At 49.0% G+C, this 121,896-nt stretch overlaps 1 pseudogene; it reads left to right on the top strand.

The window, feature by feature from the left end:
* The first annotated feature begins 1,158 nt into the window (after nucleotides 1-1,158).
* Nucleotides 1,159-117,125, top strand: LOC131093352 (zinc finger protein 850-like; annotated as a pseudogene).
* The last annotated feature ends 4,771 nt before the right edge of the window (nucleotides 117,126-121,896 follow it).

The raw sequence follows: 121,896 nt of genomic DNA, 5'->3' as shown, positions 1-121,896 counted from the left end.
CCCAGCCCTGCACAGGCATTTCCTGAGGCCAGAGGGATGGAGACCCCCCGAGCATCCGCCAGGGTGAGGAGACAGAGACCCCTGAGCATCCCCTGGGCTGAGAGGGACAGAGACTGCCCCCGAGCAGCCCCTGGCACAGGGGTGAGAGGGAGGGAGACCCCCCCAGGCATTCCCTGGGGTGAGAATGATGGAGATCCCCTGGGGAATGGCCTGGAGTGACAGGGACAGGGACAACCCCTGGGGAATGGCCTGGAGTGACAGACACAGGGACAACTCCCTCCAGCTCCTCCCAAGCATCTCCCAGTGTGAGAGGCTCAGAGACCCCTTGAGCATCATCTGGGCACTGGAGAAAGTAAAGTTGTTTCTGGTAAGAAATCAAACTTACCCTCCAAAAAATGACTTGAATTTGCTTTTCCCACAAGACACTTTTGATGGAAATGCAAAAAACCTCCAAACTTTAATAAACTGACAAAAGAAGCAAATTCGTGGCAATTCCAAGTTCCATTAGTCCTGCACAGCTCCAGCTCAGCTGCTGGCCAGTTCTGATAACAGGAAAGTGGAAATTTGTCCGAATTCAGATTTTGAAAAGGAAGGTTAAGCTCTGTGTAGGTGTTAACAAGGTTGATAGGGACAAAAGACAAAATACTCTTAGATTTGGCAAAGCCCCCCAGTCTGTGAAAGAGAAAAGGGGGGCGGGCAAGAGAGAGACAGAGACAGAGACAGAGACAGGGCAAGTGTGACATTGTTCCCTGTGTGTGTGGCCTTCCCAGGGTGGGGGTTTTACACCTGACCCAGTTTGGGTAAGGGGGGTGGTGTTCACCCCCTGAGCAGGGATCACCCCACTGTTTCAGGTTGCAATGCAAGATGTAACCAAATGCATGTTTTCAATCCCCATCTTCATCAACTGCTATAAACAGGTGGGGCAGTGTTCTTTATCTCTTCCATGACTCACCCCTGATAATGCCCTCCAGGGGAGATATCTTGCGCTAATTTCCATTGAGTGTCACTGCAGGAATGATAAAATTCTATCATCCCATTGTGGGATGCTCTGCCCAGGGGGATGATCCAAGCATTCCTACCTGGATATAAGCTGAGGCTTCCAACACCAGGAGCAGCTTGCCTACTGGATTCCCAGAGGACAAAAGCTCCAGAACCACCATGCGACCTCCAGAGGAAGACCAGACCCTTCTGCAGGATCACTGCTTCGATAGAATCACCTTCGTCACTCCAACAGGACTGAAGCCACCATTTAATGGGACAGCTGCAACCACCCTGACCAACAGGGTATCAGGTTATATCCTGACTCTGTCAGTTAAAGGCAGTGTTTCTGTCTCATTGCCTTGATCTTCATTTTCTTATTAAATTGTAATTCTGGCTTAGACCCTCTCCCAGGTTTGCCTTCAAACCAGAACAAAGCTAAATGTGCTCATCCCTTGTTATTCTCCCAAAACAGGATTTCCCATCCCGAAACCTTTGTCAGATGGAGAAGGAGGCTGCGAGGAAGAGGAAGATGCCCCGGGATACCCAGGCAGGTGAGGAGGAAGTCAGTGCCTCTTTCCCCCTCTCTCCTGCTCCATCTCCCAGCCCAGCACGGCCCCTGGCTGCAGGACACCCCTGCTGCCAACGCTGTCCTGCCGGGGATGCACTGGGGGGATCTCCTTCCCCTTCCCTCTGGCACGGAGGCAAATCCCATCCTTTCCTTGTCCTTCTGCCCCCAGACAAAGAGATGAGGATTGAGACCAGGGAGGACAAATCCCCACAGCAGAACCTCGTGGAAGAGGCTGTTATGAGTGACTCCAGGGCACAGGAATCCAACAGGGAGGAAAATCTCCAGAGATTCCACAGGAAGAGGGGCTCCAAACCCAGCCCAGGGTGCTCTGAGTAGGAAAGACCCAGCCTGAGCCAGGAAGGTGGGCAGAGCTTCAGCCAGAGCTCGGAGCTGGTGGTCCATGTGCAGCTTCATAGGGAGAAGCCCTACAAGGGCTTGGAGTGTGGGAAGAGCTTCAGGCAGAGCAGCACCCTGATCTGTCATCACATGATCCACACTGGGGAATGGGCCCATGAGTGTGAGGAGTGTGGGAAGGGCTGCAGCTACAGATCCGCCCTCATCAGGCACCAACACATCCACACTGGGGAGAGGCCCTACGAGTGTCCTGAGTGTCAGAAGAGGTTTCACACCAGCTTCAATCTCCTCCAGCACCAGCGGATTCACACAGAGGAGAAGCCCTTCTGCTGCCCTGAGTGTGGGAAGGGCTTCAAGCACAACTCCAACCTCATCAGGCACTGGCGCATCCACACTGGGGAGAGGCCCTACGAGTGCCCCACCTGTGGGAAGAGGTTTCAGACCAGCTCAAATCTCCTCCTGCATGAGCAGATTCACACAGATGAGAGGCCCTTCTGCTGCCCCAACTGTGGGAAGGGCTTAAAGCAAAACTCCCACCTTGTCACCCACCTACACATCCACACAGAGGAGAGGCCCTACCAGTGCGCCACATGTGGGAAGAGGTTCACCAGCAGCTCTGACTTGAGCAGACACCAATGCAGGCACCAGTAAGGGAAGCTGGGAATGCCCCAGCTGCAGGAGGAGCTTCATCCCCCATAAGAAAACCATGTTGGGAAGAGATTGGGTGATCCATGTTCCCTGTGATCCATGCTGGCAAGACACCTGTCCCTATTCCTTCCCCTGTCTATGACATGGTGTGGAACTGATGAACATGAGGGTCTGGCCATTGGCATGTCATTACATTCACTCCCATCTCAGGTCACTGCCAGGGGCAGGAAAGGGACTATCTCCCTGAGGAGAAGGGTGTCCTTTCCAGGTGGGAGATATATGTTGCTGGGAAGAGCCAGGCAGCTGTGTTGTTGTTTTCCCTGTAAACAGTTTCATTTATCCCTTCTGTTAGCAATATTGTTTCTCTTCTGTTTCTTCCTTATCTTGTTGCTGTTCCCAATGAATTGTTCTTATCCCAGCCTGGGATCTTTGCCTTTTGTGCTTTCCATGGGAGGCGGGAGGGCAGTGAGGGCAGTGCGGTTTTAGCGAAAGCAGGAAATTGGGGAATCCCATTCCTGAATCCTGGGATTTGTCAAAGGTGTAAAGGATTGGAGAGGTGGAATTCAACTTTAACCCAATTTGTCCCTCAGAATTAATGATGGGATATCCAATAGATTTATATAAATATTCCTCTAATTGATTCTAGTCATGATTAGAAGAAAGAACTTAACTACATTCATTTACTCCACAGTTCAGGAGCTATAACAATTATTAGAATATAATGCTCTAGGAAGCAGTTTTGAAGTCAACAGGGCCTTGCTGGAGTTGTTGGAGCCCGTTGCAGGCAGAGCCTCCTGCTCCATCAGGAACTGCCTTTCCTGTGCCATGAGCAGGGCAGGTCCCGCTGCAGGAAAAGCCCCAGGCCAGCCCCAGCACGGGGAAGGGCTCGGGCACAAGGGCAGAGTGCTGTGCTGGGAGCTGTGCCAGGGAGAGCCTGAGGCACCAAAGGCACCTTGGCAGCAGCTGCTGCTTGCAGGCCATGGCCAGAAGCCTCCCTTGGCAGCCCGGCCTGGTGGCCACCACTGCAGAGCTGCTGCCTCAGGGCTCATTCCTGGCTGGGCTCTGAAAAGCCACTTCTGCTCCAGGAGCCTGACTGGGAAGCCATTGGCCCCAGCACCTAGGGGACAAGATATTAATGACAAAACTCTTCATGCCAGCAGAGCCAAGGCAGGGGCAGAGGAAAGGGCAGAGACAGGCCCAGGGGACAGGGCTGCCATGGTGATGGCTGTGAGGCCACTGCCCCAGCAGCAGCCTGACTGCCCTCAGCAGACATTCTGGCCAGAAGCGCTGTGAGGGCACCCAGCACATCAAGAGAACCCACACTACAGGAATTCTGTCCCTGGGGATGAGAGGGTTTCACTGGCTCAGGCTCCACAAAGTTCCTGATCTTGGACAATTCCTGTGATGGGGAATCCAATTCTCTGGAAAATCAGCTGCAGTTTCGAGCCACCCTCATACTTGTAAATTATTTCCTCCTTCTGAGATATATAAATCCACCCTCATTCAGTTTAAAGATATTGGCCCCTGTTCTGTCATTGCAAGATTCTGGAGAAAATAACTTTGATCACTATTTTTCCATTTTCTCACACCTTGGAGAAGACACAAAAATCTCCCAGGATGGGGTTTGGAGGCCTCATCACAAAACCAGCTGGTAGAGGCTGATGGCTCTGGGCTCAGTGGTGTGGAGACTGAGGGTAGAATAGGAGTAGCCTGGGAGGGATGGAAGGGTGGTTTCAGAGAGGCTGGAGCTTTTTTTTCATAGTGGGAATGAGTCTGAAGAAGACATAATAGCACCAAGGGCAGCTGGGGAGGCCCAGGCTGGACACCAAGAGAAAGGAATTTCCTTGCCAGGGCAGGGCTGTGGTGCAGCACATCCCCAGCAGGAGCCTGGAGCAGCCCAAGGCTCTGTGTGGGCAGGCAGAGGCAGGCAGGAGGCAGAGCTGACAGCAAAGGAAGGGCCCAGCCAGGTGGGGCAGCCGGGGGATGCCAACAGCCTACAGGGACAGAGGCACAGTTTTGCTCATCATCAGAGTCACCTTTCCCTTGCTTGTCCCCAGCTGCCATCACTGCTACCAGTGCTCTCCTCTACCTGGAACCTGGGGAGACTTTCTCAGTCCTGTCCCTCAGATGAAACTATTTATATTATGAGAAATTTCAGTGTTTCAATCACTTTTTGAATTCTTCAGAAATTTTTGAGCACACTCGGAGGGACTGGGTCTGATGCAAACAGCACCAAAGCCCCAGAGGGTCATTAAAGTCCCTGTGCTGTGTCTGTGCTGCTGAGCTGGGCCGGGCTCCTGGCCCAGAGGCAGCTCCTGGCAAGGGCAGCGCTGCAGAGAGACAGCTCTGGCCAGGAGCAGCTCCTGTGCACAGCCCAGCAGGGCTGGGGCACTGCCAGGGCCCCTCAGGGACACCAGCAGGGCACAGACAGAGCTCACAGGGGCTCAGCACTGGCAGGGGTTGTGGCATGTCCCCGAGGGGGCTGTGTAACAGCAGCACCTCTGTGGCTGTGTCATAGAGGCACAGAGCAGCCGGGATGTCAGCAAGGGGCTGTGTGACAACTCTGAGGGGGCTGTGATATCACAGAGCTAGCTGTGACATCATGGAAGGTGGCTCTGTGACATCACAATATGGGTTGTGATATAGAGTATTAAATCACAGAGCAGCTATGTAATTTTATAGAGAAGGCTGTGACATCACAGGGTCACTGTGACATCACAAAGCTCCTCTGTGACATCACACAGCAGCTGAATGACTTCATATAGATGCTGTGTGACATAACGGAGTGGTTGGGGACATCACAGGAGGTTGTATGAAATCACAAGTAGCCTGTGACATCAGAGGAGCAGTGTGATATCATGGGTAGCAGTGTGACATCACAGAGATGTTGTGACATCACAGGGGCTGTGTGATATCACAGGAGGCTGTGTGAAATTACAGGTGGCTGTGTGACATCACAGGGACAGCGTGACATCACAGCGGCAGTATGACATCACAAGGGCAGTGTGACATCTCAGGGGCTGTGTAACATCTCAGGAGCTGTGTGACATCATGGGGGCTGTGTGAGGTCACTGGGGAGGTCACTCTGCCCCGGCCCCCCTCACAGCTCCCCCCAGAGCAGTCCAACCCTGCTCGTGCACAGCAGGGTCCCCTGTCCCCCCGGGTCCCCCTGCCCCCAGCCCCGCAGCCTCCCCCAGAGGATGTTCCATGAGATCGACCCCAGAGCCTGACACGGGGACAGGGGGCCGGGGCCCTGGGAATGGCACAGGGGGACAGGGACCCCCCGGCAGCGTCCCCGTGTCCCCCAGGGCCAGAGCCTGGGCCAGGGCTCCTTCACCCTGCTACCAACGAGGGCTTCAGAGTGCTGAAAAAATCCCCAGCAATGGATCAGCAAAAAACAGATCTAATATCAAGGGACAGCAGCACAAAGTTCCTTGGCAAGAATCACTCTACTCCTGACTGGACACTTCAGGCACACCGAGGAAACAAAGCAACAACAAAACCAAACATAATCCAGGCAATCAAATCAGAAATTAACCGAGAACTGTCCCTGTGTGTGTGTGTGACACAAGGACAGTGAGGGTAAGGATAAAAGTAATACGGCCTAAAAGCTTAACAGAGCTCAAATTTAATAGGACTTACCTTATAACTTAACCCTAACTGATATCTTAAAAGAACAGCACTTAACAGTATTTGATCTACCTTATAACCCATGGCTTACTAATTTGAAGGAGGAATAACACCTAACAGTATTTATCTTACCTAATACCTTTTATTAAAAGTAACAACTTCACTAAAGAACAACCCTTAGAAATATTTAACTTTGCTTAGACCTTGTGACTTAACCTTCCTTACATGGCCCAACTGACTCAGCTATCCAAGGCACTCAAACCCCTCAGAGAGCAGCATTTCTGCCACATTTCCCCAGCCCAGGCACTCCTGTGTGCACACAGACACCAAGAGTCAGTGCAAGGCACCTGTGAGCAATTTCCCTGCGGACTGGGAATGCTCCCTGTGGATCCTTTGGCATCTCCTCAGCAAAAGGCAAAGGGTTGAGCCTGGAGGAGTGGGGGGATCGGCCCAGGCTCTGTGGTTGTTCGGGATCCCCGAGTGCAGCAAACGGGAGAGTTCCCGGCTGGGAGAGGCCCCACTCAGAGGGAGTCGCTAGCCCAGGAGAGCTCCAAGGGCTCCTTTTGGAGCGCTGTTTGCAGGGCCCCAAGAGAGGGGCTTCAGTCCCAGCAATGGTTCATCCTGGCCACACTTGGCACCAACAGCTTTCTTTGGCAGTGTGAGAACGGGGATGTTGTGCCACTGAGGTAACAAAAACAGTTCCCAGGGCTGCTGCTACAGAAACCAGGAGCTGGTTGGGCAGCAGCAGTGCCTGGGGCAGACAGTGTTTGTAATGAGCTGCAGAGGAGCTGAGCCCAGGGGCTGTTGGCCAAGGCCGAGGCCTAAGGAGCATTTCTCAGCTGGCAGGGCGGCCTGAGAAGGGAAGGGGGGAATGCAGCAGCACAGGTTCATGGAAGCAAGGGACCATTGTGACACTGTGGGGCCCTGTTACACCAAGGACCATGGTGACACTTTGGGGCCCTGTGAGACCAAGGGACCATTGTGACTCTGTGGGACCCTGTGACACCAAGGGACCATTGTGACACTGTGGAGCCTCATGGAATCGTGGAGAGCACTGTGACATTGCTGGGCCTAATGTAACTAAGGGGACTGTGCTGACACTGTGTGGCTCCATGGAATGTAGGGATCACTGTGACACTGAGAGGCCCCATCAAACCAAGGTTCCATTGTGACACCGCCAGGCCTCATGGAACTGTGGAGACCATTGTGACACTTTGGGGTGTCATGGTGATAGTGAAGCCCTGGAAAAAGTTAAAGATAGAATCTAAAATGTTTGACTTTGTGCTTTCCCAGATCAACTGTACCTGTGTAAGCAGTATGATAAATTGTATAATTGTTAGATGTGATGATTGTTTAGTAATTAAATATAATTATTATATAACCATAAGAAGAATAATGAGAAACTATGTTGGAAATTCAGAGGGGGGCTAAATCTATGTATACAATAGAACAATATAAGTTTTATAATGATAAAGTATAAAACATGATCATTTCGGATGTATGGTTAGAGTCAGATTTGGGTTGAGTATACCCCTGACACCCAGAGCTCTTAATAAAAAACACCGCATATAATCCCCGTGATAATGTGTTTTTGAGCACTAACAATTTGGCGACCCCCAGATGGCACCGTGGTGAGTGCTGCTGAGCAAGTTCACGACTCGATCACTCTCCAGCCGGCACCGAGGGATTCTCGGGGAGTGCATCGGCCACGACCGCTCCCACCACTCACAACATCCCCAGGAGAAAGGTAAGGTACTTTTTACTTTGGTTTGGTTTTGGGTGCCTACCAATAAGACACAGCGAAAGCTACGCTTGGTTGGGCTAACGGAATTCCTGTTGGTGTAAGCCTAGGCGCCGTTCCGTAAGACAACCGTGAAAGCGTTGCAGGTTCGGCATTTGTGGTATTTTTTAAATGGAGAAACTTAAAGGGATTTTGGGCAGTAACACCCCTATCCCGCAAAATTCTCCTTTGGGGTGCTTATTAGCACATTGGAAACAAGGTAACTTTGGGGAAGAATTACATAAAACTAAGTTGATTGATTATTGTAATTCATGGTGGCCAGAATATGCCTCGGAGAATGGTGAAAAATGGCCAAAATACGGTACTCTGCAATATAAAACTATTTCGCAGTTAATGTCGTTTTGTAAACAAGAAGGAAAATGGGATGAAGTCCCATATGTCAATCTCTTTTTCTACTTACAGGGAATGCCAGAATGGCAGGATGAATGTGGATTATTAGTGGTTAAAACATCTGCAAAGGGTGGGGTTTTTGAGGGACGTTGTTTAGAACACTTGGTGTTAAGAGAAAGCTTGAGTAGGGAAAATTATACAGATATTGATTTACAAGTAGCTCCAATAGGAACAAGACAACCTAACCTTATCCCACTTGTTTCATCTGTCCCTATCCCACTACCTGCTCCTCACCCACCTAGTCCTGAACCTCTCTCGTCTAGTACACCTTTCCCTCTTTATCCTCCTCTCCCATCATCACCTGATCCCTGTTCCTCGTAAGATGAGCAAAACCTAACATTGATAGGAAGGAGAAAGAGGTATGCGAGTGAAAAAGATAGCAATGGTAATGAATCAGTGATCCCAATAGCCCATAGAACCGGGAGTCAGTCAAAGCTTACCCCAGTTGTGCATAGAAAAGGCATAAGCAAACAAAACCAGACTGTGATTGCCCCCTTGCGACAAGGTGTCGGAGTGGAAGGGCCAGTATTTGTAAAAGTGCCTTTTTCCCTGGCAGACTTAGTAATTTGGAAACAGTCAGCCGGAACTTATAGAGAAAATCCTGCTAAAGTGGCACACATAGTAAAAATGGTCATAAAAACTCAAAATTCTGACTGGGATGACATACAAGTAATATTAGATACTCTGATGGATTCTACTGAAAAAGAAATGGTACTTAAGGCAGCCAAAGAGAGGGCAAGAGAAGATATTAGAAATGGGCTGGTAACAGGGAATTTAGATGTGAATTTCCCAATTGAGGATCCAAATTGGGACCCTAATTTATTGTGCGATATGAGAAAATTACGGAAATATCAAGAGTGGATCCAAATAGGAGTTCAGAACACTGTGCCCAAAACTATAAATTGTTCCAAACTATATGAGGTTCGACAAGAAAAGAAGGAATCTCCCACTGCGTTTTTGGAGAGGCTTAAGGAGGTAGCAAGGAAATATACAGACGTCCAAATGGATACAGAGCAAGCAAAGATTCAGCTCGCTCTCATATTCTTGGGCCAATCACAGGACAACATTAGCAGAAAATTGCAAATATTAGAAAGAGAGAAATTAAGGAATTTGGATAAGCTACTTGAGGTTACCTGGAAGGTATATAACAACCACAAAAGAGAAGTTAGTAAAAAGGAGCAGCAGAATCTTTTGGCAGTAATACAAGGGAAAGGGAACCCAAATTTCAGGGGACATAACAGGAGTGGTCGGGGTAGGAGACCAGTTACCCAGGGGTTAAGCCTGAATCAATGTGCATATTGCAAGGGGATGGGACATTGGAAGAGAGATTGTCCAGAATTGTTTCACCAGGACAATCAGTTCCAGCAGGGAAATGCTGCCAAAGCCATGGTGTTAGGAGAATATAACTAGCTGAACCTGTGGAACAGGTTCAAGAACTCACCACAAATATACAATAGAATTTAATCCACCAATATTTCCAGTAAAGAAACCAAATAGGTAAATATAGGTTAGTGCAAGATTTGAGAGCAATAAATAAAAAGGACATTTATCCAGTGGTAACAAATTCTCACACATTGCTAACATCTGTAAAGGGGATATGTAAGTGGTTTACTGTAATTGATTTAAAAGATGCATTTCTCTGCATACCCTTTAACAAAGAAAGTAGGAAACTGTCTTTGAGTGGAAAAACTCAGGGAACGGAAGAAAGACCCAGCTCACCTGGAAATGAAAAGAACTTGCCAACCCTATTTGGAAACTAACTGGCAAAGGATCTGGAGATTTGGACTGAAAATGGGCAAGTACCAAGAGACCAATTATTGTTGCAGTATGCTGATGATATACTAATAGCTACAGAAGAAAAAGCAACCTGTATAAAGGTAACCATTGAGATTTAAATTTCACAAGGGCAACAAAAACTAGGTACTAACCATGTCCAAGCTATTTGTGCTATTCTAGAGCCCCAGAATTTACATGAGCTGCAAGTCTTCCTTGGGATGGCAGGATGCTGTCGCTTGTGGATCATGGACTATGGATTGATTGCGAAACCCCTGTATGAAACTCAGAAGATGCAGCCATTCACCGGGGGCAAACCACAGAAAAAAGCCTTCCTAAAATTAAAGGAAGCACTGGCAACTGCTCCAGCATTAGGGTTACCTGATCTGTCTAAAGATTTTCAGCTGTTTGTACATAAAAGGTTGCACCTAGCACTAGGAGTCCTGACCCAATGTCTGGGAAGCTGGAAAAGGCCGGTGGGCTGCTTTTCCAAACAACTCGACAACATAAGTGCCGGGTGGCCCCCATGTCTGCGGGCAGTCACAGCTACTGTGATCCTGATACAAGAAGCCAGGAAACTTACTATGGGAAGGCACATAGATGTCTATGTACCACACATGGTAACCACTGTCTTAGAACAAAAGGGGCTGGTATGTGACTGCACAAGGACAAAGAGTGGTACCCCCCCTTGATAATGAGAGAAGTTCTACAAATTAAACATAACAAATGTCATGAGGAGCAGAGGCATTGATAAAATTGCTGAAGCGGAGTTTAATTTCAGTACGGATGTTAACAATGGCAAAATCAGTCATGTCAAAATGTGATATCTGCTTGAAAAACAATCCAGTGGCCAGGCGACAGGCACGGCTAGAAGAATTCGGATAGGAATAGAGCCAGGAGACTATTGGCAGGTAGATTTTGTAGAACTACCAAGAACCCGAGGATACAAATACCTGTTAGTGGGGGTTGACACATTCTCTGGGTGGCCAGAAGCCCTTCCCTGTCACACGAACCAAGCAAAGGAAACAGTTAAGTGGTTACTATGGGAGATTATTCCCAGATTCGGGGTACCCCTAGGTGTATCGTCAGATAGGGGACCCCATTTCATAGCTACAGTAGTAAGAGAGGTAAGTAGATTGCTGGGGATAACTTGGGACCTCCACACACCGTGGAGACCCCAGTCAAGTGGACAGGTAGAGAGGATGAATCAGACACTAAAAAGGCAAATCAATAAAATATGCCAAGAAACCAATTTGCAGTGGCCCCAGGCTTTGCCAATAGCACTGTTGAGGATTCGGATAAAGCCTAGGAGTGGGATGTCAGTCAGTCCTTATGAGATATTGTATGGGAAACCATGTGAATCTCCTGAGTCTAACCCTAATGTACACGTCACAGGAAAACAGGAGGTGTATAATTATGTTCTGTCTCTCCGGAAAACTTTAGCTCGGCTCCGGAGTATCCTCATGTGGAATAGACCACTGACTCTCGAGAACCCAGTTCATAACATACATCCAGGAGACGAGGTGTACATCAAGAACTGGAACGAGGAACCGCTGAAAGAAAAGTGGAGTGGACCCCATCAGGTACTACAAAGTGGAGTGGACCCCATCAGGTACTACAGACCATGTTTACAGCAGTCAAAGTAGCCAGCGTGGACCCCTGGATTCACTGTACCCGAGTGAAGAAAGTCCATCCTGGAACATGGACTGTGTAAACTCTGGAATGAAAAAAGGCTGCAGATAAGATGTGTTTAAGTGCTTTCAGAATGCTATCAGTAATTGTGCTAACGTTATGGTCATTAATATCTTTGGGATGTGGAATGCAAAGTGATCAACTAACCTCTCTTCATTCTAGAATGAAGAGAGAGGTACAAACAGAAACACAGGTGATAAAGGTTTCTAATGCAGTTCAGGCTGAGAATGTAATGATTAGATTAGTCAAAGATTTTGCCAAAATGCAAAACACCAGCCGAATAACTGCCTGTCTGCCAATACCAAAGGCAGCAGGAGACCCAGTAAATTGGGGCATCATAACATCCAAACTACCTGAAATACAAAAGAACAAAACAATTACATGTAAACAGGTACTCGAATCAAGGCAAGTTACAGAAACCACTCTGGTATGGGAATGTGAGGCCAAGGATAAGAAAGATCAGATAGAACCTTGGGACAGTGTGTGGTCTGAGAGTATTCTTCAAAGATTCCAATATATGGCAAACACCCCTTGGTGTATTAAGTGGGAAGGCCCCGAGAATGAAACAGATCCAGCAATAACAAACACTGACACTAGTAGCAGAACGAGGGCAGACAAAGTAAATTGGTGGGCATGTAATAAAACTTATGACTGCACTTTAGATGATGAAGAGATAAAACAGTTGCCACCCCTGGAAATAGCCCTACAAATTGGTTTTTCTTGCAGAGGGATCAAACATAAACAAGGCAAAGTGAATTACAGAGTAATTATAGGGTGTACCAAGGTTACAGTCCGAGTTCCAGGACAATTTGTGATGGTACCTGGACAACACATCTGCCTGTAGACAGGAAAGTAAAGGAGGATTACTTTAGGCCTCCCAACCTTATGTCCAATTTGGAAAAAGTCCCCATTTAATGGAAAACATGAACTTCTGCAGGTAAGAGCAAGACGAGAAGTTCTAGACAATGAAAATCCAGATGACACTTGGCAAGAACCCTCTAGTGGAGTGAAATTTGGATGGGCCCCAGAGTCATTGCTTGGTCCTATAGCAAACTATCAGAGTAGAGACATGCTGTACAAACTTACAGGTCAGGTAGATAGACTGGCAAAAGTCATCCGTGAAGGATTTAAAGAATTAAATATACAATTACAAGCCACCACAAAAATGACGTTACATAATCGATTAGCCCTAGATATGTTATTCCTGAAAGAGCATGGAGTATGTGGATTTTTAAAGGGACAAGTTGATCATTGCTGCATTCATATCCCAAATGTAACTGCAGATGTAGGATATGACATCAATCAGTTGAAACAAATAGAGCATGAAGCACAAGAAGAGCAAAAGGATTTGGCTACAAGCTGGCTAGGAAAAATCTTTAAAGGATTAGGGTGGAATGTGAGTTCATGGATTAAATCTATCATTGAGAGTGTGATAATCTTACTAATTGTATTCTTAGCAATTTGGTTAGTTTGCAGCATCTTAAAGGGAGAGATACAGAAGAAAACATCCTGGAACCAGAGGATAATAAAGGCACTAACACAAGATCCATGCGCACCATCTTCTGGTTCTCCAGTTCGTAACAATGGAACCAAGAGACCATTGTGACACAGTGAGACCCCATGGATCCAAAAGTCCACTGTGATGTTGCAAGGCCTCATGGAACCATGGAGACAGCATTTAGAGACTTCATGGCCTCATGGAACCAAGGGGCCATTGTGATAATGAGAGTACTCATGGAATCATGGATACCATTGTGACACTATGAGGCCTCATGGAATAAGCAAAGCACTGCAACACTGTGAGGCCTCATGGAACCAGTGAGACCATTGTGACCCTGGGGGTCCCCACAGAACCAAGAGGACCATTGTGATACTGTGGGGCCTCGTGAAACCAGGAGGCCTTTGTGACACTGCAGGGCTGCCTGGAACCAAAGGTCCATTGTGACATTGCAGGGCCTCGTGTCATCAGTGGTCCATTGTGACATTAAGAAACCAAGGGGGACCATTGTGACACTGCAGGGATGCATGGAACCAGGGGGCCATGGTGACATTGTGAAATCCCATTGAACCAAGGGTTCATTGTGACGCTGCAGGGCTGCATGGAACCAAAGCTCCAGGGTGACACCTCCTGTCATCAATGGTCCATTGTGACACTGGGAAGCCAAAGGACACCACTGTGATACCGCAAACCCCCAAGGTCCAAAGGTCCATTGTGACATTGCAGGATCATGGAACAGAAGAGTCACGCGACATTGTGGGGCCTGTGGAACCACAGAGACCATTGTGATGCTGCAAGGTCTCATGGAATCATTGGGACCACTGTGACACTTGGGGCCTTCTGGAACCTGGGGGCCACTTTGACATTGTGCAACTCCACTGAACCAAGGGTCCATTATGACACTGCTGGACCCCATGGAATCAAGGCACCATTGTGAAATTAAGGGGCCTCCTAAAACCAAGGGGACACAGAGCATGTCTGACTGGTTTGGCCTCCCATGGACTGCCTGACTGGTCCAACTGACCTTGGCATGTTGAGGGTCGCCTCTCATCTGCTAATGAAACACTGGGGCTCTGTGCTTTCCTTCCCAATGGGAAAGAACTGTCCTTCTCGTCCAGGCCCCCATGGCCAGAATTGTGATTTCACCTCCAAATTTCCTTATATCCAGGGATTGTTCCCATAGCAATATTGCCAGGACAAGTGTGGCTGGCAGTGGTTTCACAAGGGTCATGTCTCTTCTATCCACAAAACCCTGGGGAAGGCTCCGTGCTCTCCTTCCTTTGGGAAAGAACTGTCCTGCTTCTCCAGGAACCCATGGCTGAGACTGGGCTTCCACCTCCAAAATTCCCTGTATTCAAACACTGTTCCCAGACAAAATCTGCCATTACTGACAAGTCTGGCTGGCCTTGGCCCAGTGAGGCTCTCACCTGCCTTCCAAACACTGGGGTTCTGTGCTTTCCTTCCTATGGAAAAGAACTGTCCTTCTAGTCCAGGTGCACATGGCCAGAATTGGGGTTCCACCTCCAACATTCCTGATTGTGACAGACTGGAGGAGACTGTTGGCTGCAAATATTTCACGTGTGGGGGAGGAAGAAGGGGCAGGTCCAGCCTTGTCCTGCCCTGGAACCATGGCACTGCCCTGCCCTGTATCCCAATCCCCCAGAGCCTCTATCCCAGCCCAGCAGTGTCTGCCAGTCCCTGGCACAGCACAGGCAATGCTCCACAGCCACATCTGCAGCTCCCAGCCCAGCTCCTGAGGGACCAAATGACCCCAAGTCCCAGCTGGGGGAAGGGCCCAGGGATACCAAGGGGTATTGAAGGCTGACCACAAGGAAAGCACACATCTTGGCCCTACCTCCTCTTGGAATGTCCATCTGAACAACCCTGGAATCCAGGAGCTGGTGGCTCTATGTGTGCTCCTCTGTACCTTTTATGTCTTTCTCTCTTTCTAATTCCCTCCTCTTGCAAATTTTGATTAACATTACATTGAACAGGCTTAGAGTTTGTGAAGTTGAATGGGCCAAGGTAATGCTTTGAGAAGCGTTTTCTGTTGATTGAATGTCATATTAAACCTTTTGCCAAAGTTTCTCTGTTTTTTTAAAGTTCGCAATAAAGACTGTTTAGTTGTTTTGAGCTCCTAAGAATCTCTTGTTGGTATTTCTCCAGTACATCCAACTCAGAGTACACAAATAATTGTAATTCCTTTTAAATGTCTCATTGAGGGAGTTTTTTGGGGAATGGCAGTCAGGGCTTGTCTCTCCTGCTTGGCACAGCCCAGGCAGGGCTTTCCCAGCCACATTCCACACTCCATTGCCCAGCTGGAGCCGCTGGCGTCTCTGAGTTGTGCTGCCCCAGCCCCAGGGACGCTCTCCTTGTCTGCCCATTCCCCCACGGTCTCTGGGCAGGGATAGCCTACAGGGGGCTGCTGACATCCTCAGCAACTTGGAGGCTGCTGCTGAATTTGACTGCTCCAGAGGCTTGTTCAGCCTTCAGCTCTTCAGTGCAGGAATTCAGTGTCCCAGGGCTCATTAACATTCAGAACACCTTAACAAGCCAAGCCTCTGGGAATAATTTGATTTAAGTGTTCAAATCTGATTAGTCAGATTTCAGAAGCCTATTCAATGTGAATACCCTGGATTAAATAGACAGCAAGAAAATATTTTTTTAGGTCCTGTAATTTTTTTTTCACTACTAATTCATTGACATGTGCAATCTCCAATTGACACTGAATCCAAGTTCCTCCTCATGCCCTTTGAATGGATATGGAAATCAAGACCCTTCATGGCTGACAATCAATCAGACTCTGTCCCTGCCCCCATCCCACCATTTCCCCCATCCAAGCCCTGGCACTCAGAGCAGCCTTGTGCAAATCTGAACTCCCTCCAGCCCACACTGGACCTAACCAACAGACCACAGTTGAACAGGATACAATTTAATAACAATCACATAATTAAAATAACTATCACACAATTACAAACTCTTCCCTGAGCCATGTGCAACATCCCGGCAGTGTCTGATGAGTCCATCATTCACAAGTGATTTCCATACTAAAATTTATTTCACACAAACATGGTTCTGTGATAGATATTAACACAATTAAGTTCTTGTATCAGGATTCTCATCCTGGAGTGAGGACAGAACAGCTCGAACAATTCCTGATTTGCAAAGCTGTCTGTGGTGAATGGAGAAGGGAGGTCAGGCTGCTCTTGGTGTTGAGGAAATGCTGAAACAAGCCTGACTCATTTAATCTCCTCATGCCCTGGCTGATCTCCCCTCTTTCCCCTTCTACCCATCGGCTTTTGTATCCCACCAGCCCCCAGTGAACAGCCTGGCTTTGTGTTCTCCATCCCCTCCTTGCTGGCACTGCCAGGCTGGGATGAGGAGCCCCTCAGCCTTCCCTGCTCTGGGCTGGACCAGCCCAGCTCCCTCAGCCTCTGCTCACAGCCCAAGGGCTCCAGCCCCACCTTGGAGGCCCTTCCCAGATCTTGCTCCAGCTGCCAGACATCTTTCCTGCCCTGGGCAACCCAAACCAGGCCACAGTGACCTGGACAATCCCCGTCCTTGATGTCCGGGTCACACAGTCCTGGCCCCTTGTCCCCATGTCAGGCTCTGGGGTGGATCCTGTGGAACATCCTTTGGTGGAGGCTGTTGCTCCAGGTGGGCTGGGGGGATCCCGGGGGACAGGGACCCCGCTGGGCATGAAAAGCATTGGACTTGTTGGGAGAAACAGTGAGGGGGAGCTGGGGTGGAGTGACCAACCCAGTGACCTGACACAGCCCTGCTGGGATGTCACACAGACCCTCTGGGATGTCACAGCCTGCTCTAGGATGTCACACCCTGCTCTGTGATGTCACAGCCCATTATCTAATGTCACACAGCTGGTCTCTGATATCATACCAGAGTCTGTGATGTCACAGCTGGCTCCGTGATGTCACAGAGACAGTCAATTATGTCATAGCTGCTCAATGACTTCACATAACCCACTCTGTGATGTCACAGCCAACTCTGTGACTTCATGCTACCAGATCATAAATTGTCTCCACCAGCTGCGCTGACACCTGGAGCTTGTTCTCCAAAGCCCGGGCCTATGGAAACCACACAATGCCCATTGTGTGAGAAGGGAACTGGATGTTCAGCAGCCTCAGTGTCCTGCCAGCTCAGCCAGGCTCACTGGAATATTGGGGTCCACGACCACCAGGGACCACCAGAGAGACCTCCAGGACAGAAGAGCACATGGATTAAAGGGAGGGGGAATATGCTAAAGATTTTGGGGAAATGATTATCACATGTGTGAAGAAGAATAGAAAATCACCAAATTTGCAGATGACACCAAGCTCGGTGTGAGTGTAGATCAGCTGGAGGGTAGGAGGGCTCTGCACAGGGCCCTGGAAAGGCTGGATCCAGGGCCCAAATCCAACAAGGTGAGGTTTAAAAAGTCCAAGTGCCGGGTCCTGCACTTTGGCCACAACAACCCCTGCAGTCCTACAGGCTGGGGACAGAGTGGCTGGACAGCAGCCAGGCAGAAAGGGACCTGCAGGGACTGATGGACAGCAGGCTGGATATGAGGCAGCAGTGTGCCCAGTTGGGCAAGAAGGCCAATGGCTCCTGGCCTGGATCAGGAATGATGTGGCCAGCAGGAGCAGGGCAGGGATTGTTCCCCTGTGCTCAGCACTGCTTGGGCAGCACCTCGAGTGCTGTGTCCAGTTCTGGGCCCCAAATTTAGGAAGGACATGGAGGGGCCGGAGTGTGTCCAGAGAAGGGCAACAAGGCTAGGAAGGGGTCTGGAGCAAAAGAGCTTTGAGGAGCAGCTGAGGGAGCTGGGGTTGTTTATCCTGAAGGAGGCCCAGGGGAGACAAGGCGGTGTAAGGGCACAGGGTAGACTTGATGATCTCCATGGCCTGTTCCACCCTTGCTGATTCTGGGACTCTCTGAAACCACCCTTGGAGCAGTCGCAGGATGAGCCCTGAGCCTCCTCTGCAGAAGCTCCAGCAGCCCAGGTCCCTCATCTTCTTCTGCCAGCCCCAAAGCCTATCCTGTCAGTCCTGCAGAGCCTCTGCAGCTTCTCCTCATTGCCCAGAACAGGGAGCCCCAGAGCCAGACACAGCAGCCCAGATGTGCCCCCATGGCCTGGGGTGTCTCTGGCAAGGGAGCAGCACCAGGCACTGCAGGAGCCTGCAGACAATTCCTGCAGCACTTGTAGGATGATCCTGCTCCCTAAAGGATGTTCCCATGGTGCCAAGTCAGGAACTGCAGGGGGGAGTGGGGCCGGAGAGGAAAGGGCAAACAGAAATGGGCTGTTTGCAGGGCAGGGAACAGGGCTGGGCAGTAGGAAGAAATTTGTATCAGGAAGAGGAAAGAAAGCAAAGGTGAAGCCAAGGAAATGCTCAGGGCAGTTTGGGGGTGGCTGCCAGGCAGCCCTGGCTCTGAGCAACAGTGTCGGCAGTGGGACAGGAAACTCCCAGCTGATGGAAACAAACTTTCTGGCTGAGTGCAGAGGCCAGGACAAAGATGAGCGGTTTCCCTGGTGTCCCCCAGCCCTTGCTGGCCCCAGGGGCTGATGGCATTTGTGCTCCCTCAGGTTCATGTCCCCACACCAACAGCATGGGGGATGCTCCCCCTGCTGTGTGCAATGCAAACAGGGGCTGCTGAGCCAGTGCTGCCGTGTCTGTGCCTGCAAGGATGGGGCACCTGTATGAGCTGGGGGAGAGGCCAGGGCTGCAGAGGGGGGATGTTGTTGGCAGCTCCATGAGAATGCTCTGGGACGCTGCCCTGGGCTGTGCAGCGCACTGGGGATGGATCAGCCTCTGCTCTGCTGCTCCTTCCCGTCTGCCCCAGGGCCCTTGCAGAGACCCAAGCATGCTCTTTGCCCCCAGCCTGCCCACGACCAGCCTGGGGCTGCTCACGGGGGTTTTCTGTGCTGAGCATTGGCCTGGGTGTGTTCTTGAGAGAGCCTGGGCAAGGAGCCTGGAGCCCCCAGGCCCTGGCCTGAGGGTTCAGCGCTGCCCCAGCAGTGCCCATGGCCTGTCCCTGCTGCAGCCCTGGCACTGCCACCCCCAGGGCTGTGCCCGGCCCTGAGAGCACTCAGGCCCTACAGCAACACCAGGGCCACCAGGGCAGCGGGGCAGGGCCACGGCAGCAGCACTGGCAACACCAAGTGCTGCTGCTGCTGGGCACAGATGCTGGGCCAGCACTGATCTGCCCCCAGCTCTGCTGCAGCAGCAGAGAAGGCAACAAAAGGGCATCTCTGCAGAAAACTCTGCTGGGACATCTCTTAGTTAATTTTAAGCCACTGAGAGCGCAGTCCCTCATTGACACAGTCTGTGCCCACAGGGCAGGTGGAGATAAACTAAATTAATGATAGCAGAAAGAATGACATTTCTTAATGGACAAGATTAATAAAAGTATTGCAAAAGAAAAGAACCTCAAAAATGAAACCAACAAGAAGTATCAAAGATGACTTTTATTACAAGTTTGCAGAAATTAGCCAGCAGTTTAATGTTCCTGACAGCATCCAGTCGTCAGTGTCCACACTGCAGCCTTGAGCCCCTGGTTCCTCAGGCCGTAGATGAGGGGGTTCAGGGCTGGAGGCAGCACCGAGTACAGAACTGACAGGGCCACATCCAGGGATGGGGAGAACATGGAGGGGGGCTTCAGGTGAGCAAAGATAACAGTGCTGAGGAACAGAGAGACCACAGCCAAGTGAGGGAGGCAGGTGGAAAAGGCTTTGTGCCGTCCCTGCTCAGAGGGTATCCTCAGCACAGCCCTGAAGATCTGCACATAGGAGAAAACAATGAACATGAAACAACCAAATGCTAAACAGGAACTAATAGCAATGAGCCCCAGTTCCCTGAGGTAGAATTTGGAGCAGGAGAGCTTGAGGATCTGGGGGATTTCACAGAAGAACTGGCCCAGGGCATCGCCATAACAGAGTGGAAGGGAAAATGTATTGGCTGTGTGCATGAGAGCAGTGAGTAAGGCACTGGCCCAGGCAGCTGCTGCCATGTGGGCACAAGCTCTGTTGCCCAGGAGGGTCCCGTAGTGCAGGGGTTTGCAGATGGACACGTAGCGGTCGTAGCACATGATGGTCAGGAGATAAAACTGTGATCCAAGGGAGAAGTAAATCAGAAAGAGTTGTGTGGCACATCCTGTGTAGGAGATGTTCCTGGTGTCCCAGAGGGAATTGTGCATGGCTTTGGGGACAGTGGTGCAGATGGAGCCCAGGTCGCTGAGGGCCAGGTTGAGCAGGAAGAAGAACATGGGCGTGTGCAGGTGGTGGCCGCAGGCTACGGCGCTGATGATGAGGCCGTTGCCCAGGAGGGCAGCCAGGGAGATGCCCAGCAAGAGGCAGAAGTGCAGGAGCTGCAGCTGCCGCGTGTCTGCCAGTGCCAGCAGGAGGAAGTGCCTGATGGAGCTGCTGTTGGACATTTGTGCTGTCTTGGCAAGGGGACCTGTAAAAAAAGTAATCATGAAATATTTATGTTTGGAGACAACTTTAAATATCCCAGCACAGCCTGGGGACACTTTCCCCCCACTGCCTGCCCCTGGCTCTGCTGCTTGGAGCAGTCCCGGCCAGCAGCTGCTTCCCCGTGCCCAGGGTTGGGCCCTGCCAGTGCTGCCAGACCCCCATCCCAGCTCTGGGGGCTCATCTCTGCCCTGCAGACACCTCCCAGCTCAGGCACTGCCCAGGGGCAGCTCTGGGTCTGCAGGCTCTGATGGCAAAGTCGGAGCAACCCTGAGGAGGCTGGAAAAGCAACACTGATACTGCCTGTGAGGGGCCTGGTGCTGATTTCTATCACTGCCGAGTTTAATCAGAACTGAGACAAAAGGTATTTATTTTTCTCAGCCTGAACTGAGAGATGAATATCTATGTGCAATTTCCCATCCAGGCAACCCAGAGCAGTAGATTCAAAAAGCAGGATTTTCACTTTTATACAGCCCCTGACTATCTGTGCTCCCAGTATAATGTAATTGGAAATGTTCTGCAGTTAAATGTCATGCTGGAAGCAGTCCTGAAAAATGCAGCATCCGCACCACACAAGAACATTTCCAAGCCTTACCAGCAGTATCCATCCACCCAGATATTGTCCCCCAGCACTGGGAGCAGCTGCCAGGGCTGGCTGAGGAGAGCTGTCCCTGGCAGGCAGCAGAGTCCCTGCCCCAGCACAGCACCCTGGGCTGCAGGACCCTGCTCTGCAGGAGAGCCCTGGGCACCCCTGGCTGCTCTGCACAAGAGACAATCAGAGAATGTACTCACAGGGTCTGTAGGCATTGGGATGTTCCAGCTTTAGGAGATCACTCCAGGAGCTGCAGCTGCATTGTCCTGCAACCAGAGGTTCCTGTGCCAAGGGCTGGCAGTGATTCTGCTCCAGGCACTTCTCAGCACCTTCCCAGCCCTGACTGATTGAAGCTCTCTGTGCCTCTGTGCTGTGCCTGGGGTGGCTGCAGCCAGTGTCCCAGCCCTGCTGGGCTGGCAGAAGAGCTGCTCATCAAGAGAAATGTGCTTTTGAAGCTTTTTTTGGTTACCAGGAGCTGTCTCTGTGCTGGGAGCCCAGCCCAGCTCATCAGCACAGACACAGCACAAGGACTTTAATGAGCCTCTGGGGCTTTGTGCTCAGGCCCTGAACATCAGTCCCTGAGAGGGAGCTGAAGAAACCTCTCCAGAACTCCAAGGCAGAATCCAACTCCAAAGTTTTTTGTACTTTTAATGGGTCCCAGTGAGGGACACAACTGAGAAAGTGTCTCCAGGCCCCAGGCAGAGGAGAGAACTGCAGGCAGTGATGACAGGTGGGGACAAAGAGAATCCAAGTCTTGGTGCCTTGGGGCACAGCAGGGTCTGTGCCACCAAGGGCTGTGAGGAGATACCTTGTCCTGAGGCACTGGGGCCTCCTGGCACAGCCCCATCCAGGCTGGGCACTGTTAGCCCCTTGTCCTGCCCTCAGCATCGCCCCCTAGCCCACATCCCAGTGGCATCAAGGATCTGCTGGAAGGAGTCCATGGGGAGCCTTTTTCAGGAATGGTCCTGGGTGGGCTCCTTAATGCTCCCAGGGACTGCAGTTTTTTCAAAGGACTTTGGGTTTGGCTTTTGCCTTGGAGTCTCTGAGAGGTTTCTACAATCATGGCCTCCAACTCTCTGCTGTAATTAGTCCCTGGAGAGGCTTTGTCTGTACCAACACTCGGTGGGACTCATTATTGCTTCAAGGTACTTCGTTTTTTTAGGGTACTTAGTGTTTCCCTTTTGATACATACTCTGTGAAAAAGATTGTGCATTCACAGCCTCCAATTACCTGCTTTAATTAGTCCCTTGAGAGCCTTTATCAGTAATGACACTTAGTGGGCTCATTAATGCTTCAAGGTACTTCAGTTATTTTAACATATTTAGTGTCGCCCTTTTGATACAGACTCTGGGAGAGTTTTGTGCAACCATGGCCCCAATTTTCTGATTTAATGAGTCCCTTGAGAGCTTTGTACTGACACTCAGTGGGGCTCATTAATACTTTGAGATACTCAAGTTTGTTAAGGTACTTTGGATTTTCCTTTCCACTCTGAATCTCTGAGAAGTTTTTGTGCCATCCTGGCCTCCAATTGTCTCCTCCAAGGAGCCTGTGTTGGGGATGGGCCTCAGAGGAACACATTCATGCTTTGAGACACTTTGGGTTTTCTTCAGACTTTGCCTCCTGGAAAGGTTTCTGCAATCTCCTCCTGAGCCCGAACTTCTAGGGCTGAGCTCCAAATGCACCACGGGGATCATTAGGATCAAGCAAGTCCTGACAAACCATGGCTCTGCCTTAATTTCCCTCTGGTCTGGAGCAGTTCATTAGGAATATTTCTTTTTACAGCTATGGAGAAATATTTCATAGAGCTTCTAAGAAATATGTAATCCTATCTTAAAGGGTGATTTTATTGCTGTTCTTATTATACAAGAGGTGATTGTAGCATTCTGTGATTGATATTGATACAGGGTCTCTCCTAAGGAGGTCTGGCCAGGTCAGAGAAATTATACCTTGATAGCCGACCCAGTGTGGAAAATCTTGCCTCACATTCCCCAACCCCATGTTAGAAATGATTTTCACTTACAAAAATTTAAATGCTTTATTAAGACCTTATCAAAATACAACAGAAGACTGAATAAAGAAATTAATACAGCACCAGGAGCAAATGATTCAGTCACCATGTACTTATCTCCAAAATGGATGGTCTGTCTTTTATACCTCCAACCCCTCACAAAGTCTTGTCAATCGACTCCTTCTTCACTGTCCAGTGGTGGAGATCACTGTCTTACACCTTGATTGGAGGTCAGGTGCTGCCATTGTAACAAGCTGGCCCTCCCAAATGCCCTGAATACTGAGGCCATCCTGTGATAACAATGCAAGGGGGAGGGAAAGGATAACTAAACATCTAGTTCTCTTAACATATATTTAATATTCGCCCCTCAATTGTGAGAATCAACCACAGAATCACTCATCTGTAACACCCCCCCTTTTCTTTTTCTATAAGTCATTTTGCTTGAACAATTAAGTAAAAATTTTTCTCTCTCTCTTGAATGAGTCATACCAGCATCTGTTGATGTGGGCAAGGACCGTGGGAACAGGAGAAAAAAAATCTCAGGTTTTCCCTAGACACACTTATTTGGAATGGACAAAAGGGAATCCCAGAGGTCTGATATGGTTTTGACTCCCATCTACCGTGGCTATGTGGCTTCTACCCATAGTCAGTGTATCTTAGGGGTGAGTACAGAGGCCAACTTGGTGCTGCCCTCCAGTCCTTGTGTATTAAAAGACAACTGAGGAATTATAGAGGTCTGGTATGGCCTTTTGTCCTTACCATACCATGCCTATGGTGTTGCTACCTGCAGCAGGGCTATGGAGCCTTCTTGGTAGCAAACAAAGGGGCCAACTCGGTCTTGCCCTCCTTCTTTTGTCTTATTTACTTAAAGAAGTTGTCCCATTACCTTTTTCAGTCTTTTTTGTACTTCCCCTCAACAGATGCTGGTAATTCTCACCCATTAAATCAGGTGGACAGTTCTCAAGCTGGTTGGTGGAAGCTTGACTCTACTTTTTGGGCATCTTGGTTTTTTTCTGCTTGTCTTTCAGTCTCTGCTTGAGAGTCAATCTTGTTTCATCTGGCCTGGGTGTTACAGTCCACTCTTTGGGTTCTTCTAGTGGCCTTTGACTCTGTTGGCATGAGTCCATCCCTGCTCTTCAGTTCACACGGCCGATTTGGTGGTGAGCAGTACCTGAAAGGGACCTTCCCACTGGGGAGTTAGAGGCTGATCTCTCCATGACTTAATCATCACCCAATTCCTGGGATTAATATTATGGATTCTGAAATCCATGGTGGTAGTTTGAGGAATTGCCCCTTTATGTCGTAGCCCTTCTAAGGTTTGTGCTATAGACATAACTTATTTCTTGGCATTGGTTTCCCCTTCCTCATAGGTGGCAACCTTCTGGGGTAAGGTCAGGAAGGTTAACCCAAACATCATTTCATAGGGTGACACCCCAAGATCTGACTAGGGTTGGGTTCTAATTCTTAATAAGGCCAAAGGGAGACATTTTATCCATGATATTTGGGTTTCAATCGTTAGCTTAACTAGAGCTCTTTTAAGAATTTGATTCATTCTATCTACCAACCAGAACTCTGTGGATCCCATGGAGTGTGTAATTCCCATTTTATACCCAGGGCCTGAACAACATTCTGCAATATCTTCGATGTGAAATGAGTTCCCCGATCTGAATCAATCTTTTTTGCCATCTCATACTGGGGAATGATTCATTCTAGAAGAGTTTTACTCACAACACTGGCACTGGCTTTCACAGTGGTAACCACCTCTACACAATGAGTCAAGTGATCTACTATCACTGGCAAAAACTTCCACTGTTGTACCTGGGGAAGTTCAATAAAGTCTATTTGGATGTTTTGAAAGGGCCTTAAGGCTAGTTCTCACTCTCCCCTGGGTGTTTTCCTCATGATTTTCTTATTCACTTTTTGACATATCACACACCGTTCAGTTACTTGCTTAGCTATTCTGAAAATTCCAATGCAGCCCCAATCCCTCAGAAACTGATCACTTAGCACTTGTGTACCCCAATGTGTCGTTCCACGTATGCCTTGTAACATTTTCCTGGCAAGGTGTTTATTCAATATTTGCCTCCCATCTGCTAATTTCCACTTCCCTTTGTTATCCTTCTTGGTTCCTATTTTAAGGGGTTCTTCCTCTTCTGTCCCACTGAATATGGGGACTTTTGCATTTCTCTCAGGGGTGTTAATACCATTATTAGTTTTTCTGTCTCTGATTCAGTTGCATTTTTAGCTTCAAAATCAGCTAAGTTGTTCCCTCGTGCCTCCTGAGTTGCCTCTTTTTGATGCCCTTTCACATACAACACTGCTACTTCTTCTGGCAATCGTAAGGTTTCTAAGACAAAAGTTTTGTGAATCAGTCCCTTTCTTTTTGAATTTAATAGCCCCCTCTCTTCCTAAATTTTTCCAAAGTTATGCACTATTCCAAAAATGTATTTTGAGTCCTGTATATATTGTTACCCTTTTCTGTGCTAATGTTTCCAGACCTCGTTTTAGGGCACACAACTCACACACTTGGGTTGACCAGTTGGAAGGTAACTTTCTCTTTTCTATGGCCTCTAACTCTTCATGCACTATAGCGTACCCCAATACTCTGTGCCCCTTTATTACTCGTGAAGATCCATTGAGGTACAATCATTTCCCACCTTGGAGTGCTTTATCTGTTAGGTCTTCTCTTACTCTAGTTTGATAGTTTATAACCTCTAGGTAATTATGTATTAGTTCCTCATCTGGTTCTCCATATAAAAACTGGGCAGGGTTGAGTTGGTTACCCACTGTTAGCTCTAAACCCTTATCTGTTAAGATGGCTTCATACTTTAGCACTCAAGAATCAGTGAGCCATTTGTCAGCCTTTTGGCTCAGGGTACTACTTACTGAGTTAAGGATATATATCTTCAATTTTCCCCCAAAAGGTTAATTTTTTGCTTTCTGCTGTGAGTAGGGCAGTCACTGCCACAGCCTGAATGCAGATCAGCCACCCCCAGCTCACTGGGTCTAGCAGTTTTGATAAATAGGCCACTGGTTTCCTGGATCCTCCCCAGTCCTTGGCTAGTTCTCCATGTGCTACCCCTCTTTCTATATCTACAAACAGATAAAAAGGTTTATGGTGGGAAGACGCAGTGCCAGTGCACTGACTAATTTTTGCTTTAAAGCTTCAAACTTTTGTTCGTCATCTTTTCCCCACCTAATCTCTTCTTCTACTAGCTTTTTATACAAGAACTGGATGGCCTGTGTGTATCCTTCAATACATAGCCTACAATATCCCAATAGGCCTAAAAACCTTCTGACTTCCCTCTTAGTTTTTGGTCATGGGACTGAGACTATCCCTGTAATTCTCTCAGGTTTCAGCCACCAGCTCCCTTGACAAATCACATGTCCTAGGAATTTTTCTTCCCACTCTACAAATTGGAGTTTCCCTTTTGATACCTGAAGTCTTTGGTCCCCCAGAAAATTTAACAACACTGTGTTGGATTCCCAAACTTCTTTTTCTTCCTGTCTTGAGAGAAGCAAATAATTTACATATTGGATGAGCTTTATCTTAGGTTTGATGCAGAAGAGTTGTGTTCTCCTAGGGTTTGACCAAACAGGTTTGGGGATTCAGAAAACCCTTGGGGTAACCTAGTCCACCGAAGCTGCTGCTTCCTCCCAGAATCGGGGTCCTCCCATTCAAAGGTAAATATATCCCACTCTCTCCTGCCAGTGGACACACCCAAAAAGCATCTTTTAGTTCTATCACACTGAACCACTGGTGTGATGGGGGGATAATACTCAGTAGTGTATAGGGGTTAGGCACTACTGGGTACTGGTTCACTGTTCTTTTGTTCACTTCTCTTAATCTTGGACATGCCTGTAAGTCCCATCTGACTTCTTTACTGGCAATAGGGTGTATTATGGGGGGACATACATGGTCCTAAGGTCCTGTCCTCAAGTAGGTCCTGGATCAGTGGCTGCAGTCCTTGTTTCCCTTCCAGGGAGAGTGGATATTGCTGTACCCAAACTGGATGGTTCTCATTAGCTATTTTCCTTACTAAAGGTTTCATGTTTAATTTACCTCACATTTTTGGATTTGCCAACACCATCTCAAGGATTTTCTCCTCATTTTCTTCCCTTAATTGGAGAATTTTAATTACTATTTTACCTTTCTCTGGGAGCACTCCAATGTCAAACTGCACCTATAAATCCTGTCCTAATAAATTTCACTCTGGTTCTGGAACTAATGGAGCATCCCCAGTTCCTATTTTATTTGTTCTTTCAAACTTTATTTGCATTATAACTGAGGCTTTCAAACCTTCCCCTTGTCTTGGTTTGAAAAGACAGGTGTCTGCTAATGAAAGCAGGAGCTGCCCCTGAAATGGAAAATGTAAAACCCCTCCCTCCGAATTGTTATAATTTTGAAATTAAGGGAGCTCAGATATGGGAGCAGGAATAACAGTTCTTTATTAGGGAAGAAAAAAAAATAAACAATGCAGTAATAAAAAAGAACTCTGACAGAGTCTGAAAATGACCTGACACTGTGTGGGTCAGGGTGTTGCTAGCAGTGCAATGAAAATAGTGGCTGCAGTCCTTCTTCAGTCTTCCTGCAGACAGGTGTGGTTCTGTTGAAGCAGTGATCCTGTAGAAGTGTCTAGTTTTCCTCTGAATATCCAGGGGTGGTGTAGATAGGCCTGGTCTGCCTCTGGGAATCCAGTGGAAAAGGCTGCTGCTCCTCTGGGAATTCTGTGGAAAGGCTGTTCTGGCATCCCAAAATCTCAGATTATATCCAGTTAGGAATGCTTGGTTCCTCCCTCTGGGGCGGAGCATCTCACAGTGGGATGATGCAATTGTTATCAGTCTTGCAGTGATATTTAATAGCCCATTAACAGCAGATGTCTTCCCAGATGGAGGACTGGTTTGTGGAAGAGATAAACTGCCCAATTAACAGAAGATAACTGCCACACTTTTAACAGAAGGGAATAGAACACATACCTTACCTTGCAACCCAGGACATTATCCACACCTAATTCTATTTCCATCTGCATCACAATGAAACCTTTCACACAGTTCTCACTTAAGACTAAGTTTCCCTGTGGTACACGATGGCTTTCTCCATCTTTCTGCATTACCCACCAAGTGTAACCAGGTCCTTAAACAAAAACAATCCCACAGATGGATTTGTCTTTGCCTGAGGTGATATTAATCCAAACAGTCTTTCCCAAAATACCTTTAATGTGTACACCAGGGAGTTTATCTCCATCCACTGTGTGCAAGGGTCCAGACTGGGCAGGACCAGCTCGACTGATGGACCCTCAGGTGTTGGCCATCCAGGTGGCTTTTGCTAAGTTCACTTCCGACTTTCTGAAAGTTTCCTCCCCTAAGTGCCTTCAGGGTTGTCTTAAGTAGTCCATTGCACTGTTCAACTTTCCCAGCAGCTGGTGCATGGAAGGCGATATGATACCATGTTCCCTGGCCCAGGTGTTAATAAGGGTGTTCTTGAAATGGGTCCCATTGTCCAACTCAATTCTCTCAGGGGTGCCATGTCTCCACAGGACTTGCTTTTCCAGGCCCAGGAGGATGTTCTGGCCAGTGGTGTGAGACACAGGGTGGGTCTCCAACATCAGTGGTGGCTTAATGGGGCTGGAAAGTCTCTGACTGGCAAAAATCCAAGCGGACACACCTATGGGCCTGTACAAGCTCTTGATCCAGTTCTGTTTTTTCCTGTCTCATTCTCTTTTTCATTGCAAAGGATTTATCTTCCTTTCTAAATAGACTAAATCAAAACCTGAAAGAGAGAAATGGTCTTAAAGTGACCCCTCCTCTATTCCCTGAAGGTGAGATTTAGTAAAACCAAAAAAAGTTATGAAACAAATCAAGCCACTACTTAAAATCTGTACAATTGCATAAATAAATATTGTTTATATTGATTTGTCCAGAGCCAAAAGTGCTTCTAAATTGTCAAAAGCCACTTCGTAAATTCTCAGTGGTGGCTTCCACCATGGTCAGCACGAAGTGCTTGCTTTGGCATGTCTGGGGCAATGCATGGAGTCAATCTGCCAGGCCTCCCCATACTTGTACTTGGACCACCGCCCACCGTATCACAGGGGGTTCACTCCCTTGGCCTGCTTGACGGCAGCACGTCTCACAGTCATGGATAACCTGAGAAATACTGTCCATGGTTAGAACCGGCCCTTGGTCTTGTGCACACTTATAGGTGGCATCTCTGCCCTGATGGCCTGAGGCATCATGGGCCATCGAGCTACAACTCTCCCTTGTGTTCCCAATCTAGGTCTATCTTGGACACCCATATCTTTGCAGCCTGGTCTACCTGTTCATTGATTTGGTGTTCCTCATTAGCCCGACTCTTGGGGACATGGGCATCTACATGGCGAACTTTCACAGGTAGCTTCTCCAACTGAATGGCAATGTCTTCCATTCATCAGCAGCCCAGACTGGCTTTCCTCTACACTGCCAGTTGGTCTTTTTCCACATTTCCAGCCATCCCCACAGAGCATTGGCTACCATCCACGAATCAGTATAAAAATAGAGCTTTGGCCACTACTCTCTCTCAGCAATGTCCAGGATCAGCTGTACAGCTTTGAGTTCAGCAAATTGACTTGATCTACCTTCTCCTTCGGTAGCTTATGCAGCCTGTTGTGTGGGGCTCCATACAGTTGCTTTCCACTTCCAGTTCATCCCTACAATACGACAGGAACCATCAGTGAAAAAAGCGTAGCGTGTTTCTTCTGCTGGTAGATAGTTGTATGGTGGTGCTTCTTCAGCCCATGCTCTTGTTCCTCTTCATCAGTGAGACCAAAGTTTTCCCCTTCTGGCCAGCTTGTAATTCTCTCTAAAATCCCAAAGTGATTCAGGTTTCCAATACAGGCGTGCTTTGTGATCAGAGCAATCCACTTGCTCCATGGAACATCGGTGGTGTGGTGGGTAGCGGGAACCTTTCCTTTAAAAATCCACCCCAGCACTGGTAAGTCAGGGTGCCAGGAGGAGTTGTGCTTCTGTGCCAATCACCTCCAAGGCGGCTTGAACTCCTTCATAGGCAGCCAAGATTTCCTTCTCTGCTGGAGTATAGTTGGCTTTGGACCCTCTGTAGCTTTGACTCCAAAATCCTAGTGGTCGGCCTTGAGTCTCCCCAGGCAGCTTCTGCCAAAGGCTCCAGGACCAGCCATTGTTCCCAGCTGCAGAATAGAGCATGTTCTTTACCTCTGGTCCAGTCCTGACAGGGCCAAGGGCTACTGCATGAGCGATCTCCTGCTTAATCTGGGTGAAGGCTTGTTGCTGCTTAGGGCCTCAGTGGAAAGTGTTCTTTTTGTGTGTGACCAGGTAAAGACGGCTCACAATCTGGCTGTACTTGGAGATGCGCATTTTCCAAAAGTCTATGGCACTTTGTGATCAGAGCAATCCACTTGCTCCATGTAGCATCGGTGGTGTGGTGGGTAGCGGGAACCTTTCCGCTTGTGTCTCCTTCTTGCTGGATGGTGGAGACATAGCTGTGATTTTGTTGATGACATCAGGGGGAATCTGATGCTGTCCGTCTTGCCACTTTACTCCCAGGAACTGGATCTCTCGGGCAGGTCCCTTGACTTTTCCCTTCTTGAAGGCACAACTGGCTTCTAGCAGAATCTGAATAATCCTCTCTCCTTTCTCAAATACTTCTGTTGCTGTGTTCGCCCACACAATGATGTCATCAATATATTGCAGATGTTCTGGAGCCTCACTTTTTCCAGTGCAGCCTGGATCAGTCCATGGCGGTTGGTGGGGCTGTGCTTCCACCCCTGGGGCAGTCAGTTCCAGGTGTACTGCACGCCACTCCAGGTGAAAGCAAACTGAGGCCTGCATTCTGCTGCCAGAGGAATGGAGAAAAACACATTAGCAATGTCTATAGTGGCATACCACTTCGCTGCCTTGGACTCCAGCTCATACTGGAGCTCCAGCACGTCCGGCACAGCAGCGCTCAGCGGTGGAGTCACTTCATTCAATGCACGATAGCCCACAGTCAATCTCCATTCTCTGTCGGACTTGCGCACAGGCCAGATGGGGCTGTTAAAGGGTGAGTGGGTTTTGCTGACCACCCCTTGGCTCTCCAGCTCATGGATCATTTTGTAGATGGGGATCACAGTATCTCGATTCATCCGATACTGCCAGCAGTGCCCTGTTGAGGTGGCAACTGGCACTCGTTGCTCTTCCACCTTCAGGAGACCTATTGCAGATGGGTTTTCTGACAGTCCAGGTAAGGTATTCAACTGCTTGATGTTTTCTGCCTCTACAGCAGCTATGCCTAAAGCCCATCTGAGTCCCTTTGGGTCTTTGTAATAGCCATTCCGGAGGAAATCTATGCCCAGAATACACGGGGCCTCTGGGCCAGTCACAATAGGATGTTTCTGCCACTCTTTTCCAGCCAGCCTCACCTCGGCTTCCAACAGGGTCAATTGCTGTGATCCTCCGTCACCCCCTCAATGGAAACAGGTTCCGCCCCCACATGTCCCAATGGATTTAGGGTACAATGCACACCAGTATTAACTAAAGCATAATATTTTTGTAGTTCTGTTGTGCCAGGCCATCTGATCAACACCGTCCAGAAGATCCAGTTTTCCCGTGCCTCTCCCTGGCTAGAGGCAGGGCCTCTCTAACCCTGGGCATACATGGTAGGGGTACCTTCCAGGGTATCTGACAGATCTCAGAAGCTCAGTCATGGGAGGCTGAGGCTACCTTCACTTTACTGGAGTTCCCTTGGTTATTGTTTCCCTCCTTGAGTTGATGCACCCATGCTGCCAGGACAGAAGTGGGTTTTCCATCCCACCTTCCCATGTCTTCCCCATGGTCATGTAGAAAAAACCACAGATCAGCCCATGGGGTGTACCCTCTCTCTGTAGCTGGGGAACGTTGGACTCTGACTCTGGGGCCTGTGACTTGCACTGGTGCAATGAGGGTACTGTTCCTCCTCCCCTCCTCCCTCATCTCCCTCATCTCCTCTCTGAGTTCTTGGACCATGGCACAAAGACATGAGCTTGCATTGGGTCATTGATCATACTTTCATAATTCCTAAGCTTGTTGGCCACAGAACCCACTGTCTCTTGGTTGGTATCGGCATTAATCGTTGCAATAAAGGTGGTGTATTGAGATGGCCCCAGATTTGCCAGGCTCCACAATATTTGCCCTGTGCACCTGACTTTGTTGGGGTCATTATCATGCTGTCCATACCTCCCAAAGAGTACCTCCTATACTGCCACTTCTCTCAGCTGTTGGATCCCTTCCTCAAGAGTCTTCCAGCGCATTCTATGGTGCTGGTCCTCCATTCTTTCCCTGTGAACAAACCTCTCTCTGACACTTATTAAAAGCCACTCCCAGAGGGAAAGGGACCCTGGCTCCCTTACAAAAACCTGATTGATCCCTGAGTCCTGGGTCAAGGGTCCCAAATTCCTTGCCTCACCACCATTCAGCTGCACACCTCTACCCATAAAATCCCAGACCCAAAGTAGCCAGGTTGTACAAGCCTCACGTCTCTGTCGTACAATGTCTTTGTGCAGATTATGGAGACTTTTGTACATCAGGGACTTGACAATGATTGCAACCTCTGGGTCCCCTGTGAGTTGTGAGGGCCCTCCCCTATCTGGGTGCTCTGCTTTCATCTTAGATCTCCATGTTTCTACAGGGGCAACTGCTGCTGGCTGTGTTTGCCTTTGCAATTCAGCTGGAACCTGGACAGTTGTAACATCTGTGAGTTCCGCTGCTGCGCTATTAGACTCTCTCTCTTCAAGGCAGGGGGAGGGCTTCTCACCAGCTGGGAAAGTGTATTCCTTCAGCATCTGGCCCATCTCCTTCACCAGACCCTCCACCCAATCTGGGTGATTTGTATCTGAGGTGGGCTGTGGGGCAGGGTCAGGCTCTGGGGCAGCAGCATCCCTAGACTCTGGTGGCGTGTTAGGTTTTGGGGTAGGTGTCAGGGTGGTTATCCAGATTAGTCTCTTTTTTCCATTAAATGCTAAATAGAGCAGGCCTATCAGCAACATCAGCCACTGTATTATACTATTAATATTTAGAGTGGATCTGAACCTTTCAAAAACTGTTGGGGCAGACTCAAAGAGATGGTTAAAGAGTTGAGAGAAGATTTTTGCCCGGTGTCATTTCTTTAGAGCAAGTGCCATTATTAAAGTAACTCCAAAAACCTACAGTTAGTGTGTGATAGCTGCGAATCCATGTGCCTGCTTTCCAGAGGAAGTTAAAAATCCATGAATTCCTCACCTTATTCACCCATAAAACAAATCGGGTAACAGCCACAGTATCCTTGGTTATAGGACCCATGTTTAGATAAGGGCCCACAAATGGGAGAAATACAGCCACAATCACGTGCCACCCAAACCAGGGCAAGCTGGACCACATGGTGTCACTTAATAAGGCTTCTATAGCCACACACACAAAAAAATTAGATTACTCAAGAACTGTTATTCCCTTTTTGTTTCTGTGCCCTCGAGCTGCACGTTGGGCACCAAAATCTGTCTTGGTTTGGAAAGACAGGAGTCTGCTTAGGAAGGCAGGAGCCTCTCCTGAAATGGAGAATGTAAACCCTCCCCACCCCTCCAAATTGCTATAAATTTTAAATTAAGGGGCCCTCAGGCAAAATTATGGGAGCATGAATTAACAGTTCTTTAATAGGGAAAAGAAAAAAAAAGAATAAAATCAGCAATGCAGTACACTAGAACAATACTTACAGAGTCAGAACCCAACCTGACACCCTGTGGGTCAGGGTGTTGGTGGCAATCCAATTGGAAATGTGGCTGCAGCCCTCCTGAAGCATCAGGTGTGGCTCTGTTGGAGCAAGGGGGATCTGTAGAGAAGGATGTATTCGTCCTCTGAAGATTCAGTGGAAGAGACAGCTGCTGTTCCTCTGGGGAATCCCGTGGACAAAGCCATGCTGGTGTCTCAAAAACTTATGGATTATATCTGGGTAGCAATGCTTGGCTTCTCCCTCTGTGTGGAGCATCTCACAATGGGATGCTATAGTTCTTATCAGTCATGCAGTGACATTCAATAATCTGTTATCAGCAGATGTCCCCTCACAAGGAAGGTGTGAATGTGGTCACTCAAAGAGAGAGATAAAACAAACTGCCCACTTGACAAAAGATAATCTGCCATACAGATGGTAATTGAAAACATCTCGCATTGCAATCTTCAACAGAGCTAATTCCCTCCCTCTGGCTGTTACTTTTCTCATAACCTTCTGGTTCACTTTTTGACAAATTAAACACCTTTTTGTAATTGCTTTTGCTAGGTCATTTACATCTATGCACAGGTTATTTCTCAGGAAATGATCACATAGTCTTTGGACTCCCCAGTGGGTCAATTTATGTAGTTCTGTTAGCACTGTCTGAATAAGTGCTTTGTTTAAAAACACCCATCCATCCGAGGTTAACCACTTCCCTCATTGCCTTTGGTGTAACTTTAAATCTTTTATAACTTCCAATTCCTTTTCACAAAATTTGGGTTCCTCTCTTCTTTTACCCCTGTCAGTTGTGCTCTCTGCTTTAAAAACTTTCACTGGATCCCCTGGTTCTAAAGCTGCTTCTTTTGCTATCTGATCAGCCCGTTGGTTTCCTCTAACTTCAAAATTGTCTCCTTTTTGCTGCCTTTTTATATGGACCACTGCTATTTCTGTTGGTTTCTGTAATAATTCTAATACGGACTTGACCAGGTTCTCATGGGCTAAGCTTTTTCTTTTCAGCTTAGATATCCAGGCTCCTCCCGTATTTTCCCAAATCTATGAACTATCCCAAATGCTTATTGGGAATCTGTATAAATGGTTCTGTGGTCTCCCTCCAGTAAGTCTAATCCTCTTCTCAGGGCATATATTTCACAACTTTGGGCTGACCTGTTTGGGGGTAATTTCCCTTTTTCATCAATTTGTAAAATTTCTCCATCTATGATGGCATAACCTGAAGCTCTTTTTCCATCTACTACCCTCGAAGAGCAATCTGTGAACACAATTCTTCCAGTTGCTAGAGGCTGATCTTCTAAATCCTCTCTTAGTTTTGTTTGGAGGTTAATCAATTCAAGACAATCATGTTCTAAATTTTCTATAGACTCTCCCATAAGGAATTGTACTGGATTGAGGGCATTTGATGTGATGAATTCTAAATCATCTGTGTTCATTGGTATTATGTCATATTTTAATATTCTTGCATTGGTTAGCCACTGCTGAGCTCTCTGTTTCAGCACTTTTTTAAGATCATGAAGAATATGTACTTTAATTTTTCCTTGTAAGGTCAATTTTTGGGTCTCATCTGTCGGGATAGCAGTCACTGCTACTGCTTGTATACAAACTGGCTAGCCTCTAGCCACTGAATGTAACAACTTGGAGATGTAAGTCACAGGTTTCCTGCAGCTTCCCTACTCTTGAGTTAGTACACCATAGGCTATACTCTCATCAGCACTCACAAACAGATCAAAGCCCTTCCTGAGGTCTGGTAAGCTTAGGACTGGGGCAGAAGACGACTTGTCTTTTAAGCTCTCCAGTTGTTGATCCTCTTCTGCTGTCCAAATTATGAGGTCTGGACCTACTAACTTACTGTATAAAAATTTTGCACTTCATGTGTATTGATCTAACCATAACTTGCAGTATCCAAACACACCTAGGAGTTTTCTCACATCTCTTTGTTTTGGAGCTGGGAGAACACTTGTGTCCCAATTAGGAGGAGGTAAAGGGACAGCAGTAGGAGGGGGAGAAGAGCCTGAATGCATGTTAAGTGGAGCTGGAGAAGGGGTGGAGAGTGAAACAGGTGGAGTAGGCACTTGTGGTGGTGCAGAAGCAACTGGAGGAGCCATAGGGGGTGGTGAGGGAGTGGCCACCAGGGGAGATACAGGGTCTACCACAGAGGAAGCCAAAGAGGTAGAAGAAGGAATTAGAGCAGACAGTAATGGGATGGCAGCGGGGGGAAATGCCAGATCTGCCATTTGAGGTGCCTGAAGAAGAGGATGATAAGGTGGAGGGGGAATCAGGAGGCCAGTAGTCTAGGAGGTCCCACCTTTTACTACTCTCTCTAACTCCAGCATCCCCTCTTTCATTCCCCTCTTTCTTCCTCTGCACCTTACAAATTCACACACCTTCATCCCCAAAAGCACTCTTTAGCCAACAAGCCACTTATAATAATTGCTCAGGATCATTATCTCCTCGAGCTGTCAGATAGTGACTCAATTGTTGACACATCCACTGGTCTTTTGTCCTACACCCCGGCCATCCTCCTTGCACATCTAACTCTGGCCAGACTTTTACATAGTAATGAATCATCTTAACCTTATCTAATCCCTCCACGGCCTCTATAGATTCTCATCTCTCTAGCAGTTGACCTAAGGGACTATGAAGGGGGTATATTCCTCAGTCTTTTGCCTCTCTTCTTACTACTACATCCTCCCATTTTTTCGGCCTCAACAGAAAAAAATCACAAAGGTTCCTCTACTCGAAAAGAATGTACTAAAAGGTGGCTCAAGAAAAAACTTATTTGAGGAGTCTCTGCTTCCTCCACTGAACTTCAGATTTGCCTGACCCCTTTCTTCAGGACTTTAAAAGAAAAGTACTGCCTGATTTCTAGCTTGCCTAATTTCCCTAATGCTAGGACTTAAGTATCAGGACTTCAAAAACTTGAGATCCTGGCTTCCCCCGCCGAGACTTGTGCCTGATCTCCTTTGTAAGGACTTAATTTGCCTGCAGGACTTGTGGGCTTGCCTGAATCCTTCTCGGGACTTGTGATTTGCCTGACTTCCCCCTGTCAGGACTTTTGGGGTGTGTGCCACTCATACTACTATTTCCTCCACATGCCCGGCAGGGGGCCCTCTTTACTGCTTAGGAGGTGACTCACTCACGCTGATTCTACTCGCTTCCCCCCTTTCCCGGCTGGCCCCCTCGCAGGGGTTCGGAACCCCAGAACTAAGGGGTCCATACTCAGGCCGAGGGTCCAAGCTGCCGGCCCCCGTCTCACTCACACACACTTGCTTGCCCCCTACTCCTGCCACTGGACACTCTCACCAGTCAGGCGCTCCTCTGCATCACTGGTCCTAAGCCGATCTTCTCTGGTCCTGATAGCCAGCTGTCCTGGAGGTCCATTGTGGGCGGCCATCCCAGTCCTGGTGTCCTCTTCAGGCATGGCTATCCCAGACGAGTGCCAAGCTGAAATAAATAGGGCAGGAGATCTTTCTCCTTTTAATGCCTTTATTAAAAATCAGCTTGCATGGGAAGAACTGACTGGTCTCATGCCGCCGCTGCTTCCAGGAGTGACATGGAGGAGGAAGAAAAAGTGCAGCTTTTTCTGCTGGTCTGCAGGCAGAGCTGGGGCTTCCGTCCTCTCAAGAGCATCAGGAGATTCCCAGTTTTTAGGTTTGACATTTGAGGTCCTCTATTGGAATAAGAATCCCAATATTACCAGTTAGATAGTGCCTGGGCCAGTCTGACCCTCGCTGCTAGGCCAAAGGCAGCAACTGTGGTGTGTCACCCCAGAGATACCTTGGCTTGCTGGAGATTGCAGCTGGGCACTGAACAAGTCCAGGCTTGTTAGGAACTCCGTTTACCTCAGGAGGAAGACTTCAGACGATGGTGAAGAGAAAAAGAGATGGATTCTGCTGGAGGGTTTAATGTCCAGAGGTTTATTCCATGGTTTATTCCACAGAGGTCTGAATGTAGGCAACTGCTCCAACAGAATCCTGACCGCATGGCTCGATTCACCTTTTAAGCTCAGGGAAAGGGAAGGGGAGGGGACAGGTGAGCACCAACCAGGTGGAAGGGGCAGGGTCTCAAGGGACAAGGGACACCTAGACAGGCCAATGACCCCCAGGCCTGAGGGGCATCCTTTGAACTTGACCAACCACACGACGCCTTGCTGGAGAGTTAAGCCTGATGGACAGGACTCACTCAGCATGGGGGCAAGGGGGAAGGGAGAGAGGTATAGGCACATCTGGGGAAGGAAGTTTACGACACACTGTTGCCCGATTGGTAAATGACACAAAACTCGGATAAGTTTTGTGGGTGCTTTATTAAGGGCCCGGGGAGCTTGGGGGACTCACGTCCCAAAAACCCGAGCCCCCAAATTCACGTATGGGTGCTTCCCTCTTATACATGCGATTCACAACAAAGTCTCCAAGAAACAGTTCCCCGTTCCCCTTGCCTAGTCTCCAAGAAACAGTTCCCCGTTCCCCTTGCCTAGTCACAGACCCCTTGTGATACATTCCTTGGTTCACAAATAAGATCATTAATCCTCTGCTTATCTTATTCTAAGAGCATTGTATGCTGCCTCCAGACAGGTTAGCATTCTTACTTTCCTGCACTAGTTTAAATATTTATTAAATCCCTAAGACTACCTGCTAGGTTACACACCAAACCCAACACACTTTCAACGGCTACAAAACTACTTTTTAACAAACCAGTTCACACACAACTCACTATAATTAAACATTTTGCTAAATTTCATTTCTTTTCCAAGAACACCGCAACATCCCTCTGTTCAGCTGACATCTTTTTAGGTCAGGGTGAGGGGTATAAAGGGTCTTAGCCGATGGTGGATTCTGTTCCTCACGCCTAGACAGCACTTCAATATCTCAATTCCGTCTTGGCTCATTGTTTTTAGGGGTTTTTGTTACGTTCGGTGAGGGGTTTCTTCATTTCCATGGTAGCCCCAATATCATTTGAATGCCAACCCCGACGTCCCCTCCTTTTCACCATCCAGGTGCCATCCTCCAGGAAGCAGCAGGGTGCCATTCGACAAAAGGGGGAATTCTTAACCATTAAGAACAGGTAGTTAACAAAAATGACAGGTGACTACAATAATAAACGGTTAGAACTCCACCCTGGCAGCAACTAGCCCAACTTGTGAAGTCTGAAGCCTTTTAAAAAATATGGTCAACTTCTCTATTCATGATATCTTATGTAATAAAAAAAGTAATAAAAAACACTGCTCAAAAAAAGAATACCTATTTCCGAGAAGCTCTTTGAAATATTTCTCCATACCTGCAGAAGGAAACCTTCCTAATCAACTGCACTACAACAGAGGGAAATCAAGGCAGAGACATGGTTTGTCAGGAATTTCTTGATCCTAATGAGCCCCATAGAGCATTTGAAGCTGAGCCCTTGAACCTCAGGGCCTGAGAGGAGATTGCACAAAACTTTCCAAAAGTCAAAGTCAGAAGAAAACCCCAAAGTGTCTCGAGGCATGAATGGGTCCCACTGAGGTCGATTCCCAGCACAGGTTCCTCATGGACTCCTTGGAGGAGAGAATTGGAGGCCAGGATGGCACAAAAAACTCTCAGAGACTCAGTGAGGAAGGGAAAACCCAAAGTACTTAAAAAACCTTGAGTATCTCAAAGTATTATTGAGCCCCACTGAGTGTCAGTACAAAGCTTCAAGGGACCCATTAAAGCAGATAATTGGGGCCATGATTGCACAAATCTCTCACAGAGTCTGTATCAAAAGGGAAACACCAAGTACCTTCAAATAACTGAAGTACCTTGAAGTATTAATGAGCCCACTTAGTGTTGTTACTGACAAAGCCTCTCCAGGGACTAATTACAGCAGAAAATTGGAGGCCATGATTGCACACACTTCTCACACAGACTCTAAGGCAAAAGCCAAACCCAAAGACTTTGGAAAACCTCCAGTCCCTGGGAGCATTAAGGAGCCCCCCCGCTGCCACAAGGGCCATTCCTGAGCAAGACTCCCCATGGACTCCTTCCAGCAGATCCTTGAGGCCACTGGGACGTGGGCTAGGGGGCGATGCTGAGGGCAGGACAAGGGGCTGACAGTGCCCACCCTGGCTGGGACTGTGCCAGGAGGCCCCAGGGCCACAGGACAAGGTGTCTCCTCCCAGCCCTTGGTAGCACAGATTCTGCTGCTGGGGCCCAGGGCACCAACACTTGGCTTCTCTTTGTCCTCACCTGTCATCACTGCCTCCAGTCCTCTGCTCTGCCTGGGGCCTGGAGACACTTTCTCAGTTGTGTCCCTCACTGGGACCCATTAAAAGTACAAGAAAGTTTGGAGTTGGATTCTGCCTTGGAGTTCTGGAGAAATTTCTTCAGCTCCCTCTCGGGGACTGATGTTCAGGGCCACAAAGCCCCAGAGGCTCATTAAAGTCCTGGTGCTGTGTCTGTGCTGATGAGCTGGGCTGGGCTCCTGGCACAGAGGCAGCTCCTGGTAACCAAGAAGGGCTTCAAAAGCACATTTCTCTTGATGAGCAGCTCTTCTGCCAGCCCAGCAGGGCTGGGACACTGGCTGCAGCCACCCCGGGCACAGCACAGAAGCACAGAGAGCTTCAATCAGTCAGGGCTGGGAAGGTGCTGAGAAGTTCCTGGAGCAGAATCACTGCCAGCCCTTGGCACAGGAACCTCTGGCTGCAGGACAATGCAGCTGCAGCTCCTGGAGCCATCTCCTAAAGCTGGAACATCCCAATGCCTACAGACCCTGTGAGTACATTCTCTGATTGTCTCTTGTGCAGAGCAGCCAGGGGTGCCCAGGGCTCTCCTGCAGAGCAGGGTCCTGCAGCCCAGGGTGCTGTGCTGGGGCAGGGACTCTGCTGCCTGCCAGGGACAGCTCTCCTCAGCCAGCCCTGGCAGCTGCTCCCAGCACTGAGGAACAAGATCTGGGTGTGAGGAGACAGCTAGTAAGGATTGGAAGTGTTATCATGGTGTGGTTGGTGTGGCGAGGATGCTGCATTCTTCAGGACTGCTCCCAGCACGGCATTTAACTGCAGGACATTTCTAAGTAGGTTATACAGGGAGCACAGCAAGGCAGGGGCTGCATAAAATGGAAAATCCTGCTTTTTGAATCTACTGCTCTGGGTTGCCTGGATGGGAAAGTGCACATAGATCTCCATCCCTCAGTTCAGGCTGAGAATTAAAAAAAAATAATCTCACAAATCTGAATGAACCAGGCAGTGACAGAAATGAGCCCTTAGAGGCAGCATCAGTATTGCTTTTCCAGCCTCCTCAGGGTTTCTCTGACATTCCCATCAGAGCCTGCAGAGCCAGAGCTGCCCCTGGGCAGTGCCTGAGCTGGGAGGGGTCTGCAGGGCAGAGCTGAGCCCCCAGGGCTGGGCTGGGCTCTGGCAGCACTGGCAGGGCCCAGCCCTGGGCACAGGGAAGCAGCTGCTGCCAGGGACAGCTCCAGGCAGCAGAGTCCTGGGCAGGCAGTGGGGGGAAAGTGTCCCCAGGCTGTGCTGGGATATTTAAAGTCCTCTCCAAACCCAACTATTCCATGATTACATTTTTTTACAGATCCTCATGCGAAGGGACAGCAAATGTCCAACAACAGCTCCATCAGCCAATTCCTACTGCTGGCATTGGCAGACACGTGGCAGCTGCAGCTCCTGCACTTCTGCCTCTTGCTGGGCATCTCCCTGGCTGCCCTCCTGGGCAATGGCCTCATCATCAGCCATAGCCTGTGGCCACCACCTGCACACGCCTATGTTCTTCTTCCTGCTTAACCTGGCCCTCACTGACCTGGGCTCCATCTGTACCACTGTACCCAAAGCCATGCACAATTCCCTCTGGGACACCACAACCATCTCCTACACAGAATGTGCTGCTCAGCTCTTTTTCCTCCTTTTCTTCATCTCAGCAGAGTTTTCTCTCCTGACCATCATGTGCTACGACCGCTACGTGTCCATCTGCAAACCTCTGCACTATGGGACCCTCCTGGGCAGCAGAGCTTGTGTCCACATGGCAGCAGCTGTGCCCACATGGCAGCAGCTGCCTGGGCCAGTGCCAGTCTCACTGCTCTGCTGCACACAGCCAATACATTTCCCCTGTTCCTTTGCCGTGGCAATGCCGTGGGCCAGTTCTTCTGTGAAATCCCACAGATCCTCAAGCTATCCTGCTCAAAATCCTATTTCAGGGAATTTGGGCTCGTTGTTGCTAGTGCCTGTTTATCATTTAGTTTGTTTTCTGTTCATTGTTTTCTCCTATGTGCAGATCTTCAGGGCTGTGCTGAGTATCCCCTCTGCGCGTGGACGGCACAAAGCCTTTTCCACCTGCCTCCCTCACTTGGCTGTGGTCTCTCTGTTCCTCAGCACTGTTATCTTTGCCCACCTGAAGCCCCCCTCCATGTTCTCCCCATCCCTGGATGTTGCCCTGTCAGTTCTGTACTCGGTGCTGCCTCCAGCTCTGAACCCCCTTATCTACAGTCTGAGGAACCAGGAACTCAAGGCTGAAGTGAGGAGACTGATGAGTGGATGCTTTCTGAAACATTAAAATGCTGGTCAATTTCTGCAAACTTGAAATAAAAATCATCTTTAATACTTCTTTTTGGTTTGGTTGGGGTGGTATTTTTTCCTTTGTTTTAGGTATTAATATTTTCCACAAAATTTTCACTGATTTTACCAATTCTCATTTTGTTTCTCTCCACCTGCCCTGTTACCACAGACTGTGTCAACAAGGGGCTGCACTCTCAGTGGCTTTAAAGGAACTAAAGGAACTCCCAGCAGAGTTTTCTGCAGAAATGCCCTTTTTGTTGCCTTCTCTGCTGCTGCAGCTGCAATGTCTGTTTGCAAATCTGGGGCAGATCAGGGCTGGCACAGCAGTTGTGCCCAGCAGCAGCAGCACTTGGTGTTGCCAGTGCTGCTGCTGTGGCCCTGCCCCGCTGCCCTGGTGGCCTTGGTGTTGCTGTAGGGCCTGAGTGCTCTCGGGGCTGGGCACAGCCCTGGGGGTGGCAGTGCTGGGGCTGCAGCAGGGACAGGCCATGGGCACTGCTGGGGCAGCGCTGACACCTCAGGCCAGGGCCTGGGGGCTCCAGGTTCCTTGTAAGGCTCTCTCAACAACATGCCTGGCCAATGCTCAGCACAGAAAACCCCCGTGAGCAGCCCCAGGCTGGCCGTGGGCAGGCTGGGGGCATACAGCATGGCTGGGGCTCTGTAAGAGCCCTGGGGGAGATGGGAAGGAGCAGCAGAACAGGGGCTGATCCATCCCCAATGCGCTGGACAACCCAGGGCAGCGTCCCAGAGCGTCCTGATGGAGCTGCCAACAACATCCCCCCTCTGCAGCCCTGGCCTCTCCCCCAGCTCACACAGGTGCCCCATCCTTGCAGGCACAGACACGGCAGAACTGGCTCAGCAGCCCCTGTTTGCATTGCACACAGCAGAGGGAGCACCCCCATGCTGTTGCTGTGGGGACATGAACCTGAGGGAGCACAAATGCCATCAGCCCCTGGGGCCAGCAAGGGCTTTGAGACACCAGGGAAACCGCTCATCTTTGTCCTGGCCTCTGCACTCAGCCAGAAAGTTTGTTCCCATCAGCTGGGAGTTTCCTGTGCCACAGTTGCTCAGAGCCAGGGCTGCCTGGCAGCCACCCCCAAACTGCCCTGAGCATTTCCTTGGCTTCACCTTTGCTTTCTTTCTTCTTCCCTTGTCTAAATTTCTTCCTGTTGCCCATCCCTGTTCCCTTCTCTGCAAACAGGCCATCTCTGTTTGCCCTTTCCTCTCCGGCCCCACTCCCCATTGCATTTCCTGACTTGGCACCATGGGAACGCCCCTTGGGGAACAGGATCATCCTACAAGTGCTGCAGGAATTGTCTGCAGGCTCCTGCAGTGCCTGGTGCTGCTCCCTTGCCAGAGGCACTCCAGGCCAGGGGGACACATTTGGGCTGCTGTGTCTGGCTCTGGTGCTCCCTGTTCTGGAAAATGAGGAGGAGCTGCAGAGGCTCTGCAGGACTGACAGGATGGGCTTTGGGGCTGGCAGGAGAAGCTGAGGGACCTGGGCTGCTGGAGCTTCTGCAGAGGAGGCCCAGGGCTCATCCTGCAACTGCTCCAAGGGTCGTTCCAGAGAATCCCAGAATCAGCAAGGGTGAAACAGGCCATGGAGATCATCAAGTCCATCCTGTGCCCTGACATTGCCTTGTCTCCCCTGAGCCTTCTTTTCTCCAGGATAAACAACCCCCGCTCCCTCAGCCACTCCTCACAGGACTTGTGTTTCAGACCCCTCTCCAGACTTGTTTCCCTTCTCTGGACACACTCCAGCCCCTCCATGTCCTTCCTAAATTTGGGGGCCCAGAACTGCAAACAGCACTTGAGGTGCTGCTCAACCCATGCTGAGCGCAGGGGAAGAATCCCTGCCCTGCTCCTGCTGGCCACACCATTCCTGATCCAGGCCAGTAGCCATTGGCCTTCTTGGCCCCCTGGGCACATTGCTGGCTCATGTCCAGCCTGCTGTCCATCACTCCCTGCAGGTCCCTTTCTGCCTGGCTGCTGTCCAGCCCCTCTGTCCCCAGCCTGTAGTGCTGCAGGGGTTGTTTTGGCCAAAGTGCAGGACCTGGCACTTGGACTTGTTAAACCTCACCTTGTTTGATTTAGGCCCTGTGCAGAGCCTACCTACCATCCAGCAGATCAACACTCCTAGCCAGCTTGGTTTCACTCTAGTTCTATGAGGCCCCAGAGTGTTCCAATGGTCTCTATGATTCCATGAGGCTTCCCAGTGCCACTATGTCACTTTGGTTCCGTGGGAGCACCTTGGTGTCCCCAGGTCTCTTGGATCCTTGGGCCCTGCAGTGTCACAATGTTACCATGGTCCTCCAAGATCCTGCAGTGTCACAGTTGTTCCTTGATTCCATGAGGTCTGGCAGTGCAACAGTGCTCTCCTTGGTTCCATAGTCTCACAATGGCCCCTAGGTTCCAAAAGGCCCAGCAGGGTCACAGTAGCCTCCATGGTTCCAGGAGGACCCAGACTGACACAATGGACTTCTTGCTTCCATTTAGCCCCACAGTGTCACAGTGGCCCCTTGTCTCTGTGCTACCATGTCGTACACAGTGTCACCATGGCCCTCTTAGTGCCACCAGGCCCCGCAGTGTCACAATGGCCCCTTGCTTCCCCAGGGCCCTGCACTGTCACAATCATCAGAGAATCAACCAGACTGGAAAAGACCTTGGAGACCATCAAGTCAATCCTGGCACCCAACACCACCTTGTCATCCAGACCATGGCACTGGATGCCACATCCAGTCTTTCCTTAAACACTTCCAGGGATGGTGAGTCACTCACCTCTCTTGGCAGTCCATTGCAATGCCCAATCACCCTTTGTATGAAGAATATTTCCTAATGTCCAGTCTAAATGTCCCCTGGAGCAGCTGAAGGCTGTGTCTTGTTGTCCGGTCACTGTTCCCTGGGAAAAGAGCCTGATCCCTACCTGGCTGCATCCCCCTGTCAGGGAGTTGTAGAGAGTGATGAGGTCTCCCCTGGGCCTCCTCTTCTCCAGGATAAACAACCCCAGCTCCCTCAGCTGCTCCTCACAGGACTTGTGTTCCAGACCCCTCCCCAGCTTTGTTGCCTTCTCTGGACAAACTCCAGCCCCTCCATGTCCTTCCTATTGTGCGGGGCCCAGACCTGGACAGAGCACTCGAGGTGCTGCCCAACCAGTTTCAAGCACAGGGGAAGATTCACTGCCCTGGTCCTGTGTGGTGGTGTTCGCAGCGGTCCCAGGACGAGGGAAGAGATGAGAATCTTGACTCCATATTTCAGAAGGCTGATTTATTATTTTATGATATATATTATAATAAAATAAAATGATATATTAAAACTAAACTAAAATCAGCGGTCCCAGGATGAGGGAAGAGATGAGAATCTTGACTCCATATTTCAGAAGGCTGATTTATTATTTTATGGTATATATTACAATAAAATAAAATGATATATTAAAACTAAAGTAAAAGAATGGAAAAAGGATTTCATCGGAAGTCTAGAAAGTAAAGGAATAGAACGTTATGAAAATCTTGTGACTGACCAGAGTCCAAACAAAACTGGACCAGTGATTGGTCATCAAGTAAGAACAATTTCACCTGCTGCGTAAACAATTATTCAAATCACATTCCAAAGCAGCAAAATGTGGAGAAGGTGAACCTTCTAAACTCCTCAGGAGAAAAGATCCTGGTGTGATGCTGGCCAAACAGTTCCTGATTAATAGGAGTGCCAGGGGCTGGATGAGGGAAATGGTGGGGAGGGGGTGGGGACAAAATCTTGATTGGCAGCCATGAAAAGTTTGATCTTCTTATCTATTCAGACTACATTAGGAGTTGCTGGGGGTCAATATCAATTGAACATTGCTGATACAAAAATATATAAAGGAAAAGAAAATAGGAGAAAACAGTCCTCTCTGTTTTGTTTTTTTTAAATATATCATATTCAACTTGAATACATTACTGCAATGTGTCTAATTTGCCATAGAAGAATTGAAAACTTCAGTAACACCCATGGGCTTTTCTTCTTCTGCTGTTGTGAAGAAATGTTTCTGAGCCTTTTTCAGTGAATTCATGAAGTGAAGAGCTCAAGAAAGAACAGGCTTCTGGAATAGTAAAACTCATCATCAACCTCCAAGTGGCTGAGGATCCATCCCCATCAGAGCAGCAATGAACAGAAATGGGCACAGCTTTTTGGCTGCCCCAGCTCTGGGACGGGCCCTGGGCCTGGAGCAGGAGCAGCTCTTGAGGGCCCCAAGGCCGGGGCTCTTGTGTTGCCCTGGGCAGATGGGATGGCAGCAGGGGCTGCAGAGCTGTCAGCACCTCAGCCAGAGGGGAGCAGGGCAGCCAGGGAGCCTCCTTTGGCCTTGGCCCAGCATCTTCCCCCATGGCTGGGGCTGAGTCCTGTGGCAGCTGCAGCTGCTGCTGTGCCCTTGCCAGGGGCTGAGGCTGTGGGGCAGTGCCCAGAGCAGCCTGGCCTAAGCAGAGCTGTGGGGCCAGAGCCAGCTGGGTTGGGCTTGGCTGGGGAGAGGCCCTTGGTGCTGCCCAGAGCTCAGGGCAGCTGGCAGAGCTTGCAGAGAGCTGGGCTGGGCTCAGAGAGCCTGGCCCAGAAACCATCAGTGTCCATCTCAGCCTGGCTGAGCATGCAGGGGCAGGACTCAGGCCAGGCCTTGTGGGGCAGGGCCAGTGCCTTTGCAAGGCATTACAAACAGGCAAGTGGCCCAGAGAGGAGGCTGCTCTGTGTCCTTGGTGGCATGGACAGAGCAGGGACGGGGCCCAGGACATTTGTCAGCACCAGCTTCTGTGCCCATGTGTTGGCAGCCCTGGCAGCTGAGCCCAGCTTTGGCCTGGGCTGGGTTTGGCTGTGGCCCAGCTCCATCCTCCTGTGGGGCTCAGGGCCTGTTCCCGGCCATGGCCGGCCCTGGCTGCCTGTCTGCTGGCCCAGAGGCTGGCAGAGCCCGGGGCAGGGCTGTCTGTGCAGCCCCACAGGTGCCAGGGGCTCTGCAGGAGCTGGCAGAGGCTGCCCAGCAGGGAGGCCATGGGGCACAGAGCCCCAAGGCTGTCGTGGGCACCACGGCACAGGGGCTGTTCCCAGCCGCAATGCTCCTGGCCTGGGCTGGGCCTGCACAGGGGCTGGGCCACCATGGTTGGGCCAGCACAGGGCCACAAAGGGGCCACGCAGCCGCTGCCGGGGCTGACAGCAAGGCCAGGCACACACAAGCAATTGCTGAGCATGGCCTGTGCTGGCCAGGCCTGACTGTGCAAAGGCAGAGCTCAGCTGCCCTTGGGTGCTGCAGCAACAGTCCAGAGCCCAAAGAGCCTCCATGGCTGTGCTGGAGACCAAGGCTGCAGGAGGGAAATGCAGGGCTGGTGTGGGATGAGAGAGCATTAAATTCCAGCACACACCTTGGCTCCCATGGGTTTGTTGGCTGACAATAAATGAATATCCCATTGTGTCTCAGGCAGCTCCTTCTCCAAGGAAATTAGGTGGGAGTTGGAGCAAAGGAGCTGAAGTCTGCAGGTGCAGCCTGAACTGGAGAGAGCTGATTTGCATAAGGCTGCTCTGAGGGCCAGGGCTTGGATGGGGGAAATGGTGGGGTGGGGTTAGGGACAGAGTCTGATTGTTTGTCAGCCATGAAGGGTCTTGATTTTCATATCTATTCAAACTGGATGAGGAGGTACTTGGATTCAATGTCAGCTGGAGACTGCACATATCAATAAATTGACAGGGAAAAACCCCTAAACTTGAGCTAAGAAAACTTTTCTCACTGCCTATTTAAATAGAATCTATTTAGTTTGAATGCACTACTGGAATTCATCTAATTAACCACAAAAGATTTGAAAATTAGAATCAAATTATTCCCAGGGACGTGGCTTTTTAAGGTGTTCTAAATGTTAATGATCCCCGGGACACTGAATTCCTGCACTGAAGAGCTGAAGACTGAACAAGCCTCTGGAGCAGGAAAATTCAGCAGCAGCCTCCAAGTTGCTGAGGATGTCAGCAGCTCCCACTGAGGCTATCCCTGCCCAGAGACCGTGGGGGAATGGGCAGACAGGGAGAGCGTCCCTGAAGCTGGGGCAGGACAACTCAGAGACGCCAGCGGCTCCAGCTGGGCAATGGAGTGTGGAATGTGGCTGGGAAAGCCCTGCCTGGGCTGTGCCAAGCAGGAGAGACAAGCCCTGACTGCCATCCACTAAAAAACTCTCTCAGGAGACATTTTAAAGGATTTACAATTGCTTGTGTACTGTGAGGTGGACTCCCTGGAGAAATATCGACTGGAGGTTCTCAGGAGCTCAAAACAACCAAACAGCCTTAACTGGCAACTTTAGAAAATCAGAAAATCTTTGTCGAACGCTTGTGACATTGTAATGTGTTTAATTTTTTAGTTTAAGATTTTTCTATTCTTGAGATTTCTTAGTTAATGGATTGATGAATGTGGTGGGTTTTACTGTCAATTAATTATTTATGTATTATTTTGTTGTGAGATAGGATTACAAGAAAGGTAAAGTAGGCTTAAAATTTTAAAAGGGTATAAGGAAAATTTTATTAAAAATAAATTAAAAAAGAAGAAAGTAGTAAGAATTAAACTCTTTAATTCACATTTTTTTCTTTACAACTTTTTCTGACAATGTGAAGAAACTATATTTAAAATTTATAGTTAGTTCACTATTTCCAGAATAGTCTTTTTTTCAGATTACTTTGGGAGAGAAGTTTTTCTTGTTAAACTTCTGGAGTTTTTTTACAAGAGGAAAAAATAGGTTTTTTTGTGGTTCTTAATTTTGTCATGAATACCGTTGTCTGGGAAACTTAGATATTGTGAAGTTGTTTTTATTGCTACAAGCCTTTTTACAGCTTGTTGATGGGTCATGCTGACTTATAAGGTATTGTTTTAAAGATGAATTGTTTAAAGGTAAAAGTTTTTATTATTTACTTTTAAATTATTTTTATCTTCTGGAATAGAGGTTTTATCTTGGAGGTATTGGATGATGGTTTTTTTCTTTTCCTTTTTAAACTTTTTATGAAATTATAGAAAGTTTAACATTTGTTTATTTTAGTATGCAGGTATTTGTTTGATATTAATTTGATTATTTTTTTAAACTTTTATGTGCTATAAAAAAGAGGGGTTTTTTATAGTTTATAGGAGGATTTAAGATTTAAGGATAAGGTATTATTTCTTCTTTTTAATTTGGGATTGCATTTATTTTTTACTGACTTTGATGGGTTTTTTTTAAATATGTTTGCATTTTGTTTTTTTCTTTTACTCAATGGAGGATTGATGTATTAAAAGGATTAACACCTGACCTGCCAGTAACTTGTAGTGGGAGTTGGTTTTGGGCTGTCTTAGAATTGGTTTTATGGTTGGGTTTTGGGTTTTTGTTTTGTTTAATTTTAGTTGTAGGGTTTTTTTTTTTTTGGTTATAGGTTGTAGGCGGTTTTGGTTTGAGTTGTGTTCGGAGGGGGAGGACAACGACTTGATGATAAGATTTTAATAGCTGTGGCTGGCTTTGTTCTGGTTGGGGGGTTTTGTACCTTTTATTGTTTTCCTGTTTGGTAGTTGGGGTTTGGTTTGGTTAGAACGGGGCCGATGGAGGGGGGCAGCCTGGAGAGAGGGGAAGGGGCTTGGCCCATGGCAGGGTTGCTTGGTTTGGTTTGGTTTGGTTTGGTTTGGTTTGGTTTGGTTTGGTTTGGTTTGGTTTGGATGAAATGGGGGCTGGAGCTGGGGCCCGCTACTTATTTGTTGACTGAAAAAGAAAGAGGAGGTTCCCGGGTTTTTTCATCTTTAACGTTTGTGTTTCACAGAGGCATGTTCCGTATCTTAGTGGTTTAACAGATTATCAGCTACACAGAAAGTTTTATATTACTTTTTAAAATTCTTCTCATGTCAAAATACGACAGACATTCAATCAACAAAAAACTCTTCTCAAAGCATTGACTTGGCCCATTCAACTTCACAAACTCTCAGCATGGCCTGATGGAATCATGGACACCATTGTGATACTGCAGGGTGTCATGGAAGCAAGGGGCCATTGTGACACTCTGGGGCCTCTTGGGATCCAAGGGCAGTTGTGATACCATGGAAATTATGGCAACTGTGGCACCATGAAACCAAGGAGACCATTGTGACCCTACAGGACCCCATGGAACTAAGAATTCATGGAACAGTGCAGGACACATGGAACTGAGGGGCCATTGTGAAGCTGTAGAACCAAGAGAGCCCATTGTGACACTGTGGGCCCCCATGGATCCAAAGGTCCATTTTGACATTGCAGGGCCTCATGGACTCCTGGAGACCACTCTGAAACTTCGGGGCCTTGTTGAATTAAGTCACCCTGCAGGGCCTGATGGAACCAATGAGACCCCCTAGAGCCAAGGGTCCAGTGTGACCCTGTGGTACCAAGGTGTTGTGGGTTGACCCAGGCCAAATGCCAGAAATCCATGTGGGCTGCTCACTCACTCCCCTCTGCAGCTGGACAAAGAGAATTTAATAAAGGGTTCATGGGTTGAGATAAGGACTGGGCGAGATCACTCATCAAATACTGTCCTGGAAAAACAGGCTTAGCTTAGATATGTGAAATTCATTTATTACTAACAAGGTCAGAGCAGGAAATGGGGAAATAAAATAAGCTCCTCACCACTCTCCGGCTCTACCTCCCATCCCAGCAGTGCAGACAGAGAGGGAATGGGGTTTATGGTCAGTTCATCGCCCATGGCTTCTGTCCCTGCTCAGGGAGAGGAGTGGCTCCCCTGCTGCACCGTGGGTCCCTCCCAAGGGAGACAGTTCTGCAGGAGCTTCTCCCCTGTGAGTCCATTTCAGGGGAACAGCCCTCTGCAAACTGCTGCAGTGTGAGTCCTTGCCAGGGACAACTGTCCTTCCCAAACTGCTGCAGCATGGGTCACTCTTCCAGGGGGTGCATTCCTCCAGGGACAGGTTGCTCCAGCCTGGGAGCAGGGCCCCTCTCTCCATGGCTCTCCTGCAGGGTGCCTGGCTCTCCAGGGCCTGGAGCACCTCCTGCCCCTCCTTCTGCACTGACCTGGATGTCTGTAGAGTTGTTCTTCTCACATGTTCTCCCTCTGATCTCTGACTGGAGTTAAAACTGTGCCACAACCTGTATTTTGATTTCTTTTTCAATCTGTTATCATGGATGCATTGCCACCATTTGTAACTGGCCCATCCTTTGCCAGCAGCAGGTCCATCTTTGAAGCCACCAGGAATTGGCTATGCCAGACACGGTGGAAGCTTCCAGCAGCTTCTCACAGGAGCCATCCCTGTGCCCCCTTGTGAAATACAAAGCTATGTTTCATGTCAGGTGCATACAGGCAACGTGGGTATTTGTGATTGTAGTATTGTGGAAACTGACCATGGGGACAGGTATAAAGATGAATTCTAATAATTATTGAGGAAAGTAAAGCATGGAAGAAGGCCTTTGAACCGTTCTTTTGTTCATAATTAACCTTTGTAAGTCTTAAGTTGATTTAGGAGCATTTGAATTAAAGCTTTAAGTACTTTGCTTTTTGACAGGAACTTTCTGCTTGTAGCTAAGCCTTAAGGAGTTTTGCAATAATAACCTGTTGAAGTATAATTTTAGAATATTGCTTGTAGTAAGGATCTTTGAAACTATAGCTTTAGAATATATAAAAAGAAACATGCTTATCTCACACCTTAACAAAACAATGAAGAGCAGCTTGAGAAAGGAAGATGAACATCAACTCCAGGATTTATAGTTTCAACCAAGGGAAGCTGGACATCACTGTTATGAGATTTATAGTCCTTGCACACACAAGGTGGACCCGTGTCTGGAATCTGGACTACACCATCTGGGAGATTTCTTCCTTCTTTCGGAAACTGAACCACCACCATCTGGGGATACTCCTTTCTGGGATACATCCTGAGAAAAACTAAATCACAATAGTGTATAGAATTGTGATGTAAAAATTGGGAAATAGAAACTGTTGATGAGTAAAAATTTGAATAGAAATTGCTGAGAAAGCTGATGAGTACCCCTATAAATACCTGTAAGCCTCGACTATCAGTGTGCAATTGGAGGGAAAACTTCCCCCACTGTACCCAGCGCTGTATTGCTCATACTTTACCATCTTAATGAATGAATTGATTGCTGCTTGAATATTGGCCCAATCAAGCTTCTTATTTATAATACAGTGCCCAGTGGATGCTTGAGGGGTCTCTGTACCTCATGCCCTGGGAATGCTTGGGAAGGGCTGGAGGGGGTTTTTCCCGTCCCTGTCAGCCCAGGCCATTCCCCAGGGGGTGTCCCTGTCACCCCAGGCCATTCCCCAGGGGGTCTCCATCATTCTCACCCCAGGGATTGCCTGGGGGGGGTCTCCCTCCCTCTCACTCCTGTGCCAGGGGGTGCTCGGGGCAGTCTCTGTCCCTCTCAGCCCAGGGGATGCTCAGAGCTCTCTGTCCCCTCACCCTGGGGATGCTCGGGGGGTCTCCATCCCTCTGGCCTCAGGCAATGCCTGCGCAGGGCTGGGGACCAGGGGCTCTGTCTCTCTCCACTGCCGAGGGTGCTCGGGGCTGGGGGGGCTCTCTGCCCTTCTCACCCCTGGGGAGGCCGGGGGGGTCTCTGTCCCTCTCAGCCCTGGTGTGACCCCACACAAACATCATCGGGGTCAGAGGGACAGAGACACCCCCAAATCCCCAGAAGGGCTGAACCTGGGATTTGGTTTGGGGCTGAGGGTTTAGGACAGGGCTGGAATTGGGGCTGGCTTTGGAGTTGGGGCTGTGATTTGGATTAGAGCTGGGTTAAGGCTAGACATGGGATTGGCTTTAGGGCTGGGGTTGGGATTGGATCTGGGGTTTGATGAGTCTGGGACTGGGATGAGAATAAATACAGAACTGTGAGTGTGTCTAAACATGGAGTGAGACTGAGACCAGGATCAGGGCCAGGTTTGGGTCTGAGCTCACCCAGAGCGGGACAGGGGGGATGTCACTGCAGGATGGTTTGGGGAAAATCCTGCTTTGTGGAATGTGGAGAGCATTATTAATAATTGGTTAGCTGAGAAAGGCCACACTGATATAATGCCACTGGTTAAGCTGAAGGAGAAAAGTCAGCAGTCAGCAAGCTGAAAGGAAGAGTCAGCAGCGACCTTGCTGCAACATGAGGATAGGGAGTTGAGATTAGTCCTGAATATATCCTAAGAATATGTAGAAAGTATCAAAAGTAGAACCATAGGAATGTAGAAGTAGGTGTAGGTGCTGATATGTAAGCTGACCAATCCTGAGCTCAACTTTTGCAATATGTATGAAGCTCATTATTAACTGTATTTAACCCGCCGTACTGATCAATAAAATCGAGCCTGTGATGATCAAATTGATGTCCTGGTTCCCTTCCGCCGACAAATGGTGGAGAATGCGGGCATAACCGAATCTCTGCCCTTTTTCTCGGATTAAAAGAAAAAGGGATTACGCCACGGTCGAGGAAGTTGGGTTTGGGTCCTTGCAGCTGGGATGGTGCCGGAATTTGAAGCACCCTTAAGGTTCACAACTGTGACTTAAGCCAATACGTGTCCGCCGGAGCCTGGAGAGCTGCAACAGTGCATGCTGATTAATAGGTATGGATAGGCAAGCGGCATATGATTTATTTACCGCCTATTTAGAGCGGCGTGGGATAAAAGGGATAGATTTAAAAAAGGAGTTACCAGGGTTATTAGCTTATGGCCATGCTAAGGGTATCTTTTCTAATCCTCATACAGTTCATGAGTTATCAGAGTGGAGAAAGTTTGGGGAAATATTGTGGGATACAGTACTAGATGATGATAAGTCAGCAAAGAAATTCGGGAAGTTATGGCGGGTGGTGTATAACACGTTACTTCAGCAGGTCTCTGAGAGAAAGGCAGCAGAAAGGGCAACAGAAGCTCATAAGAGGAATATAGGGTATGGTCGTGAAGATGATCCCCTGGCACCTTCTGTAACTAAGGTACTTATGCCTAAGAGTCCCCAGCAAAGTGGTGTGGAGGATTTTCCTATAGATGCAGTGGAACCGTCTGCACCTTTCCTGTCAGAGGGGGAGGGCGAGTCGGATGGTGGGGGTAAGAGCAAACCAGCTTTGCCTCCGCCACCAGCTTCAGGCGGGTTGGATGGTGGGGGTGGGAGCAAGCCAGCTTTGCCTCCGCCGCCAGCCTTGCCTCCGCCGCTTCCCCTCAGTGAGCCGGCTCCGGTTACAGCTTTGGCGGGGGAAGGGCCCATTTCTCCACCCGAGCCGGCTCCAGTGGGGGGGCAGATTGCCCCCCGCAGGCTGGCTCTGCTTGAGTCGGCTCCGGTTTCACTGTCAGCTCCAGCGGAGGAGGGGGGGCCCCTGCTTCCCCCGCTCAAGCCAGCCTCTACTCCACCGCCTTCCCCGTGCAAAAACTCGGTGTCTGCACCGAAGCGCCAGCAGCATAGCACCCTTAAAGAGCCAGATCCCATCCCAGGGGCGCACCGTGATCCATGGGGGGAGATGGCTAAACAGAGGAGGGAAGCTTGGGCTGCTTTGGCGAAAGAAGTAATGCAAATGGGGGATGGTGAGGCGGTGGAAATAGCTTCTAGTCTTGCATGTCCAGTTACATACACACCACAGTATGATGCACAGGGGAACCTTACGCATAATATAGCAGAATATACTCCCTTAGATTGGAAGCTGTTAACTCAGCTATGTTCTACGGTTAGTCAGTTTGGAGTAAAAAGTGAACCTGTTAAGCAAATGTTAGATTATCTTTTTAATACTCAGGTTTTATGTCCTAATGATTTAAGAGGAATAGTTCGGTTGATATTCACTCAGCATCAGCAGTTATTGTTTAATGCACATGACCCATTACATGGAGTGATAGTAGAGGAGCTGATGGGCTTAGGGGCATATTTGCGTACAGAGGCACAGATGATATCGGGAGCTGATAAACTTAGAGAGTCTATGAGGTTGGTGCATGCTGCAATAGATATGGTTAAAGAGCCAGGAGGGTTACCGGCTTATATGGGTATTAAGCAAGGAAGGGAAGAATCATTTGGAAATTTTATTGATAGAGCAGCTACTGCTATAGATCGGGCTGGTGTGGCAGATTACATGAAGGGGGCGCTATTGAAGCAGTGTGCCTTGCAAAATAGCAATCCAGCAACCCAGAGAGTGTTAGCTACTTTAGGGGCAAATTGGACTATTGAGGAAGCATTAGAGCAAATGGCATTAATGCCAACAGCTTCACAGGCATTTATAGCAGAAGCCTTAAAGGAATTAGGGTTGGGGTTGCAAAAGCAAGCAGAGTCCACTCAAAATCAGGTGCTAGCTGCTCTTGCTCCTCTCCGAAACGGCTCACTGGCATTCACTCAAGGAGGTTCGAAGCCATTCCTCAAGTGTTACCGATGCGGCAACGAAGGACATGCACGCCGAACGTGCCGAGCAACTGGCGTATGGTGTCAACACTGCCGATCCAGCTCCCACAACACTACGGCTTGTAGGCGCCGGTCGGGAAACCATCCGCAGAGCGCACATCTTGGGGGCCGCGCCCAGACACAAGTTGCCTCCGTGACATCGGAGACACCAGCAGCTGCCGTGACATCGCTGCCACCTCCTGTCTGCAACCCGCAACAACCGGGAGCCTCGGCTTGGACTTATCAGCAGCAGTAGACGTCACACTAATGACGAACCGGCCTGAGAGGATACCCACTGGAGTAAAGGGTCCTCTTATATTAAATGGACGAACATGTGGAACATTATTGCTGGGACGTTCCTCATAACTATGTTGGGATTATTTGTTTTGCCTGGTGTTATCGATGCGGACTTTACAGGGGAAATACAAATTATGGCTTACACCCTTTATCCTCCGATTAAAATTACAAAAGGACAACGCATTGTACAATTGGTACCACTGTAACAAATGACATCAGGAATACAATCATTTACTGGGCAAGCACGGGATGAAAAAGGTTTTGGCTCTACTGGTGTTACACTTTTAACTGTGGATTTACAAAATAGACCAAAGCAAAAGGTTGAAATTACCTATGGGCATCAAAGCATAACCCTTTATGGATTATTGGATACAGGAGCAGATACCAGCATCATTTCTCCAGAAGCATGGCCACAACATTGGCCTCTATTTCCCTCATCAAACATGCTCACAGGAGTGGGAGGATTTACATTGGCAAGCAGGTCGCCGTCTTTGTTTGTGTGCATTGAGAATCAACAAATATCTGCTGTGTTTTCAATTGTTCAACTGCCTCCTACAGTTTCCTGTTTAATTGGAAGGGACATTTTAACACAATTGGGAGTGGTGTTAACTAATCAGCACCCTTTGGGGTAATTGCCATTGCTTGGACTTTCCCCATTCCACTCACCTGGAAAACGGATACACCGGTGATGGTTAAGCAATGGCCATTAAAAGGGGAGAGTCTTATGCATGCCCATGAATTGGTACAGGAACAATATACAAAGGGACACCTGCGACTGTCCACAAGCTCTTGGAATACACCTATTTTTGTAATCAAAAAGAAATCAGGGAAATATCATTTGATACATGATTTGAGGGCTGTAAATGACCAAATGGAACCAATGGGGGCCTTACAGCCTGGTCTTCCAAATCCAGCTATGATTCCAGAACACTGGCCACTTTTAATTATTGACCTAAAGGATTGTTTTTTCACTATTGGCCTGCATCCTGATGACATGAAGAGATTTGCTTTTACTTTACCAGCAATAAATCGTGGGGAACCAGATAAAAGATTTGAATGGACATCTCTTCCGCAGGGCACGCGCAACTCCCCCACTTTATGTCAGCTTTATGTTGATGCTGCATTACAGCCACTACGTCGCAAATGGCCAGCAACTATAATATATCATTACATGGACGATATTTTGTTTGCACAGCAACAGCCATTCTCCTCTTTACAGATTAACACCATTATAAATACTCTTGCTGCATATTCACTTGTTATTGCTGCAGAGAAAATTCAGACTACAAAGCCCTGGAAATATTTGGGATGGACTTTGATGGATCAAATAGTGATACCACAAAAATTGGAATTACAATTGAACATTAAAACTCTACATGATGCACAGAAGTTGCTGGGAGACTTACAGTGGCTGAAGCCTATTGTGGGAATACCAAATCACTTATTAGAAGCCCTACGGCCTTTGTTAAAAGGTGTGGACCCTACTACTCCTGTACACCTGACAAAGGAGCATCATCTTGCCTTGCAGCAAATTAGTAACTGTGTACAGCAAGGGTATGTGTCTCGTCGACAACTCGACCACCCCATTGACCTTACTATTTGGAATAGCCCTTGCCACTTGCTTGGTGCTCTCTCTCAGTTGCAAAAGAAAACGGGGGAGATACGGGTGTTGGAATGGTTATCACCACCACTACAGCATAAGAAAACAATATCTTCAAAAATTGAACAATTGGCTGCATTAATCAAAAAGGGGCGTCTCAGAATTCTTGAAGTGGATGGTAGAGAACCTGCTACTATTAGATTGCCTATGGAAAAAGAAATCTTGGACTGGTACTTGATAAATTCAAAGAATTTACAAGAAGCATTATTGATGTCACCTGCTAAAGTAGAGACTAGTAAATTAGTGCCTAGAGTTTTGCAATGGATGACAGAATGGAACTGGATTACTCGACCTTTGAGAGAAGAAAACGCCATAGAAGGAGCTATTACAGTTTTTACAGATGCAAGAAAGAAATCAAGGCGTGCTGCTGTTACCTGGCAAGAAAAGGGACAATGGAAGCATCAACTCCTCACAGCAGACCCTGCAGATAACTTACAAACTTTGGAATTGTTAGCAGTAGTATGGGCGGTGTCTAACTTACAGGAGCCTTTAAATGTGGTCACAGACTCTATGTATGTTGCAGGAGTAGTCAAACAAATAGAGGAAGCAGCAATTAAGGAAGTGAATAATAAACGATTGTATGAGTTACTGATACAGTTAAGGAAGGCTTTATGAGAAAGAAATGCAGCATATTCTGTGATTCATATTAGGAGCCATAAGTGGTCTGAAGGTTTAGGAGAAGGGAATGAACGTGCAGATAAATTGGTTACCCTACCCATTGATAATTCTTGTCCTATTGACAAGCACACATTGGCCAGAGAAGCACATAGTAGATATCATCAAAATGCAAGAGGTTTAGCAAAACACTTTGAGCTGAGTTTGTCACAAGCCAAGGCCATTGTCAGAGCATGTCCAACATGTAGTTATCATAATGGTGGGATAGGTCTAGGCATCGGGGTTAATCCTCGAGGTTTAGAAATAAATGAGATATGGCAAATGGATGTTACACACATAGCTAGATTCGGTAAGGTCAAGCATGTGCATGTCACCATAGATATATATAGTCATTACATATGGGTTACAGCTCAGGCAGGACAGAAAGCTATACAGGTTATCAGACATCTGTTAAGTTGTTTCGCTGTTATGGGAGTTCCAAAGAGTATCAAAACGGATAATGGTCGAGGTTATGTAAGTGCTAGGGTCCGGAAATTTTTGAATCAGTGGTCTGTTAAGCATGTGACAGGTATTCCACACTCTTCTACTGGACAGGCAATAGTGGAAAGAGCAAACGGTACCCTTAAGCAGTATATTGAAAAACATCAAGATTTGACAGATCCACAAGCATGTTTGGCTAAGGTTTTATATGTGATTAATCATTTATGCATTTTTGGGGAAGATGATACCCCCCCTGCAATGAAACATCATCCGAGGTCAGGTCAGGAAAATACTAAGGAAACAGAGGTCTGGGTTAAGTATAAGAACCCAAGTACAGGATTATGGGAAAAACCTGCAAAAGTATTATATTGGGGCCGGGGGTATCTTTGTGTTTCCTCACCTACAGGGCCTTTGTGGGTGCCTGTTAAGTGGACTAAACCTGTTTTTGATGCAGCCTCTGGTGGATCGCCTTACGGAGGAGGACAAGGAGCGACTGGGGAAGAAAATGCTTCTAGTCCTACAACCACTACTGTTTCAATTGAAGGGGTACTCGGAAGCGGTGGACAGAGCACTGACACGTCACTACCGGACAGCCCAGGAGTTGATTCGTTTCATTGACTCATTATCAACTTTTCGCTTAACAAATCCAGCGAAACTACATTGCCTTGACTGTCACAATCCACATTGTGCTGCCTGGATAGCTCTACGTTGTGGGGGTTGTAAAAGAACTTTTTGGATAGAACAATCATTATTACGGGATTTATGGTGTCATACTTGTGAACACGAGCATACGTGGGGAAAAAGCTGGCAAGATGAATTGTGGAGACAAACAGGGCAAAACGCATATATAGCTTTAAATCTTTATGAGTCTCCTGAACAGAAGGTTCTTGCTTATTATCGATGGTGTCCTGGTTTAGGACAAATTAGGGGAAATCTCCAAAAGGGAGCTCCCCAAACAAAACAAACCTCCAACCACTCCTCCCCCAACACCGGGTTCGGGAAGGAATTTCTCGGAGGAGCAAAGTGGAAAACAAAACCTATTTATTTACAAGTAACAAAAGAACACTCCCCAACACAAGAAAAGGAAAGAAACAGACTGTGTGTGGTGAGGGCGTCAAGCTTCTCTTGCAGGCTCCAGGTGTCCTGGACGTCTCAGGTCAGGTCCGGAGCCGGTCCAGTATCTTCAGGGGAGGGTAAGAAAGAGGGAACAAAAGAAAAGAAAAAAAAACCAGCGCAAAAAGCAGAAAGCAAGCAAGCAAAGCGGCTAGCCAAGCCAAGCAGCAAAAAGCCAAAAGCCAAAAAGGCCTGGTCAAACACTCCCCCCCTCTCTTCCCTGCCCTGCCGCAGCAAGACGGCCGGGGGGGGGGGAAGAGAGAAAAGGCACAGCTGCCAGACACAACACACGATATTGGGATAAAGGCTGTCAACCCACGACACTCCACCCCTTATCCCATATCGTGAATATACAATAAAAACTTTCATTTCACTTACTCACACCTTTGACACTTACGCATTCCTCTCATCTTACTTGCTCAGACCTTTGACACTTACAGTTTCCTTCTGTCTCACATTCAACAAACAATGACATTCATATATGAGTCTCATCCCACAATCAGGTCTCCCTGAGGTACACACCGTGTTGTTCCATCTTTCTGCATTATCCACCATGTATAACCTGGTCCTTGAGCAAAGACAATCCCACGGATGGGTTTGTCTGTACTTGAGGCAGGGTTGATCCATACTGTCTTTCCCAACAAACCTCTGACATGGGCCACTGGGGCTTTATCCCCATCTACTATATTAAGGAGCTCAGACTGAGCAGGACCCGCTCGGTTGGTGGAACCTCGAGTGTTAACTAACCAGGTAGCCTTTGCCAAATGCTGCTCCCAGTTTTTTAAAGACCCCCCACCAAATGCTTTTAAGGTGGTTTTTAACAATCCATTGTACCTTTCCACTTTCCCTGCAGCTGGTGCATGATAGGGGATATGGTATATCCACTCGATGCCATGTTCCCTAGCCCAAGTATTAATAAGATTGTTTTTAAAATGAGTCCCATTATCCGACTCAATTCTCTCGGGAGTACCGTGCCTCCAAAGGACCTGCTTTTCAAGGCCCAAGATAGTGTTACGGGCTGTAGCATGAGACACAGGATAGGTTTCCAACCATCCCGTGGTGGCTTCTACCATGGTTAGTACATAGCGCTTGCCCTGGCGGGTCTGAGGCAGTGTGATGTAATCAATCTGCCAGGCCTCCCCGTATTTGTACTTAGACCACCGCCCCTCATACCAGAGGGGCTTCACCCGCTTGGCCTGCTTAATGGCAGCGCACGTCTCACAGTCACGAATAACCTGAGAGATACTGTCCATGGTTAGATCCACCCCTCGGTCTCGTGCTCACTTATAGGTGGCATCTCTACCCTGGTGGCCTGAGGCATCATGGGCCCATCGTGCTAAGAATAACTCTCCCTTATGCTCCCAGTTGAGATCTATCTTCAACTCCCCTATCTTTGCAACCTGATGTACTTGCTGGTTGTTTTGCTGCTCTTCATTAGCTCTACTTCTGGGGACATGGGCATCTACATGGCGAACCTTCACAGGTAACTTCTCTAACCGAGTAGCGATATCTTTCCACTCTTCCGCAGCCCAAATTGGTTTTCCTCTTCGCTGCCAGTTCGCCTCTTTCCATCTCTTCAGCCATCCCCATAGAGCATTGGCTACCATCCAAGAATCGGTGTACAAATAGAGCCTTGGCCACTTCTCTCTCCCTGCAATACCTAGGGCCAGTTGAATAGCTTTGATTTCAGCAAATTGACTGGATTTGCCTTCTCCTTCAGTAGCCTCTGCAACTCGTCGAGTGGGACTCCATACAGCTGCTTTCCACCTCCGTTTCATCCCTATGACGCGACAAGAACCATCGGTGAATAGAGCGTAACGTGTTTCTTCTGCTGGTAACTGATTGTATGGCGGAGCTTCCTCAACCCGGGTCACTGGCTCTTGTTCCTCATCCGCGACACTAAAGCTTTCACCTTCGGGCCAATTTGTAATTATTTCCAGGATCCCAGGGCGATTTAACTTCCCAATTCGAGCGCGCTGCGTAATGAGGGCAATCCACTTACTCCAAGTAGCACTGGTGGCAAGGTGGGTAGAGGGAACCTTTCCTCTGAACATCCATCCCAGCACCGGTAGTCGGGGTGCCAGAAGGAGTTGTGCCTCTGTACCAATCACCTCTGAGGCGGCTTGGACTCCTTCATAGGCGGCCAAGATTTCTTTTTCTGTTGGGGTATAGTTATCTTCAGACCCCCTGTAGCTCCGACTCCAAAATCCCAATGGCCGGCCTCGGGTCTCGCCAGGCACCTTCTGCCAAAGGCTCCAAGACAGACCATGGCTTCTGGCTGCAGAGTAGAGCACGTTCTTCACATCTGGTCCCGTCCTGACTGGACCAAGGGCTACAGCATGAGCGATCTCCTGCTTGATCTGGATGAAAGCTTGCTGCTGCTCAGGGCCCCAATGGAAATTGTTCTTCTTGCGGGTAACCAGATAAAGGGGTCTCACAATCTGACTATACTCAGGGATGTGCATCCTCCAGAAACCTATAGCACCTAAGAAAGCTTGTGTTTCCTTCTTATCAGTTGGTGGGGACATAGCAGTGATTTTGTTAATAACATCTGCAGGAATCTGACGCCGTCCATCTTGCCACTTCACCCCCAAAAACTGAATTTCTCGGGCAGGTCCCTTGACTTTGCTCTTCTTAATGGCAAATCCGGCTTCCAAGAGAATATGAATTATCTTCTCTCCTTTCTCGAACACTTCTATTGCCGTGTTCCCCCAAACAATGATATCATCAATATATTGTAAATGTTCTGGAGCCTCACCCTCTTCTAGTGCAGCCTGGATCAGTCCATGACAGATGGTAGGACTGTGTTTCCACCCCTGGGGCAGTCGGTTCCAGGTATACTGCAGTCCCCTCCATGTAAAAGCAAACTGGGGCCTGCATTCTGCTGCCAGAGGGATGGAGAAAAACGCGTTAGCAATATCGATGGTCGCGTACCACTTTGCTGCCTTGGACTCCAGCTCGTACTGCAGTTCCAGTATGTCCAGAACAGCCGCACTCAGTGGTGGAGTCACTTCATTCAAGGCACGATAGTCCACAGTCAGTCTCCATTCTCCGTCAGATTTTCGCACAGGCCAGATAGGGCTGTTGAAGGGTGAGTGGGTTTTACTGACCACCCCTTGGCTCTCCAGCTCTCGGATCATTTTGTGGATGGGGATCACGGCATCTCGATTTGTCCGGTACTGCCTGCGGTGCACTGTTGAGGTGGCAATTGGCACTCGTTGTTCCTCTACCTTCAAGAGTCCTACTGCAGATGGGTTCTCTGATAGTCCAGACAAGGTATTCAATTGTTTAATACCCTCTATCTCCACTGCAGCTATTCCAAAAGCCCACCTGAATCCCTTAGGATCTTTGTAATAGCCATTCCGGAGGAAGTCTATGCCCAAAATACACGGAGCCTCTGGACCAGTCACAATCAGATGTTCCTGCCACTCCTTCCCAGTCAAGCTCACCTCAGCTTCCAACAAAGTCAACTGTTGTGATCCCTCCGTCACTCCAGCAATGGAAACAGGTTCTGTCCCCACGTGTTCCGATGGCATTAAGGTACACTGTGATCCAGTGTCAACCAATGCTTCATAGTCTTGTGGCTCTGATGTGCCAGGCCATCTGATCCACACCTTCCAGAAAACCCGGTTCTCCCGTGCCTCTTCCTGGCTGGAGGCAGGGCCCCTCTACGCCAGATTGTCCTTCTTTCCTTGGGCATATGCCTTAGAAGTTCCTTCAAGGGGATCGGACATGTCATCGGCATCAGCATACTTAACATTTCGGCTACGAGCGACCGGAGCTGCTATCCTTTTGGTGATACTTTCTGTTTTCTTCAAATCACGTACCCGTTGTGCCAAAGCAGTGGTGGGTTTTCCATCCCATCTCCTCATGTCTTCTCCAGACTCACGAAGAAAAGCCCATAACTCAGCCCGTAGGATGTACCTTCTCTCCCCATCAAAGGAGCGCCAGCGTTGGACACCAGGGCCTCTAATTTGTACAGCTGAGATTTGAATAAGGTCCTCCTTAATCTCTTCCCAGAGTTTCTTATGATTCTCCTCTATTTTGTCCTCTAGTTTCTGCAGTCGGGTTTCCACTGCTGCAATTCTGGCATGAGTTGGGCCATGCACAGCATCTGCATACATTCGAAGCTTCTTTGCCATATCGAGCACAGTCTCATATGTATCATCCCGCTTCATTATTGCTAGGACAGAAGCGTATTCAGGTGGCCCAAGTCGCACAAGTTTCCTCCACATTACAGGTGTGCATGGTACCAGGTCCGGATTCCTAGTTGTTGTATCATCTGAGAAAATGAGCTCTGCCACCGCCATCTCTCTCAGGCGTTGGATCCCCTGTTCTATGGTCTTCCACCGTGTCTGCTGCATATAGAGATCATCTGTACACAGGTATCGTTCTGCTACGCTTCTTAGGACCCGTTCCCAGAGGCTGTGAGGGTTAGCCCCCCTCATCATACCTTGATCAATGACAGGATCATGTGACAGGGATCCCAAATGCCTCGCTTCAGTACCATACAAAATCGTAACCTCCCCTGCAGCATCCCAAAGGCGGACTAACCAACTAATTATAGATTCGTCAGGTTGTCGTCTGTAATCCTTTCTTAGGCCTCTGAGGTCCTTCAGAGAAAAGGAGTCAATATTAGCTCCAGATTCTGTGCCCCTTGATGTGGCCTCTGATTTTGGTGAGGGTCCTTCTCCTGCATCATCATCATCATCCTCCACCTTTCAATCAGTCTTGCCCTTACACTTTCCACCTCTTGTATTAGCTGCAACAGCCATGGTTTGGGGCCTATTGTCTGATTCAGCTGCTAGCCTGGAGCCTGGGATGTTAGCTGCAGCCTGGGTCACTGGGATAGTAACTAACTTATCTCCCTGTTCCCTTTCTGCTATCTGCTGCTCCACAGTATCTAGCAGAGTACAGTAAACAAACGCCAAGGCCCAGCTCACTGCAGTAACCCTTTCCTCCTTAGTATTACCATGGCACTTCTCCCTCAAATACTTTGCCACCTCGACTGGATCCTGAATTTGATCAGATGGAAAGTCCCAGTCTATAGGATCAGAAAATTCCTTTAAAGTCTGGCCCATGTCCTCCCATTTCCCACTCCAGTCAAGATCTTTCCTGCTTTGTTTTACTCCTAAGTCAGGAGTGTCTCTAACCCCTCTAGAAATCTCAGTCTTCATTTTATACACACTCCAGACAGTATAGAAAAGGCTTAAGAAATTAAATGCCAGAAAGATGGTTTCTTTCAAACTCAGGGGAAATTCAGTATTTTCTAATAGAGATGTCAACAATTTGGAGGACAAGAAGGAAGACAAAGGCTGAAAAGCCCCTTCTCCTTCTTCTCCCCAGACAAACTGAGTAAACAACCATAACAGCAATCCATACATTCCTGAAATAAAGTCCAGCATTTTTATCCGACACATCATCACACATAAGACCAGCACAATGACTATTCTGGTTAGTGCCCCCCGCTTACAAAAGCTACTTATTAGGGACAACATCAGAGCTATTTTTGGGTAAGGAAATAACCCCAGGGACCACAAAAGTATTAAAACTTCAAAAACCCCTAGGGACCAGAAATATCGGCAAGCTTCCACTCCAAATGACATTATGAATCACCAATATGCCCACCAAAATAGCCAAAACCAAAATATTATTGTTATAGGTTTTTTTCCACTGTTTTTTTTTTTTTTTGGCCTCCATTTCCCGGCCAACGCACCAAAAAGTATATTGTCCTGGTTTAGGACAAATTAGGGGAAATCTCCAAAAGGGAGCTCCCCAAACAAAACAAATCTCCAACCACCCCTCCCCCAACACCGGGTTCGGGAAGGAATTTCTCGGAGGAGCAAAGTGGAAAACAAAACCTATTTATTTACAAGTAACAAAAGAACACTCCCCAACACAAGAAAAGGAAAGAAACAGACTGTGTGTGGTGAGGGCGTCAAGCTTCTCTTGCAGGCTCCAGGTGTCCTGGACGTCTCAGGTCAGGTCCGGAGCCGGTCCAGTATCTTCAGGGGAGGGTAAGAAAGAGGGAACAAAAGAAAAGAAAAAAAAACAGCGCAAAAAGCAGAAAGCAAGCAAGCAAAGCGGCTAGCCAAGCCAAGCAGCAAAAAGCCAAAAGCCAAAAAGGCCTGGTCAAACACTCCCCCCCTCTCTTCCCCGCCCCGCCGCAGCAAGACGGCCGGGGGGGAGGGGAAGAGAGAAAAGGCCCAGCTGCCAGACACAACACACGATATTGGGATAAAGGCTGTCAACCCACGACAGATGGGAAATACAATGTATTGTAAATAGAATTAGGGTTCAAAGTAAATCACGTATAGTTTCTATAAGGTGTAGGAAATTATTGCCTTTAACACAGCATTCAGTTGTAGGACCCTTCCAAGGGGATCCTGATAGAGCATTAGATTGCTGCATTGATAAGTTGCAAAAATTAAGTTTGAAAGTGGCAGGACCAGTGAAATTAGGAGCAGCAAGATTGAAGACTGATAAGAAAAAGAAGGCAAAAAAGGGAACGGTCTCATTTGAATAGGGGTATCAGTGATTGCTAATTAATTTTCTATGATTAGAACAATTCTACTGTTGTGGGACCCTCGGGAGGATATAGTTGTTGAGGAGGATAACGAACAAGAACTATGATTACGAAATAAGATACACCTTGTGTTAAAGAAAGACCTTGAGCTGTTAGCCTCATATAGTAAAAAGGCTGAAGAGGCTTTGCGATCACCACCATTGAATTGGTTGCATTGGGTTGAAGAAACAGAATTTTATACTGGTCCTTACTTACATTCGCTTCCTTGTTATGTTTGCAAAAAGGAAAAAGATAAATGCTATGCATGGGTAGCTTTGCATTGTGCAGATTGTAATCAGGTTTATTGGTATTCACAGAAGTCATTGGGATATTTATGGTGTACATCTTGTTTTGGAAAGTGGATTCGAAATCGTATCTGGGTTAGAGCTCTTGAACAAAGTACTGGCCTGCCAGGACGGACAGGATTACAGCTCTTTGAGAGTGCAGAACACGTGGTTATAGCATATCTTAGGTGGAAGTTACAGGAAAACCTTAGAATATTTGAAATTACTAAAGCCTCACGCATCATAGCAGCTCGCTGCAAAGCTGATTTGCCTTCAAACTTACCTCATGCTATACCTGTGAGCAAGGATGCTGATTTAGAGTTAGATCAGTATATTCAAAAATTGACTCAGCCTTACAATAGACAATCTAGCAAACCAGGGAAAAGACAGCGAAGAAAGGAAAAACAACGTAAGCAGAAGGAAGAAAAGGAGAAGCAAAGCAAGCAGAAAGAAAAATGAGGTTTGTTTTTGTAATACTGCTCAATGCTGTAGCAAGTGAAGCAGTAGGAGTAACACACTTTAGTCAACCAAGGGAAAATTTATGGGTAACACTTGCTAATCAAACTAACCAATCATCACTTTGTCTTAGTCTTGGAGGAGTCACTAACCCATTTCGAACATGCCTGGTGGGACTTCCGGTGTGGTCTCCTGGAGAATTTTGCAGTTTGATAAACAATCAAACCTTATGTATGTCTAACATGTCAAACATCACATTGCCGGTGCAACAAGGGTATACTGCAGGTCAGAGTGATGGCTATCGTCAATGCTTACTAATCCAATCACTTAACACCTCTTTGCATTCTCCTCCTGAAGAATTGGATCTTTTTGGAAGTACAAATGCCAGCATATCTAACACTACATCTGGTGGATGGTTTAGCTTCAAACTTTTGGGTGCTCAGAATTTAAACCAACCTAAAGAAACATGGGCCACCCTAGATTCATCCCTGAATGTGAGTGAATTCTCTCCACAGCATTACAGTCAATGTAACGGCACAAATATCACAGCACCAATGAAATTACCCACAGGAATATTCTTGATTTGTGGAGACAGGGCATGGAATGGTATACCAGCTAAACCACAGGGTGGACCCTGTTTTTTGGGAAAATTGTCACTGTTTCATCCTAATGTGTCCTTGCTAATGCAGCTGAGTCAAAATTCAAACAGGAGAAAACGTAGCATACATGACTTAGACTGCAGCAAGATAGGAGATCCACGGTTTTGGGGCACATTCAAACAGGTGGTGGTTTCAACTATCTTACCAGGAGGATCTGCCAATAAAGCCATGAATTTAGCAAAACAATTAGGATGCTGGGCAAGGGATGAGCTGAACAAGACATCACAAATTCTAGACATGTTAACTGCAGATGTGCAAAGTGTTAACCATGCTGTTTTGCAAAATAGAGCTGCTGTAGATTTTTTGCTCTTAGCACAAGGACATGGATGTGAAGAGTTCGAGGGAATGTGTTGCAGGAATCTGTCTGATCATTCGGTGTCCATTCACACTAAGATAAAAGAATTACAACAGGGACTTCACAAACTTAAGGAAGAAGACGGTTTAGGAATTGACGAATGGCTTAAAGGCTTAGGACTTGGACCGTGGCTGAGGAACCTTGTGATCTATGCTATAGGACTGCTGGGTATAATTTTACTGTTTTTGCTTATTTTGCCTTGTATCTTCAACTGTATCCAAAACATGGTCAGCTGTACAATAGCAAAAACATGGCAAACTAATCTCCTTGCACAAGAAGAAAACGGGGGAAATGTGGAGAGCATTATTAATAATTGGTTAGCTGAGAAAGGCCACACTGATATAATGCCACTGGTTAAGCTGAAGGAGAAAAGTCAGCAGTCAGCAAGCTGAAAGGAAGAGTCAGCAGCGACCTTGCTGCAACATGAGGATAGGGAGTTGAGATTAGTCCTGAAGATATCCTAAGAATATGTAGAAAGTATCAAAAGTAGAACCATAGGAATGTAGAAGTAGGCGTAGGTGCTGATATGTAAGCTGACCAATCCTGAGCTCAACTTTTGCAATATGTATGAAGCTCATTATTAACTGTATTTAACCCGCCGTACTGATCAATAAAATCGAGCCTGTGATGATCAAATTGATGTCCTGGTTCCCTTCCGCCGACAGTGGAAAAACAAGGTGTCAATGTCTTGTGTTGGGGATTCCTCCCACCCAAGTCTATCTCTAGAAGTCACCTGATGTGCATAAAAATCTCCAAAACTCAAGAGTGAATGAAATAAAGCAACAAAGAGTGTCCCATGTCCAGTCTCATCCCTTTGGGGTTCTGGTTGTCCCCCATCTCAGGACTGCTGGTGATGCCACGGGTCCTGGGGATCCCCCCTCTCCAGGGTCCTGCTTAGGGATTCTGGGGGGTTCTGGAGTCCCAGGTCCCCCCTCCAGCCTCCCCTCAATCCAGCAACTTGTGGTTCCCCCTTCTTTCCACCACGTTGTCCTGGTTTAGGGCAAATTTGGTTGAAAACCTCCAAAATGAGTTTTGTCACAGACATCTTTTCATAAAAATGCCTTCTTTAGGATTTTTCCTTCTGGGAAGCTGAGGTGCCAGAGAAAGAATGTAAACAGTGGTTATCTGCTGCTGTGAGATGCAACAGGTGCATCTGTGATTGGCCCATGTTGCATGTTCACAATTAAGGGCCAATCAGAGACTAAGATCTCTCTGGGAGAATCAGAGAGAGCTCCTTTGTTGATTCATTCTTTTTCTATTCTTAGCTTAGCAGCTTCTGAACTTTTCTCTCTATTCCTTTTAGTATAGTCTTAATGTAACATATATATCATAAAATAATAAATCCAGCCTTCTGATCATGGAGTCAAGATTCTCATCTATCTCTTCACCCTTGAGGAACCCTTGCAAGCCCGGCAACAGTTTCCTCTAGAATACAGATTCAGCAGCCCCACCCTCAGCCAGTTTGGGAAAATATTTCCTTGAAGAGAAGTGGAAAAATTTTTATTTAATAGGCAAAGCATTCTCCAGCACAAATATCGAACAATATTAAGCAATAAAACCTCCTGCTGCTCCAAAAGAGATGACAAACTCTGAAACTCCCTCCTTGGGCTGTAGCTCAGCACACTCAGTCTCTTATCAGTCTTTTATCAGTCTCTTATCAGTGCCTCCAGAGCTGGAAATGCCGCAGCCCAGGCTCACCCAGGTGGGCCACAGGTGTAAGCTGCAGGTGGTGTTCTGGCTGTTCAGTCCAGAGCAGGTTTAAACAGCACCAAAGAAAAAGAAAAACCACAGCTGGGGGAACTTCTCTGCCTCAGAGAGCTAAAAACTAACTAAAAGCAAAGGGGAGCTCTGTCCTTCTGTCTGTCCGTCCTGTCCGTCTAGGAGCCGTAATGTAGAAGAGTGAGTGCAGTGTCTGAAAACAAACTGCAACTTCTTCCTTCTCCCCTTCACTCTCAGAACCAGCCTTAAAGGCACAGAACTCATTTCTGGGCTAAACAGACTGATAGGGGTACGGGCATCATGAAGTCACCCCAGGACATACCCCTGTCAGGGTCAGGGGGTCCCGTCCCCGCCTCATCTCTGGGCTGCCGGGGGTCCCCCAGCTCTGGTATTGCCCCTTCCCCTCTCCCCGCCCCGGGGGTACCCCGTTCCAAAGCCCTGGCTCTCACGAGGATCCCCCCCAAAACCAATGTCCCGCCCCATCGGTACTGGGTCATCCCCACATGGACCCCCCGGGACCTTCTCGAGGGGAGATTGCGGCTCCTCTGCCCCGAAAAAGCTCCTCTTAGGGAGCCCGGAGATATCCAGGGCTGGAGTCCGGGATCTGCCGGCTCCGAACTCTCCCCAAAAAAATCCTGCCAGGGACCCCTGGCTGGAGATATTTGGGAATTTAGCTACTTGAGCTGGGCTTCTTCTGGGACTTTCAGCAGCCTTGTGTTCCTCACCTTGGAGTAAATGAACTTTATCAGTCACGCTGATATTATTTGCTCCCTCTCCTCCAGTGATTTTAAATAACTTTTCAAGGAAGGACAACAAAATATTTTCTTTTTCACTGGCCTCCCACAACAGCCATTTTCTTCATCATTTCTCCCAAAAGTTTCCCAGGAGGAAGGAGGGACTGTGTCCAAGTTTCCAAGATTTCTTCCAGAAAAAAACACAACCTCCTGAGTGGAGAGAACCATGCTGTTGTCAAAGGTACTTGGGGTCAGACCACAGCGCTCTGAACTCACTGTGCCAAAATAATTTGCAATCTGGTTAAGAAAATTACTAGAGAGATTCCTCTGTGCCAATTAAGGTCCTAATGAGACCAAATCCAAAGTGGATTTTATTGAACAGTAAATGTGAATTAGAGAGAGAGATGGAAAGAAAGAGAAAAGGGGGAGAGGAAAGGAGTGACAGGGACAGAGACCTCCCATGGGGCAGGGCAAGTGTGACATTGTCCCCTGTGTTTGTGTGGCCTTCCCAGGGTGGGGGTTTTACACCTGAGCCGGTTTGGGTAAGGGGGTGGTGTTCACCCCCTGAGCAGGGATTACCCCACTCTTTCAGGTTGCAATGTAAAATGTAACCAAATGCATGTTTTCAATCCTCATCTTCATAAACTGCAATATAAAGGTGGTGCAGTGGTTTTTATCTCTTCCATGATTCAGCCCTAATAATGCCCTCCAGAGAAGATATCTTCTGTAAATGAGCCATTGAGTGTCACTGCAGAACTGATCAAATTCCATCATCCCATTGTGGGAGGCTCCACCCAAGGGGACGATCCAAGCATTCCTACCTGGATATAATCTGAGGTATGAAACTCCAGGAGCACTTTGCCTAGTGAATTCCGAGAGGACAAGATCTCCATAACCCCCACTGGACCTTCAAAAGAAGACCAGACCCTTCTGCAGGATCACTGCTCTGACAGAATCGCGTTCATCACTCCAACAGGACTGCAGCCACCATATAATGGGACTGCAGCCACCACCCTGACCAACAGGGTGTCAGGTTATATCCTGACTCTGTCAGTTTAAGGCAGTGTTTCTGTATCATTGCCTTGATCTTCATTTCTTACTAAATTGTAATTCTGGCTTAGACTCTCCCCCAGGTTTGCCTTCAAACCAGTACAAAAGACAATATACTCACGGCTTGTCTTCTTCCCAGACCAGAATTTCCTATTCCCAAACCTTGATTGGATGGTGGAGGAGGCTGCGAGGAACACAAAGGAGCCCTGGGATACCCAGGCAGGTGAAGAGGAAGTCAGTGCCCCTTTCCCTCTCTCTCCTGCTCCATCTCCCAGCCCAATATGGCCCCTGGCTGCAGGACAACACTGCTACCAACCCTGTCCTGCTGGGGATGCATTGGGGGATCTCCTTCCCCTTCCCTCTGGGACAGAGGCAAATCCCATCCTCTCCTTCTCCTTCCTCCCCAGAGAAGGAGCTGAGAATAGAGACCATGGAGGAAAAATCTCCACAGAAGAACCTCATGGAAAATTCCATTTTGAATGACTCCACAGTGCAGAATTCCGATGGGGAGGAAAATCCCCAGAGATCCTGCAGGAGGAGGGGCTGCAAACCCAGCCCAGGGTGCTCTGAGAAGGAAAGAGCCACCTTGAGCCAGGAAGGTGGACAGAGCTTCAGCCAGAGCTCAGAGCTGGTGTTGCATGGGCAGCTTCATGGTGGGGAGAAGCCTCACAAGTGCTTGGAGTGTGGGAAGAGCTTCAGGCAGAGCAGCACCCTGATCCAGAACCAGATGATCCACACTGGGGAATGGCCCTACGAGTGTGGGGAATGTGGGAAGGGCTTCAGCAACAGCTCCGCCCTCATCACCCACCGACACATCTACACTGGGGAGAGGCCCTATGAGTGTCCCAAGTGTCAGAAGAGGTTTTGGAGAAGCTCCAATCTCATCCAGCACCAGCAGATGCACACCGAGGAGAGGCCCTTCCTCTCCCCTTACTGTGGGAAGGGCTTCAAGCACAACTCCACCCTCATCACCCACCAACGCATCCACACTGGGGAGAGGCCCTTTGAGTGTCCCCAGTGTGGTAAGAGCTTCACCCAGAGCTCTGCTTTGACCAGTCACCAATAGAGGCACTGGTAAGGGAAGGCCTGCCAGTGCCCCAAGTGCAGGAGGATTTTTATGCACTGCCCCAACTTCATCCATCATTGGAGGATCCATGTTGGGAAGAGCCCGGGGGATCCATTTTTCCTTTTGATCTATGTGGGGAAGACACCGGTCCCTTGTCCTGCCCCTCCCAGTGACATGATGTGGCATTGAAAAACATGAGGGTCAGGCCATGGTCCTGTCATTACATTCACTCCCACCTCAGGTCATTGCCAGGGGCAGGAAAGGCACTCCCTCTCCCTTAGAAGAAGGGTGTCCTTTACAGGAAGGGGAAATTGTGGCCAGGCAGACCCAGTGAGTTGTGTTTTAGTTTTCCCTGTAAACAGTTTTATTTCTCCCTTCTGTTGTCAATATTGTTTCTGTTCCATTTGTTCCTTATCTCATTGCTGTTCCCAATAAATTGTTCTTATCCCAACCAGGGATCTTTGCCTTTTGTACTTTCCATGGGAGGCAGGAGGGCAGCAAGAGCAGCACAGTTTTAGTAGGAGCAGGAAATTGGAGAATCCCATTCCTGAACCCTGGCCCATGGAAACCGAGCAACTCAGCTGGTGCTACAGCCTTGGGAGTGGGTCCCTGGCTGGGGCTGTGGGAACCTCTTCCCTCTGGTGCCCAGGGACAGGAGTGGAGGGAATGGCTGCAGCTGAGTCAGGGCAGGCTCAGGTTGGATGTAAGGAAAAGGTTTTTGGCCAGAGGCTGCTGGGGCCCTGCCCAGGCTCCCCAGGGAAGGGTCCCAGCTCCAAGGCTCTCTGAGCTCCAGCAGCATTTGGACAGCACTGCCAGGCCCAGGCTGGCATTGTTGGGGTGTCCTGTGCAGGGCCAGCAGTTGGACTGGAGGATCCTGATGGGTCCCTCCCAGCTCAGCCAATTCTGCGGTTCTGGGATCCCATGAGCCTGGGGATGGGGCTGCCAATGGTTGTCATGGCAATGGGCTCTGGCTGCAGGCCTGAGCTGGTGTCCATGGCAACCATCCCTGACATGGGGTCTCCATGGAGCTGCCAAGGGACTGACCATAGCAACATGGGGCTGGGGATGGTTGCCATGGAAACTGACTATAGCAACAGAGGCCAGGTGATGGTTGCCATGGAAACTGACCATAGCAAAAGGATGCTGGTGATGGTTGCCTGATAAGGATCAGATTTGTCACAGGCCTTCAGAGGGGTTCCATAGGGACTTTCCAATAGTTTCCAGGCTGCTCCAGAGCTGGAATGTCACAGGCAGAGACTGGGGCTTCATGGAGACCTCCAAGAGCTTTCTGGGGATGGTAGAGAGCCGTGTGGTCAGAGGCAGTCACAGCCATTCCATGGTGACATCCCAGGGGACCTTGGGCTGCAAAGGCACCAATCTGTCACAGGCACTCATGGGGGCTCCACGGTGACATTCCAGGAGTCCCCAGGCTGCCAAAGAGCCGGGATGTCCCAGACACTCACAGGGGTTCCTGTCATGGGCACAGTGGGAGCTTCAGGCAAAATTTATTAGAGAAGCTCCTGTTTGGTCTCGAGGTTCAGAAAGGAGCCCTAACAGCCCCCATAGATCCACCATTGTCACCATTCAATCAGAGATGACATAGACCCTAATCACAAGTCTAAGGGCTCAAATGCACCCTTTTTTCAATCCTCTTCTTTTATACCTTAGTTTCCTAGAGGTGGACATCATTGGCCATTTAATCAACACATTTCACATGATTGGCTAATTAAGATAACACTCTTCATTAAAAAACTTTTTCCAAAAAGCAACCTATTATACATATTTTCATGGTGCCAGTTATTGTTTTTTGTTTTATGCTGGGCCTTTCTGGGGGCTCTCTGGATGTGGGAAACCCTCCTGTAGCAGTTCTGTGCCAGGTAAAAGGAGATGCACAGGACTTTTTTGGTCTTCGGCTTCTTGTTTATTGTTATCCGTCGCAGACATTTTTTCGTAGAAATCCTTTCTTTGGGATTTGTGCATCTTCTGGGAAACAGAGGCCCCAGAAGAAGAATGTAAACAATTGTTATCGGCTGCTGTGAAATGTAGCAGGTGCCCCTGTGATTGGCTCATGCTCCGTGTTTACAATTAAGGGCCAATCACAGAAGCGAGCTCGGGGACAGATTCCCTGGATGAAGAACTTTGTTATTCATTCTTTTCTATGCTATTCTTAGCTTAGCAGCCTCTGCAACTTCTCTCCCTATTCTTTTTAGTATAGTTATAATGTATTATATATCATATATCAATAAATCTAGCCTTCTGATCATCAAACAAGATTCTCGTCCTTCTCTCTCACCATGGAGACCTCATCAGGTCGCTGTAACAGTTATCTTCTCTAAAGTTTTGCATGCTGTGCATACCAGGCTCACCACGCTGGACAAACACCGCAAAATGGCTATAAAATGTACAGTTTTAAGGTCTTTTAAAGTTGTCTCACCCAATTAACTCTTAAAATGTACATTATTTCTACTTATCGACCAATAACTCATCCCTTGACTGTCCACATAACCTCTGCACTGTGCTTTCCTTGACCAATCACCCTGTGCCACCAACACTGCAGAAAATGGACTAGATGAAGAAGAAGACAGGGACTACATCCAAATTCCTCCATCTTGCTTCCTATCTACATCATATTAAAAATCCCAAAACCTTTAATTTCTCACCTAAGGGACATGCTATACTACCCTCTATTCTATTTCAGACTTTGGTAAATTGTAAGCTTTCTCAAAGTCCTGAAATCCTCTCCATGGGTGAAGATTAAAGGTAGTGTTTCTCTAGTGGTCAGGACCCCTTTAGAGCAGGCAGAGAAATATTCCCTGTGCCTTGGATTCTCACACATTTAACCTAAAATCCTTTAGTCCTTAACATGTGAAGTTACCCAAAAATGTTCCAGGTAAGTAGGATTAGAAGGAGAAGAAATAGAGAATAATAGAAAGACCGAAGATCTGTAGAAAAACACGCACATAGGTACCAACTGCACAGGTTCCAACATCACCAACAGAGGAACCCCAGGAGAAGGCAGGATCCAGACCCTGGGCTGGCCTTGTGCTCTGGCTTTTAACCCCATGGGCCTGCCCCTGGGGTGGGACTGCCAGTTGTTTGCCCAATCAGAGCCAGGGTAGCACCAGCTGCTAGTGTGTGATTGATTGACTGATTAACAGCTGGGATAATCATAGCTGGCTTAACATCACTCCCTGCTGTGTGATTGACAGCTCTGACAGGCCAGGGCTGGGGGCGGGGCTGTGTCCCACCACAAACCAAGGCCTGACCCGGCCCTGGCCCCACACGGGCATTCCAAGCACCCCAAGGTGTCTCGGGACATCGATCTCATCCAGCCTCTGACAGCGACCACGGTGACACTACAGAACCTCATGAAACCATGGGTCAGTTGTGACAATATGGGTCCAAGGAAACTACGGTGAGACTGTGGAATCCAGGAATCAGGGAATCAAGACCATTGTGCAAGTCATGGACCCTATGGAAGCAAGGATCAGTGATCAAACTGTGGTTTGATTGTGATTGATTTAAAACAGAAACAAGGAGCCATTGTTTCACAGCAGGGCTACATGGGGCCAATGGACCTTTGTGACTCTGTTGGGACTCATGAAGCCAAAAAGCCATTGTAACATTGCCAGACCTCATGGAATCAAGGAGACCATTGTGACAGTGTTAGGACCCATGAAATCAATGGAACATGGAACGGGTCTGCCTGATTTGGCCTCCTGGAGGCTGTCTGAAAAGTCCCACTGAATTTGACATGTCAAGGGCCACTTCCCATCTGACCGTGAAGCAGATGTTCTTCTATTCGTATGGGAAAGAACTGTTTTTCTTGTCTAGGCACCCATGGCCAAAACTGGGGTTCTGCGTCTAAAATTCTCTATAACCAAGGGTTACTCCCAGATAAAATCTGCCTGTACAGTCAAGTCTGGCTAGACTTGGCCTCTGGTGACTGCCTCTCATCTGCCCCTGCACCACTGGGGCTCACTTGTTTCCTTCCTATGGAGATCACTGTGACACTGCAGAGCATTGTGGAACCAACAGGCCATGGTGACACTGCAGGCCCTTGTGGAGCCTGTTACACTGTAGGAACTTGTGGAACCAAGGGGAAAATTGTGGCACTGCAGGGTACAACGGATCCCAGGGGCCACTGTGACACTGTGGGGCCTTGTGGAACCAAGAACATCTTTGTGTCTCTGTTGGACCACATGGTCCCAAGGGGCCAGCGTGAAACAGCGGGGCTTTGTGGAACCAAGGAGAACATTGCTGCATTTCAGGGCCCTGTGGAGCCAAAGGGCCGTTGTGATCCGGCAGGGCACCGTGGATCCATGGAGAGCATTGTGGCATTGCAAGGCCCCAAGGAATCATGGAGAGTATTGTGACACCGTGGGGCCCCACAGAACCAAAGGAACACTGTGACCCTGCAGGGCCTCATGGAAGGAGGGGGCCATTGTGACACTATGGGAAGTTGTGGAAACAAGGAGATCATTGTTGCACTACTGGGCCCCAATGGAACCAAGGGGCCATTGGACACAGCGAGGCTTCATGGAACCATTAGACCATCATGACATTATGGGGCCTTGTGGAACGATGGAGACCATTAAGATACTTAAGGACTTGTGTAACCAAGGGGCCATTATGACACCTGACGGCCTCTTGGAAGCAAGGAGCCATTGTGACACTGCAGGGCCCTGTGGAAGCAAAGGAATATGAAATAGGTGTGACTGTCTTGGCCTCCCAGGGGTCACCTGACAAGTCTGGCTGACCTTGGAATGCTGAAGGCCATTCCCATTTCCCCCTGAAACACTGGGGCTCTGGGCTTTTCTTTTTATGAAGAACAACTGTCCATTTTTTCCAGGCATCCATGGCAAAAATTAGGATTCCACCTCCAAATTTCTCTGTTTCCAAGGATTGCTGCCAGACTTAAGTTGCCAGGACAGCCAAGTCTGGCTAGTGTTTGACTCCTGAGGGGCAGCACTCACCTGTTTTCCAAACATTGGAAAGGGTTCTGTGCTTTTTTTTGTATGGAAAAAAAATCCCTCTTTTCCAGGCACAAATATTTTAAATCAGGACTAGGCATTTGTAATTTCAAATATCCAAGGGTTGCTCCAAGCAAACCTGCCAGGACAGATAGGTCAGGCTTGCCTTGGCCTCTGGTGGTTGCAGTTCATCAGCTCCTGAAACATGGGGCTCTGTGGTTTCCTTCCTATGGAGACCAGTGTGACATTGGGAGCCTTGTGAAATGAAGGGGCCATTGTGATACTGCAGGGCATCATGGTTCCACGGGACCATTGTGACAATGTGGGGCTTCATGGAACCAAGGACATCATTGTGGCTCTGTTGGGCCACATGGTCCCAAGGGGCCAGTGCAAAACAGCAGTGTGGGAGTTAGCCAAGCTGTAACTCAGAGTCAGTCAGATTTTACCCTAAAAGAATTTGGCATGAGTTTCAAGTCATAGGAATCATTCTTTTAACTTAGGGTGAGCTTGAGAGTTCCCCTATAAGCCTTTATGTGTTGTTATGCTAAGTTGTCCAAGTTCTACTCCCCAATTTGTTTATTGGTTACTTGTTTCCTCTATAGGGTTATTGCTCTAGTTTTCTACCCCCAAGTGTCTATGTTGTTGCTTCCCCTTTGTCTCAGGTCTTAGGATCCTACCCCTCGTACAATGCTCGACTTCTCGATGTTTATTGTTTTTCACCCTGGTATTAAAGTTCTTTTTGGGCAACTGCATCAAACCCCCTCCTTGCCCTGAAGTCAAGGAACCAGAGAGGTTTGTTGCCGCCAGCTTCACTGTGACTTTTGGCACCCGAACAGGGACCCTAAAACTCAGGGCTCCCTGTGTCGGTCACATCAGCTGGGGTTAGCTGATGGATAGGCCAGTGCTCCCCGGGATTTTGGATTGTGCCTGGACCGGCAGATTCATTATTGCTTCAAGGGACCTTGCCCAGGATCTGCAGGGACAACCACGGTTTCACCTGCATAGGATTGCAGGTGGGTTTGGGGAAACGCAAGACATTTCTTGCCCATTTTGCCACTGTGTTTTTACAATATGCACCCATGTCTAATCATTGATTTGGGGTGTTCCGGTGGCTATTCCCCATAAGGAAGAGAAGGAGAAAAATGGGCAGCCAGCTCTCCAAAGCATAAAGGAGCATATATGGATGCTTTAATTCTCCCTGATCATGGCATATTATTTTCAAAGAACGAATTAAATCAATCATGAGGTGGATCATTAAAAGTTTTCCAGATGCCTCTACTGAGGAAATCCGTACCATTGAATTTTGGGACTCAGTGAGAGTTAAATTGTACAACCTTTTGATCAAAAGCGACCACATTGAACCCCGCATGCTCCCCATCTTCCACACCATCCTTGAAACCCCTCACCAGCAAGCAGCGTGTTGAAAACTCAATCCATTGGTCACTCCTAATACAGGACTTCCTTTCAAACCTGCCTTTTTCAGACCGTCCACGATGGTCCAAGATGCATCATGCCCGGGAGACTCATGATGGAAAGAGCCTGAATGTGGCTCTGGAGCCTGACCATCCTCCTTCCATCTTGGCTCCTCCACTTCCTGCTACCACAACCTTCTCTTCCACCCTGAATGAACCTCCAGACTCCACCCCCACAACTGCGGGTACTGCCCCCACTATCAATCATTCCACCTCCACCCTGGGCCATGCCTTCAGAACTCCACCATGGAAGTCTGCCATCCTAGATCAAGGCCCTTCCTCCCCAACACCTGACAAAATGGCAGTGCTTTTTGCCTCACCCTTCGACAAAAATATAACCCCATGATCAAAGATACTAAGTCCAACGGTCACACTATTTCTAATCTGAATGTTTCTGCTCCAAGTTATTCTTCCTCCCCAGAAGACAGTTTGGATTCCCCAGAGCCACCTCACCCCTCAACCCCAGAAGATCCCATGGAAAGGATCTGGAAAGAAGCAGTTAAGGAAGGAGACTGGCAAATAGTCTCAAAACTCCTCATTGCCCTAGGGTATTATGAAAGAAGGGGGCAGAATCTGAGGTATCACCCATTGGTTTGCAAGGAAATCAAAGAATCAATGTAGGGCAGCTAAAGACCATAGGAAGGCTTAACTTGTTTTAATGGCCTAATGAGGGCCATGTTTACAGCACATGCCTTAACCCCCTATGATTTAAAATATATTATGACCATGTTGTTGTCACCTACAGAATACACTTTGTGGGAAGGGGGATGGAAGTGTTTAATAATCAATTAATAGAAGACTATGCTAATAGTGAGGCAAGGGCAGAATTGACAATCAACCATCTAGCTGGAGAAGGACAACACAGCCTACCAGATGATCAAGCAGCAGGTATCCCCAGAGAAGTATTGGATGATTTCAAAGAGATGGCTTTGAAAGCTTTATTTCAGGTATTGGATGGCAGTACCCCCAGTTTGGACTACCCTTGGGTGGCTGCAGCTGAAGTTTTAGGAAAATTAGACCATCTTGGGTGTCTGTTAAGTAAGCAAACCAATGCTAACTCCCTCACATTGAGTGGCCTGCTCTCAGATATAGGGACCATCAGACATGCCACCTTGCAGAACAGCGATAGAGTTTTTACTCTGGGCACATAGGCATGGCTGTGTAGAGTCTGAGGGCATGTGTTGCATGAACCTCTCCAGCCACAGTGAGTCAATCCATAAGAGCATTCAGGTACTGAAGGAAGGGTTCAAGAATCTTCAAGTGGAAAACAAAGACTGGGTGAATAAACTCTTCCAATCCAAGGGACTAAAGTGTTGGATGACGTCTAGCTGAAACAGGACCAATTATTGTCTTAGTGGTTGTTGTGGAATTGTTAATTGTCCCATGTTTTTTTGGATGATTTTAGAAAGTCTTAAAAAATTCTTTCAGTTCCATTTTGTTGTAAAACAGAAAGGGGGACGATACTCAACACAGGCTCCTCATGGACTCCTTGGAGGAGAGAATTGGAGGCCAGGATGGCACAAAAACCTCTCAGAGACTCAGTGTGGGAAGAAAAACCCTTAAAAGTACCTAAAAGTATTCTTCAGTCCATAAAGTACCTTAAAAACCTTGAGTATCTCAAGGCATTAATGAGCCCCATTGAGTGTCAGTACAAAGCTCTCCAGGGACTCATTAAAGTAGATAATTTAGGCCATGATTGCAAAATGTATCACAGAGTCTGTATCAAAAGGGAAACACCAAGTACCTTCAAATAGCTCAAGTACCCTGAAGCATTAATGAGCCCCACTGAGTGTTGTTACTGACAAAGTCTCTCCAGGGACTAATTAAAGCAGATAATTGGAGGCCAGGATTGCACAAACCTCTAACAGACTCCAAGGCAAAAGCCAAACCGAAAGTCCTTTGGAAAACCTGCAGTCCATGCAGGGAGCATTCAGGAGTCCCCAGGGCCATTCCTGAAAAAGGCTCCCCATGGACTCCTTCCAGCAGATCCTTGATGCCACTGGGATGTGGGCTAGGGGGTGATGCTGAGGGCAGGACATAGGGCTGACAGTGCCCATCCTGGATGGGGCTGTGCCAGGAGGCCCCAGGGCCTCAGGAAAAGGTGTCTCCTCACCGCCCTTGGTGGCACAGACCCTGCTGCTGTGCCCCAGGGCACCAAGACTTGGATTCTCTTTGTCCCCACCTGTCATCACTGCCTGCAGTTCTCTCCTCTGCCTGGGGCCTGGAGACACTTTCTCAGTTGTGTCCCTCACTGGGACCCATTAAAAGTACAAGAAACTGTGGAGTTGGATCCTGCCTTGGAGTTCTGGAGAGGTTTCTTCAGCTCCCTCTCAGGGATTGATGTTCAGGGCCTGAGCACAAAGCCCCAGAGGCTCATTAAAGTCCTGGTGCTGTGTCTGTGCTGATGAGCTGGGCTGGGCTCCCAGCACAGAGGCAGCTCCTGGTAACCAAGAAGAGCTTCAAAAGCACATTTCTCTTGATGAGCAGCTCTTCTGCCAGCCCAGCAGGGCTGGGACACTGCCTGTAGCCACCCTGGGCACAGCACAGAGGCACAGAGAGCTTCAATCAGTCAGGGCTGGGAAGGTGCTGAGAAGTTCCTGGAGCAGAATCACTGCCAGCCCTTGGCACAGGAACCTCTGGCTGCAGGACAATGCAACTGCAGCTCCTGGAGTGATCTCCTAAAGGTGGAATATCCCAATGCCTACAGACCCTGTGAGTACATTCTCTGATTGTCTCTTGTGCAGAGCAGCCAGGGGTGCCCAGGGCTGTCCTGCAGAGCAGGGTCCTGCAGCCCAGGGTGCTGTGCTGGGGCAGGGACTCTGCTGCCTGCCAGGGACAGCTCTCAGCCAGCTCTGGCAGCTGCTCCCAGCAGTGGGGGACAAGATCTGGGTGGAAGGAGAGAGCTGGTAAGGCTTGGAAGTGTTCTCCTTGTGTGTTCTGGATTCTACATTCTTCAGGACTGCTCCCAGAATGGCACTTAACTGAAGAACATTTTCCAAGCAGATTATAGAGGGAGCACAGCAAGGCAGGGCTGCATAAAAGGGAATATCCTGCTTTAATAATCTACTGCACTGGGTTGCCTGGATGAGAAACTGAACATAGATATTATTCTCTCAGTTCAGGCATAGAATTTATAAAAATACCCTCTCAGATCTGAATAAACCACGCAGTGACAGACATCAGCACAGGGCCCCTCACAGGCAGCATCAGTGTTGCTTTTACAGTCTCCTCAGGGTTCCTCTGAAGTTTTCATCAGAGCCTGCAGAGCCAGAGCTGCCCCTGTTCAGTGCCAGAGCTGGGAGGGGTCTGCAGGGCAGAGCTGAGCCTGCAGGGCTGGGCTTGGCTCTGACAGCACTGGCAGGGCCCAGCAGTGGGCACAGGGAAGCAGCTGCTGGCAGGGACAGCTGCAGGCAGCAGAGCCCTGGGCAGGCAGTGGGGGGAAAGTGTCCCCAGGCTGTGCTGGGATAATTCAATTCCTCTCCAAACCCAATTACTCTGTCATTACTATTTTACAGATCCTCATGCGAAGGGACAGCAAATGTCCAACAACAGCTCCATCAGGCACTTCCTCCTGCTGGCATTCGCAGACACGCGGCAGCTGCAGCTCCTGCACTTCTGCCTCTTGCTGGGCATCTCCCTGGCTGCCCTCCTGGGCAATGGCCTCATCATCAGTGCTGTAGCCTGTGGCCACCACCTGCACACGCCCATGTTCTTCTTCCTGCTCAACCTGGCCCTCACTGACCTGGGCTCCATCTGCACCACTGTCCCCAAAGCCATGCACAATTCCCTCTGGGACACCAGGAACATCTCCTACACAGGCTGTGCTACACAGGTCTTTTTCTTTCTGTTCTTCATTTCAACAGAGTTTTATTTGCTGACCATCATGTGCTATGACCGCTACGTGTCCATCTGCAAACCTCTGCACTACGGGACCCTCCTGGGAAGCAGAGCTTGTGCCCACATGGCAGCAGCTGCCTGGGCCAGTGGCTTTCTCACTGCTCTGCTGCATACAGCCAATACATTTTCCCTGCCCCTGTGCCATGGCAATGCCCTGGGCCAGTTCTTCTGTGAAATCCCACAGATCCTCAAGCTCTCCTGCTCACACTCCTACCTCAGGGAAATTTGGCTTCTTGCTGCTAGTGTCTGTTTAAATTTTGGTTGTTTTGTGTTCATTGTTTTCTCTTATGTGCAGATCTTCAGGGCAGTGCTGAGGATCCCCTCTGAGCAGGGACGGCACAAAGCCTTTTCTACCTGCCTCCCTCACCTTGCCGTGCTCTCCCTTTTCCTCAGCACTGGCACATTTGCCTATGTGAAGCCCCCCTCCATCTCTTCCCCATCCCTGGATCTGGCCCTGTCAGTTCCATACTCGGTGGTGCCTCCAGCCTTGAACCCCCTCATCTACAGCCTGAGGAACCAGGAGCTCAAGGCTGCTGTGAGGAGAATGATGATGGGATGGTTTCAGAAACATTAAACTGCTGGCCAATCTCTGCAAATCACTTGCAAAAGAAGTCATCTTTGATACTTCCTTTTGGTTCAGTAGTGGGAGTTTTTTTTTTTTTCTTTATTTTTCCCTTTCCATATTGTCCAAAAAGAAATGTCATATTTGTTCCATTTCTCATTTTGTTTCTCTCCACCTTCACTGTGGCCAGAGATTGTGTCCATGAGGGGTTGTGCTCTTGGTGGCTTTAATGGAAGTAAAGAATATCCCAGCAGAGTTTTCTGCAGAGATGCCCTTTTGTTGCCTTCCGTGGAGCTGCAGCAGCAATGTCTGTGTGCAGAGCTGGGGGCAGAGGAGCAGTGCTGGCCCAGCAACTGTGCCCAACAGCAGCAACACTTGATGTTGCCAGTGCTGCTGCCGTGGCCCTGCCCCGCTGCCCTGGTTGCCCTGGTGTTGCTGTAGGGCCTGAGAGCTCTCACCGCCGGGCACAGCCCTGGGGGTGGCAGTGCCAGGGCTGCAGCAGGGACAGGCCATGGGCACTGCTGGGGCACCGCTGACGTCTCAGGCCAGGCCCTGGGGGCTCCAGGCTCCTTGCCCAGACTCTCTCAAGAACACGGCCAGGCCAATGCTCAGCACAGAAAAGCCCCATGAGCAGCCCCAGGCTGGCCGTGGGCAGGCTGGGTGCAAACAGCATGGCTGGGGCTGTGCAAGGGCCCTGGGGCAGATGGGAAGGAGCAGCAGAGCAGGGACTGATCCATCCCCAGTGTGCTGGACAGCCCAGGGCAGCGTCCCAGAGCATCCTGATGGAGCTGCCAACAACATCCCCCCTCTGCAGGCCTGGCCTCTCCCCCAGCTCACACAGGTGCCCCATCCTTGCAGGCACAGACACGGCAGAACTGGCTCAGCAGCCCCTGTTTGCATTGCACACAGCAGGCAGGAGCACCGCCATGCTGTTGCTGTGGGGACATGAACCTGAGGGAGAACAAATGCCATCATCCCTTTGGGGCCAGCAAGGGCTGGAGGACACCAAGGAAACCACTCAGCTTTATCCTGGCCTCTGCAGTCAGCCAGAAAGTTTGTTTCCATCAGCTGGGAGTTTCTTGTGCCACTGCAGACGCTGTTGCTCAGAGCCAGCGCTGCCTGGCAGCCACCCCCAAACTGCCCTGAGCATTTCCTTTGCTTCACCTTTGCTTTCTTTACTCTTCCTTCTACAAATTTCTTCCTATGGCCCACCCCTGTTCCCTCCCCTGCCAACAGCCCATCCCTGTTTGCCCTTTCCTCTCTGGCCCCACTCCCCATTGCAGTTCCTGACTTGGCCCCATGGGAATGTCTCTTGGGCAGGAGGATCATCCTACAAGTGCTGCAGGAATTGTCTGCAGGCTCCTGCAGTGCCTCGTGCTGCTCCCTTGTCAGAGGCAACCCAGGCCGGGGATGCACATCTGGGCTGCTGTGTCTGGCTCTGAGGCTCCCTGTTCTGGGCAGTGAGGAGGAGCTGCAGAGGCTCTGCAGGACTGACAGGATGGGCTTTGGGGCTGGCAGGAGAAGCTGAGGGACCTCAGCTTCTCCTGAGTCTGGCCAGGCCTGACTCTGCCAAAGGCAGAGCTCAGCTGCCCTTGGGGTCTGCAGGAACAATCCAGAGCCCAAAGAGCCTCCATGGCTGTGCTGGAGACCAAGGCTGCAGCAGGGAAATGCAGGGCTGCTGTGGGATGGGGAGGGCATTGAATTCCAGCACACACCTCAGGTCCCTGATGATCTTGGCACCAGGCTGGGCCCTGTTTCAGACTGGAGGAAGAGTGACACAAAACTACAACTAAGATGCCTTTGTCTATATACCTTCCTATATGGCAATCCCTTGTTGATAGTGGACATGTCAGATGTTGCTGGGATGTCACAAGGAGCTGAAGGAAAAATTTGGATGCTTCTTAAATTTTATCATGTTCACATTTTTTATGTTGACCATGAAGAAAAACATTTCTGTGTCTCTGAGTCTCACCAGTTCTTGGTCCCTTAAGGGACCCAAACCTGATGAGTTGAGGTTCCCACTGCAGGGGCTGCACTTGGACCTCCCTCCATCCCCAGAGCAGAGCTCCCTTGTCCCAGAAAGTCCCTCGCAATGCAGGGATGAAGGAAACAGGACAGGCTGTGGGGAGCAGGGGCAGGGCAGAACCAAGGAAGAGAATAACTTTTGCATTTAATGGAGTTGTGCCTTCCCTTGCCTTTGTTGGCTGACAAGAAATGAACATCCCTCTGTGTCTCGGGCAGCTCCTTCTCCAAGGAAACCCGGTGGAATTGGAGCTGAGGAGCTGAAAGCTGCAGGTGCAGCCTGGGCTAGAGGGAGCTCAGATTTGCACAACGCTGCTCTGAGTGCCAGGGCTTGGATGGGGGAAATGGTGGAGTGGGGGTAGAGACAGAGTCTGATTGATTGTCAGCCATGAAGGGTCCTGATTTTCATATTTATTCAAACTGCATAAGGAGGTACTTGGATTCAGTGTCAATTGGAGACTGCACATATCAGTTTATTAACAGGGAAAAAAAGTAAACAGGACCTAATAAATGGAGTGTGGAATGTGGCTGGGAAAGCTCTGCCTGGGCTGTGCCAAGAAGGACACACAAGCCTGACCCTCATTCCCCAAACAAGTTTCTCAAGGAGGCATTTAAAAGGAATTCGAGTTGTTTGTGTCCGCTGAGCTGGACTCCCTGGAGAAATACCAACAAGACATTCTCAGGAGCTCAAAACAACCAAACAGCCTTTACTAGCAACTTTAGAAAATCAGAGAAGCTTTGGCAAAAGTTTAATAGGACATTCAATCAAAAAATGAAAAAACACTTCTCAAAGCATGAATTTGGCCCATTCAACTTCACAAACTCTAAGCCTGTTCAATTTTAAGTTGCTCAAAATTTGCAAGAAGAGGGAATTAGAGATAAAGACAAATAGGATACAGAGAAGCACACACGCAGCTACCAACTCCTGCATTCCAGCACTGCTCAGATAGAAATTCCAAGAGGAGGTAGGGTCAAAATGTGTGCTTACCTTGGGATCAGCCTTAAATACCCCTTGGTCTTCCTGGGCCCTTCCCTCAGGTGGGACTTGGGCTCATTTGGTCCCTCAGGAACTGGGCTGGGGGCTGCAGGGGTGGCTGTGGAGCATTGCCTGTGCTGTGCCAGGGACTGGCAGACACTGCTGGGCTGGGATAGAGGCTCTGGGGGTTATTGAGGTTCCATGGCAGGGCAAGGCTGGACCTGCCCCTTCCTCCCTCACACACAAAATGTTTCCAGCCAACAATCTCCTCCAGTCTGCCACAACAGGGAATGTTGGAGGTGGAACCCAAATTTGCCCATGGGAAGCTGGTTAAGAAGGACAGGCCTTTTCCATAGCACAGAGCCTCAGTGTTTGGAAGGCAGGTGACAGCCTCACTAGGCCAAGGCCAGCCAGACTTGTCAGGAATGGCAGATTTTGTCTGGGTGTTATCTTTGGATTAAGGGAATTTTGTGGTGGAACCCAATCTCGGCCATGGGTGCCTGGAGCAACTGGCAGTGACTGAGTCTACACTGAGGGCAACTGGGATTGACTGGGACCATGCTGGGGGAGACTGGGATCAGAGTGAACTCATACTGGGATCATACTTGGAGTGACTGGGTAAATGCTAGGCACCACTGAGAGCAACTGGGATCAGACTGGGACCAGCTAGGACCATGCTGGGAGTAACTGGGATCATATTGGGAGGAAATGGCACCATGCTGACGGTGACTATGGTCATTCTGGGATGATACTGGAAGTGACTAGGTGAAGGCTGTGGGCAACTGGGATCATGCTGGGGCAACCAGGATATACAGGAAGTGACTGGAATCATGCTGGAGGTGACTGGGAGCTACTGGGCGTGAATAGAAACACACTGGGGGCAACTGGGATATACTGGGAGAGACCAGAAGTGACTGGGATCACAGAGGAACCATAAAGGAAGTTAGTGGAAGAATACTGGGAGTACCTGGAAGCGACTGGAATTATACTGGGTAACTTAGAAGGACTGGGACCATACTGGGGGCAAATGGCACTGTACTGAGAGTGACCGGGTTCATACTGGAATCATACTGGGAGGGACTGGAACCATACTGGGAGTGCCTGGAACTATAGTAGGGGTGAATGGGAACACCTGAGACCATGCTGGGATCATACTGGGAGTGACTGTGATGATACTGGGATCATACTGAGTGACTGGGACCATCCTGGGGGTGACTGAGAGCCACAGGGCCCATGCTGGGAGTGACCTGGGGGGAACTGGGGGAACTGGCCCAGCTGGGGCTCAGGGTTGTTCTCCCCTAGGGCTGCCCCGGGTTCTGCTGCCACCCCTGGCCCCACAGAGCCGAGGGAAAAGGGACAGCTTAGGGACAGGGGACACGGATGGGGACAGCTGAAGGACAGGGGACAACTGAGGGAAAGGGGATAGCCATGGGACAGGGCACAGCCAGGGAACATGGCCTGGCCGAGGGACACTGAGCTCCAGCACTTTGGGCTGTTCCCTTGGTCTGCCAGCACAGGCCCAGGGGCAGAATCCCCTCCAGGAACTGTTGTTTGCTTTGAGCTCTGGAATATTCCCCAGGAGCCCCTGCTGCAGCTGCAGCCCGGCAGGGTGCCCGGGGCCGCCAGAGCCACTCTGGCAGTGCCCTCCTGCCCCGGGCAGGGACAGAACAGCCAAGGAAAGGCTCGTGCTAGGCTCAGGGCAGGGACAGGGCACTCCCCTGGTGCTGCCACGGGCACAGCAAAGCCAGCCTGGGCAAAGGATTGGGATTGATGTCCCATGGAATCCCAGCAGGGATTACTTCTCATTGCACTGCTGGCATTGCATTGGTCATCCATTCAAATCATTTCCCCATGGAATTCCCATGGCAGTGGGTTAGGGGGAAGAACCATCCATGGAATTCTCACCTGACTGGAATGAGAGTGAAATCTGGCCATGGAAATTCCATGGTAATTCCTGCATTCCCAAGTCCCCCATTCCTGAATCCCCCCATTCCCATAGGAATTGCCCTTCCCCTCCCACACTCACCTTTGTGCTCCAGAGCCACCCAACCCCATCTGATGTATTTCCACCCAGGTGTGTCCCAGGTAATGCTTCGTCTGCTCCACCATGATCCCTTTGGATTCCCAGCACCTCTGGCTGATCCAGGTGGCACCATCGGACCCTGCAAAGCTCCCGGGTCCCAGCTGGAAAGAGGATGAAATCCCAGCCCTTGTAGCCATACCAGTGAGATCCATGGACACGCCATTGGACAGGAGGTCACAGCTGGAAACCACTTGCAGCATGTGGAGACCTGGGAACGAGGAGAGAACAGATCCATGGAGTTGTGTCCCAGACCCAGGGTGCCCCTTGGATTCCCATCCCAGCCCCACAGTTCCCCCCCATCCCCAGAGATCCCATTCCAGCCCCTCAGAATCCTCCATTCTCACAGATCCCAGCCCAGCCCCGGCTCCCCCGAATCCCCCCATTCTGGTTCTACCAGCCCCGTCTCCAGGGAACTGTCAGCCATGGGCCGGGTCCTGTCCTTGAGCCGGGGCTGGATATCCCAATATCCCAGCTCTGGCTATCCCAATATGTCAGCTCTGGCTATCCCAATATCCCAGCTGTGCCTATCCCAAGATCCCGGCTCTGGCTATCTCAATATCCCAGTTCTGGCTATCCCTATATCCCAGCCCTGGCTATCCAAATAGCCCTGCTCTGGCTTTCCCAGAATCCCAGCTCTGGCTGTCCCAATATCCCAGCCCTTGCTATCCCAATGTTCCAGCTCAGGCCATCCCAATATCCCGGCTCAGGCTATCCCAATATCCCAGCTCTGGCCATCCCAATATCCTGGCTCAGGCTGTCCCAATATGCCAGCCCTGGCTATCCCAATATCCCAGTTCTGGCTATCCCAATATCCCAGCCCTGGCTATCCCGATATCCCAGCTCTGGCTATCCCGATATCCCAGCTCTGGCTATCCTAAATATCCCAGCCGTGGTTTCTCAGTATTCCAGCCCTGGCTACCCCAATGTCCTGGCTCTGGCTATCCCAATATCCTAGCTCTGGCTGTCCCGATATCCCAGCCCTGACCATCCCAATATCCCACCTTTGGCCATTCCAATAGCTCAGCTCAACTCAGTTCCTCCCACCATCCCTGCTTTCTGTGGCTCCATCTGGCCCCGCTCACTGCCCCAGTGCTCCCAGAGTGTCCCATCCACATCCCCCACATTCAAGGATTTAGGACCCCTGGACTGGGCTCCGACAGCGCCACTTCCAGGCACCGCAGGAGTGGAGGACTGGGGGGACGTGGAGATTTGAGGGGGTTGGGGGGCTGAAAGTGAGAGTTTGGGATCCAGGGGGTTCCACAGGCCAAGTAAAAGGGGGACATGAAGAGCAGGCAGAGCTGGGAAGGAGGTTCAGGGGCTCAGAGTCAAGGAAAGGGGTGAAGGGACTGCGAGAGCTGGGACTGGGAAAACAAAAGAGGCTACAAAACCCCAACCAGAACAAAGCTAGCCACAGCTATTAAAATCTTACCACCATGTCCCCTCCCCGCAACACAACTAAAACCAAAAGCTCCTACATCCTACAACTCATACAAAATAACCCTACAACTAAATACAAAAAAACTCAAAAACCAACCATAAAACCAATCCTAACACAACACAACCACAACTTCCATCACAAATTACTGGCTGGTCAGATGTTAACCCTTTCAATACTTCAATCATCCCTCAAGTAAAAGAAAAAAACAAAATAGAAACATCAAAAAAACCCATAAAACCATCAAAGTCAGAAAGGAAGAAATAAATACCCAATAAAAAAGAAGAAAAAATACCTTAATCTTGAAACTAAAATCCTCTTATAATCTAAAAAGAAAAAACTCTTTTTCTTTATAACACATAAAACTATTTAAAAAAATTAAATATTCAAAACAATATCAAAAAAACCCCTCCATATTAAAATAAATTATAAAATACCTGCAATTTCATATAAAGTTCAGGCAGAAAAAAAAGTAATCTAGAATCCACAAGAGAAGATCTCTATTTCCAGAAATAAAAATATTTTAAAAAGTAGATAATAAAAACATTTACCTTTAAACAACTCACCTTTAAAACAATACCTCATAAGTCGACATGATCCATCAATAATTTGTAAAACAGCTTGTAGCAATAAAAGAACTTCACAATAACAAAGTTCCCCAGACAACTGTTATCCATGACAAAATTAAGAACCACAAAAAAAAAATTTTCCCCCTGTAAAAAAAGTCCAAAAACTTAACCAGAAAAACTTCTCTCCCTAAAACTAAAAAAAGACAATTCTAGAAATAGTAAACTACTAGAAATTTTTAGTTTAGTTTCTTTACATTGTCAGGTTAAAAAAAAAAAGTCGTAAAGAAAAAAATAAAGTGTTCTAATGAATTTAATTCTTACTACCTTTTCTTACATTTGCTTTTAATAAAATTTTCTTTATACCCTTTTAAAATTTTAAGCCTACTGTACCTTTCTCGTAATCCCATCTCACAACAAAATAAATACATAAATAATTAACCAACACTAAAACCAGCCAGACTCATCAATACATTAATTAAGAGATCTCAAGATTGGAAAAAATCTTAAATTAACAAACCAAAACCACTACAATGTCATATTAAACTTTTTGCCAAAGTTTCTCTGATTTTCTAAAGTTGACAGTAAAGGCTGTTTGCTTGTTTGGAGCTCCTGAGAATCTCTTGCTGGTATTTCTTCAGGGAGTCCAACTCAGAGTACACAAACAATTGTAATTCCTTTTAAATGTCTCCTTGAGAGAATTGTTTGGGGGATGGGGGTCAGGGCTTTTGTGTCCTGCTTGGCACAGCCCAGGCAGGGCTTTCCCAGCCACATTCCACACTCCATTTCCCAGCTGGAGCCGCTGGTGCCTCTGAGTTGTGCTGCCCCAGCCCCAGGGACGCTCTCCTTGTCTGCCCATTCCCCCACGGTGTCTGGGCAGGGATGGCCTCAGTGGGGGCTGCTGACATCCTCAGCACCTTGGAGGCTGCTGCTGAATTTTCCTGCTGCAGAGGCTTGTTCAGCCTTCAGCTCTTGAGTGCAGGAATTCAGTGTCCCAGGGCTCATTACCATTCAGAACACCTGAACAAGCCAAGCCTCTGGGAATAATCTGATCTCAGTTTTCAAATCATTTGTGGTTAATTCAACAGATCTCAGTAGTATATCCAAACTGAATGCAATATATTTTAAAATGAGTGACAAAACATATGTTTTAGGTCTTGTAATATTTTTTCCTGTTAATTCATTAAAATGTGCAATCTCCAATTGACACTGACTCCAAGTACTGCTCCAGAGGCTTGTTCAGCCTTCAGCTCTTCAGTGCAGGAATTCAGTGTCCCAGGGCTCATTAACATTCAGAACACCTTAACAAGCCAAGCCTCTGGGGACAAGTTTATTTCAGTTTCCAAATCTTGTGTGGTTAACAAAGAGAGATTTCAAAAGTGCATTCAACTGAATATGTTCTATTTAAAAAGACAGTGAGGAAACATTTTTTAGGTCCTATTTATTTTTTTTCCCCTGTTAATAGCAATCTCCAATTGACTTTGAATCCAAGTACCTCCTCATGTAGTTGGAACAGATATGAAAATCAAGACAGTGACAGGGGTTCTTGGATGAGGGAAGAGATGAGGATCTGACTCCATGTTTCAGAAGGCTTGATTTATTATATTATGATATATAATTCATTAAAACTATACTAAAAGAATAGCAGAAAATGTTTCATCAGAAGGCTTAGGTAAGAAAAGGAAAGAAAGAAATTATAACAAAGGTTTCTGGCTCGAGCTCCGTGTCCAAGCCAGCAGGGCTGTGATTGGCCATTAATTACAAGCAACCACATGAGACTAATCACAGATCTACATGTTGCCTTCCACAGCAGCAGATAATCACTGTTTACATTTGGTTTCTTGAGGTCTCTCAGCTTCTCAGGAGGAAAAACCTTAAAGAAAGGATTTTTCATAAAAGTTCTCTGCGACATAAGACCCTTCATGGCTGACAATCAATCAGACTCTGTCCCTACCCCCACCCCACCATTTCCCCCATCCAAGCCCTGGCATTCAGAGCAGCCTTGTGCAAATTTGAGCTCCCTCCAGCCCAGGCTGCACCTGCAGCTTTCAGCTCCTTTGCTCCAGCTCCCACCTGCTTTCCTTGGAGAAGGAGTTGCCTGAGACACAGAGGGATGTTCATTTCTTGTCAGCCAACAAAGCCAAGGGAAGGCACAGCTCCATCATATGCCAAAATCATTCCTCTGCAAGGTATTAAGTCCACTTTGCACAGCAGACATCTCAGAGCAATGGAAAACATCTTCTGTGCCCAGCACAGATCCCAACAGATCCTCCCGTGCAAACCCTCCCTGCCCCAATTCTGCCCAGATTTGCTCTTTGCACACATGAGTCACACACTGAAGTGAGGAGCTCTCTCCATGCCCAGAGGGAGGAAAAGAGAGAAAGGAGATTAAGAGCTCTCCTGCACAGAGCCAAGGTCCAAGTGCCACTGCAGTGGGAATCACAACTCATCAGGTTTGTGTCCTTTGGGCTAAGGGCCTGGTGATACTCAGAGACACAGAGAGGTTTCTTGCCAAAAAACAGAAGTTGAACATTTGAACAGTTTAATAACCATCACAGCTCTTCCCACGGCTCTCTGGGATGTCCCAGCACCATCTGACATGTCCACCATTGCCCATGGATTGTCGTATAGCAAGAGTTTTGGACAAAGACATAAGAAATGGTAATTCTATGATAGATATAAACACAATTAGGATGCTGTCTAATGTGTGTAAACTTCAGAAAGATTTGACAACTCCCTGATGTTCAATGCATGAAACGAGTCAGTTGAGAGGTACTTGAATGACCAGAGAGCATCTAGATGAGAAAATCTGGGAGCGATGGAAAGGACACAGATGCAGCTGCTCTAAATGAAGAGATGTTCTTAGACAGGGCCATTTCAACAGGACAGCTGGAAATACCTGAAGGGAAGGGGTGATTAAATATTAGAGTGAATGTTTGTGGTGAAGGCAGAGAGGAAGATGAGTATTTCTTCTCCTGCCATCAGAAGAAGAATCCAGCACATCCAGGAAATTCCTGTTCCAGGAGAGAAAACGTTTACATTTCTCAAAAGTTCTCAAAAGACCCAGAAAATAAAGATTTAAAGATTTGCTTGTATATTATGAAACTAACAGGTATTAACACCTGTGCCCCTTTCCAGGCAGAAATCAGCTGTGTGCCCATGAACAGGCAGTGCCACTTGTGCCCTGAGGTGCCCAGCTGGGATTGGATCTCTCTGAGAGCACCTGAGGAAGAGCAGAGCACTTTGCAAGCTGCAGGGCCCTGACAGCCCCACAAGGCTCCTGTCCCATCAACATCTGCTCTGCTTCAGTCTGAAACAGGGCCCAGCATGGTACTGGGATCATCAGAGAGCTGAGGTGTGTGCTGGAATTCAATGTCCTCCCCATCCCGCAGCAGCCCTGCATTTCCCTCCAGCAGCCTTGGTCTGCAGCACAGCCAGGGAGGCTCTTTGGGATCTGGACTGTTCCTGCAGCCCCCAGGGCAGCTGAGCTGTGCCTTTGGCACAGTCAGGCCTGGCCAGCGCAGGCCAAGCTCAGCAATTGCTTGTGTGTGCCTGGCCTTGCTGTCAGCCCCGGCAGCAGCTGCATGGCCCCTTTGTGGCCCTGTGCTGGCCCAGCCATGGTGGCCCAGCCCCTGTGCAGGCCCAGCCCAGGCCAGGAGCACTGCGGCTGGGAACGGCCCCTGTGCCGTGGTGCCCACAGCAGCCTTGGGGCTCTGTGCCCCATGGCCTCCCTGCTGGGCAGCCTCTGCCAGCTCCTGCAGAGCCCGTGGCACCTGTGGGGCTGCACAGACAGCCCTGCCCCGGGCTCTGCCAGCCTCTGGGCAGAGCAGAGAGGCAGCCAGGGCTGGCCATGGCCGGGAACAGGCCCTGAGCCCCACAGGAGGATGGAGCTGGGCCACAGCCAAACTCAGCCCAGGCCAAAGCTGGGCTCAGCAGCCAGGCCTGCCAAGGGTTGGGCACAGAGGCTGGCACTGACAAATGTCCTGGGCCCCCTCCCTGCTCTGTCCATGCCACCAAGGGCACAGAGCAGCCTCCTCTCTGGGCCACTTGCCTGTTTGCAATGCCTTGCACAGGCGCTGGCCCTGCCCCACAAGGCCTGGCCCGAGTCCTGCCCCTGCACGCTCAGCCAGGCTGAGATGTGTTGGAATCCATAAGGTTAGAGGATTTTTAAGAAATGGTTTAAAAAAGTATGTAGGCCTTAGATTGGAGTTTTGTTAGCATTGCAGAAATGTTTCCCATGCAAGCAGAAAAGTTTCCTGTGCAAGCAGAAAAGTTTCCCAAGCAGTAGTCGTGACAAACCACAATAGGCCTCTGTAGAATTTGCTTTAGGATGGCAACAAGGTTATTTAATGTATATCTTTAGAGGTTAGCATGAGTAGAACTTTGTTCTTTCTCTCTTATGAACCAGTCTTTGTTTTAGCTACGATTACATATGTTTTATAAGATTGGATAGAATGCTTGTCAATATGTGTTTTCTGTGTGTGATTGGCTGAAATCTAGACTGAGATGATTGTATGTATTTCTGTATCAGCTATCCCGAGGGGGACTTTTTTGTGTGGATCAGTGAGCTGTCATGTCTCCATTTTGTATTTTGAGACTGATGTGCTGGAAATAAAAGCAAAAGTCTCTTCACTGGTCTGGTTACAATGTTATCCATATTTGGATATTTTGCCGCGGCCTAGTGGGTTCCATTTTTAAGACGTGGGTTCCTGATACAATTGGATTATATCTACCCTTCCCCCGCAGAGATGGACACTGATGGTTTCTGGGCCAGGCTCTCTGAGCCCAGCCCAGCTCCCTGCAAGCTCTGCCAGCTGCCCTGAGCTCTGGGCAGCACCAAGGGCCTCTCCCCAGCCCAGCCCATCCCAGCCGGCTCTGGCCCCACAGCTCTGCTCAGGCCAGGCTGCTCTGGCCACTGGCCCCATGGCCTCAGCCCCTGGCAAGGGCACAGCAGCAGCTGCCACAGGACTCAGCCCCATCCATGGGGGTAGGTGCCTGGCCAAGGCCAAAGGAGGCTCCCTGGCTGCCCTGCTCCCCTCAGGCTGAGGTGCTGAGATCTCAAGGGTCCAAATCCCTGGCCCTGCCCTGCTCCTGATCCCCACAGCCTGTCCCGTTTCCTTCATCCCTGCATTGCCAGAGACTTTTTGGGACAAGGGAGCTCTGCTCTGTGCATGGAGGGATGAGGAAGTGCCACCACTAGTGTGGGAACCACAACTCATCAGGTTTGGGTCCTTTGATGTCGGTTTCTCGGCTGTTTAGGTGGCCTGGAAAGGCCCAGGGTGGCCTTGGACAGTCCGGCGCTTCAAAGGACGAGGAGAGACTTCAGATCTTTTCTCGGTCTCGGTGTTTATTAATTGTTTATCTAAAAGATTTTCTTTCAGCCCGACAGAGGTCTGCACAGCAAGCCAGCCATGAGCACACTGAGAGCCCCTGGGGCGGTCACTTATCTTTATACCCGAAGTTACGTATACAATATTTATAATTTTTCCCCAATACCTTTTACCCTTATTAACCAGTGCACTTCTAGTAATAACCAATCCCAAAGTGCCACCATCACCACAGAAGATGGAGGCCAAGAAGAAGAAGAAGAACAGGACACGCCCCAATTCCTCCATCTTACTTCTTTAGACCCCCCTGTACAGAAATCCTAAACCCTGTGTTTTACACTCTAATTAACTTATCCCTCCACCATTCACCCAGTGAAATCCTCCTATCCTCATACAGGTGTTGTCTCCTGTGTAGGATCAAAGTCCAGCCACCAGACACTTCTGGCAACATTCCAGGACTCCCGAGCCCCCCAAGGGTGGTCTCGGCCACTCTGCACCTCCATCCTGAGGTGCTGAGATCCCACACTTTGAGGACTAGGAACTGGTGAGACTCAGAGGCACAGAAAGTTTCTCTTCATGACAAACAGACAACACTTGAAGAAGACATAATTTAATAACAATCTTGCTGTTCCCTGAGCTATGTGCAATGTCCCAGCAGTGACTGATGAGTCCTCCAAACACAAGTGATTTCCATATTAAAAGTAATTTTAGACAAACGTGGTTCTGTGATAGACATACACACAAATGAGTTCTTGTATCAGGATGCTCGTCCTGGAGTGGGAGCAAAACAGTTCAAACAATTCCTGATTTGCAAAGCTGTCAGTGGGGGATGGAGATGGGAGGTCAGGCTGCTCTTGGTGTTGAGGAAATGCTGAAACCAGCCTGACTCATTTCATCTCCTCATGCACAGGCTGATCTCCCCTCCTTCCCCTTACACCCATTGGCTTTTGTCTCCCCCCAGGCCCCCTCGTGAAGAGCCTGGCTCTGTGTTCTCCATCCCCTCCTCGCTGGCACTGCCAGGTTGGCATGAGGAGCCCCTCAGCCTTCCCTGCTCCAAGCTGGACAAGCCCAGCTCCCTCAGCCTCTGCTCACAGCCCAGGGGCTCCAGCCCCACCTTGGAGGCCCTTCCCAGACCCTGCTCCAGCTGCCAGACATCTTTCCTAGCCTGGGGAACCCCACCCAGGCCACAGTGACCTGGATAATCCATGTCCTTGTGTGGGGGCCTGAATATATGTATTCTTATAACAGCAATAAGAATACAACAACTGAAATGTAATGAGAGTCCTATGTATTAGATGAGTGGGTCCTAGCTATTCTAAATGAGTCACTGCTGTGAAGTCCTTAGTTGGGCAGCAGCTGTGGTTCGTAAAGATAGCTGGGATACAAGGGGTCGGTCAAGAGCCCAGGAGGAGCCCCTGTGAAACCATGAGGAACTGTGCTACAGAGAAGGACTGCATGGTAGAAAACCAGCAAGAAGGTATGGACTTTAGATATGATTGCAACAGTATGGGACTCTAGAAATATGGAATACAATAAGATAAGAACATCTTTGATGTCCTGGTCATACAGCCCTGGCCCTTTTGTCCCCTGTCAGGCTCTGGGGTGGATCCTGTGGAACATCCTTTGGTGGAGGCTGTGGCTCCAGGTGGGCCGGGGGGATCCCGGGGGACAGTGACCCTGCTGGGCATGAAAAGCATTGGACTTGTTGGGAGAAACTGTGAGGGGGAGCTGGGGTGGAGTGACCAACCCAGCGACCTGACACAGCCCTGCTGGGATGTCACACAGCGCCTCTGGGATGTCACAGCCTTCTCTGTGATGGCACAACCCATTCTCTAATGTCACACAACTGGTCTCTGATGTTACAGCCAACTCTGTGATGTCCTAGTTGCTCTGTGATGTCAGACTGCTGCCCTGTGTTGTCACAGCTTGCTCTGTGATGCCATAAATGCAATCTATGATGCTGTAGCTTCTCCATGACCTCTCATTCTCCACTCTGTGATATCATAGCCCACTCTATGACTTCATGTTACCAGATGATCAATTGTCTCCACCAGGTGAGCTGACACCTCGAGCTTGTTCTCCACAACCCCAGGCCTGTGGAAACCACACAATGCCCATTGTGTGAGAAGGGGAACTGGAAGTTCAGCAGCCTCAGTGTCCTCCCAGCTCAGCCAGACCCACTGGAACACTGGGGTCCACAACCACCAGGGACCACCAGAGAGACCTCCAGAAGAGAAGAACACATGGGTATAGGGGATGGGAAATATGTTAATGATTTTTGGGAAATGATTATCATATGTAAGTTTAGTCCAGGAAAATCAATGAATATGTGTGCAAAACAGAGAAAATAAAGAGAAACTTTCCTGCACTCAGCCTGCGTGGCTTTGGGAGGAGCTCTCCCCTGTGCATCCAGCTGAATAAAGAATGTTGATTCTTAATGCTATCTATACTGGTTTTAAGGAGTTTTCTGTTTTACTGAATTTTTGGTAACACTCCCACTGGCAAGGAAAGCTCTGTCTGCTGCTGTTCACAAACAGAGAAGGGCTGGTGGCAGATGTGGGGCTCGGAGGCTGCCTGGGACAGAGTGACCATGAAATAATCAAGTTTTCAATGTTGTTGAAAGGAGGGGCAGCAAGAAAACTTCTACACTGGAATTAGGAAGGGCAGACTTTGGCCTATTTAGGATGCAGATTTGGGGGGTACCAAATCAGGTTCTGATTTTTTTGAAGGGGAAACAGCCCTTAAAAACCAACGGGTCCAGGAAGGATGGACACATTTCAAGAAAGTAATCTTAAGGGGGAAGGAGCAGCCTGTCCCAGTGTGGCAAAAGATGAGCTAATGAGGAAAATGACTGGCCTGGCTGTCCATGGAGCTTTTGTGGGAACTCAGGGGAAAAAAGAGAGAGCATCAACTTTGGACAAAAGTTCAGGCAACGTAGGAAATGTTTAAGGATCTTGCTAGGTCATGCAGAAAGAAAAGCTGAGAGGTGAAAGATCAATTAGAGCTTAACCTGGCTACTTCTGTGAAAAACAGTAGAATGTGTTTCTACAAATAAATTTTTAGCAAAATATGGGATAAGGAGAACCTCTACTCTTTTTTTGACACAGTGTAGAATATAGTCACTAAAGATAAGGAAAGGCTGAGCTGCTTAATACCTTGTATGTCTCAATGTTCAATATTAGGGCAGGCTGTCCTCAGGACAAGCGCTCTCCTGAGCTGGTAGGTGGGCACAGGGAGCAGAACAACCCCCTGTATTTCAGGAGGAACAAGCTGCTGACCTGCTGAGCCACTCAGATGCTCACAGGTGTATGGGATTGGATGGAATCCATCCTAGGGGGATGAGGGAGCTGGTGGGTGAGCTCCCCAGGCTGCTCTCCAACATTTACCATCAGTCCTGGCTCAGTGGGGAGGTTCCAGAGCACTCGAGGTTCCAGTGTGAGCCCATCCCCAAGAAGGGCTGGAAGGAGGATCTGGGGAACTCCAGACCTGTCAGCCTGAACTGAGTGCCTGGCAAAGTTATGGAACAGATCACCCTGAGTGCCATCCCAGGGCACCCATGGGATGGCCGAAGGATCAGAGCCAGCCAGCATGGATTTGGGGGTGGCAGGTCCTGCCTGACCAACCTGATTTTCTTTTTATGACCAGGTGACCCACCTATGGATGCAGGAAATGCTGTGGATGTTGTGTGCCTGGACTTCAAAGCCTTTAAAATCATGAGCCACAGAATTCCCTGGAAAAACTGCAGCCCATGGCTTGGACATGTTCACCCCTCCCAGGGTAAAGAGCTGGCTGGAGGCTGGGCCCAGAGAGTGGTGGGGATGGTGCTGCACCCAGCTGGTGTCCAGGCACTGGTGCTGTTCCCCCGGGATCTGTGCTGGGCCCAGTCCTGTTTAATATCTTCACTGGTGATCTGGGTGAGGGGATCGAGTCCACCATTCACAAATTGCAGATGGCACCAAGCTGGGTGTGAGTGTGGATCTGCTGGAGGGCAGGACAAGAAGATACAGCCTTAAGCTGTACCAGGCAAGGTTCAGGCTGGACAATAAGGAGTTCTTCACAGAAAGGGTGAGTGGGCATTGGAATAGGCTGGCCAGGGGGGAGGTGGCAGAGTCACTGTCCCTCTCCAGTGGCACTTAGTGGCATGATCTGGGTGACAAGGCACTATTAGGGTATTGGTTGGGCCTGATGATCCCAAAGGTCTTTTCCAGCCTATTTGATTCTGTCATTCTGTGATAATTGGGACGTGCTGGGGCCATTGTGACATTGCAGGGCCTATGGAACTAAGAGGACCGTGGTGACACCATGCAGGCCCACAGAACCAGGGGTCCACTGTGGTGCTCTGGGGCCAAAAGGAGCCAGGGAGTGCACTGTGATACTCTGGGTCCTCGTGGAACCACAGAGGCCATTGTGACACTGCAGGGCCTTGTGTAACCAAGGGGTTTCACCATTTTGACACTGCAAAATCAAGGAGACCATAGGGACACTCCACGGCTTTTCTGACACTGCGGGGGCCCATGGAACCAAGGGGCTCCTGTGAAACTGCAGCACCAAAGAGAACATTGTGACACTGTGTAGCCCCATGGAACCAAGGAGTCCATTGTCATATTTTGGGGCCCCATGAAACCTAGGACACCATTTTCTCTGCATGGTCACATGGATCCAAGGAGACCAGTGTGACAGTGCAGGGCCTGGTGTGACCAAGAGGCCTTTGTGACACTGAGGGGCCCCATGCAACCAAGGACATCTTTCCAGATGTCACCAAACGTGGTGTGAGTGTTGATCTGCTGGAGGGTAGGAGGGCTCTGCACAGTGCCTGGGACAGGCTGGATCCAGGGCCCAAATCCAAAAAGGTGAGGTTTAGGAAGACCGAGTGCTGGGTCGTGTACTTTGGCCACAACAACCCCTGCAGTGCTGCAGGCTGGGGACAGAGTGGCTGGACACCAGCCAGGCAGAAAGGCACCTGCAGGGACTAATGGACAGAAGGCTGGACATGAGAGAGCAGTGTGTCCAGGTGGGCAAGAAGGCCATTGGCTCCTGGCCTGTATCAGGAATGGTGTGGCCAGCAGGAGCAGAGCAGTGATTCTTCCCCTGTGTTCGGCATTGGTTGGGCAGCCCCTCGAGTGCTGTGTCCAGTTCTGGGCCACCTGGGGTGGGCAATTAGAAGAAATGTGAAGCAGGGGGCATAAAGCAAGCAAATGTAAAGCAAAGGAAATTCTCAGGGCACTTTGGGGGTGGCTGCCAGGAAGCCCTGGCTCTGAGCAACAGCGTCTGCAGTGGGACAGGAAACTCCCAGCTGATGGGAACAAACTTTCTGGCTGACTGCACAGGCCACAACAAATCTGAGTGGTTTCCCTGGTGTCCCCCAGCCCTTGCTGGCCCCAGGGGCTGATGGCATTTGTGCTCCCTCAGGTTCATGTCCCCACAGCAACAGCATGGGGGTGCTCCCCCTGCTCTGTGCAGTGCAAACAGGGGCTGCTGAGCCAGTGCTGCTGTGTCTGTGCCTGCAAGGATGGGGCACCTGTGTGAGCTGGGGAGAGGCCAGGGCTGCAGAGGGGGGATGTTGTTGGCAGCTCCATCAGGACGCTATGGGACGCTGCCCTGGGCTGTGCAGCGCACTGGGGATGGACCAGCCCCTGCTCTGCTGCTCCTTCCCATCTGCCCCAGGGCCCTTGCAGAGCCCCAGCCATGCTGTTTGCCCCCAGCCTGCCCATGGCCAGCCTGGGGCTACTCACGGGGCTTTTCTATGCTGAGCATTGGTCTGGGTGTGTTCTTGAGAGAGCCTGGGCAAGGAGCCTGGAGCCTCCAGGGCCTGGCCTGAGGTGTCAGCGCTGCCCAGCAGTGCCCATGGCCTGTCCTGCTGCAGCCCCGGCACTGCCATCCCCAGGGCTGTGCCCGGCCATGAGAGCACTCAGGCCCTGCAGCAACACCAGGGCCACCAGGGCAGCGGGGCAGGGCCACAGCAGCAGCACTGGCAACACCAAGTGCTGCTGCTGCTGGGCACAGCTGCTGGGCCAGCACTGATCTGCCCCAGCTCTGCACACAGACATTGCTGCTGCAGCTCCAGAAAAGGCAACAAAAGGACATCTCTGCAGAAAACACTGCTGGGAGATCCTTTAGTTCATTTAAAGCCACCAAGAGCACAGCCCCTCGTTCACACAGTCTGTGGCCACAGGGAAGGTGGAGAGAAACCAAATGGGAAATGGCAGAAAAAATGACACGTCTTTGTGGATAGAATAAAAAAATAATGTAAAGAAAACAAACTTGCACACCTTAGCCAATAAGAAGCATCAAAGATTATTTTATTACAAGTGATTTGCAGAAATTGGCCAGCAGTTTAATGTTCCCGAAACCATCCAGTCATCAGTCTCCACACTTCAGCCTTGAGCTCCTGGTTCCATAGGCTGTAGATGAGGGGGTTCAGGGCTGGAGGCACCACTGAGTACAGAACGGACAGGGCCAGATCCAGGGATGGGGAGGACATGAATGGGGGCTTCAAGTGGGCAAACACGACAGTGCTGAGGAAGAAGGAGACCATAGCCAGGTGAGGGAGGCAGGTGGAAAAGGCTTTGTGCCGTCCCTGCTCAGAGGAGATCCTCAGCACAGCCCTGAAGATCTGCACATAGGAGAAAACAATGAACACAAGACAGCCAACTCCTAGACAGGCACTAACAGCAAGAAGGCCCTGTTCCCTGAGGTAGGATTTGGAGCAGGAGAGCTTGAGGATCTGCGGGATTTCACAGAAGAACTGGCTCAGGGCATTGCCATGGCACAGGGGCAGGGACAACATATTGGCTGTGAGCATGAGGGCATTGAGAAAGGCACTGGCCCAGGCAGCTGTTGCCATGTGGGCACAAGCTCTGCTGCCCAGGAGGGTCCCATAGTGCAGGGGTTTGCAGATGGACACGTAGCGGTCGTAGCACATGACAGTCAGGAGATAGTATGCAGCTCCAATGAAGAACAGAAAGAAAAAGAGCTGTGCAGCACATCCTTTGTAGGAGATGTTCCTGGTGTCCCAGAGGGAATTGTGCATGGCTTTGGGGACAGTGGTGCAGATGGAGCCCAGGTCGCTGAGGGCCAGGTTGAGCAGGAAGAAGAACATGGGCGTGTGCAGGTGGTGGCCGCAGGCTACGGCGCTGATGATGAGGCCGTTGCCCAGGAGGGCAGCCAGGGAGATGCCCAGCAAGAGGCAGAAGTGCAGGAGCTGCAGCTGTCACGTGTCTGCCAATGCCAGCAGGAGGAAAAGTCTAATGGAGCTGCTGTTGGACATTTGCTGTTGCTGGGCACGGGGACCTGCTCATGCAGAAAAGGACTGTGAAGAGTTGGAAGAGATTCCTGTAACCAAAATCAAAGCCATTTCCTATACACCCACCCCTGGAACACACCGATATGGTCTTTAGTATTTTCAACATCTGAGGTTTTCTTTATAAACTCCCCAATGTTTTTCCTGGTATTCTTGGATATCAGGAAACCCTAAGCATTTCTACTTGACTCAGGGAGAACCGCGCAATTTCTGGGAGGCAAAGTGATGAGTGGAGACTGAGGAGAGATGGTCTGTCATTCTGACCTGTTCCGAGTTTCCTTGGGCTTTAACCTTTCTCTGGTGGAATATGATCACCTTCCCATGCTTCCCCTACAATGTCACCAGGCACTGCTGAGAGCAGATGGATCCACCACAGCCCAGATCCACATTTGTAGCCAAGGACTCACATTGCTCATTTCAGCAATCCAATAGCAGCATTTTCAGTGTCACAACACCTCTGCCTTTCCCCATCAATCTTATAACTTTCAGATGCTCTAGGACAGGTTTGAGCCCTGGATTGGAGCTCCCAGCCTGGACTGAAATCTCAGGGACACTTCCAAGTGTCCTTATGATGGCTTTGGATGAAGGGAGATGCAGCTCCTTCCCTGGCTGCACTGACAGCACTGCCCAGAGCCGGGCACTGGGGACAGCGTCACCCTGAGCCAGCTGTGCCCCCTGCCAGAGCCCCCAGGGCTGGGCAGCTGCTCCCAGCCCTGCGCTCTGCAGAGGGAACGGGGCCCAGGGCTGCAGAGCTGCCCCACAGCTCTGCTGCAGCTCTGCCTGCACAGGAGGGGCTGCACGCCTTGGAGCCCTGGCCCTGAGGGCAGAGGCTGAGCTGGGGCACAGGAAGGAGGGGGCTTGTTCAGAGGGAGGGGCTGCACTGGTGGGGATCCTGTGGGCATCTCTAAACTCTCCCTGCCACAGCATTGCTGGATATTGTTTTCTCTCATTTCCTGATCTTCTCTCTGCTTCCTGCAGATTTTCTTCCTGCAGGTGTTTCCCTGTGCCTGATCTCTCCCTGCCACCACTCACAGACCCCAAATATCTGTGCACTCCCCTTGGCCTGACAGAACCCTGCCTGTTTGCAGGGCACTGGCTTGAGGCAGGTTCTCTTTGCAGCTTGGAGAAAGGACAGCTCAGACTGACCCTGATGGGTCCAGCAAAGGTGATGTTGGTGCTGTCCATGGGCAGAGTGGCTGCAAGCACATTAGGGATCTCCTGTGAACCTATTGATTGCTAAAAGTAACACTTCAGATGTTTCTGGCATTTGTCAGAATTAATAATAATAATTCATAAGCAAGCTTTAATATTTATCTCCTCTTGGCTACCATTCTCCAATAGTAGGAAACTGAATACCTACTTAGTTATTATAAAAGTCCTCATTTTTGTTAAATTCATTTTTTTGGAAATATTCTATGACTGATCAGAACCCCTCAGCATGCCAGACCTTAATAAGCATTTCACCTCCCCTGCACCAGAATTGCCCAGAGTTGTACTCACAGTGTCTGTAGGCATTGGGTTGTTCCACCTTTAGGAGATGGCTCCAGGAGCTGCAGCTGCATTGTCCTGCAGCCAGAGGTTCCTGTGCTAACGGCTGGCAGTCATTCTTCCCCAGGCACTTCTCAGCACCTTCCCAGCCCTGACTGATTTAAGCTCTCTGTGCCTCTGTGCTGTGCCCCGGGTGGCTTCAGGCAGTGCCCCAGCCCTGCTGGGCTGGCAGAAGAGCTGCTCATCAAGAGAAATGTGCTTTTGAAGCTCTTCTTTGTTACCAGGAGCTGCCTCTGTGCCAGGAGCCCAGCCCAGCTCAGCAGCACAGACACAGAAGAACTTTAATGAGCCTCTGGGGCTTTGTGCTGAGGCCCTGAACACCATTCCCTGAGAGGGAGCTGAAGAAACCTCTCCAGAACTCCAAGGCAGAATCCAACTCCAAACTTTCTTGGACTTTTAATGGGTCCCAATGAGGGACACAACTGAGAAAGTGTCCCCAGGCCCCAGGCAGAGCAGAGAACTGGAGGCAGTGATGACAGGTGGGGACAGAGAGAATCCAAGTCCTGGGGTCCTGAGGCACAGCAGGGTCTTTGCCACCAAGGGCTGTGATGAGGCACCTTGCCCTGAGGCACTGGGGCCTTCTGGCACAGCCCCAGCCAGGCTGGGCCCTGTCAGCCCCTTGTCCTGCCCTCAGCATCCCCCGCTAGCCCACATCCCAGTGGCCTCAAGGATCTGCTGGAAGGAGTCCCTGGGGAGCCTTGTTCAACAATGGCCCTTGGAGCTCCTTCATGCTCCCAGGGATTGCAGGTTTTTCAAAGAACATTTTTGTTTTGCTTTTGCCTTGGATTTTCTGAGAGGTTTGTGTAATCATTGCCTCCAAATATCTGCTGTAATTAGTCCCTGGAGAGGCTTTGTGAGTAACAGCACTCAATGGGGCTCATTAATACTTCAGGGTACTTCATTTATTTTAAGGTACTTGGTGTTTCCCTTTTGATACAGACTCTGTGTGAAGTTTGTGCAATCGTGGCCCCAATTATCTGCTTTAACAAGTCCCTTGAGAGCTTTGTACAAGCACTCAGTGGGGCTCATTAATGGCTTTAGATACTCAAGGTTTTTAATGTACTTTATGGATTTAAGAATACTTCTAGGTACTTTTAAGGATTTTCTTTCCCACACAAAGTCTCTGAGAGGTTTTTGTGCCTTCTGGACCTCCAGTTCTCTCCTCCAAGGAGTCCATGAGGAGCCTGTGTTGGGTATCTTCCCTCTTTCTGTTTTACAACAAAGACAGAACTGAAAGAATTTTGTAAGATGTTCTAAAAGCATCTAAACAAACATGAGACAATTAACAATACAACAACAACTAGGAAAATTAAATGTCCTGATTTAGCTCGACATCATCCAACCCTTTATACCCTTGGACTGGAAGAGTTTATTGAACCAGTCTTTGTTTTCCACTTGAAGCTTCTTGAACCCTTCCTTCAGTACCTGAATGCTCTTGTAGATTGACTAGCTGTGGATGGAGAGGTTCATGCAACACATGCCCTCAGAGTCTACACAGCCATGGCAATGTGCCCAGAGTAAAAATTCTATCGCTGTCCTGCAAGGTGGCATGTCTGATGTCTCTATATCTTAGAGCAGGCCACTCAATGTGAGGGAGGTAGCATTGGTTTGCTTACTAACAGGCACCCAACATGGTCTAATTTTCCTAAAGCTTTAGCTGCAGCCACCCAAGGTAGTCTAAATTGGGGCTGCTACCATCCGATACCTGGATTAAAGCTTTCAAAGCCATCTCTTTGATATCATCCAATACTTCTCTGAGGATACCTGCTGCTTGATCATCTGGTAGGTTGTGTAGTCCTTCTCCAGCTGGATGGTTGATTGTCAGTTCTGCCCTTGCCTCATTATTAGCATAATCTGCTATTAATTGATTTAGTAAGCACTTCCATCCCCCTTCCCACAGGGTGTATCCTGTAGGTGGCAACAACATGGTCATAATATATTTTAAATCATAAGAGGTTAAGATATGTGCTGTAAAAATGGCCCTCATTATGCCGTTAAAACAAGATTAAGTCCTTCCTCTGGTCTTTAGCTGCTTACATAGATCCCTGTTATCCCTGTAAACCAATGGCTGATACCTGGGATTCTGCCCCTTTCTTTCATAACATACCAGGGCAATGAGAAATTTTAGAATATTTGCCAGCCTCCTTCATTAACTGCTTCTTTCCAGATCCTTTCCCAGGGATCTTCTGGGGTTGAAGGGTGAGGTGGCTGTGAGGAGTCCAAACTGTCTTCTGGGGAGGAAGAATAACTTGGAGGAGAAACATTTGTATTAGAAATAGTGCGACTGTTGGGCTTAGTATCTTTGACCATGGGGATTACGTTTTTGCCAGAGGGTGAGGCAAAGGGCACTGCCATTTTGTCAAGTGTTGGGGAGGAAGGGCCTTGATTTAGGATGGCGGACTTCTGGGTTGGAGTTCTGGAGGCATGGCCCAAGGTGGAGGTGAAATGCTTGACAGTGGGGCATGACTCGCAGTTTTGGTGGTGGAGTCTGGAGGCTTGTTCAGGGCGGAAGAGAAGGTTGTGGTATCAGGAAGTGGAGGAGCTAAGATGAGGGAGGATGGTCGGGCTCCCAAGCCACATTCAGGCTCCTTCCATCTTGAGTCTCCAGGGCATGATGCTCCAAGACCGCACAGCCATTGCAATCTTGGACCATCCTGGAAGGACAGAGATTGGCAGGTTTGAGGGGAGGTCCTAAGTTTGGAGTGACCAACGGATTGAGTTTTCAACACACTACTTGCTGGTCAAGGGTGGTGTGGAAGATGGGAAGCATGTGGGATACAATGGGGTCCCTTTTGATCGAAAATTGTACAGTTTAACTCCCATGGAGTCCCAAAATTCAGTGGTATGGATTTCATCAGCAGAGGCATCTGGAAAATTTTTAATGATCCACCCGATTATTGATTTTAATTTGTTCTTTGAAGATATTATGTCCTGATCAGTGAGAATTAAAGCATCCATATATGCTCCTTTCTACTTTGGACATCTGGCTGCCCATTTTTCTCTCTGGGGAGCACTGGCCTATCCATCAGCTAACCCCAGCTGACGTGACTGACACAGGGAGCCCTGAATGTCATGGTCCCTGTTCAGGCACCAAATGTCCCAATGAGGGTGGCTGTGAAAAACCTCTCTGGTTCCCTGACTTCAGGGCAAGGGTGGTGAAAATGAAAAGGAGCAGGATCAATGGAGTTGCTTAAAAGGAACTTTAATAACACAGGGTGAAAAACAATACACATGGAGAAGTCGAGAACAATACAAGGGGCAGAATCCTAAGACCCGACACAAAGGAAATGCAACAACATATAAACTTGGGGTTAGAACACTCTAGAACAATAACCATATGGGAAAAACAAGTAACCAGTAAGGGAGTAAAATTTGGACAAGTTAGTATAGCAACACTTAAGGCTTATGGGGGAACTCTCAAGCTCACCCTAAGTTAAACAAATGATTCTTAGGGCTTGAAACTCATGCCCAATTCTTTTGGGGTAAAATCTGGCTGAATCTCAGTTACCGCTGGGCTAACTACCACACCGCTACTTTGCACTGGCCCCTTGGGACCAGGTGTCCAGGTTTAGAGCAAATTTGGAGGAGCATCCCCCAAAGGAGCTGCAGTGAGAAAAGCAGATCCAATCAGCCCCTCCCCCCAACTCGTCCAGGAGGAAAACAAAAATACCTCCTTGGAGAAAGGTGGAAAAAAACTGTTTAATAAACAATAAAACCAAAACAATATCAAACAATGAGACCCTTTGCCACTCTAAAAGAAATGACAAACTGAGAAAACCCCGGGTTGTAGCTCAGCTCACTCAGTCACTGATCAGTCCCTCCAGTGCTGGAATTGTCGCAATCCAGGCCCGGCCCGGTGGGCCACAGCTGCAGCTCCCAGTGCTCCCCTGGGTGTTCAGTCCAGAGCAGTTTCAAGAGGTCCAAAGAAAAAGGAAAAAAAAAAAAAAAACGGTTCAGGGAACTTTTTTGCCTCAGCTAGCTAAAAACTAACTAAAAAGCAAAAGAAGAGCTCTCTGTCCTGCTGTCTGTCTGCACACAACACAGTCGTGGAGGAGTGAGTGCAGTGTCTGAAAACAAACTGCGCACTTCTTCTCTCCCCCGCTTCACTCTCTGGAACACTCTTAAAGGTACAAAACTTATTACTCAACATAAACAGAATGAGACGATTGGGGATAGAAGAATCATATGGTCAACCCAGGACATTCCACCATTTATCCCCATATTGTCTGCTTACTACTAAAACTAATATAAATTCTAACTCTACAAGTACATACATGATACATCCATTTTACAGCTATACACAGACAATGGTAATAACATTCAGCAAACAGTGATATTTATAGAGGTTTTATCCAACAATCAGATCTCCCTGAAGTACACATCGTGTTCTTCCATCTTTTTGCATTATCCACCATGTGCAACCTGGTCCCTGAGCAAAAACAACCCCACGAATGGGTTTGTCTGTATTTTAGGCAGGATTAATCCAAACTGTCTTCCCTAATAAACCTCTGACATGTACCACTGGGACTTTGTCTCCGTCTTCTCTGTGCAAAGGCTCAGATTGGGCAGGGCCCACTCGGTTAGTAGAGCCTCGGCTGTTAACTAACCAGGTGGCTTTTGCCAGATGCTGCTCCCAGTTCTTGAAAGATCCCCCACCTAATGCTTTCATTGTGGTGTTCAAAAGTCCATTGTACCTCTCCACTTTTCCTGCAGCTGGTGCATGGTCGGGAATATGGTACACCCCCTCAATGCCATGTTCCCTAGCCCAGGTGTTGATACGGCTGTTCTTGAAATGAGTCCCGTTGTCTGACTCGATCCTCTCAGGGGTGCCATGTCTCCACAGAACTTGCTTTTCCAGGCCCAGGATGGTGTTCCGGGCTGCAGCATGAGACACAGGGTAGGTCTCCAACCATCCAGTGGTGGCTTCCGCCATGCTCAGCACGTAGCGCTTGCCCTGGCGGGTCTGGGCCAGTGTGATACAGTCAATCTGCCAGGCCTTCCCATACTTGTACTTGGACCACCGCCCACCATATCACAGGGACTTCACTTGCTTGGCCTGCTTGATGGCAGCACATGTCTCACAGTCATGGATAACCTGAGAAATACTGTTCATGGTTAAAACCACCCCTCATTCTCGTGCGCACTTATAGGTGGCATCTCTGCCTTGATAACCTGAGGCATGATAGGCCCATTGAGCTAGGAATAACTCTCCTTTATGTTCCCAGTCTAGGTCTATATTTGGCACCTCTATCTTTGCAGCCTGACCTACCTGCTCATTGTTTTGGTGCTCCTCATTGGGTCTGCTCTTGGGTACATGGGCATCTACATGGCGGACCTTCGCAGGCAGTTTCCCTACCCTGGTAGCAATGTCTTTCCACTCTTCAGTAGCCCAAATTGGTTTTCCTCTACGCTGCCAGTTAGCCTCTTTCCACCTTTCCAGCCATCCCCACAGAGCATTGGCTACCATCCATGAATCAGTATAAAGGTAGAGCTTTGGCCACTTCTCTCTCTCAGCAAAGTCCAGGGCCAGTTAAACAGCTTTGAGTTCAGCAAGTTGGCTTGATCCACCTCCTCCTTCAGTGGCCTCTGCCACCTGTCATGTGGGGCTCCATACGGCTGCTTTCCACTTCCTGTTCATTCCCACAATGCAGCACGAACCATCAGTAAAGAGAGCGTATCGGGTATCTTCTGCTGGCAGTTGGTTGTATGGTGGAGCTTCTTCAGCCCATGTCACTTCTTGCTCCCCTTCATCAGCGAGACCAAAATTTTCACCTTCTGGCCAGTTTGTAATTATTTCCAGAGGAGTTGTGCTTCAGTGCCTATTACCTCTGAGGTAGCCTGGACTCCTTCATAGGCAGCCAAGATTTCCTTCTCTGTTGGAATATAGTTGGCTTCAGACCCTCTTTAGCTACAACTCCAAAATCCTAGTGGTCAGCCTCGAGTCTCCCCAGGCACCTTCTGCCAAAGGCTCCAGGACAAGCCGTGGTTCCCGGCTGCAGAGTAGAGCATGTTCTTCACCTCTAGTCCTGTCCTGACTGGCCAAGGGCTACTGCATGAGCAATCTCCTGCTCTATCTGTGCAAAGGCTTGTTATTGCTCTGGGCCCCAGTAGAAAGTGTTCTTCTTACGGGTGACCAGGTAGAGAGGGCTCACTATCTGACTGTATTTGGGAATATGCATCCTCCAAAAACCTATGGTGCCTAGGAAAGCTTGTGTCTCCTTATTGGTGGGTGGAGACATTGCTGTGATCTTGTTGATGGCATCGGTGGGAATCTGACGCCGTCCATCTTGCTGCTTCACTCCCAGAAACTGGATCTCTCAGCCAGGTCCCTCGACTTTGCTCTTCTTGATGGCAAAGCCAGCTTTTAGGATAATCTGGATGATTTTCTCCCCTTTCTTGAACACCTCTGCTGCTTTCTTCCCCCACACAATGATGTCATCAATATATTGCAGGTGTTCTGGAGCCTCACACTTTTCCAGTGCAGCCTGTATCAGTTCATGGCAGATGGTGGGGCTGTACTTCCACCCCTGGGGCAGTCGGTTCCAGGTGTACTGCACTCACCTCCAGGTGAAAGCAAACTGAGGCCTGCATTCTGCTGCCAGAGGAATGGAGAAAAATGCATTGGCAATGTCTATAGTGGCGTACCTCTTTGCTGCCTTGGACTCCAGCTCATACTGGAGTTCCAGCATGTCTGGCACAGCAGCACTCAGGGGTGGAGTCACTTCATTCAATGCTCGATAGTCCATTGTCAATCTCCATTCTCCTTCAGATTTTCACACGGGCCAAATGGGGCTGTTGAAGGGTGAGTGGGTCTTGCTGACCACCCTTTGGCTCTCCAGGTCTCGGATCATCTTATGGATGGGGATCACAGCATCTCGAGTGGTCCTATACTGTCGTCAATGCACTATGGAAGTGGCAATTGGCACTCGTTGCTCTTCTCCCATCAGGCATCCTACTGCAGATGGATTCTCAGACAACCCAGGCAAGGTGTTCAATTGGTGGATGCCCTCTCTCTCTACAGCAGCTATTCCAAATGCCCATCTGAGTCCTTTTGGGTTTTTGAAGTACCCACTTCGAAGGTAGTCTATGCCCAAAATACATGGGGCCTCTGGGCCAGTCACAATAGGATGCTTTGTCCACTTATTTCCCGTTAGGCTCACATCAGTTTCCACCCAAGTGAAACCCTGGGATCCCCCTGTCACACCAGCAATAGAAACAGACTCTGTCCCCACATGTCTTGATGGGATTAATGTGCATTGCGCACCAGTATTGACCAAAGCTTTGTACTCTTGTGGTTCCGAATTTCCGGGCCAACGAATCCACACAGACCAAAACACACGATTTTCCCTGGCCTCTACCTGGCTAGAGGCAGGGCCCCTCTAAGCCTGGTTATCCTTCTTTCCCTGGGGGTATATTTTGGATGTTCATTCGAGGGGATCAGACATGTCATCATCATCATACCTGGCCGTTCGCCTATGGGCAACTGGAGCTGCTTTCCTTCTGGTGACTTCCTTCAGTTCATGCACCCGTCGTGCCAGAACAGCAGTAGGTCTCCTATCCCACCTTATCATGTTTTCCCCACAATCACGCAGGTAAAACCACAGCTCAGCTCGTGGGGTGTACCTTCTCTCACCATCTGGGAGATGTCTGCCTTGGATACCAGAACCTCGGATCTGTACTGCTGAAATTTGGAGAAGGTCTTCTTTAATCTCCTCTCTAAGCTTCTTGTGCTTCTCCTCTATCTTATCCTCTAAGTTCTGCAGACGTGTTTCTACCGCTGCGATTCTGGCACGTGTCGGGCCATGTACATCATCTGCATATGCTCAGAGCTTCCTTGCCATGTCAAGCACAGTCTCATCCCTCTTCATGATGGCTAAGGCAGAAGCACATTCATGTGGCCCAAGTCGTAAAAGTTTTCGCCACATCACAGTCGTGCATGGTACTAAGTCTGGGTTCCTAGTTATTACATCATCTGAGAAGACAATCTCTGCCACTGCCATTTCTCTCAGACATTGCATCCCTTGCTCTATTGTCTTTCACTGGGTTTGCTGCATATAGAGATCGTCTGCACACAGGTATCTTTCTGCTACACTTCTTAGGACCCGTTCCCAGAGGCTGTGAGAGTTAGCTGCCCTCATCATTCCTTGGTCTATGACAGGATCCTGTGACAGGGATCCCAAATGCCTGGCTTCAGTGCCATCCAGAATTGTAGCCTCGCCTGCAGCGTCCCAGAGACGGACCAGCCAACTAATTATGGATTCATCAGACCTTCAAATGTAATCCTTCCGTAGGCTACGAAGGTCCTTCAGGGAAAAGGACTCAGTATTTGCATCTGATCTTGCACCTGCTGCTTTGACTCCTGATTTTATGTCAGGAGGCATCATCATCATCCCCTGGTCGATTGGTCTTGTCTGTGCATTTCCCGCTTCTAGTGCTGGTAGCAACAGCCATGGGTTTAGTTGCTGGCTTCGAGCCTGGGCTGTTGGCTGCAGCCTGAATCACCGGGATAGTTGCTGATTTATCTCCCTGCCCCTCTGCCTCTGTCTGCTGCCCGACAGTATCGAGCAGTGTGCGATAAGCATATGCCAGGGCCCAGCTCACTGCAATGGCCTTCCTCTCCTTAGGCTCATCCTGGTACTTCTCTTTCAGATATTTCCCCACCTCAGCTGGGTTCCAAATTTGTTGATGGGGAAAAGCCCAGACTATAGGGTCAGAGAATTTCCTCAGGATTTGGCCCATATCATCCCATTTCCCACACCACTTAGGATTTTCCACACTGGGGTTTACTCCTGAGTCAGGGGTCTCATCAGCCCGTCTAGAAATCTCAGCCCTCATCCTAGAGAAGCAGCAGGCTGTATAGAGGAAGGTTACTAGATTGAATACCAGGAAGATGGTTTCTTTAACATTGAGGGGAAACTGAACATCCTTCACTAGTGATGCAACTGATTCATAGGAGAAGAAGGAAAGGAGAGGCTGAAAAACCTCATTCCCTCCTGCTCCTCCTCCAACAAACTGGATGCATAACCACAGCTATGAACCATTCATACCTGGAACAGACCCTAGCATGTTTATAAACTTCTTGCACATCATTGCCACCAAGCCCAGCAGGATAGGTACTCTGGTCACTGCCCCTCTGATGTAAAAACTACATATTAGGGGCAATACTAAAGCTATTTCTGGATAAGAAAATAAACCTAGGGACCATAGAGGTATTAAAATCTCAAAAAACCCTAGGGACCAGAAATGCATGGAAACCTTCACCCCAATAGACATTATGAATTCAAAAAGCATGGCTATTAGCTGATTTAAATGAACACAGAGTAATAGCAACAAATATGCAGTCAAAACAGGGTTTTTCCACTCTCTCGAGCCCCCAGGATGGGTGCGAATATTTGTCCTGGTTTAGGGCAAATTTGTTAAAGAATCTGCAAAGGAGGGCCCCTCCAGAAAGCAAACCCACATGGCCCCTCCCCCCAACTGGTTTGGGAAGAATTCCTCGGAGAGAGGTAGAAAGAACCTGTTTATTGACAGGCACAGCACCCCCCCAGCACACAAAATGAACAATACCAGATGACACGACTCTGAGAAAGATGACAAAATCAGAAAGTCTCTTTCGGAGGTGGTTGCTCTGTTCTCAGTCCCTCTGGCGCTGGGGCAGCTGCTGCAGCCAAACGGTGCCAACCATCGGTGTTCCCAGGCCCCAGTCCGGAGCAGGTTTGAGATGTTCAAAGAAAAGGAGAAGAGAAAGAGTCCAGGAAGGAATTTGGACTGTTTATCTAGAGCTAGCTAATAAGCAGAGGCCAAAGCAGAGCAGAAGCGAGAGCAGAAAGAGAGCAAGAAAAGCAGCAAGCCGAAAGCAAGAAGCAAAAAACAGCCCTATGTACTGCTCGTCTGTGTCCCTGATAAGAGAAATCCAAACAAAACTTCCACTCTTCAGAGATGGTCTTAAAGGCACAGAACAGATGAATGGGGATACAAGCATCATAATGTCACCCCAGGACAAGCTGTCACAAGGTGACAGGACAAGGACGGACAAAGAGAAAAATGATTGTCACATTTGACAAAGGCCCCCAGCCTGTGAAAGAGCAAAGGAGGAAGATCAAGGCAGTGAGAGGGACAGAGCACTCCCCTGACGTGGGTGCAAGTGTGACATTGTCCCCTGTGTGTGTGGCCTTCCCAGGGTGGGGGTTTACACCTGAGCCAGTTTGGGTAAGGGGGTGGTGTTCACCCCCTGAGCAGGGATTACCCCACTCTTTCAGGTTGCAATGTAAAATGTAACCAAATGCATGTTTTCAATCCCCATCTTCATCAACTGTTATAAACAGGTGGGGCAGTGTTCTTTATCTCTACCATGACTCAGCCCTGATAACGCCCTCCAGGGGAGATATCTTCTGTGAATGGGCCATTGAATGTCACTGCAGGACTGATAACATTCCATCATCCCATTGTGGGAGGCTCCACCCAGGGGGAGGATCCAACCATTCCTACCTGGATATAAGCTGAGGCTTGAAGCACCAGGAGCACCTTGCCTACTGGATTCCCAGAGGACAAGAGCTCCATAACCACCACTGGACTTTCAGAGGAAGACCAGACCCTTCTGCAGGATCACTGCTCTGACAGAATCGCGTTCATCACTCCAACAGGACTGCAGCCACCATTTAATGGGACTGCTGCCACCACCCTGACCAACAGGGTGTCAGGTTATATCCTGACTCTGTCAGTTTAAGGCAGTGTTTCTGTATCATTGTCTTGATCTAAATTTTTTTATTAAATTGTAATTCTGGTTTAGACCCTCCCCAGGTTTGCCTTACAACTAGTACAAAAAACAGTGTGCTCATCCCTTGTTTTCCTCCCTAAACAAGATTTCCCATCCCCAAACCTTTGCCAGATGGAGGAGGAGAATGCGAGGAACAGGAAGGAGCCCTGGGATACCCAGGCAGGTGAGGAGGAATTCAGTGCCCCTTTCCCTCTCTCTCCTGCTCCATCTCACAGCCCAGCACAGCCTCCAGCTGCAGGACAACCCTGCTGCCAATGTCGTCCTCCCAGGGATGCACTGGGGGAATCTCCTTCCCCTTCCCTCTGGCACGGAGGCAAATCCCATTGTCTCCTTGTCCTTCCTCCCCCAGACAAGGAACTGGGGGTGGAGACTAGGCAGGACAAATCCCCATGGCAGAACCTCAAGGAAGAGGCCATTTTGAGTGACTCCAGGGAACCGGAATCCAACAGGGAAGAAAAGCCAAAGAGATCCTGCATGAGGGTGGGCTCCAAACCCAGCACAGGATGCTCTTAGGAGGAAACACCCACCCTGAGCCAGGAAGGTGGAGAGATCTTCAGCCAGATCTCGAAGCTGGTGGTTCATGAGCAGCTTCATCATGGGGAGAAGCCCCACAAGTGCTTGGAGTGTGGGAAGAGCTTCAGGCAGAGCAGCACCCTGATCAGCCACCAGATGATCCACACCAGAGGATGGCCCTATGAGTGTGGGGAATGTGGAAGGCCTTCAGCTACCGATCCATCCTCATCATCCATCAACCCATTCACACCAGGAACAGGACCTATGAATGTCCCAAGTGTCAGAAGAGGTTTCCGACCAGCTCAAATCTCCTCCTGCACCAGCGGATTCACACCAAGCAGAGGCCCTTCCACTGCCCCGAATGCAGGATGGGCTTCAAGCAGAAATCCCACCTTGTCAGACAGTGGTGCATCCACACTGGGGAGAGGCCCTATGAGTGTCGGGAATGTGGGATGAGCTTTAGCCAGAGCTCCAACCTTATCTACCACCAGAGGACCCACAGCAGGGAACGTCCCTAAGAGTGTGGGTAATGTTGGTAGAGCTTCAGGCAGAAGTCCCACTTGATCTGCCACCTAAGGATCTACACTGGGGAGAAGCCCTACCAGTGTCCCCAGTGTGGGAAGAGCTTCTCCATGAGCTCTCACTTGACCAGACACCTATGGACGCACCGGTAAGGGAAGCTCTGCAAATGCCCCAGTTGCAGGAAGAGCTTTGTGCACCGCTCCAGCTCCACCCCCAATGGGAGGATCCACGTCAGGCAGAGCCCTGGTGGCCTACATTCCCTGTGATTTGCACTGGGAGGACACCTGGCTGGTTATCCTTTTGGTTTGGCCCCTGGCCAAATTTTCTTCTGATTTTTCTTTATCACTTAAAAACACCTGAAATAGGACTAAAATGAAAGATATTGATCAAAGACATCTTAAGTTCCATCAGTTAACAGTTACTTGAGCAGGAATTTATTGTTTTGGGGCATATTCTGGAAGATTTGTGGGTTCTTGGGGGATTTCAGGAAGTGTTCTCCATATCTTTGCACTCCAAAAGTCAAGATGGATTGATCTGTCACCTCAAAACGACTGAGTCCTACTGAAAACACCACAATCTTACCCCAAAGGGCTCAATCCAACTTCAAATTGCCTTGTTCCCACCTCAAAAAAACTCTGTCCCATACCAAAATTACTCAGTTCCATAGCCTCCAGGATGAGATGGGGTTGGAAGGAGATTGGGAGAAGTGGCATACAAATTTGAGGGTGTGGGATCAGGATTGTGTAGGTCTGGGTTTGTGTGATCTATTTTGATAGCAAATAAAACTTCCAGAATTATTGATTTCTGTCCCATTCTTTTTCCATCAATTCTGGTTTGTTTTTCAGAATGCCACCTTCTCAGCTGATTGTGTTTGTGCACTCCTTTCTCTCTTGCCTTTCTTTCCATGCTCTGTTTCTCTCTCAGTGTCTTCCTTGACCAAGGGCAGCTCCCACAAAAGACCCTGTCCTGAGTTAATTTCCAATCCACGAGCTACAACAATCATGGATGAAGTTATGAAGGCTGGCAGTGAAATATCACTGTAGGATCTTACTCCACTTGGCTTTCAGCCCTTTCTTGAGAGCTTTGTCTTCAAGGGCAGGAAAATCTTTTCCTGCCTGGGAACTGGAATTCCAGCCCCTGGGAGTGGGTGCCATGGATCCCAGAGGGGCATTCCTGAGGCTCCCAGGGTGTTGCTCCTGCCGTGCCTCCCAAGGAGCTGTGCAGGGCCAGGGGACAAGGTCCAGCAGCTCTGTTGGTTCTGCAGTGCCACAACAGCCCCTGGTTCCATGAGTTTCCCTACTGCCAAATGGGGTTCCTTGGTTCCCATTGATGTGTCACCATGGATATTTGGTGTCATGAAGTTCTTCAGTGTCACAATGGCCTCCCTCGCTCCATGAGCTTCTGCAGTGTCACAATGGCTTCCTTGGATGGGCATTGTCACCATGGACCATTGGCTCCATGCAGCCCCGCTGGGTCACCATGGACTCCTTGGTTCCAGGAGGTTCTGGGGGTGTGTCCATGGTCTCCTTGGATCCACAGTGTCACAATGGACCACTGGATCCACGTGGCCCTGCTGTGTCACCATGGCCCCTTGGTTCCATGGGACTCGAATGTCACAATTGACCACTTGCTTCCACGTGACCCCCTCACTGCAAAAAAGGGCCTCTTCGTTCCTTGAGGAACACAAAAGTTTTGTAGAAACAAGGAAAAATCCTTATTAATACACCTGGAAATATTTGTTTGCATTCAAGAGAGAGGTTAAAGGTGAGGATGGCACTAGCAGCTTCTATCTGCAACAGAGATCCAGGGAAAGGACAGGGATAGAGAATTCAGCTGGGAGACTCAGAGAATTCTGCTCCCAGAGATCATTTCTGCTCACACTGTCCCTTGGAGAAAGGTGACACCATTCCAGGCAGGCTGGACTGAGCAGGTGGTTCCTGAGTGGGGTTTGTTGTTTAGGAAACCTGCTCAGACTTTTCCATTCTTTCCTTCCCAAAAGGAAAACTTCTCCTGGGCCTGTGTGGAGGTAGAGCCCTGAGGAGAGCAGGTGGGACATGGTGCAATGGGCTGGGACATGGAGCTGCAGAGCTCAGGGTACAAGGTTCTGCTGCAGGGCACAGGGATGTCTGTGCCAGGTGGGCCATGTCAGACATGGTGAGGCTGGGGGTGAGGAGCAGCTGGTCCAAACCGGGTCAGCCCTCAAGGGGCTCATTCTTCTCTTTGCCCAGACCTCCTAAGGAGACATTCAGCATTAGGATCACCTGGGTAATGCTTCTCTCAGCTCTTCTCTGATCTGGAAAATAATAAATACTCACTTGATTAAAGAAAAAAAGTATGTGGTGCATTTTGAAATCTTCCTCCTTAGCAGAACTCCAAACTGACTCCAATCAGCTGCACAAACCCTGGAGACGGAAGGAAGGAAGGAAGGAAGGAAGGAAGGAAGGAAGGAAGGAAGGAAGGAAGGAAGGAAGGAAGGAAGGAAGGAAGGAAGGAAGGAAGGAAGGAAGGAAGGAAGGAAGGAAGGAAGGAAGGAAGGAAGGAAGGAAGGAAGGAAGGAAGGGAAGGAAGGGAAGGGAAGGAAGGGAAGGGAAGGAAGGGAAGGGAAGGGAAGGAAGGAAGGAAGGAAGGAAGGAAGGAAGGAAGGAAGGAAGGAAGGAAGGAAGGGAAGGGAAGGGAAGGGAAGGGAAGGGAAGGGAAGGGAAGGGAAGGGAAGGGAAGGGAAGGGAAGGGAAGGGAAGGGAAGGGAAGGGAAGGGAAGGGAAGGGAAGGGAAGGGAAGGGAAGGGAAGGGAAGGGAAGGGAAGGGAAGGGAAGGGAAGGGAAGGGAAGGGAAGGGAAGGGAAGGGAAGGGAAGGGAAGGGAAGGGAAGGGAAGGGAAGGGAAGGGAAGGGAAGGGAAGGGAAGGGAAGGGAAGGGAAGGGAAGGGAAGGGAAGGGAAGGGAAGGGAAGGGAAGGGAAGGGAAGGGAAGGGAAGGGAAGGGAAGGGAAGGGAAGGGAAGGGAAGGGAAGGGAAGGGAAGGGAAGGGAAGGGAAGGGAAGGGAAGGGAAGGGAAGGGAAGGGAGGGAAGGGAGGGAAGGGAGGGAAGGGAGGGAAGGGAAGGAAGGAAAGGAAGGAAGGAAGGAAGGAAGGAAGGAAGGAAGGAAGGAAGGAAGGAAGGAAGGAAGGAAGGAAGGAAGGAAGGAAGGAAGGAAGGAAGGAAGGAAGGAAGGAAGGAAGGAAGGAAGGAAGGAAGGAAGGAAGGAAGGAAGGAAGGAAGGAAGGAAGGAAGGAAGGAAGGAAGGAAGGAAGGAAGGAAGGAAGGAAGGAAGGAAGGAAGGAAGGAAGGAAGGAAGGAAGGAAGGAAGGAAGGAAGGAAGGAAGGAAGGAAGGAAGGAAGGAAGGAAGGAAGGAAGGAAGGAAGGAAGGAAGGAAGGAAGGAAGGAAGGAAGGAAGGAAGGAAGGAAGGAAGGAAGGAAGGAAGGAAGGAAGGGAAAGAAGGAAGGGAAAGAAGGAAGGGAAAGAAGGAAGGGAAAGAAGGGAAAGAAGGAAAAGAGCTCCTGAAGGCTTTCTGTAGTTTGATGATCGCCACAGTGGATTTGGGGCTGAGTCCAGGACCCTCAGGCACTGAGAGAAGGCTGAAGAAGCTGCTCAAGGAGTCAGAAGCAAAACTCCAATTCTCTTGGATCATCACTGGACCCCACTGAGAGCAGGGAGTGCCAAAGGCTCCCCAGGGACTGGTGAGAGCAGATCCTTGAGGCCAGGACTGCAGGCAGCCAAAGGCTCTGAGCAGGGAACTGCAATGCTGAGCAAGACCTGGGCTGGCTGGGGGAAGCAGAAAGGCCCAGCCCTGAGCCCAGCCTGGGCCAGCAGGGCCTGTCCCTTACTAGTGGCTCGGGGCTGTTTGTGGGGCAGGGGGATGTGAGGGGCAGCAAGGACGAATGTCATAAAACTGTGTGACACTGCAGATCCTTATGGAACCAAGGGACCAGTGGGACACTGTGGGAAGTTGTGGAACCAAGGGGATCATTGTGGCACTGTTGGAGCCCGTGGAACCAAGGGGCCAGTGTGACACTGTGGGGCCTATTGGGAACAAGAGGACATTGTGAGCCTACAAGGCTGGAACACCCCAGAACACTGAAATGCTGGGGGTAACCAAAGGTTCCTTGACTTGTGTTTAGTGCACAGGAGAAACACCAACCAGATATTGTCAACATGGGCAGATTCAAAGAATATTCTTGGTAGGAAGGGACCCACAAGAATCATCAAGTCCACCTCTTTAGTGAATGGCCCACACAGGGATTGAACCCACAGCCTCAGTGATACGAGCACCATGCAAAAACCAGCTGAGCTAAGATGTCCAAATGACACAAAATTTTACTGGCAAAATATCGACAGTCAAGGAACTTGGGCAAAGGGTTTATTACAACATCCACTTCAACATAAAACTCTTATCAAAGCATTAACTTCATTAACTTAGCCCATTTAACCTAAAGACCTTCAACCCTTAAGATGTTTAGTTACCCAAAATGTTCCAGGTAAGTAGGATTAGAAGGAGAACAAATAGAGAACATCAGAAAGACAGAAGATCCATGGAAAGACACACACATAGGTACCAACTACTCAGATTCCAACTACACCAACAGAGGAACCCCAGGAGAAACTGGGATGTAGGCCGGGGGCTGGCCTCGTGCTCTGGCTTTTAACCCCACGGGCCTTCATGGGCCCGCCCCTGGGGTGGGACTGCCAGTTGCTTGTCCAATCAGATTTAGGGTAGGCACTGGCTGGTAGTGTGTGATTGATTGACAGCTCAGCCAATCAGAGTGGGGTTGGCAGAGCATCTGCTATGTGATTGACAGCTCTGCCAGGTCAGGGCTGTGGGTGGGGTTCTGTCCCACCACAAACCAAGGCCTTACCCAGCCCTGGCCCCACATGGGTGTTCCGAGC

Source organism: Melospiza georgiana, chromosome 25 (assembly GCF_028018845.1).
Source record: "Melospiza georgiana isolate bMelGeo1 chromosome 25, bMelGeo1.pri, whole genome shotgun sequence".
NCBI classification, from domain to species: Eukaryota; Metazoa; Chordata; class Aves; order Passeriformes; family Passerellidae; genus Melospiza; species Melospiza georgiana.
The sequence above is the reverse complement of the archived record's forward strand: the minus strand, read 5'-3'. Positions and strand labels throughout refer to the sequence as shown.